This window comes from Microcaecilia unicolor, chromosome 3, assembly GCF_901765095.1.
Source record: "Microcaecilia unicolor chromosome 3, aMicUni1.1, whole genome shotgun sequence".
NCBI lineage: Eukaryota > Metazoa > Chordata > Amphibia > Gymnophiona > Siphonopidae > Microcaecilia > Microcaecilia unicolor.
The window spans coordinates 108,436,868-108,581,046 of NC_044033.1; the positions used below are offsets into that span (position 1 = coordinate 108,436,868).

At 45.4% G+C, this 144,179-nt stretch overlaps 1 protein-coding gene across 1 annotated transcript; it reads left to right on the top strand.

Annotated features, from left to right (window-relative positions):
• Nucleotides 1-628: 628 nt before the first annotated feature.
• On the top strand, nt 629-66,120 carry LOC115464414 (cystatin-like). The gene is made up of 3 exons (XM_030194796.1): nt 629-1,007; nt 41,135-41,248; nt 65,904-66,120. The coding sequence occupies exons 1-3, from the start codon at nt 774-776 to the stop codon at nt 65,979-65,981; spliced, it is 426 nt and encodes a 141-aa protein (XP_030050656.1). The 5' UTR covers nt 629-773; the 3' UTR covers nt 65,982-66,120.
• Nucleotides 66,121-144,179: the final 78,059 nt, after the last annotated feature.

Consider the following 144,179-nt stretch of genomic DNA (forward strand, 5'->3'; position numbering starts at 1 on the left):
CACGGCCAGATGGGAACCACTGTGGTTAACTCTACCACATAAGGGAAGAAGTTATATATTAAATTACTGATCCATGAGTACTGCCATTCAAATTGTGATGCCAGGGATATGGGGGGGAGGGGTTGGGGGAATTATATATATAAAAAATTTGTAAAGTTCTTGCTGACAAGACAAATGTTTTGCTGTTATATAGATGCAGGTATAGTCGTGTTTTACATCTGCGTGGACTATTGGAAGCTGTTGTATTGTGTGAAGTGTTGGAAATGAAGTGTCCTCTGTAAAAGATGGGAATAGAGAACTAAAAGGGACACGATATATGTAGTAGATGGCTGTGTTGCCTCATGTGCACTTGAATTATTTTCTGTTGTGGTTTTTGTCTTCAACCTGGAATGTTAATAAACAGATTTAAATATAATATCATAGTTCCTCAAATGCTTACTTAGTATAAGTAGATAAAAAGTTGATCTAAATAAATAGCTATCTGGCCCATTTTACCAAACTGAATAAACAGTGGATATACAGATGAGTCATAATCATGCCTATCAGGAATATTGCAAACAACTGCAGAAAGCAATGTTCTTGTTGACTGTTCCTCTTCAGAAGTTCTGAAATTGTCATCATGTACTGGGAAGAAGGTGGGAGAGATATTGGCTGAGCTTGTGATTCCTCAGGCATAAATACTTGTGCAACTGCTAGCTTGTTTTATTCTCAGAGCTGAACAAGACTGTGAAAGAGACCCAAGACCGAGAAAGCAAAGTAAAAGTTGGGTAAAGATGTTCAGTATTTGGAAAATCTCCTTGCTCTTCATGGTCACCCTGGCCCTCAAAGCTGAAACAATTATTAAAGGAAAGGCCCCATCACAACTTGGAGGATGGACAGATGTGAATTTGAATGAGAATGACACTGAACTTCAGAAGGCATTGGCAGTCGCCATTAGAGAGCACAATAAAGCCAGCAATGACCAATTCATCAGTGTGGTCTCTAACGTGATCCAGGCAAGAAAACAGGTCAGTTCTTATACGCTAATTATGATTAATATATTTTTATTAGAATTTGAATCCATAAACCAAACTCTGTGCAACAGGTAATCCATTGCAAGTACTACAGGTAAACAAATAGCATAAGAAACACACGGAGGCAACACAGCGTTGTGCATTTAGCATGGGTGCACTTACTGCCTTCTGAATAGGAGACGGTAATGTCTTCCATGTTAATTACAAATACACTTACCCCGGATCCTACAAAGGTCACCCAAATTTGGGCACAGATCCAAGATGCACATGTAAACTAATTAGTTAATGAGCTGTTAACTATCAACCAATCGATGTTAACAATCAATTATTGACGTTAATTGGCAATAATTAGGATTTGCCGATACATCTGCCTGCATGCTATTCTATAACACCGGAAGCCTAAATGTCATAGCACACAACTCAAAAGGATGTGTGGCTATGGGAGAGGCATAGACGGGCCTGGGGCATCAGTGTTATAGAATGGCACCATTTATGCACCCAACTGCCATGAACTGGTACCAGCATTTACACCAGGTTTCAGATGGTGTAAGTGCCAGTGCTCAAAGTTGGGCATGTGAATCGGCACTACACACTATTCTATAAAGGGACATTTAGTCTGGAGTCTTTATACTACTACTAATCATTTCTATAGAGCTACTAGACATACGCAGCACTGTACACTGGACATGAAGAGACAGTCCCTGCTCGAATAGCTTACAATCTAAGTAGGACAGACAAACAGGACAAATAAGGCATAAGGGAATTACTAAGGTGGGAATGATAAAAATGGGTGTTGAACAAGTGAGTAAGGGTTAGGAGTTAAAAGCAACATAGAATTATAGAATCGTACTTAGCGCCAATTTTTTTCCAACACCGATTTTTAAGTACATAAGTAATGCCACACTGGGAAAAGACCAAGGGTCCATCGAGCCCAGCATCCTGTCCACGATAGCAGCCAATCCAGGGCAAGGGCACCTGGCAAGCTTCCCAAATGTACAAACATTCTATACATGTTATTCCCGGAATTGTGGATTTTTCCCAAGTCCATTTAGTAGCGGTTTATGGACTTGAGCGCCATTTACTGAATTAGGCCATAATATGAGCAAACAAACCCCCCTTTTCTGCACAGTACCTGTATAGGGACATGATGGGAACATCCACAACAATCAATGCACAGTTTTTGCATTTACTGCATTTTATTTTTTATGCCAAACTTTAGCACACTTTGGTAGACAGTCCTATAATATGAAAGCGAACTGTTTCTGAAAAGCATGAGTATACAAATTGCAAGGTGTTGATGGAAGATTCTTAAAAATGTTTAACCTGACACAGCACAAGACAAAATGAAGAACAATCAGGTCTTTATGAGTAGGGAAAAATCTGTTATCTGTATTTCTGTTTATATGTATCTTTATAGATATAGATAGATATGGACATATAGCTAGATATAGATGTAGATATAGAAGAGGTCTTTTCAGAAAATGTGAGAAACAAATTCAAGAAAACAAGTAATCCTATATTATAAAACGCACCTCCAACGTTCTGAAGCCGAGAAAGTGAAGCCTTCAAGCCTTGAAGCATTCCTGCAACATTCCGGAACTACGTGTCATCAATTGAGGAGATGGAGCCTTACAGAGCGCACAAATTTCACTTTCACACACACACACACACACACACACACACACACACACACACACACACTTGCAGAGTACAGACCTGTGGTGAAGAGGTGCTGAAAGGAGAGCTGCTGTACCCTGTGGCTGCTGAACAATGCAGAGAGGAGGGGGCCCCCCCTGCAGGAGGGCCCCAGGCTGAAAGGCCTAGCACACTTGGAGCTGAGAAACACTATGAAGGGGAGGCTTCCTCCACCCTAGCCCCAAGCATGCAACCAGGAGAACCAGGAGAGCCCATGCCTGTGGACGGAGGAAGGACCAGAGCCCAGCAGCGCTTGCTGAGGAGCCAGCTCACCCTGACTGTAAGTCCTGGCCATAACATTCCTAAGCTGGGTGAAGAACAGGGGGCAAGAAGGCAGGGCCCGGGTTCCAGAGCAGGGTTCTCTGCATCCAGTATCAGAGGAGAGGTGGTGGAAGAGAATAGCGGAGAGTCTGAAGAGGACGTTAGTGAGGAAGAGGAGGAGGAGGAATCCAGGCCTAGGGCCTGGCAGAAGAAAGAGGCCCAGCATATGAATCCTGAAGAGGTAATTAGATCAATGAAGAAAATGAATCGAATAGAAGGTGAAATAGAGGTACTGAGGAAGCGGCTGAAGCTAGCAAAAACTATGTGTAACCTGGCTTCCACTGGCCCACGAGACAAGTATGTTAAGGGAGTTGAAGCACTCCAGAAGCGGCTTACAGCAAAACAAAGGCAGCTGCAAAAACTAAAGAACTGCAGAGATAATCCCCTTCGTGAGGTTTTCCTGAACAGGGAACGCATGCAGCAGACCCAGACGCAGTCCCAGATCCAGCAGGAAGCAGAACCCAGAGACACACAGGACTCCGTGGTTCCAGACACTCCAGAGGCTATGCTGGAAGGGACAGCAGGGGAAGAGAAACAGCAGTAGCCAGAAGGAGGAAAAGACAAGACTGACACAAATAATTCCCAGTTATCACCAGTATTTTATTTCCTACAGGATTCCCAAGAGCTAGGTGCTCCATCCACTTACCAGCCTTGTAGAACAGAGGCTCCTAGTCCAGTTGTGGCAGGTACTGTGGATAAGGAGGGGCTCCAGCACTGCATGCAGCAAGAGAGCCTGGCAAGTTTGGAACACAAAAGAGCTATGAAACTGAAAAAAATTCAAAAACGTCCATTATACTTAGAGAGCTGGCAGGGCATAGCCGAACCCACAGAGAAGAGCTCAGGTTTGCTGGGAGAGCCAGAGAAGAAAGACAGCCTGGAGAATCAGAACAGTTTGAATGCTGAGGAGAATCAGAACAGTTTGAATGCTGAGGTAGGAGAAGAATCACTACACACTGAGCAAGTACAGAAGTTACCAGGAACAACGGGAGGGAAAGTAGAGCAAAAACAAGGGGTTGTGCAGATGGAGACAGAGACTAAAGAGGATGGGAAAGTACAGGAATGGAGTAGTGGAGTACTACAAGAGATGGAAGAAGCTGAGAGCAAATATGGTGGACAGAGGGCGGGAACATCGTGGGAACACCACAGTCACTCATGGACAGAATTGATAGGGCAGACCTCTGAGCAGGGCTGTCCAAGAGCTGCCATCCAATCTCAATCAGAAGTGCTGATGACATCATGGGGGAAGCTCAGTGACAGGCAGGGGCTCCCAATAGATTCTGCCACTCAGAAACAAGAAGAAAGAGCAGAAGGGAGCTTCTCAGAAACTCATGCCCATCAAAGCAGGAGTCCCAGAAAGGAGAGAGAGAATTGTGGAGAGTGTCAGCTGCACCAGGAGGCAGAGCCAAGACCCAGATCGAGTAAGACAGTGCATGGAGGAGAGTGTCAGCTGCACCAGGAGGTGGAGCCAAGACCCAGACTGAGTAAGACAGTGCCAGATACAGAGAGAGTACATGAAGGAGAGTGTCAGTTGCACCAGGGGGCGGAGCCAAGTCCCAGACCCAGTAAGACAGTGCATGGAGGAGAGTGTCAGCTGCACCAGGAGGCAGAGCCAAGACCCAGAATGAGTAAGACAGTGCCAGATACAGAGAGAGTACATGAAGGAGAGTGTCAGCTGCACCAGGAGGCGGAGCCAAGACTCAGACTGAGTATGACAGTGTCAGAAACAGAGAAAGTGCATGGAGGAGAGTGTCAGCTACAAGAGGAGACAGATCCCAGACCTGGTCTGAGTGGGACAGTTGCAGAGCAAGGGAACGAGTGCTGGTTGGGAACAGCTGCAACTGGCAAAGGACTGGAAGTAGAATATTGCAGAGGGGGAAGAGACAGAAACAGCACAAGTGAACTGAACATAGTGGGGTTAGTGGACATGGGAGAGGAGGGAGGGGAAGAGAGGGGGAGGGGAGGAAGGCAAGAAGAGGATGTTGGGGAAGGGAGTGGGGAAGGGGGGAGCATACTGGTATCAGCCCCTTTATCCTTTGCAGCAGTAGTACGGGGAGGAGGGGCAGAGACAGGGAAGGAGGAGGGGAGGCAGGAGTCAGACATGGGGACAAGGGGAAATCCATTTTCTGGTCCGTTGCAGGGTCCCGGGAGCGGTGTTACCCCAAAACGTCGAAATGTTGTCCAGCTGCGTTGGGTGGGCACAGGGGTAGCACCACCTAGAGAGGTTGTTTTAAGAATGGTATTCTCCCTTGGCTTTATCCCTGAAGATTTGTATGCATGCATACACCCTGTGGGAATCCCAGAATATGATATTAGTTTCTTAACAGGGCGAGGTTTGGACCTGTTTTGGGAAAAGTACACAGAGGTGCAGCATCAGGGTAGATGGGTGGATTTTAAGGCTGTCCCCATCAGTAGACAGGACGCAGTCCAGATTACCATTTTGGTACGTAATGAGTCTCTTACAGCTGCAGACCTGTCGTACTGGTTGGGACGGTATGCCGAAATTAGGACCCCATTAAGCAAAATACCAGACCAGAGTCGTGTGTGGGCGGGGGGGGGGGGGGGGGTGGAGTGCCCTTGTAAAATTAAAACAGGCAGGCTATGTCACCCAACATATACCTTCAGCCGCATACATTGGAAGGGATCGAATTCAATGCTTTTATGCAGGACAACCCAGACAGTGCTACAGGTGCGGATCTTTCCGTCACTTAAGCATGTCGTGTACAGTGTTAAAGTGCTCTCGATGTGGCAGTACAGATCATGACACCAGCGACTGCACTACCATACGCTGTAACCTGTGTGGGGGCTTGGGGCACCCTTTTAGCAAGTGCCCACAAGCATCGCACAATCAGGTAGAGGGAGAGAGGAGGGGGGAGGAAGGGGCACAAGCAGAAACTACAAGGATACAAGGACAGAAGCGGGAAGTATTAAAGGGATTCATGGAGAAATCAAATACCGCTATTCATACAGAGGCAGGCACTAAGGGAAAGGGAAAGGGGGAGAAAAGGGCATCAGGTTTGGATCACATTCAAAGAAGGGGTATTTGTGAAAGGATGGAAGAAGGAGGTGGGGAGAAAGGGGGAGAAGAAGGGGAAGCATGGACCCTGGTAGGGAAACATGGAGGGAAGGGGGGTCGGAGGAAGGAGGGGAGGGGGCTAGCCCGAGCGGGGAGAACAGATATTCAGGAGAAGAGCCAGAGTAATCGATATGCAGTGTTTCAGGTTTCAGGTGAAGGAGAGGGTGATCTTGAGGTGAATCCACCCCAAAGGGAGGTTTTGGAGGAGAAGAGGAGGGAGGGGAGCGGAGCGAGGAATGAATCATCTGAAAGACTTAACAGAGAGGAGCCAGCAGTGTTACCCCCAAGTCTAACATCACATCCTACTACTTTAACGAAGGGCCTCATGCAGGAAATAGAGGAGGGTAAGGAAGGGGTGAAAGGGGAAAGGGCTGGTCCAGAGGAAACCAAGAAAAAAAAGGGTAGAAAGAAAGCCGGGGAAGATGACTCAGAGTGGGAGGATTTGGAATTAGAAGAAATTATAGAGGATCCTGAAGAAATGATGGAGGCAGAAATATCTGTGAAGAGGGATTGCGGTGAAGAGATGAGGAGGGGTAAGAAATTTAAGAAATAAACCATGGCTGCCTTGTCCTTAATCTTTGCAACTCTGAATGTAGCCAGCATAAAGGCAGAGAGAACTAGATTTGTCGCCTTTAGCGATTTGACCCAGTGCAAGGTAGACTGCATCCTGTTGCAGGAGACTCATTTGGATTCTTTGCAGCTCCTGCACCGGGCCAAGAGAGATTGGAAAGGGGGGCCCTCATTCTGGTCTCTGGCCAAAGAGAGATGCGCAGGGGTGGCTATTCTTTTTGTCACCCGAGAAGTGGAGATTACGAGGGAAATAGAGGTGGAGATAGGGAGGTGTGTCGTCTTAGACGTTTTCATTAGAGGGGTAGCAGTGCGAATCATTAACTTTTATGGGCCCCAGATTAGTTGGGAACGCAAGCAGCTGTTGCTCCGGGTGAAACCGTATTTATATACAAGCAAATTGGTGGTATTTGGAGGAGACTTTAATATGGTCTTACAGCAAGCAGATAGAAAGGGGTCCAGGCGTCAGGTGGGTTATGACAGCCTCCAGCTGGCAGCAATTGTAAAACAGGCAAGACTGGAGGTGGCGGGAGGGAAGGGGTTCACTTTTAGAAGGGGAGACACGGAGAGCCGTATTGACTGGCTCTTTGTAGGCGGGTTGGCTAGGTTTCAGGGGCAGCCGAATAGATGGACGGAATATTCAGATCATGCCTTAGTTTCCACAGTCTTAACAATATGCGAAGGGGCGCAGAAAGGCCCAGGATTTTGGAAACTGAGTGCAAAGTTATTAGAAGTAGAGGAAAACAGACAAATATTTGAGGGTTTTTTAGCAGACCAAGAAACACTATGGGAGGTGATGGATGATAAGGGAGCCTGGTGGGACATGGTAAAGGGGCGAGTCAAGGCCCTTTTCCGGTCCCTAGCCAGGAAGCAGAGTCTGGGGTTACAGGCACAGTGCTGTCGTCTTCGTAAGCAATTGGACCACGCGGTCTCCAACCATCTAGAGAAGGGAGAGATAGAAGCTTTGCAGGCCCAGTTGAGGCTGTTGCAATATGATCGATACGCTGCTTTGCTTCTGGAAAGGGAATATGGGCATCGGTATTCCCCGGATCCTTTCCAGAATTGCAAGGTAGCAGTAGGACACAAGGTCATTTATGCTATGAGAGATGAAGCAGGGCAGCGATTGACGAACCAACGTTCAATCGAGGCCAGGGTCATTCGGTTTTACACCCAATTGTGGGGGAAAGAGAGCTTGGTTTCTAACTTCATGCTATCATACGTGCAGAGTGCCCCAGGCTTGGAAAAGGTTTCGGAGGGGGAGATGGAACAACTGCTTAGGCCCATTACCACAGGAGAGGTAGATGATGCTATTGATACGCTATCAGCACGTACAACTCCGGGTCCCGATGGGCTGACCCCAGAGTTCTACAAAAAATTCCGTGTGGTCCTGATTCCAGTGTTAGCTGCAATTTTTAATAATTGTTTGCAGAACGGGCGTTTGGCCCCTTCACAGCAGTGTTCTATTTTGGTTCTCCTCGCAAAGAAGGGAAATCTGGAACTTATCGAGAACTGGAGACCCATAAGTCTTCTGAATGTAGATAGGAAAATAATGGCCAGGATTATTTACAACCGCCTGGCTGGGGCAGTGGGTGGTCTCTTGTCCTCAGCACAGTTTTGCTCGGTGAAGGGGAAAGGGGCAGTGGAAGCAGTTTGTACCATCCGTGAAATAGTGGAAAGGAGTCAAGGTGGGACAAAGGGAAAGTATTTGCTGACCCTTGATCAGTCTAAGGCTTTTGACAGGGTGTCCCAGGAGTACCTATGGCTAGTGCTTCGGTGCTATGGGATACCCGACCAGTTTATAGGGTGGATCCAGACTTTGTATCGCAATGCAAGGAGTAGCACTCTAATAAATGGTTGGGTGGGCAAGAGCTTTGCAGTGAGGTCAGGGGTACGGCAGGGGTGTCCCCTCAGCCCCTTGCTGTACGTCCTTTCCTTAGATCCTTTCCTCAGAAGGTTGAGTGGAGGGTTTAGCGGTCAACTAGAGGGCATCTCTTTGGGTTCACACACATGGCGATGTGTCGCCTACGCAGATGATGTCACAGTAGTAATCAGTAGCAAGGAGGAAGCCGAGCGAGTTCAGACCTGGATGGCAGAATACACACAGGCTGCGGGGGCCCAGATAAACCAGGAAAAGAGCTCCGCAATTTGGGTAGGACAGGGCAGACCAGCTTTCAAACTTCCCAGTCAGTACCCAGTAGCAAGGGATGAAGTACGGATCCTGGGTCTCTGGGTAGGCAGACAGGACTATGATACGATCAACTGGGAGAAGGGGCTGGGGAGAGTCGAGGAAAGGGTGGCCCAGTGGAAATCATATAAGTTGCGGTTTGTGGAAAAACTGCATGTCATTAAGACCTATCTGATACCCCTTCTCCTGTTCATATCCAAGGTCTGTTTACTGCCTATATCGTTACATGCCAGAGTATACAGCTTGTTTTTCCAACAGCTATGGGGGAACAGGATGAATATTATCCGGAGGGAGGTGACCTATTTGCCCAAAAGGGAGGGGGGGTTGGGAATGGTCAACCCTGTGGTACATTTTAGTTGTTTCTTTTTCCAACAAAATCTGGGAGGGGTCTTGCGGGAAGGGAGGCCGGCTTGGGCAGACTGCATGGCCTCCTGGCTTCAGCGGTACTTGAGGGATTGGGTGAGGGGAGGTCAGGCAATGCCCCTGCGAGGGAAGGCGGGATACTTGCCACAGTACATCTCACCTCTGTTGAGATTGGTGAAGAGATGGGGTATCACAGTACAGGAAATCCAGAAGGAGGACAGGAGGCAGCTACAACACCGCATTATTCAGACACACTTTTCAACACGTCTAGCCTTGAGGGACTGCCCAGGTCCACTACAGGAGGAAGGTCTGGCTTTCCTCAATTCATCACGCCTCCCCCGGAAGATTGCGGACATGGCCTGGCTGACTTTCCACAGCCGGCTTTATGTTCGAGCTAACATGAAAAATAGAAACAGCAATGATCGTAAGTGCCCGAGGGGGGAGTGCGTGACGGAGGATGAAACAATGGACCACTTCCTCCTCAAGTGCCCGTTCAATCAACAAGTCTGTCAGGCAGTAGCCCGCCAATTAGGGATTCCTTTCTTCCACCAGCTATCTTATGCAGAATGGGCCTATGGAGGGTTTCCAAAAGGAAAGGGGTGGTGTAGGGAGACACTGTATATCATCGCTGCAGCCCTTTGTTACTTCCTGTGGCAGGCACGCTGCCAAGCTTCATTATATCGGAAGTGGCTGTCTGTACAGGAGGTGGCAGGGGATGTGGTACATTTTGTCCAGCAGCTGGCAGTGAGGGAGAAGGAGCATTGTTCTGGACTACAGTGGGCAAGGCATTGGAGGGGTTTTTCGTTTCAGCCTCCCTGAGTGGGAGGGTTTGTTGAGGGGCGGGGGTATTGGCCAGTAAGGTTTTATTTATGTATTAGTTAGCGGGTTTTATTGCTTGTTTTATCGCTTGTTTGTATGCTTGGTTTGTCTTGTTGCAAGTTTCAATAAAGACAATATGACACACACACACACACACACACACACACACACTTGCAGAGTACAGACCTGTGGTGAAGAGGTGCTGAAAGGAGAGCTGCTGTACCCTGTGGCTGCTGAACAATGCAGAGAGGAGGGGGCCCCCCCTGCAGGAGGGCCCCAGGCTGAAAGGCCTAGCACACTTGGAGCTGAGAAACACTATGAAGGGGAGGCTTCCTCCACCCTAGCCCCAAGCATGCAACCAGGAGAACCAGGAGAGCCCATGCCTGTGGACGGAGGAAGGACCAGAGCCCAGCAGCGCTTGCTGAGGAGCCAGCTCACCCTGACTGTAAGTCCTGGCCATAACATTCCTAAGCTGGGTGAAGAACAGGGGGCAAGAAGGCAGGGCCCGGGTTCCAGAGCAGGGTTCTCTGCATCCAGTATCAGAGGAGAGGTGGTGGAAGAGAATAGCGGAGAGTCTGAAGAGGACGTTAGTGAGGAAGAGGAGGAGGAGGAATCCAGGCCTAGGGCCTGGCAGAAGAAAGAGGCCCAGCATATGAATCCTGAAGAGGTAATTAGATCAATGAAGAAAATGAATCGAATAGAAGGTGAAATAGAGGTACTGAGGAAGCGGCTGAAGCTAGCAAAAACTATGTGTAACCTGGCTTCCACTGGCCCACGAGACAAGTATGTTAAGGGAGTTGAAGCACTCCAGAAGCGGCTTACAGCAAAACAAAGGCAGCTGCAAAAACTAAAGAACTGCAGAGATAATCCCCTTCGTGAGGTTTCCTGAACAGGGAACGCATGCAGCAGACCCAGACGCAGTCCCAGATCCAGCAGGAAGCAGAACCCAGAGACACACAGGACTCCGTGGTTCCAGACACTCCAGAGGCTATGCTGGAAGGGACAGCAGGGGAAGAGAAACAGCAGTAGCCAGAAGGAGGAAAAGACAAGACTGACACAAATAATTCCCAGTTATCACCAGTATTTTATTTCCTACAGGATTCCCAAGAGCTAGGTGCTCCATCCACTTACCAGCCTTGTAGAACAGAGGCTCCTAGTCCAGTTGTGGCAGGTACTGTGGATAAGGAGGGGCTCCAGCACTGCATGCAGCAAGAGAGCCTGGCAAGTTTGGAACACAAAAGAGCTATGAAACTGAAAAAAATTCAAAAACGTCCATTATACTTAGAGAGCTGGCAGGGCATAGCCGAACCCACAGAGAAGAGCTCAGGTTTGCTGGGAGAGCCAGAGAAGAAAGACAGCCTGGAGAATCAGAACAGTTTGAATGCTGAGGAGAATCAGAACAGTTTGAATGCTGAGGTAGGAGAAGAATCACTACACACTGAGCAAGTACAGAAGTTACCAGGAACAACGGGAGGGAAAGTAGAGCAAAAACAAGGGGTTTTGCAGATGGAGACAGAGACTAAAGAGGATGGGAAAGTACAGGAATGGAGTAGTGGAGTACTACAAGAGATGGAAGAAGCTGAGAGCAAATATGGTGGACAGAGGGCGGGAACATCGTGGGAACACCACAGTCACTCATGGACAGAATTGATAGGGCAGACCTCTGAGCAGGGCTGTCCAAGAGCTGCCATCCAATCTCAATCAGAAGTGCTGATGACATCATGGGGGAAGCTCAGTGACAGGCAGGGGCTCCCAATAGATTCTGCCACTCAGAAACAAGAAGAAAGAGCAGAAGGGAGCTTCTCAGAAACTCATGCCCATCAAAGCAGGAGTCCCAGAAAGGAGAGAGAGAATTGTGGAGAGTGTCAGCTGCACCAGGAGGCAGAGCCAAGACCCAGATCGAGTAAGACAGTGCATGGAGGAGAGTGTCAGCTGCACCAGGAGGTGGAGCCAAGACCCAGACTGAGTAAGACAGTGCCAGATACAGAGAGAGTACATGAAGGAGAGTGTCAGTTGCACCAGGGGGCGGAGCCAAGTCCCAGACCCAGTAAGACAGTGCATGGAGGAGAGTGTCAGCTGCACCAGGAGGCAGAGCCAAGACCCAGAATGAGTAAGACAGTGCCAGATACAGAGAGAGTACATGAAGGAGAGTGTCAGCTGCACCAGGAGGCGGAGCCAAGACTCAGACTGAGTATGACAGTGTCAGAAACAGAGAAAGTGCATGGAGGAGAGTGTCAGCTACAAGAGGAGACAGATCCCAGACCTGGTCTGAGTGGGACAGTTGCAGAGCAAGGGAACGAGTGCTGGTTGGGAACAGCTGCAACTGGCAAAGGACTGGAAGTAGAATATTGCAGAGGGGGAAGAGACAGAAACAGCACAAGTGAACTGAACATAGTGGGGTTAGTGGACATGGGAGAGGAGGGAGGGGAAGAGAGGGGGAGGGGAGGAAGGCAAGAAGAGGATGTTGGGGAAGGGAGTGGGGAAGGGGGGAGCATACTGGTATCAGCCCCTTTATCCTTTGCAGCAGTAGTACGGGGAGGAGGGGCAGAGACAGGGAAGGAGGAGGGGAGGCAGGAGTCAGACATGGGGACAAGGGGAAATCCATTTTCTGGTCCGTTGCAGGGTCCCGGGAGCGGTGTTACCCCAAAACGTCGAAATGTTGTCCAGCTGCGTTGGGTGGGCACAGGGGTAGCACCACCTAGAGAGGTTGTTTTAAGAATGGTATTCTCCCTTGGCTTTATCCCTGAAGATTTGTATGCATGCATACACCCTGTGGGAATCCCAGAATATGATATTAGTTTCTTAACAGGGCGAGGTTTGGACCTGTTTTGGGAAAAGTACACAGAGGTGCAGCATCAGGGTAGATGGGTGGATTTTAAGGCTGTCCCCATCAGTAGACAGGACGCAGTCCAGATTACCATTTTGGTACGTAATGAGTCTCTTACAGCTGCAGACCTGTCGTACTGGTTGGGACGGTATGCCGAAATTAGGACCCCATTAAGCAAAATACCAGACCAGAGTCGTGTGTGGGCGGGGGGGGGGGGGGGGGGTGGAGTGCCCTTGTAAAATTAAAACAGGCAGGCTATGTCACCCAACATATACCTTCAGCCGCATACATTGGAAGGGATCGAATTCAATGCTTTTATGCAGGACAACCCAGACAGTGCTACAGGTGCGGATCTTTCCGTCACTTAAGCATGTCGTGTACAGTGTTAAAGTGCTCTCGATGTGGCAGTACAGATCATGACACCAGCGACTGCACTACCATACGCTGTAACCTGTGTGGGGGCTTGGGGCACCCTTTTAGCAAGTGCCCACAAGCATCGCACAATCAGGTAGAGGGAGAGAGGAGGGGGGAGGAAGGGGCACAAGCAGAAACTACAAGGATACAAGGACAGAAGCGGGAAGTATTAAAGGGATTCATGGAGAAATCAAATACCGCTATTCATACAGAGGCAGGCACTAAGGGAAAGGGAAAGGGGGAGAAAAGGGCATCAGGTTTGGATCACATTCAAAGAAGGGGTATTTGTGAAAGGATGGAAGAAGGAGGTGGGGAGAAAGGGGGAGAAGAAGGGGAAGCATGGACCCTGGTAGGGAAACATGGAGGGAAGGGGGGTCGGAGGAAGGAGGGGAGGGGGCTAGCCCGAGCGGGGAGAACAGATATTCAGGAGAAGAGCCAGAGTAATCGATATGCAGTGTTTCAGGTTTCAGGTGAAGGAGAGGGTGATCTTGAGGTGAATCCACCCCAAAGGGAGGTTTTGGAGGAGAAGAGGAGGGAGGGGAGCGGAGCGAGGAATGAATCATCTGAAAGACTTAACAGAGAGGAGCCAGCAGTGTTACCCCCAAGTCTAACATCACATCCTACTACTTTAACGAAGGGCCTCATGCAGGAAATAGAGGAGGGTAAGGAAGGGGTGAAAGGGGAAAGGGCTGGTCCAGAGGAAACCAAGAAAAAAAAGGGTAGAAAGAAAGCCGGGGAAGATGACTCAGAGTGGGAGGATTTGGAATTAGAAGAAATTATAGAGGATCCTGAAGAAATGATGGAGGCAGAAATATCTGTGAAGAGGGATTGCGGTGAAGAGATGAGGAGGGGTAAGAAATTTAAGAAATAAACCATGGCTGCCTTGTCCTTAATCTTTGCAACTCTGAATGTAGCCAGCATAAAGGCAGAGAGAACTAGATTTGTCGCCTTTAGCGATTTGACCCAGTGCAAGGTAGACTGCATCCTGTTGCAGGAGACTCATTTGGATTCTTTGCAGCTCCTGCACCGGGCCAAGAGAGATTGGAAAGGGGGGCCCTCATTCTGGTCTCTGGCCAAAGAGAGATGCGCAGGGGTGGCTATTCTTTTTGTCACCCGAGAAGTGGAGATTACGAGGGAAATAGAGGTGGAGATAGGGAGGTGTGTCGTCTTAGACGTTTTCATTAGAGGGGTAGCAGTGCGAATCATTAACTTTTATGGGCCCCAGATTAGTTGGGAACGCAAGCAGCTGTTGCTCCGGGTGAAACCGTATTTATATACAAGCAAATTGGTGGTATTTGGAGGAGACTTTAATATGGTCTTACAGCAAGCAGATAGAAAGGGGTCCAGGCGTCAGGTGGGTTATGACAGCCTCCAGCTGGCAGCAATTGTAAAACAGGCAAGACTGGAGGTGGCGGGAGGGAAGGGGTTCACTTTTAGAAGGGGAGACACGGAGAGCCGTATTGACTGGCTCTTTGTAGGCGGGTTGGCTAGGTTTCAGGGGCAGCCGAATAGATGGACGGAATATTCAGATCATGCCTTAGTTTCCACAGTCTTAACAATATGCGAAGGGGCGCAGAAAGGCCCAGGATTTTGGAAACTGAGTGCAAAGTTATTAGAAGTAGAGGAAAACAGACAAATATTTGAGGGTTTTTTAGCAGACCAAGAAACACTATGGGAGGTGATGGATGATAAGGGAGCCTGGTGGGACATGGTAAAGGGATGAGTCAAGGCCCTTTTCCGGTCCCTAGCCAGGAAGCAGAGTCAGGGGTTACAGGCACAGTGCTGTCGTCTTCGTAAGCAATTGGACCACGCGGTCTCCAACCATCTGGAGAAGGGAGAGATAGAAGCTTTGCAGGCCCAGTTGAGGATGTTGCAATATGATCGATACGCTGCTTTGCTTCTGGAAAGGGAATATGGGCATCGGTATTCCTCGGATCCTTTCCAGAATTGCAAGGTAGCAGTAGGACACAAGGTCATTTATGCTATGAGAGATGAAGCAGGGCAGCGATTGACGAACCAACGTTCAATCGAGGCCAGGGTCATTCGGTTTTACACCCAATTGTGGGGGAAAGAGAGCTTGGTTTCTAACTTCATGCTATCATACATGCAGAGTGCTCCAGGCTTGGAAAAGGTTTTGGAGAGGGAGATGGAACAACTGCTTAGGCCCATTACCATAGGAGAGGTAGATGATGCTATTGATACGCTATCAGCACGTACAACTCCGGGTCCCGATGGGCTGACCCCAGAGTTCTACAAAACATTCCGTGTGGTCCTGATTCCAGTGTTAGCTGCAATTTTTAATAATTGTTTGCAGAACGGGCGTTTGGCCCCTTCACAGCAGTGTTCTATTTTGGTTCTCCTCGCAAAGAAGGGAAATCTGGAACTTATCGAGAACTGGAGACCCATAAGTCTTCTGAATGTAGATAGGAAAATAATGGCCAGGATTATTTACAACCGCCTGGCTGGGGCAGTGGGTGGTCTCTTGTCCTCAGCACAGTTTTGCTCGGTGAAGGGGAAAGGGGCAGTGGAAGCAGTTTGTACCATCCGTGAAATAGTGGAAAAGAGTCAAGGTGGGACAAAGAGAAAGTATTTGCTGACCCTTGATCAGTCTAAGGCTTTTGACAGGGTGTCCCAGGAGTACCTATGGCTAGTGCTTCGGTGCTATGGGATACCCGACCAGTTTATAGGGTGGATCCAGACTTTGTATCGCAATGCAAGGAGTAGCATTCTGATAAATGGTTGGGTGGGCAAGAGCTTTGCAGTGAGGTCAGGGGTACGGCAGGGGTGTCCCCTCAGCCCCTTGCTGTACGTCCTTTCCTTAGATCCTTTCCTCAGAAGGTTGAGTGGAGGGTTTAGCGGTCAACTAGAGGGCATCTCTTTGGGTTCACACACATGGCGATGTGTCGCCTACGCAGATGATGTCACAGTAGTAATCAGTAGCAAGGAGGAAGCCGAGCGAGTTCAGACCTGGATGGCAGAATACACACAGGCTGCGGGGGCCCAGATAAACCAGGATAAGAGCTCCGCAATTTGGGTAGGACAGGGCAGACCAGCTTTCAAACTTCCCAGTCAGTACCCAGTAGCAAGGGATGAAGTACGGATCCTGGGTCTCTGGGTAGGCAGACAGGACTATGATACGATCAACTGGGAGAAGGGGCTGGGGAGAGTCGAGGAAAGGGTGGCCCAGTGGAAATCATATAAGTTGCGGTTTGTGGAAAAACTGCATGTCATTAAGACCTATCTGATACCCCTTCTCCTGTTCATATCCAAGGTCTGTTTACTGCCTATATCGTTACATGCCAGAGTATACAGCTTGTTTTTCCAACAGCTATGGGGGAACAGGATGAATATTATCCGGAGGGAGGTGACCTATTTGCCCAAAAGGGAGGGGGGGTTGGGAATGGTCAACCCTGTGGTACATTTTAGTTGTTTCTTTTTCCAACAAAATCTGGGAGGGGTCTTGCGGGAAGGGAGGCCGGCTTGGGCAGACTGCATGGCCTCCTGGCTTCAGCGGTACTTGAGGGATTGGGTGAGGGGAGGTCAGGCAATGCCCCTGCGAGGGAAGGCGGGATACTTGCCACAGTACATCTCACCTCTGTTGAGATTGGTGAAGAGATGGGGTATCACAGTACAGGAAATCCAGAAGGAGGACAGGAGGCAGCTACAACACCGCATTATTCAGACACACTTTTCAACACGTCTAGCCTTGAGGGACTGCCTAGGTCCAATACAGGAGGAAGGTCTGGCTTTCCTCAATTCATCACGCCTCCCCCGGAAGATCGCGGACATGGCCTGGCTGACTTTCCACAGCCGGCTTTATGTTCGAGCTAACATGAAAAATAGAAACAGCAATGATCGTAAGTGCCCGAGGGGGGAGTGCGTGACGGAGGATGAAACAATGGACCACTTCCTCCTCAAGTGCCCGTTCAATCAACAAGTCTGTCAGGCAGTAGCCCGCCAATTAGGGATTCCTTTCTTCCACCAGCTATCTTATGCAGAATGGGCCTATGGAGGGTTTCCAAAAGGAAAGGGGTGGTGTAGGGAGACACTGTATATCATCGCTGCAGCCCTTTGTTACTTCCTGTGGCAGGCACGCTGCCAAGCTTCATTATATCGGAAGTGGCTGTCTGTACAGGAGGTGGCAGGGGATGTGGTACATTTTGTCCAGCAGCTGGCAGTGAGGGAGAAGGAGCATTGTTCTGGACTACAGTGGGCAAGGCATTGGAGGGGTTTTTCGTTTCAGCCTCCCTGAGTGGGAGGGTTTGTTGAGGGGCGGGGGTTTGGCCAGTAAGGTTTTATTTATGTATTAGTTAGCGGGTTTTATTGCTTGTTTTATTGCTTGTTTGTATGCTTGGTTTGTCTTGTTGCAAGTTTCAATAAAGACAATATGACACACTCTGTCTCTCACATACACTCTCTCTCACACACAGACTCACACACACACTGTCACTCACACATGCACTGTCTCTCTGACACAAACACACACACACACACTCTGTCTGTCTCTCACTCATTCTCTCTCACATACACACTCCATCTCTCACCCACACACTCTCTCTCAAACATACACTCTGAGGAAAGGGGGGCATGGAACTCGGAGGGAAGGGGGGGCCAAGAACTCGTGGGGGAGGAGAGAGAGGGAGGGAGGAGAGGAGAGAGAGGGAGAGGAGAGAGGGAGGGAGGGGGCCTGCACCTTGGATGGAAGGGGGGCCTGGAATTCGGAGGGGAGGAGAGGGAGGGAGGGAGGGAGGGAAGGAAGGAGGGGCCATGGAACTCAGAGCCCCCCCCCCACACACACTCAACTCTCTCACATACACTCTCTCTCTCTCTCTCTCTCTCACACACACACATACACTCTGTCTCTCACACACACTCTCTCTCTCTCTGACACAAACACACACACACTCTGTCTGTCTGTCTGTCTCTCTCACTCATTCTCTCTCTCTCTCACTCACACACACACTCCATCTCTGACACACACTTTCTCTCTCTCACACACACACACTCTCTCTCTCTCAAACATACACACTCCGAGGAAAACCTTGCTAGCGCCCATTTCATTTGTGTCAGAAACGGGACTGTTTTACTAGTGTTTTTAATAATGAACTGAGGAATAGTACAGAATTTATTAAACACTTTGTTTTGTCGAATTGTTTTCCAACACTTCCTAGAAAAGTTCAGCCATCTTTCACATAATTTAGGGCATTCTTAAATAAGAAACACCTGACATAGGAATAAAGAAAAACACATGGTAAAACTTGCAGTTACCATGGCTTAATGGGAGACTGTACCCCACAGTAGCTGCAATTTTTAATACAACACCTAGTGGGGGCATTACCAGTATTTTCTATTGCAGGATGTGCATTAACATTCCCATTAACATGTGGTACCTGCTCCCAGTTATGATTTATGGTTTATTTAGTCTTGATATACCAGTTCTGACAGGCAGAACTGGGCAGTATACAATACAAACTGAAAAGAACTATGATATTTACAGGATAGAAATACACACACAAGGAAGCACATAGCGCTTCCTATTTAAGAAGCAGTAAGTGGTACTAACAGTGGTATTAACTCTGCATTAGTTAGTGTGCAGTAAGTGCAGATCGTTAACTGCCAAACTCCTTCCACACCCACTCTCTGTCCATGCCACACTTCTGACACAAAACCACATAGGTCCAGATTCTTTATATGGCCCCTAAAAAATCAGCGCGGAAAACATTTCCGCCTAAGCGTATTCTATAAACGGTGTCTAGATTTAGGCACGGTATATAGAATATGATTAGTTGATTCCAATGCCTAAAACTATGCACCTCCATTTACACCAATGAAAATGTGATGTAAATCCCGGTATGTAGATTTAGGTGCAGAGGGCCATGTTCTATAACAACACGCATAAATTTTGAAATGCCCATTTCCCCGCCCATAATCATGTCCCTTTTTGCCTAAATGCATTAAAATTTAAGCACAGTGTGTTACAGAATATGCTTAGGGAGGTGGGCGCGTAAATTCTAATTATTTCCAATTAGTGCTCATTATTGCTTGTTAAGAGCTGTTAATGCTGATTGGCTTGTTAAGCCAATTAAATTACGAGCATTGTTACAGAATGCGCTTGTCACGTCTGTGGCCGTGACCACCCTCATACTTACCCTGTTTCTGGGAGTCAGTGGCTGTGCTGGCTTCTGCTTGTCTCTGTGTCTGTCTCTGTCTTAGTTTCTCTCTGGCTCTGTGTGCTGATTGCCTTACTGGACCTCACCTGTGTGGGCTTTGCCTCTTCCAAGATGGCTGCCGACTTCTCTATGCCAGTATCCAAGATGGCTCCCGCTTGTCTTTCCTGTGGGCTGACTTCTCTGAGTGTCAAGCCTCTGTTTGGAAGCAAGGTGATTGCTGCAGCTGTGCCTCTGGTGTTGAAGGGCTTTATTAATCAATTAGAGACTGCAGCCCTTGCCTTTGCATTTCGTCTAAGGGCCCTGGTATGTAGAGTGCTCTGTACACTGCTACATTGTTTGCTCTGTGTGAGTTTCTAAGTTTGACCAGCTAGCTTGGGCACAGCTTTGCTTGTTAGTCTGTGTACAGCTTTGCTAGTTCTCTGTGTATGTTTCCAGTGTATGACTAGCTAGCTTGGGCAGAGCTTTGCTTGTTAGCCTGTGTACAGCTTTACTAGTTCTCCTGAGATTGCTCTGTGTATGTTCCTAGTGTATGACTTGTTAGCTTGGGCACAGCTTTGCTTGTTAGCCTGTGTACAGCTTTACTAGCTCTCCTGGGATTGCTCTGTGTATGTGTTTCTAGTGTATGACTAGTTAGCTTGGGCACAGCTTTGCATTGTCAGCCTGTGTACAGCTTTCCTGTGTTTGCTTAGTGTATGTTTCTTGTGTATGACTGGTTTGCTTGGGCATAGCTTTCCTATTAGCTTGTGTACAGTTTACTAGTCTTCTTGTGTTTAGCTTTCTGGTTTTCCCGTGTGTGTTTTCTTTTGCTTCTGGAGCTTCAGCCCTTGTTCAGTCTGTTGCCAGTACTCCTTGATACTGAAGCTCCAGCTATAGTCTTGTTCCTTGACCTGACCATTGCTTTGAACCTGCCTACTACCGGAACCCGGACATTCTCTGCCTGTCTGCCTTGCTTCGCCTAGGTGCCTGGGGCACTTCTGGATCCTGATTCCTGCTGTTCCTGTTTGCAAGTTCCAGTTCCAATTTTTCCTGTAAGTCCTGCCGGCTGCCCAAACCTGAGGGCTCAACCCTCGGGGAAAGGTGGCTAAGCGTAGGTGAAGCCTAGGTCCAGTGTGTTCCGGTCCAGCGGGTTCCAGTCCAGTGGGTTCCGCTCCAGTGTGTTCCAGTCCAGCGGGTTTCACTCTTGTATGTTCCAGTCCAGTAGGTCCACTCCAGTGTGTTCCAGTCCAGCGGCTCCACTCCAGTGCGCACCCATCCGGTGCGTTCCAGTCCTGTGTATTCCTGTGTAGGACTCCAGTCCAGGGTTCCAGTCCAGTCTTGTCTCGTCTCTACCTTGAAGGTGATCTTGCCTGCCACTGCCGCTCCACGGTAGTGGCCCAAGGACTCACAAACCCAGTGCTCCCGGGGAAGAAGCCTAACAGTACGCCAAGGTCCTCGAGAACGCGACAGGATGCAAAGGCCATGAGTCCGGCAAGACCATCGGTCCAGGTGGGCTGCCTGCCCATACCTTCGTTCCCTACGGACAATCCGAGTGCAGTTTCTGATTTTGCCTTTGATCTCCATGCCAGCCCAGTTTCTTTTTTGGACCCTTTTATGAGGCTTCGGGAGTACCGAGAGGAACTTCTGTCGGATCCAGCTTTGAAGGATGCTCCTGAAGCAGCAGCTGAAAGAAAGCGTCTCTGGTGGCGTCTGGTCCGCCATAGCCCAGTTTCTGATATGAATCCTGCTATCTTGCTCTGTGAGTACCGCCTCAGACTTCTGGAAGAGCCAGCTCTGCGGGATACTCCGGAAGCTGAGGCCGAAAGAAGACACCGGGGACTTCCTCCACTCTGGTCTCTTCAGCCGCTTCAGCCGCCTCAGCTGAGCAGCCGGCGGTACCATGGTGGGTTAGCTCCTGTTCGAGATTCCAGTCCACCAATGCTGAGTCCAGTCCGAGGAGAGTTTCAAGCGGAGCCTTTGAAGCCTGTTCGGGTGAAGCCTCCAGCTAAGCCTCTGAGGTCAGCCCGAGGGACGGTCCTGACCATGTCTCTGAGGTCAGGCCGAGTGAGACGTCGGACCAAGCCTCTGATTCCAGTCCAGCTAGTGCCGCCACCAAGACGCCTGAGTCCAGTCCAGGGGGTGCTTCATACCGAGTCCCCGCTTCCAGTTCAAGTAACGATTCCACTTGAGTCTATGAGTCCAGTCCGAGGGAAGCTTTGATTGAGCCTCTGATTCCTGCTCAAGTGGCGCTTCGGGCCGAGCCTCCAGTCCTCTTTCAAATGGCATGCCCTTTGAAACCTCTGAGTCCAGTCCGAGGGGTGCTTCTGATGGAGTCTCCAAGGCCTATGCGAGTGGCACTCCAGGTCAAGTCTCCAGTTCTTGTCCAAGTGACCCGTCCAGTCAAGCCACTGGGTCCAGTTCGAGGGGGGCTTCTAACCAAGTCTCCGGTGCCAGTCCACAGGGTGGTTCAGGTGGAGCCTCCGCTTCCAGTCCAGAGGGCACCTCCAATCAAGCTCCGAAGGCCAGTTCGAGTGGCGCTTCAGATCGAGCCTCCGATCCCTGTCCAAAGGGTGTTTTCTGCCAAGCCTCAGTTAAAGTTCCGTCCCTGCCAGGAGGCAGAGGGCGCCTCGAGTGCCTGTTCCAGCCAAGATCCTGATACCAGTCCGGGTCCCAGTCCCGGTACAGCTCCTGTTCAGAGTTCCCGCTCCAGTCAAGGGGTTGATTCCAGTCCGGGTCCCAATCCCGGCTCCGTGTTGGATGCCACTTCGGGCCCCAGCCCAGCTTCTGATGTTAGCTGGGGTAGTGGCTCCAGCCTTGTTTCTGTCATGACATGGATTTACCAAGAGGTCCAGGATATTGTGGGTTCCCTCAGGGAAGGGTTCCTTTTGAATTTTGTTCCTCTTGATGCATCCACGTTCCTGAGGTTGCCCCGTGGTGATTTGAAGGAGCCTCCTGGTCACAAGTTCTACTTTTGTCTGCCAGTTTTGAACTTCTTTGTGACTTCCAGTCCAGTGATCTATGTCTGGCTTTTGAGACCCATCAGGAGATTTCACCATAGTTACTCCTGGACACCCGAACTCCTCAGGGGGACCGAGAGAGGGGTCTTGAGGAGGGGGTACTGTCACATCTGTGGCCGTGACCACCCTCATACTTACCCTGTTTCTGGGAGTCAGTGGCTGTGCTGGCTTCTGCTTGTCTCTGTGTCTGTCTCTGTCTTAGTTTCTCTCTGGCTCTGTGTGCTGATTGCCTTACTGGACCTCACCTGTGTGGGCTATGCCTCTTCCAAGATGGCTGCCGACTCCTCTATGCCAGTATCCAAGATGGCTCCCGCTTGTCCTTCCTGTGGGCTGACTTCTCTGAGTGTCAAGCCTCTGTTTGGAAGCAAGGTGATTGCTGCAGCTGTGCCTCTGGTGTTGAAGGGCTTTATTAATCAATTAGAGACTGCAGCCCTTGCCTTTGCATTTCGTCTAAGGGCCCTGGTATGTAGAGTGCTCTGTACACTGCTACATTGTTTGCTCTGTGTGAGTTTCTATGTTTGACCAGCTAGCTTGGGCACAGCTTTGCTTGTTAGTCTGTGTACAGCTTTGCTAGTTCTCTGTGTATGTTTCCAGTGTATGACTAGCTAGCTTGGGCAGAGCTTTGCTTGTTAGCCTGTGTACAGCTTTACTACTTCTCCTGAGTTTGCTCTGTGTATGTTTCTAGTGTATGACTTGTTAGCTTGGGCACAGCTTTGCTTGTTAGCCTGTGTACAGCTCTACTAGTTCTCCTGAGATTGCTCTGTGTATGTTCCTAGTGTATGACTTGTTAGCTTGGGCACAGCTTTGCTTGTTAGCCTGTGTACAGCTTTACTAGCTCTCCTGGGATTGCTCTGTGTATGTGTTTCTAGTGTATGACTAGTTAGCTTGGGCACAGCTTTGCATTGTCAGCCTGTGTACAGCTTTCCTGTGTTTGCTTAGTGTATGTTTCTTGTGTATGACTGGTTTGCTTGGGCATAGCTTTCCTATTAGCTTGTGTACAGTTTAGTAGTCTTCTTGTGTTTAGCTTTCTGGTTTTCCCGTGTGTGTTTTCTTTTGCTTCTGGAGCTTCAGCCCTTGTTCAGTCTGTTGCCAGTACTCCTTGATACTGAAGCTCCAGCTATAGTCTTGTTCCTTGACCTGACCATTGCTTTGAACCTGCCTACTGCCGGAACCCGGACATTCTCTGCCTGTCTGCCTTGCTTCGCCTAGGTGCCTGGGGCACTTCTGGATCCTGATTCCTGCTGTTCCTGTTTGCAAGTTCCAGTTCCAATTTTTCCTGTAAGTCCTGCCGGCTGCCCAAACCTGAGGGCTCAACCCTCGGGGAAAGGTGGCTAAGCGTAGGTGAAGCCTAGGTCCAGTGTGTTCCGGTCCAGCGGGTTCCAGTCCAGCGGGTTCCGCTCCAGTGTGTTCCAGTCCAGCGGGTTTCACTCTTGTATGTTCCAGTCCAGTAGGTCCACTCCAGTGTGTTCCAGTCCAGCGGCTCCACTCCAGTGCGCACCCATCCGGTGCGTTCCAGTCCTGTGTATTCCTGTGTAGGACTCCAGTCCGGGGTTCCGGTCAGTCTTGTCTCGTCTCTACCTTGAAGGTGATCTTGCCTGCCACTGCCGCTCCACGGTAGTGGCCCAAGGACTCACAAACCCAGTGCTCCCGGGGAAGAAGCCTAACAGTACGCCAAGGTCCTCGAGAACGTGACAGGATGCAAAGGCCATGAGTCCGGCAAGACCATCGGTCCAGGTGGGCTGCCTGCCCATACCTTCGTTCCCTACGGACAATCCGAGTGCAGTTTCTGATTTTGCCTTTGATCTCCATGCCAGCCCAGTTTCTTTTTTGGACCCTTTTATGAGGCTTCGGGAGTACCGAGAGGAACTTCTGTCGGATCCAGCTTTGAAGGATGCTCCTGAAGCAGCAGCTGAAAGAAAGCGTCTCTGGTGGCGTCTGGTCCGCCATAGCCCAGTTTCTGATATGAATCCTGCTATCTTGCTCTGTGAGTACCGCCTCAGACTTCTGGAAGAGCCAGCTCTGCGGGATACTCCGGAAGCTGAGGCCGAAAGAAGACACCGGGGACTTCCTCCACTCTGGTCTCTTCAGCCGCTTCAGCCGCCTCAGCTGAGCAGCCGGCGGTACCATGGTGGGTTAGCTCCTGTTCGGGATTCCAGTCCACCAATGCTGAGTCCAGTCCGAGGAGAGTTTCAAGCGGAGCCTTTGAAGCCTGTTCGGGTGAAGCCTCCAGCTAAGCCTCTGAGGTCAGCCCGAGGGACGGTCCTGACCATGTCTCTGAGGTCAGGCCGAGTGAGACGTCGGACCAAGCCTCTGATTCCAGTCCAGCTAGTGCCGCCACCAAGACGCCTGAGTCCAGTCCAGGGGGTGCTTCATACCGAGTCCCCGCTTCCAGTTCAAGTAACGATTCCACTTGAGTCTATGAGTCCAGTCCGAGGGAAGCTTTTGATTGAGCCTCTGATTCCTGCTCAAGTGGCGCTTCGGGCCGAGCCTCCAGTCCTCTTTCAAATGGCATGCCCTTTGAAACCTCTGAGTCCAGTCCGAGGGGTGCTTCTGATGGAGTCTCCAAGGCCTATGCGAGTGGCACTCCAGGTCAAGTCTCCAGTTCTTGTCCAAGTGACCCGTCCAGTCAAGCCACTGGGTCCAGTTCGAGGGGGGCTTCTAACCAAGTCTCCGGTGCCAGTCCACAGGGTGGTTCAGGTGGAGCCTCCGCTTCCAGTCCAGAGGGCACCTCCAATCAAGCTCCGAAGGCCAGTTCGAGTGGCGCTTCAGATCGAGCCTCCGATCCCTGTCCAAAGGGTGTTTTCTGCCAAGCCTCAGTTAAAGTTCCGTCCCTGCCAGGAGGCAGAGGGCGCCTCGAGTGCCTGTTCCAGCCAAGATCCTGATACCAGTCCGGGTCCCAGTCCCGGTACAGCTCCTGTTCAGAGTTCCCGCTCCAGTCAAGGGGTTGATTCCAGTCCGGGTCCCAATCCCGGCTCCGTGTTGGATGCCACTTCGGGCCCCAGCCCAGCTTCTGATGTTAGCTGGGGTAGTGGCTCCAGCCTTGTTTCTGTCATGACATGGATTTACCAAGAGGTCCAGGATATTGTGGGTTCCCTCAGGGAAGGGTTCCTTTTGAATTTTGTTCCTCTTGATGCATCCACGTTCCTGAGGTTGCCCCGTGGTGATTTGAAGGAGCCTCCTGGTCACAAGTTCTACTTTTGTCTGCCAGTTTTGAACTTCTTTGTGACTTCCAGTCCAGTGATCTATGTCTGGCTTTTGAGACCCATCAGGAGATTTCACCATAGTTACTCCTGGACACCCGAACTCCTCAGGGGGACCGAGAGAGGGGTCTTGAGGAGGGGGTACTGTCACATCTGTGGCCGTGACCACCCTCATACTTACCCTGTTTCTGGGAGTCAGTGGCTGTGCTGGCTTCTGCTTGTCTCTGTGTCTGTCTCTGTCTTAGTTTCTCTCTGGCTCTGTGTGCTGATTGCCTTACTGGACCTCACCTGTGTGGGCTATGCCTCTTCCAAGATGGCTGCCGACTCCTCTATGCCAGTATCCAAGATGGCTCCCGCTTGTCCTTCCTGTGGGCTGACTTCTCTGAGTGTCAAGCCTCTGTTTGGAAGCAAGGTGATTGCTGCAGCTGTGCCTCTGGTGTTGAAGGGCTTTATTAATCAATTAGAGACTGCAGCCCTTGCCTTTGCATTTCGTCTAAGGGCCCTGGTATGTAGAGTGCTCTGTACACTGCTACATTGTTTGCTCTGTGTGAGTTTCTATGTTTGACCAGCTAGCTTGGGCACAGCTTTGCTTGTTAGTCTGTGTACAGCTTTGCTAGTTCTCTGTGTATGTTTCCAGTGTATGACTAGCTAGCTTGGGCAGAGCTTTGCTTGTTAGCCTGTGTACAGCTTTACTACTTCTCCTGAGTTTGCTTTGTGTATGTTTCTAGTGTATGACTTGTTAGCTTGGGCACAGCTTTGCTTGTTAGCCTGTGTACAGCTCTACTAGTTCTCCTTTGATTGCTCTGTGTATGTGTTTCTAGTGTATGACTTGTTAGCTTGGGCACAGCTTTGCTTGTTAGCCTGTGTACAGCTTTACTAGCTCTCCTGGGATTGCTCTGTGTATGTGTTTCTAGTGTATGACTAGTTAGCTTGGGCACAGCTTTGCATTGTCAGCCTGTGTACAGCTTTCCTGTGTTTGCTTAGTGTATGTTTCTTGTGTATGACTGGTTTGCTTGGGCATAGCTTTCCTATTAGCTTGTGTACAGTTTAGTAGTCTTCTTGTGTTTAGCTTTCTGGTTTTCCCGTGTGTGTTTTCTTTTGCTTCTGGAGCTTCAGCCCTTGTTCAGTCTGTTGCCAGTACTCCTTGATACTGAAGCTCCAGCTATAGTCTTGTTCCTTGACCTGACCATTGCTTTGAACCTGCCTACTGCCGGAACCCGGACATTCTCTGCCTGTCTGCCTTGCTTCGCCTAGGTGCCTGGGGCACTTCTGGATCCTGATTCCTGCTGTTCCTGTTTGCAAGTGTAAGCCACATGAAGACTAACTCAAAATAAATTTTTCCTTAGCTGTGCTCTATTATTACCATATTGAAAATGCGACCATACCATACCTCTGTGGTTATGTTCCACTAGTAAGTTAAAAGATTAACTGGCTTTCTTGAAAGGATTATATAACCTTTGGGTGAATGACTAGGAACACAAACATACTTATTTATTCAATATCACAATTCCTCATGTAAGGGAGAAGGGGGTGGAAGGAACACTGTCAGGAATTCTAGAGAGAGAAAGCAGTAGAACCAGAGGAAGGGACAAGAAGACCTATTTTATTAATACAGTTTAATAAGACATTTTACATTTGTTATAAAGCAAAGTTGAGGGATATGTGCCACTGCAGTAATTTTTTTTTCGAGGATACTGTGATGTATGTTGAGAAGTTGACCAGACTCAAGTCTACTATAATGGCAAATATGGGATAATGCATTTAAAAATGTCAGTGTTTCCAAGGTTTCCATAAACGTGCATATTGTTTATATTGATGCAGGACAGACTGTTTACTTAGAAATTCATTATTAAGTACACTCTACTGCATTATTTAGGACTCTACCAAACACTACTCACACTTATATACCTAGTGCCCCCCATGCCAACTCTGGGTCCCCCCTCCCCAAAAATGTCAGGTATGGCTATGCCCCTGCTGCGTAGTTGCCATGGGGTTTAAGTAGGCGATCCACAAGGCATTGAATGGTAGCTGGAGCTCCATAAAGGCCAAACAGTAGCACTGTGAACTGGAACAACCCCTGGGACGTTGAAAAGGTTATCTTCTCCTTGGCAGCTGGGTGAGAGGTACCTGACAATATCCTTTGGTTAGGTCCAAAGTCAAAATGTATTGAGATCCTCCTAGCCGCTCAGTGAGTTCATCCACCTTTGGTATGGGATAGGCTTCTAATTTAGAGAACATATTCACCTTCGAAAATCAATACAAAACCAGATGCTCCCGTTTGGCTTTGGTACCAGCATAATGGGAGATGACCAATTACTGGTTGATTCTTCGATAACACCCAGTTCTAGCATTTGAGCGACCTCTTTTGCCATAGCCTGCTGCTGGGCTTCTGGGTATGATAAGGACATTGCTGGACTACCACTCCTGGTTCAGTGATTATGTCATGAGTTGCAAGGTGGGTCCGGCCTGAACTCCAGAGAATATATCTTCATTCTGGTGTACCAACTGCTCCAGGTCAGCCTTCTGCAAGACAGAGAGCTGGTCATGAAAAGGAACTGGCAAGGACCAGATTCTGTCAGGACTTCTGGCCCAAAGTCGTCTCTTGACTGCAGTCATGGAGACCCAGTTCTTCAATAAATTAATATGGAAGATCTTTGCCTTGTCTCTCTTGTCAGGTTGGGCCACCTTATAATTGACAGGTCCAATCTTTACCACCACTTCATAAGGACCTTGCCACTTGCAAAGCAATTTACTCTCAGAGGAGGGTAAAAGGACTAGGACTCTATCCCGACTGGAAGGTTAGTTGTACCGCCTTCTGGTTGTAGGCTCAGGTTTGACCTGCTTGAGCCTTTTCCAGGTTGAGCTTGACGGCCTCACCAACTTTTTTTAGTCTCTCCTGCATGGTGAGCACATATTCAGCCAAGTTCCTTCCCAGACTGGGTTCCTCTTCCCAAGCCTCCCAAACCACATCCAGGATTCCCCTAGGTCTCCTCCCATATAACAGATCAAATGAAGAGAATCCTGTCGAACAGTATATATGGGAGTAGGGAATTTCTTCGGCCACAAACTTTTTCATTGTCTGTTTCAGAGTCTTTAAGTGTTCCATCAGACTGTCTGTCTGTGGATGATAAACTGCTGTCTGCAAGGTCTTCACTTTTAGCAAGGCACACATTTGCTTCATGACTCGGGACATAAAGGTAGTACCTTGGTCAGTCAATATTTCTGCTGGGATCCCCATCCGAGAGAAAAATTTCCACAGAGCATTAGGAACTATGGTAATTTTCACATTACACAAGGCAATGGCTTCTGGGTAATGAGTGGCATAAAAGAAGATGATCAAAATGTACTTGTTACCCCGGGTGGTGCGTACCAGGGGTCCTATGAAGTCCATCGCTATTCTCTCAAACGGGGTGTTGATAAGGGGCATGGGCACGAGAGGGGCAGGTGGAACCCTCGCAGGACTACTCAGCTAGAATGCTGGGCAGGATTGACAAAAGAGCTCAACTTGCTTGAATACACTTGGCCAGAAAAACCAGGCCAAAATCCGCTCCTGAGTCTTTTCCTCCCCCCAGGTGACCGCCTAACTGGTGACTGAGCTAATTGCCTGATCTGCCTATGGTAGGGTTAAGGGATTGACAGTTGCTCTACCTCTTTCCCCTCCAGGGTTTCCTTAGCTAGCAAGTTATTCTTTATTACAAAATACAGGAGTGCTACTTTAGAGGGGTCCTGGTTGCCCATGGGACTCCCATTTACTGAAACAACCATAGCTTGGGCTGCTGTAAGGGAAGCATCCTCTGCCCTTTTGAAATTTCCAGCAGCTCTCTCACTACTACATTCTGGTAGGCTGTTCAAGGAGTTGTGGTTGTCTGGCCCATCATCTTCCCCCGGGCTCTGAATCTTCATCTATGGCTGCTCTTAAATTCAGAGAGCACCACAGCTTCTCTAGCCACCGCTGGCAGCAGGGTTTGGGCAATTTTGGATTTTCTGTATACAAATCAGGGTCCTCCAGTGAGAAGGTCTTAGGAAAAAAAAACACCTCCTCCTTCTTCGGGCCACCAATAAGCTGGGCCCAGATGGTCCTGAAATTGGGAAAATCCCTGCCCAAAACAACTGGGTAAGGTAGCCAAGGCAAGACTGCAACTTCCAGATGAGCTTGCCCTACTGGAGTTTTGAAAGACACCTGAGTTATCAGATATTGTCTCTGATCACCATGTACACATGCCAAGGTCACAGTTTGCTCTGAATTCAACTGCAGATGATTGAGTATCTCTCTCTCCGACCAAGGGTCTTGACACTACTGGAGTCCACTAGTGCTTGGTACAGGTATCCTTCCAGCTCCATTTGTAGCACACAATTTCTGTTACCTGGATGGGAAGGTTCCACAAAATTGCAGTCATGAGTGGCTACTACAGTCACATCCAAAGCATGGTCAGTTATATCCTGACAGTATCTAGCTATGTAACCTCTTTCCCCACACCTGAAACAGGTAGAGGAGTATGGATCCTGTGACCAAGGTAAAAGTGTGCAGTATGTTTGTAGGGAAGTGGGCCTCCATCACTCTGATCCCTTCTTTAGAGACCCCTGGCTGGAAGGTGATTTTTGATCCACCTTGCTGTCCAGTATGGTTTTCTCCCTTTTTCTCCCAGACTTCCAGCCCGCTTCTTCTCTTTATAGAGTTCTGATTCTGGCTGTGCTTGTTAGAAAGCTTCAGCTTCTTCTAAAGCACTCTTGGGAGTCAACTTAGGGTGCCGCCCTACCACTGCTTCATAGGCAGGGGTAACCTTTCAAGAAACTGCTCCAGGAGGACAATTCTTGCAATCTTAGAACCTTTCTTTCCTTCTGGTTGGAGCTATTTTCAGATGATCTCCTTGTGTCAGTTGAAGAATCTTGGGGGGGGGGGGGGGGGATGGTTCACTTGTATGGACCCCTTCTTGAACCACTCCAATAGGCCTCTGGGGTGTAGCCTGCTCTTTCCAAAATGGCAGCTTTCACCTCCACATAAGTGGCCACCCCAGTGGGATTAAAATCTTGGAATGCCGTTTCGCTGCTACCAGTCAATAAATTCCCCAGATAAGCTGTCCACGATGCCTCTAGCCAACCACCAAAGTGGGCAGTTCTCTTGAAATTCATCAAGAAGTAGTCCGGGTCGTCTTCCGACACCATCTTCTTTAATACTGAAACCGGACGGGTTGCTTGCAGGCCGGGTGGATAGACACCACTTCCTGCTTGTTCTTGAGTGCTCTGTTGTAGTTGTACACCAGCTTCTGCAAAACACTTGCTGCTATATCGGTTTTTGCTGTTGCCATTGCTCGAAATGTGCCTGCATAAATTGTTGCTGTTGCTGCTTTTACAGGATCTCTTGCTGTTGCTGCTGGCCCTCCACCAAGGCATGGAGTAACATTTCCATGTTTTTGCTGTATCTTTAGTGGCCGGGACCATGGAGTCCACTGGAGAACAAAAATAAAAACTTGATTGTCCAGCACTAGCTATACATCCCTCCCTTTTAACCAATGTCCTAGCACAGTGGTGTTTATAGGACCAACACCCCAGAGGTCATGGATCCACTTCCTCAAACAGGATAAGCTCAGGATTCCACCACTGCCACCACATGTGATGCCCCGAGTGAGGGTTGAGGGTGGTTCTGCGCAATAACACAGCCGGACAAAGGAATATAAATAACAAGTGCTTATTTAATAGACTCCTGAGGCCTGTTATGTTACAGGACCAGGAACAAAAGATAAAACGCCTCTGTAGTTCAATAAGCAGTAAAAAGCAGCCCTCAGGCTGTCAAGGCCTGCACACAGTCTGTGGCTGGTAGGGCGGCCCTGTCCCAAACACAGCCTGCGAGTCTTTCTCAGTAGTGCTCTATTGGTTCTGGCTCCAGCCAGACCTCAGAGCAAGGCTTGTTAGTCTCAAACAAGACGCAAAAGCAGCTTACCTCAGCCAGGTCACAATTCTTAACCATAAGTGGTGGTGGCATACACTGGGGTTTCAATTCCTTCTTCTTTCTGGGCCTTCTTAACCTCAGTCAGGCCTGTCTTATATACTTCCTGGTCTAGGCTCCACTCCACCTCCCAACTTACTTCCTCCTGGGCGGGACTAATACTCTTAAGCTGGCTCAGGTTGTCTTAGGGACTATTCTTAAGGGTGAGAGGCAAAGTTCTATAAACCCTACGGTTACCATATATCCGGTTTTACTCAGACATGTCCTCTTTTTGAGGACACTGCGGGGCATCCAGGTGGGGTTTGCCATGTTATGGACCACTTATGGATCCATTAACTTTGCCAACCTCTGAAATTCAGTATCAACAGCTAGCTCTGGTAACATCATATTATGGGACTGAACTATATACGCTGCTTATTATACTAGCAGTCACCCCTGCCATGTGACTATTCACAATATTTACTGTTAAACAGTTCACACAACTTGCACATTGGCAGCTAACAAATATACAATGTCTCATTACAAATACACCTTCTCACTTGCTTGAACATCTCTGTAACCTTCAGTCTTAATAATTTTTGGTAATTCCTTCTACATAAAATTTCCCAAGAATGATTTGGAGATTTCTACCAACTTCTTCACAATTTTACTCCATACAATTAAAAACATAACTTTAAACCTTTATCATTGTGGTTTTCTGGGTAAAGAGGTTTGCTACAAGCAAGCCTCTGCTTAAAATCATTAGATAGGCAGGCTTCATTTATGGAAAAACAAATTAAGGACAAATAAAATCACATCCGCATCCTATTTTCAACAATTCAAAACATTTAAAATATGGGCGCTATTTTCTTTTCAAATTAATTTAGCACCTTATAAAATTATACACTTGCCTTAAGAATATCAATTTATTGCTACTTCTCCTTTGGTAATTATCTTTGAAACTATGAATAGGTTAGACGAGAATCCCCGCAATCCATCCTACAATGCATGGGAAAGGGAAAACACATTCAAATATAAACACTATTATACAATTTACCTTTATAGTTGGACAAAAATCCCTTCTAGACATACAATTTCATAAAACAAAAGGAATGAAGGAAGAACATTCTCAAAAACCCTCAATTAAAACCTATACCACACAACACAAATATATATATATTTTTTTTTTCCAAATGTCCTCTATTATCAGTCAGTGTGGCAATCATTATTTACACCAATCTAGACAAAAAGTCTGGGAACAGCATATACCTTACACTAAGGTAGTTTAGCTGCTTAAACAGCATAAAGAATGCCTTGACATGTGACATGTGCTAATAAGTCACACTCACACACCCTTTGCAAAGGTATTATGATCAGAAATCTCAATTAAATTTACCTATTCTCTCATGCAGGGCTGGTCTTAGCAACTGCGGGGCTCTGTGCAGACCAGTTCAGTGGGGCCCCCTAGTCCTGCCCATTTGCCTAGCTCCACCCCCTTGTCCAGACGCACCCCCATTGACAAGGTTTTTTTTTTTAATTTATAAAATTTCAAATAAAGACAAATCGAGCAATCTTGTACAGAAAAACTGATTCAAATAAGCAGAATGCTATCATAGGAAACCTAGTATTAAGCAATGGAAACAACCAATTCTCATTACATAGAGGAGACTAAAGGAAAAATATTAATTAAGTAAGATAAAATCCAGGTATGTGGGCAGCAGAGTACTTTCAAATTCCCCTTTTACTGTACCACACCAATCCAGAGAGGCAACACTGGAGATCCCCTAGTAACAAAAAATGATGTGAAATGCATAGGTTCTCAAAAAAACATATTTCACTGAAGACAAAATCACAATACATTTACAGGGGAATTTTAAGTAGAACTTTGCAGTCAGTTAGCTCACCCCAGGACACAGAAGCAAAATTTGCTTTCTGTACTTCTGAGTCTCCTTGGAAATATCAGGAAACATACATATCTTCATTCCCGTAAAGAATTTCTCAATATTTTCTCAGAGAAGAATACACATTCACTTTCTCTGACCCTCACACACAAACTCACTGTCTCTAAAAAACACACATTAAATATCTAATTGTCTATGAGAAACACACAGACACTCACATTCACACTCTCTGTATCTCTGAGGAACACACACACGTTTCCTTTCTTTCTGACTCTCTTCTTTGAGAAACGCACATGCACTGTCTCTCTCTGTCTCTGAGAAACACAATTACAATTTTAAAAATTCTCTTTTTTGTGTGTTTGAATCTAACTCAGCGGAACTTTACAATCTATTCAGCAATGGCGGCAACAGTGAAATAGATCATGGGGCTGCACTGCTTCCACTCGTGGCTGACCTGCTCTGTCCCGGAACAGGAAATTATGTCAGAGGAAGAGAGGACTGGCAGCCATGAGCAGGAACAGTGTGGCCCCGCAATATTTTCCTTTTTTTGCTGCCACTGCTGAAATATCAGCTGCAGCAGGGGATTATTGGGTGGGAGTGGGGAGAGCGGTGGGCATCTGAGCAGAGCCTCTGGGCCCCCTCTGGGCCCTCAGGCACTACCAGGTTGCCCGGATGGTCAGTCCGCCCCTGCATTCCTGAATTACAAGTGCAGCACCATTCGGACCAATAAGGGAATTGAAATGATGGTCGGGTTCATTCAAGGAATGTACAAGTATACATAACCCCCTAAATTTCTACCAAAGGTGGTTACACCTTTTCACATTAATATGGAGATAGTGTTACATATCTGTTATCCTAAATTTCACAAACACCAGCACGAGAAGAAAAGAATCCAACAAAATCCATGTAGCTGTTTGTCTCCTTTCACTTAGTACTGACAAAGAGTTCACTAGCTAGCAATTTGGCTAGTGTTCTGTATTTAATTGTGTTTTGAGCACTGAGCAAACTGGTAACCCTTGTGCTAGGGAAGGGAAGCAGGAAGTGCATAAATTCCCTATCAAAATTGTACATTTAGATAAAAAAGTATGAAGAGGAGTTTCTAATACCAGAGCTGTACCAACCAAAGCAAAAGATTAAAGAAAAGCCTTATTGCAGTAGAGGGGGAAGGGAATTCTTATGCATCACCCTTAGCTCAACATTAGCTGTCCGTCTGTGCCCATGCAGTGGAAGCGGCCTGGGAGCAGCTGGCTGAGGGTAGGCTGCAACTGTATCAGGATCACAGGAGGAAAGGAAGCATCCTGCCAGCCTAACCTGCTGAGAGCACCTGAGGCTGAGTGCTGATCAGTTCCTTCCAGGTCAACAGGTTCCTGCAGGCTGCACTTCTCTCTCTCACACAGTTTTTTTCACATGGCTGAGCCAGAAGTGCAGCTGTGATTGATCAGGAAACCTGTCTGGCGCCTAAAAGGGCTCTTCTAATTGGCTGGGGTGATGACGAAAGACTGCTGCTTCGTCGTCACCCCAGCCAATTAAGAACAGCAGACAGGATCCCTGACCAATCACAGCAGCTGCACTGTAGCTCAGGCTCATCCACGCGAAAAAACAGTGACTGTCTGCTGGTTGCCAGTGCACCAACTAGGTAAAGGGGCTGGGAATCATTGCGGGGGCAGGGCATTCCAAGGTTGCGAGGGAAGACGACGGTTCTGACCACCAATGCTGCGGTGCCCCTGGGAGCGAGAGGCCCTTTGCGGCCGCCCCTGTCACTCTCCAGCCCTCCCTAACCCCGGGGGAGGGGGATCATCTGGGGGGGGGGGGGGGACCGGAGGTCCAGCAGACCTCCAGCCCCCCTGTCGCTGGGGGGGGGGGGGGTTGGTTGGTCACCAGGGACCTTTTGCTGGGGGAGTTAGGGGGGCTGGAGAGAGAAAGGTAGAATGAGTTCTGACAGGTGGAAAAGTTAGTGAGAGTGCCAGACCACAGTGACACGTCCACATAGAACATTTAACAGCAACAGCCACACTGGTGACATAAAAACAAACAAACGAGACACTGTCTGTAGATAATTCTGAGCACAGACTGTTTTATGTTATCTGGGAAATCTGTTGTGTCCCTGAACTCTCCACACATGGACGGATGTGGTCCCATTTCTTACAGGATTTTTTTTTTTTTAATAACTGAGGTCCTCCTACCTCCTTTTGTTGGCGCCAGGGAAAGGCCCATCCTGTGTGGCTCAGAGGGAGTTAAACTGCCCACATTCTCCACAACTATTGTAGAACTACCAATAAAAAACACTAGCCTGTGCTCAATTTAACAACTGTTTAATGATATATTGATATATGAGAACATAACATACAAGTCTTAATGGCAGACAAGATATCTAAATTCTGGACAGAGGCCAGTTCCTTATATAGAGCATTTGGCATCTTGAACACAAAAGGATCAAAGGAATACATAAAAAGAAAGATTCATCATTACTGGAGCATAGGTTAGTTTACTAATGACTATATACACACATAATTTATAGCCTCTGTGATAGACTCCTTCACCCCTTGACTATTAGATTACACATTATATATTGGAATCATAAATTGCTCCCCAAGTAAAGATACAAATGACATACAATGCTTTTCCATTCCTAAAGGTCTCTGGATCACCTAACATCTTACTCCGCTTTTCATAGTTAAATAGTGAAGTAATACACATTCAGAAACTGGTCATACTGACTAAATTCTAACCTACTATTAAAATATATTTCTAAGGTAGAATTTTTTCCACACCTGTAGTCTAATATTACCTCTCTTTATGCAAATGGGGGGCAGAACACTTTGGGTGTGAGGAACTAGATTGGGGGAGGGGCATATGAGAGAGAGAGAGATTGGGTGAAAGGTGGGGGATAGGATGAGAGAGACCGGGTAAAGGATGATGTAGTGGTAATGTCAGAGAAAGAGAGAAAAACTGGGTGAAGCCTGGAGGAAGAGAATGAGAGGACATATTGGCAGAGCCGCTGAGAGGGGGGCAGGCCTGGGCCTCCAAGGGGGGCCCGGCGCTGCAGTCCCACCCACCCGCGGCTCCGTCGTTGACCGTCCACCACCGGGCCAGCATTGAAATCACAGAGCCTCACCGCCGTGTGAAAGCACAGCAGGCAGCGGCAGATCGCCTCCCTTCGGGCCTCCTTCCTTCCCTGTGCCCGCCCTCGCCTGACGTAACTTCCACGAGGGCAGGACAAAGGGAGGGAAGGCCCGAAGGGAGGTGATCTGCTGCTGCCTGCTGCGCTTTCACATAGAGGTGAGGTGCTGTGATTTCAATGCAGGAGGCCCAGCCTGGTGGCGGACGGAGGGGGGCGGCCTTGCCCCGAGCCCGGCCCAGTCTCTCGGCGGTCCTGCATATTGGAGAAGACCCAGGGTTATGGTGATACATGAAACAAAGCAATTGCCTCTTTGCTTCACCTATCAAGTAGGTGATGTCACACAGTTGACACTATGTTTCAGGAAGGGAGACTGCTGGCTTTCTGGCAATGATGTGTAGTGGTATCTTAAGAAATTGATTTACTAAACGTTCTTTGCCTATACACCCAAAACTGGAAATGATCCTTAGTAAATTAATTTCTAAAAAGAGCTGCTGCTGATCCTGAAGGAGATTCCCACCTCCCCTTACTCAAAGTTCAGTAGGGACAATGTTGGATGTGGGGTGGAGGAAGCCTCAGCCACTGACTTACATAAGTACATAAGTAATGCCATACTGGGAAAAGACCAAGGGTCCATCGAGCCCAGCATCCTGTCCTCGACAGCGGCCAATGCACCTGGCAATCTTCTCAAACGTACAAACATTCTATACATGGTATTCCTGGAATTGTGGATTTTTCCCAAGTCCATTTAGTAGCGGTTTATGGACTTGTCCTTTAGGAAACCGTCCAACCCCTTTTAAAACTCTGCTAAGCTAACCGCCTTCACCACTTTCTCCGGCAACGAATTCCAGAGTTTAATTATACATTGGGTGAAGAAATATTTTCTCCGATTTGTTTTAAATTTACTACACTGTAGTTTCATCGCATGCCCCCTAGTCCTAGTATTTTTGGAAAGCGTGAACAGACGCTTCACATCCACCTGTTCCACTCCACTCATTATTTTATGTACCTCTATCATGTCTCCCCTCAGCCGTCTCTTCTCCAAGCTGAATAGCCCTAGCCTCCTTAATCTTTCTTCATAGGGAAGTCGTCCCATCCCCGCTATCATTTTAGTTGCCCTTCGCTGCACCTTTTCCAATTCTACTATATCTTTCTTGAGATGCGGCGACCAGAATTGAACACAATACTCAAGGTGCGGTCGCACCATGGAGCGATACAACGACATTATAACATCCTCACACCTATTTTCCATACCTTTCCTAATAATACCCAACATTTTATTCGGTTTCCTAGCCGCAGCAGCACACTGAGCAGAAGGTTTCAGTGTATTATCAACGACGACACCCAGATCCCTTTCTTGGTCCGTAACTCCTAACGTGGAACCTTGCATGACGTAGCTATAATTCGGGTTCTTTTTTCCCACATACATCACCTTGCACTTGCTCACATTAAACATCATTTGCCATTTAGCCGCCCAGTCTCCCAGTCTTGTAAGGTCCTCTTGTAATTTTTCACAATCCTGTCGCGATTTGACAACTTTGAATAACTTTGTGTCATCAGCAAATTTAATTACCTCGCTAGTTACTCCCATCTCTAAATCATTTATAAATATATTAAAAAGCAGCGGTCCTAGCACAGACCCCTGAGGAACCCCACTAACTACCCTTCTCCATTGTGAATACTGCCCATTTAACCCCACTCTCTGTTTCCTATCCTTCAACCAGTTTTTAATCCACAATAGGACATTTCCTCCTATCCCATGACCCTCCAATTTCCTCTGTAGCCTTTCATGAGGTACCTTGTCAAACGCCTTTTGAAAATCCAGATACACAATATCAACCGGTTCCCCTTTGTCCACATGTTTGTTTACTCCTTCAAAGAATTGAAGTAAATTGGTCAGGCAAGATTTCCCCACACAAAAGCCGTGCTGACTTGGTCTCAGTAATCCATGTCCTCGGATGTGCTCTGTAATTTTGTTTTAATAATAGCCTCTACCATTTTCCCCGGCACTGACGTCAGACTCACCGGTCTATAATTTCCCGGATCTCCCCTGGAGCTTTTTTTAAAAATCGGCGTTACATTGGCCACCCTCCAATCTTCCGGTACCACGCTCGATTTTAAGGATAAGTTGCATATCACTAGCAGTAGCTTCACAAGCTCATTTTTCAGTTCTAGCAGTACTCTAGGATGAATACCATCCGGTCCAGGAGATTTGCTACTCTTCAGTTTGCTGAACTGCCCCATTACGTCCTCCAGGTTTACCGTGAAGTCAGTAAGTTTCTCCGACTCGTCCGCTTGAAATACCATTTCCGATACCGGTATCCCACCCAAATCTTCCTCGGTGAAGACCGAAGCAAATAATTCATTCAGTCTCTCCGCTACGTCTTTGTCTTCCTTGATCGCCTCTTTTACCCCTCGGTCATCCAGCGGCCCAACCGATTCTTTTGCCGGCTTCCTGCTTTTAATATACTGAAAAAAATTTTTACTATGTTTTTTTGCCTCAAATGCTATCTTTTTTTCGTAATCCCTCTTGGCCTTCTTTATCTGCGCCTTGAATTTGCTTTGACACTCCTTATGCTGCTTCTTGTTATTTTCAGACGGTTCCTTCTTCCATTTTCTGAAGGCGTTTCTTTTAGCCCTAATAGCTTCCTTCACCTCACTTTTCAACCAGGCCGGCTGTCTTTTGGACTTCCGTCTTTCTTTTCTAATTCGCGGAATATGTATGGCCTGGGCCTCCAGGATGGTATTTTTGAACAGCGTCCACGCCTGTTGTACAGTTTTTACTCTCTCAGTTGCCTCCCTAAGTTTTTTTTTTACCGTTCTTCTCATTTTATCATAGTCTCCTTTTTCAAAGTTAAATGCTAACATATTTGACTTTCTGTGTACAGTTACTTCAAGGTCGATATCAAAACTGATCATATTATGATCACTGTTATCACTTCTAAGCTTTTGGGCTGGCTCCTAGATTCAGTGAAAATGTGCTGAAACCTGCCTTAACGGTAGTATTGAGAGACTAGGGAGCTTTGATGATAGGATCTGCCAGGCAGGAGTGTATGGGGATTGCTCCTGTATTACAAAACTGAAAAACAGCCAAACCCAATCTCAAAGGGTCATGTGTGATGAATGTACAACAATAAATGACAAACAGGAAATACCCTCAGAAACCAAGGTCACTGCCAAGGTCTGACCATCAAGACACTGATATCTATATAAGATTTATGTGCCTGTGATCTTATCTCTTTCATGGGGTATATTTCCCCATATCTTGTCAATAGAATTGATTCACAATGAAACCACAACTCGGGCATTAGGCACTCACTCAGACATACCTACTTTAGCTGTCTCATTGCTGGCTTAATATCCCACACTCCAACTGGTGACTTTCAACGGGGCCCAGATCGTTTCGCCCACTTCAGGGCTTCGTCAGGAACCACTCAACTTAAGCATAATTGTTGGGGTATGAATTTCTATCTGTCCAAACTTCTTGGAGACCAGCTGAATTCAGAGCTGGTCTCCAAGAAGTTTGGACAGCTAGAAATATATTTTCTCATTGGCCAATGGTTCCCTGCCTGTCTGCTAGAGTTCTGTATAACAGCAGCTCTGAACTTTTCACTCTCTTCCCCCTAATTTCCCCCTCCATTTTGCTTTCTTTGTTTCACTGTTATCTCAGGCCTAGTGTGACCTTGAACTGGTAAGCTTGTCTGCCTGCGGTATGTGTGGACTTCTCACCCCCCTTTTCCTCCCCCTTCTCCTGCTTAGTACAGATTCCTTTGTGCAATGATTCAAACAGCTAAGATACAGTAAAATGCTTTCTTTTAAAGACACCTTAGCTAGGGACTATTATATGAAAATGCCATATATTTCAATATTTCTTACACTCTTGCCCTGAACCCACTAGACCCCCAGGGAGTTAGCAGGTAGATCTGGAGGGACCTAAACAGGGTTGCCAGCTGGGAAAAATTTTCCCAGCCTGAAAAAGCCGTAAACCCGCCCAAAAAACGCCCGTAGCCAATCCCCGTCTTCCGCGTCACCGAACCCCGCCCCCGCGTCACTAACCCCGCCCCCACATCACATAACCCCGCCCCTGCGTCACTAACCCCGCATCCCACGTCAATAGCCCCGCCTCCCACATCACTAGCCCCGCCCCCTATTTCATCCCTTACGTCAACCCCGCCCCTGAAAGGCTTCTATTGGTCCAGTGGGGTTGTCGTTGAAGGGCTGTTCAGGACAGGGTGTTGTCATTTGGTGGGGTCAGGGTGAAGGGTTTGTCAGTTAAGGGGATAGAAGGAGGGGGCAGCTCCTGACTGCAAGTGTTAGCCTCTTTCAGAAGTAGCCTGGTGATAAGACTTTAGGCTGACAGAAGCCTCTCCTGCCCACTTAAACCCTTTTGAATATCTTAGTCTCTGGCTTTTATTGTTCCTTTCTTTGCCTGAAACATGAGATGTACATACCAAGTGTGTTAGGTATAAGAAAAGTTGTGTATTATAGAAAGCTTCAACTGGCTAACATAATACATTTTGCCTCCTTTATAACAAGTTCCCTGATTTTGCAGATTGTAGCAGGAGTGAGATATGCTCTCACTGCTCAGATTGCTCAAACAGCCTGCAGAAAGTCAGATTCTGCACCTGAAAATTGTACCAAGAGTGAATTGTCGACATTGTCTCAGGTATGTAAAATTACCATAGAAATATGGTGATGTAAGTGCAAATAACAACTGTCTCTAAACAACTGGATCACGTTGTGCCAGTTCAGATCTTGGAATCCTGTCCAGTTGAACTTGCAGACTCAGGGCTCTCTCCTTAAGACTCCCAGAGGGCAGGGCAGATGGAAGGGGATTAGGAGCCAGATGCATTAAACCTAAAGAGCCAGCAACATGGTTTGTAAACTAGTTCTAGCTGGTTTAGTGAGCAAATAGTAAAATGAGACATGCACAAAAGAGTTCTCCGAGTCATTTTCCTGCCATGGTAGCAGCTAATGAAAATGGAATGCAAAGCTATTATAATGAGCTAATTACTATTATAATGTGCATGCAAGGCGATACACAGCCGTTTCCGACCCCATGCACAAAAGCAGCCCCTACCTTTACCGTGGAAGTTTAACACGAGGTCTGGAGCTGTTGGTTCTTCATTGTCACAAGTAGCAGAAGGGGAGAAACAAGGCAGGGAAGATGGAGCACAAAAAAAAAAAAGAAGTACACCATCTTCTTTGCATGTATGAAAGCTGTGCCCAGGGCCGTGCTGATACAGTAAGGGCGCCCCGCGTCTGTCTGCTCACTTGCAAAATCTTTCACCTGAACTTGTGATTCTCCTATCTCTGCTGCCCTCCCCTTTTCATGCAAAGGAGCAGTATTAATTGAGGCAGGCACGCTCTTCAAGTTACATGAAAATACAACCAGATTGCCTTTTATGCTTCAGTTTGGGGCTAGCTCCTCAGTCAGGGTGAATTTCAGAGCTTGAAACAGTATTCAAATTAAAGAGAACCTGAAATTTTAAAAGTGCTAAAAATAAGTTTTAAAAGTATTTGCCTTAAATCTAATTGCAGAATTCAGGTGCTGGGAGTCTGTACTTGGTTGTCATATGCTCAGATTTGTTTAAATCATATGCAAATTAGTCCGGTGTTTTTCACTAAACATTCCCATGAGTGTCTGTATGTTAATCTGCATTCAAATAGAGCTCTCTGATTGGATGATCAGCTTCTGTTAAGAAATCTGCCCGGGAAGTGAACAGAGTGAGAGCTGTCCTTTGCCAAGAGAGACATCCAGCTGTGACTTCCTGTGTTTGTTGACTGAAGTTATAAAAGAGTGCCTGATTGTGGTAAATGAGAAAATATAAGTGAAAAGAGATTGGTGGCGATTGAAGTTTCTCTAGTGAGAAAAGGATCTGAATATTTCAGGATTACTTGAAGTTTATGAAGAATAGAAAAGGGTGAATTTCAGTTTAAGAGTGTTTAAATCCTATAAGCTATATAAAGGCTAGGTAGATTTAAGTGACTGTAAGCAAGGAAACCTTAATATTTGATCTGAAATAAATATTTGATCTGAGATAGTTGATCAGAGATAAATGTTTGATCTGAATTATATCCTTTGGTGCAAAGGAGATTAGAATGCAATAGAGTATTTCTTCCTGTTTACCAGTACAGTCAAATAATTCCATTCCACTTAAATAATTTTTTGTTATATATATGAGGGAGTAGTATCTGGATTTATTGTAAATCAAATTGATTCCATTCACAGGAATTCATATTCACCTTCATGCATTCATCCGATATTATCTTTTAAGTATGAAGTTTTATTTTATGTTTACTCTGTCTCTTGTGAGCTGAGCACAGTTAGTTTCCTCGGCTGGCACGACTACATATTAGAGGTATTTTGATACTGTGTGAAGTTTTACCACAGACGGGTGACATATATAAAACATTCTCCTTGGATAGGATGTGATATGTGAAAATACATTTTGCTTTAATGAAATTGCTAAACTTTAGAGTCAGAGACTTATCAATGAGGGATACATACAGTGCTATTTTTTCCTGAGGTCCGGCTTACTTGCCTGCTCCCTTCTGTTCCTGCTCTGCTGGACGGGGGGGGGGGGGGGGGGGGGGGGGCAACCGATAGTCTGCAGGGGGGCACCAGAGACCCTAGGCACGGCCCTGGCCGTGCCATGATTCTTTTTTTCAAATGACATTTTACTGGCAAGAAATGTGGAGGAAGGGAGAAAGAGCTGGCTTTGGGAACTTAAAGATTGGGGTTTAAAGAAGGAACTGTAGGTTAGTGTTAGGCAAAATAAAAATATAAAAAGCAAATTTTAACAACTAATCACCATAGTCTTTTCCACTTAGTTTTAAAAGCTTTGTACCACAGCATTAACAGATAGAATCTAACAAGCACTACAGGATCCCCATCCACCCCTAGGACAACTGTTCAATTATAGTCAGTTATTGTAATTAGGGTAACAAGCAGGGAGTTCTCTTACAGAGTTTTAAATACATTTCATTACCATCTAAGAAGGAAACACTAAATAAATCATACAATATACTATATAAACTAAAAGACACTTTTATAATAGGCTAATATCCTTAATACTGTACCAAGTTTTAAATTATTGAAAAACTCAAAAACACTAAGATGGAGTCAGCAGTCCAGCAGCGAGAGGGGTGCTATCCAGTCTTTTGCGTTGAGTGTTGCATGTATGATTATCTCCCAGTTAGTGAGATGTCATATGTGTGTGCCCGATGCAAAGAGCTCCTAGCTCTAAGAGAATGTGTCCGTTCTCTTGAGGCTAGAGTAGCAGACTTGGTGGAGCTGAGGGAGACAGAGAGGTACATAGAGGAGACAAGTCCCACCTCCAGTCTGGTAGCCCTTGTGCTACCTTGGAGGAGGGAGGTCTCCTAGAAGGAGAGCATCACCCTGGTGAAGTAGGAAGTACTCCTGTAGCCAGGACCTGCCCACCAGGGGATGTACTATCCTCTCGCACCGAGGATATGTCTCCAAGTGCTGCCCGGGAGGGAAGGGTTAGTACAGCCGTTGTAGTTGGTGATTCGATCATTAGGCATATAGATAGCTGGGTGGCTGGTGGACGTGAGGATCACCTGGTGACTTGCCTGCCTGGTGCAAAGGTGGCGGACCTCATGCGTCACCTAGATAGGATTTTAGTTAGTGCTGGGGAGGAGTCGGCTGTCTTGGTACATGTGGGTACCAATGACGTAGGAAAATGTGGGAGAGAGGTTCTGGAAGCCAAATTTAGGCTCTTAGGTAGAAAGCTCAAATCCAGATCCTCTAGGGTAGCATTTTCTGAAATGCTACCTGTTCCACGCACAGGGCCAAAGAGACAGGCAGAGCTCCAGAGTCTCAATGCGTGGATGAGACGATGGTGCAGGGAGGAGCTTTTTAGATTTGTTAGGAACTGGGCAACATTCTGGGGGAAGGGGAGCCTATTCCGAAAGGATGGGCTCCACCTTAACCAGGGTGGGACCAGGCTGCTGGCATCGGCATTTAAAAAGAAGATAGAGTAGCTTTTAAACTAGAAATGGGGGGAAGGCCGACAGTCGCTCAAAAGCGCATGGTTCGGGATAAGGTATCTTGCAAGGATACCTCACAAACAGGGAAGATAGGGTTTCTGGATAGTGAGGTTGCACAACAGACTGTGGTAGGCCAGGTGCCCTTAAATACAACCAAAGATCAGACAAAAGATGGCAAATCATTAGTGTCAAGTACTAAGCATCATGCAAATAGGAACAACAAACATACTCTGAAATGTCTATATGCAAATGCTAGGAGTCTAAGAAATAAGATGGGACAGTTGGAGTATATAGCACTAAATGAAAAATTGGATATAATAGGCATTACTGAGACCTGGTGGAAGGAGGATAACCAGTGGGACATTGTCATACCGGGGTACAAAGTATATCGTAGTGATAGGGTGGACCAGGCTGGTGGAGGGGTAGCATTGTATATTAACGAGAGCCTTGACACAGATAGATTACAAATTCAGCAGGACACAAATCACACCTTTGAATCATTGTGGGTTGAAATTCCATGTATAAAAGGGAAAAGGACAGTGATAGGAGTGTACTACCGTCCGCCTCACCAGGATGAGCAGGTAGATGCAGAAATGATAAAAGAAATCAGAGACGCAAACAAAATGGGCAATGTGATAATAATGGGTGACTTCAATCATCCAAATATAGACTGGGTAAATGTAACATTGGGACATGCTAGAGAGGTACAATTCCTTGATGAAATCAAGGACAGCTTTATGGAGCAGCTGGTGCAGGAGCCGACGAGAGAAAGAAAAATTCTAGACTTGGTCCTTAGTGGAGCGCATGATCTGGTGAGGGAATTTGCCGCTTGATAACAGTAATCATAATATGATCAGTTTTGATTTCAACCTTGAAGTAACTATATACAGGAAGTCAAATACGTTAGCGCTTAACTTTAAAAAAGGAGACTATGATAAAATGAGAAGAACGGTTAAAAAAAACTTAGGGGGGCAACTGAGAGGGTAAAAACTGTACAACAGGCATGGACGCTGTTCAAAAATACCATCCTGGAGGCCAAGGCCAAACATATTCCGCGAATTAGAAAAGAAAGACGGAAGTCCAAAAGACAGCTGGCGTGGTTGAAAAGTGAGGTGAAGGAAGCTATTAGGGCTTAAAGAAACGCCTTCAGAAAATGGAAGAAGGAACCGTCTGAAAATAACAAGAAGCAGCATAAGGAGTGTCAAAGTAAATGCAAGGCGCAGATAAAGAAGGCCAAGAGGGATTACGAAAAAAGCAGCATTAGAGGCAAAAAAACATAGCAAAAATTTTTTTCAGTATATTAAAAGCAGGAAGCCGGCAAAAGAATTGGTTGGGCCGCTGGATGACAGAGGGATAAAAGGGGCGATCAAGGAAGATAAAGACATAGCGGAGAGATTGAATGAATGTATTCTTTGCTTCAGTCTTCACCGAGGAAGATTTGGGTGGGATAGTGTCAGAAATGGTATTCATGCGGACGAGTCAGAGAAACTTACTGACTTCACGGTAAACCTGGAGGACGTAATGGGGCAGTTCAGCAAACTGAAGAGTAGCAAATCTCCTGGACCGGATGGTATTCATCCTAGAGTACTGCTAGAACTGAAAAATGAGCTTGCGGAGCTACTGTTAGTGATTTGCAATTTATCCTTAAAATCGAGCGTGGCAACAGAAGATTGGAGGGTGGCCAATGTAACGCCGATTTTTAACCCTAGAACGCATGACGTTAAAAATATACATATTAACGTCATGGGGGCCTTTTAGGCCCCCATGCACATAATGTAGAAAAACACACTTAAATAACTTTCACAAGTTTATTTCAAAATTGCTCAATAAAATATGAATAGTGGACAACATTTTAATTATAATTTTTCACAGAAAACACCAAAAAATCTTTTTTTTTCCCAAATTTCACGCAAAGACATGAAAACACACAAAAATGCATAGAAATCTATAGCAAACTAGCTGCAGCTACATTTTTATTCTAACTTTCTTTTCTATTATATTAGTCTTCCAAACAATTCTGACATGTTATTTTTTCAGAAGAGTGTTCTTGCAAACAGTTTCCTTACAAGTGGAACAATATCGCTCAGTTTTCCTCTCTATGTTTCTTGGACACATGAAACAACGCTTTCGTTTTCTTTCTCCTGGCTCTGGAGTAATCTGAAACTGTACGCCACACCGTTTCATGCTTCTTTAGTTTTCTTTGGCAAGCATTTCAAGTCGCTTCGCTCTATCATGTGAGGTATTACAAGTTCATGACAAAGGTCCTTCAAGAATAAGCGTCTCCTGTCCTTCCTCTGTGCATGAAATTCAGGATGAGTTTCTGTATAAATAATGAATGAATTTAGGGCTGCTACATCAAGCATATTTGAAAATAGTACTACAGGCCATCGTTTTGTTTGCCTCTTACACGAATATTCTCCCACCATCTCATCCATTTTATATACACCTCCTTTTGTTGCATTGTAATGCAGGATGATTTCTGGTTTCAATTTTTGGTTATTGCTGTCAACACTGCAATCGTGATGCATGGTACTGAGTAAAATTACAGATTTCTCCTTCTTTGCCTTGTAAGATACCAAAGTCGCTTTGTTATTGAATCCAAAGACACTCTCATAAAGTGCTCGCTGACGATTGTGTTTGAGTGCTGCTGGAATTTCTCGTCTGTTTTGCTTTATAGTACCAACAAGTGTAATAGCTTTTGCAAGCAGAAAATTGCCTAGTTCAACATTGGTGAAATAATTGTCCATGGTGATGTTTCTACCTGAATTGAATATTGGAACAGCAAGAGTTTTGACTATTTCAGACCCCAGATCCTTCTGTACTGGTGCACCAACCTCTTTGCCACAGTAGATTACGCCATTTATGCCATAATAATTTGCAGAATCACACATCCAGAAGATTTTTATACCGTACTTGGCTGGCTTGCTGGGCATGTATTGTATGAATTTGCAGCGTCCTCTGAACGGTACAAGTTGCTCATCTACAGTAACATTAGTACTAGGATTGTAAAGTTTTGTGCAATTTTTGATAAATATGTTCCAGATATAACTGATAGGGGCTAATTTGTCTGTTTCAAACCTCGTGCACGAGGTTCGCTTATCATCAAAGCGAATGATCCTTCTAATTTCCTCATATCTGCCCACTGACATTGTCGCCTTATAGTGTGGATCAGAAAGTGGGTCCAGAAATAATTCTCGTATTGGGACATCATACGATTTTTGACTCCCTGCCAGCAGGAAAGTCCAATATATGCATAAAGTTCCTCTTTTGAGATATTTTTCCAGGACTTATTTTTTGCTGAAGCGATACGTCTTCCTTCTAGGTTTGAACATAATAGGACCTCTTCTGCAATATTGTCAGAAAAATAAGTACAGAATACATCTTTAGGGGTAAAGTAACTGGGACTTCCCACAGCTCCTTGAGCCTGTCTCACAATATTGTGTATTGGAGTACGTCCGACTAATGTAGGATTACTGTCCCAAAAAACATTCGTTTTGGATGTTCTACTTATCACTTCTTGAGGATCCACTAGATTCACTTCTTCATCATCAGAAGAATCACTGGATGAGGATGTTTGATTAGCTGGTGGCAGATATTCTTCATCAGACAAAGATAGTTCACTTTCATCATCGCTTTGAAACATAATCGCTTCAATCTCTTGGTCAGTCAGACACTTGGAGGAAGACTGTGCCATTGCTGACTAGATGTTAGAAAATGAAACAGATTTCCTCTCAACAGCTTATCTTATCACAGGTCCTTCAGCAATTAGCTCACAGTGTATACTGTCCTCAGTGTTCAGAGGACCTGAGGTGATGTCATGGCCTTATCACTCCCTCCAAAAATCACATGACATCCTCACATGTTATTATCCACACCCTGGCCCCTCCACCAGCATTACTGAGTACAAATAAAGTAACTTGAGACACAAACACTTCTGAGAACATGATAAAACAGCGGGGGCCTAAAAGGCCCCCAATTCGTACAGATGTAGTTTTCACCAAACAAGCATTGTTACACCATAATGCCTATGAAAAAAACTTATATGAACAACTGGATATTATCAACAATGACATACTTGAGTAATACCTTGAGTTTCAAAATTCTAACTAAAGTAATTTTGCAGATAATAGCAAAAATGTAAGCATGGGGGCCTAAAAGGCCCCCAATATGCGTTCTAGGGTTAAAAAAGGTTCCAGGGGAGATCCAGGAAATTATAGACCGGTGAGTCTGACGTCGGTGCCGGGGAAAATGGTAGAGGCTATTATCAAAAACAAAATTACAGAGCACATCCTAGGACATGGATTACTGAGACCAAGTCAGCACGGCTTTTGTGTGGGGAAATCTTGCCTGACCAATTTACTTCAATTCTTTGAAGGAGTAAACAAAGTTATTCAAAGTCGTTAAATCGCGACAGGATTGTGAAAAATTACAAGAGGACCTTACAAGACTGGGAGACTGGGCGGCTAAATGGCAAATGATGTTTAATGTGAGCAAGTGCAAGGTGATGCATGTGGGAAAAAAGAACCCGAATTATAGCTACATCATGCAAGGTTCCACGTTAGGAGTTACGGACCAAGAAAGGGATCTGGGTGTCGTCGTTGATAATACACTGAAACCTTCTGCTCAGTGTGCTGCTGCGGCTAGGAAACCGAATAGAATGTTGGGTATTATTAGGAAAGGTATGGAAAACAGGTGTGAGGATGTTATAATGCTGTTGTATCGCTCCATGGTGCGACCGAACCTTGAGTATTTTGTTCAATTCTGGTCGCCGCATCTCAAGAAAGATATAGTAGAATTGGAAAAGGTGCAGCGAAGGGCGACTAAAACGATAGCGGGGATGGGACGACTTCCCCATGAAGAAAGACTAAGGAGGCTAGGGCTTTTCAGCTTGGAGAAGAGACGGCTGAGGGGAGACATGATAGAGGTATATAAAATAATGAGTGGAGTGGAACAGGTGGATGTGAAGCGTCTGTTCACGCTTTCCAAAAATACTAGGACTAGGGGGCATGCGATGAAACTACAGTGTAGTAAATTTAAAACAAATCGGAGAAAATGTTTCTTCACCCAACGCATAATTAAACTCTGGAATTCGTTGCCGGAGAACGTGGTGAAGGAGGTTAGCTTAGCAGAGTTTAAAAAGGGGTTAGACGGTTTCCTAAAGAACAAGTCCATAAACCACTACTAAATGGACTTGGGAAAAATCCACAATTCCAGGAATACCATGTATAGAATGTTTGTACGTTTGGGAAGCTTGCCAGGTGCCCTTGGCCTGGATTGGCCGCTGTCATGGACAGGATGCTGGGCTCGATGGACCCTTGGTCTTTTCCCAGTGTGGCATTACTTATGTACTCTCTCCCAAAAAAGTCAGCTCTTTCTCCCTTCCTTCCTTCCTTCCTCCTTACCCTGCACTCCCTCTTCCTCTCCAGTAGTATTTCCCCACCCCTTCCCATACCATGCCAGTGTAGACCTTAGAAATGCATAAGCTCTATATATAGATCCTTCAAGAGATAGTGTGTAATGATTTAGGCTCTAAAACCCTTTTTTATGTTTTGGTGCCACCTCAGTAAGGCCAACACACAATCTCTCCACTACAAAACACTATACACAATCTTGTGCAAAAACACACTCATAACCTTACCAAACCATAACAGCACTAATTCCAAGGACAGGACGAGCTACAACCTTATGCGTGCAAAGGCAGCACTGTAATTACACCGGGCTCTAACACAGCAGTACACTACCTAATGAAAAACAAAACAAAAAGGGCTGCAAATATTACACACTAGCAGAATACTGCACCTTGATCACACATGAAAAACACATGACAACAGATATGACACAAGGAACTAGAAATAAAATAATATGAAGGCAAAATACTGAACTGGAAAGTTACCTCAAGAAGTTAGACTCGACATGCAGCAATACTAGAAACATTGAAACTTACATGCAAAATATCACAGATGCACATTTCCAAAAGCTGACATATTCCAATTAATACATTCTGAATAAAATACTTTTTTCTACCTTTGTTGTCTGATCATTTAGTTTTTCTATTCGCTTTGTTCCCAGTGTTTTCTGTTTTTGTCACAACTGTGAGGAATGATCTGGAGTAGTGAGCCCTTGGGCTGCTGCCGGGGACCGGCAGCAGCAGGTGAACCACCCAACACAGAGAGGCTGGTAAAAGATTCAGGACTCTCAAACAGGCTCAGCTGGACAGAATTCTGGAATGGACTTGACTTGGCTGGACCCAGATGCAAGAACAGACTTGGCTGGAGCCGGATGCTGGAACGGACTTGGCTAGGCTGGAGCTGGATGCTGGAACGGACTTGACTTGGCTGGAAGCGGATGCAGGAACGGATTGGGCTTGGCTTAGCTGGAACCAGATGCTGGAACGGACTTGGCTTGGCTGGAACCAGATGCTGGAATGGACTTGGCTTGGTTTGGCTGGAACCGGATCCTGGAACGGACTTGGCTTGGCGGAAGCCGAATGCTGGAACGGACTTGGCTTTGGTTGGCTGGAGCCGGATGCTGGAACGGACTTGGCTTGGGTCAGCTGGAAGCGGATGCTGAAATGGACTTGACTTGGCTTGGCTGGAACCAGATGCTGGAACGGACATGGCTTGGCTGGAACCAGATGCTGGAATGGACTTGGCTTGGCTGGAACAGGATGCAGGATACTGGAACAAGATTCAGGATACTGAAACAGGCTAGGCAGGACTGAAAGCTGAAAAGAAACAAGGCAGCCACAAGCAGGAAGGGAACTGAAGCTAAAGACAACAGGGCAGATACAAAGAGGAGGGGAACATAAGCTAAAGACAACCAGGGTAGATACAGGCAGGAAGGGAACTGAAGCTAAAGACAAACAGGGCAGAAACAAACAGGAGGGGAACTGAAGCTGCAGACAAACAAGACAAGAACTAGCAGGGCTAGAACTGCAACAAGCACTCACAGACAAAAGCTCATCTGAAGACCTCTGTTGCAAAGGCTAGTCTGAAACTTCCCAGGTGCTTAATAAAGGCAATTACAGATGAGGTCAAAGGTGAGGCTTGGCAGCAGAAACACCAGGGCAAGTCTGGAGTGCTGGAACATCAGGACTGGAATGAACTCTGGAGCATGTCTGGGAAACAGGAAGAAGACAGTCCACAGCAGCCATAGGGCCTGGTCACCCGGAGGCGAGGTGAGTGTAGGCATGGAATACAGTCACAATTGTGACAGTTTTAAGCAGTGTCTTCTTTCCATTTGATATTTTTTCACTCACCATGTCCGCCATCCTCCTGTGTCCGTATGCATCCCGTCTACCATCTATAGCCCTGTCCCTATCCTTCCTCAAGTTTCAGTATCTGCCCTCAAAGTGTTCTGATCCGGCCCTTAAATTCAGCAGTTTTCCCTCCATCTATATCCAGCATTTCTCCCCACTCCCCTCCCCTCCATCCATGTGCATCTACTTCCTCTGTCTACCCTCCCCTCCATCCATGTCCAGCATTTCTCCTCTCTCCCTTCCCCTCCATCTGTGTGCATCTCCTTCCTTTGTCTTTCCTTCCCTCTATCTTTGTCCAACATTTCTCCTCTCTTAACTGCCCTCCACTCCATCTATGTCCAGCATTTCTCCTCTCTTCCCTCCCCTCCATCCATGTGCATCTCCTTCCTGACTTCCTTCCCCTCCAGCCATCCATGTCCAGCAACTCTCCATTCTACCCTGCCCTCTCCTCCATCCACCCATATCCAGCAAATTTCCTCTCCCCTGCCCCCTCCATTCATCCATCCATCCATGCCCAGCAATTCTCCTCTCTCCCCCCTGCCCTCTCCTCCATCTACCCATATCAAAAAAATTCCTCTCTCCACTGCCCCCATTCATCCATCCATGTCCAGCAATTCTCCTCTCCTCTCCCCTGCCCTCCCCTCCATCCATCCATGTCCAGCAACTCTCCATTGTCCCCTGCCCTCTCCTCCATCCACCCATATCCAGCAAATTTCCTCTCTCCCTTGACCCATTCATCTATCCATGTCCAGCAATTCTCCTCTATCACCTCCCCTCCCCTCCATCCATCCATGTCCAGCAACTCTCCATTCTCCCCTGCCCTCTCCTCCATCCACCCATGTCCAGCAAATTTACTCTCTCCCCTGCCCCCAATCATCCATCCATGTCCAGCAATTCTTCTCTCTCCCCTGCCCTCCTCTCCATCCATCCATGTCCAGCAATTCTCTATTCTCCCCTGCCCTCTCCTCCATCCATCCATATCCTCTCTCCCCTGCCCCCTTCATCCATCCATGTCCAGCAATTCTCCTCTCTCCCCTGCTCTCCTCTCCTCTCCATGGCCAGTGATCTCGTCTCTCCCCCTGCCCTCCCCTCCTCTCCTCTCCATGGCCAGTGATCTCTTCTCTTCCCCTGCCCTTCCCTCCAATCCATGTCCAGCGATTCTCCCTGTCCTCCCTCAGCTCCCCGACAGCCCTCCTCTCCATTCCTTCCTCCCCCCCCCCCACATTTAACCCTTTTATTTTCAGTGGCAGCGACGGCAGTGAAGAAGACAAAACAGCAGGCTTGCCTCCAGCTTCTCCCTTCCTCCACACAGTTTCCCGCCTTCTGCGATGATGTATTTCCTGTTTCCGCGAGGGTGGGACAATGTGTGAGGGAAGGGAGAAGCTGGAGGTGAGCCCATAGTGCTTTCTTCTTCACTGCCGTCGCTGCCACTGAAAATAAAAGGGTTAAACGCGCGGGGGGGGGGGGGGGGGGGGAACGGAGAGGAGGGCTGTCGGTCGGGGAGCTGAGGACAGGACGGAAGGAGAGCTGCCTGCAGCGTTGCGCCGGCCCTGCGTTTGGGAGGAATTGCCCCCCTCGCCCCCCAAACTAAGCCCATGCCAAAAATGCAAGGAAGACAAGAGTCAAACAGCCTCTCTGCTGGGAAACAGCATCCCTCATGAAAGAAGAACAACAACAGAGAGGGGCTAAACCAATTGGACAGTGTCAGCCTGGGATGTCCTGCCCACTCACTACTGGAGGGGGACACCAGGAAGTTTGGATCCAATCAGCTCATAGCTCTAGAGTGATGTCAGCAGGGAGACCCTGCAAGAAGCAGTTGGGATAGCAGCCAGCCAATGAGAAGCCATCTTCATGGAGATGGGCTTTCCAGGATGTCAGCCAGCTGGGGTGGAACCAAGCCCTGATGCTGATTCCTGAGCCCAGAGCAGCAGAGAGCATATTCTAGGCTTTTCCCACTTTTTCCTAGCAGCGGGGAGGTGGGGAGCCCCAACACAGGTCTGTCCATCCAAAAAAAAAAAACACTTTTGTGCTTGCAAAAAAAAAAAAAAGGGCTACATCTACTGCAGTGGCGTAGCTAGGGTAGTTGACACTCGGGGCCGGTCATTTTTTAACATCCCCCCCCCCCCCAAATCCAGTACTAGGCATACCGAGAATACAAAACACTCAGGACCTATAGCGCAATTCTACCATACCATAAGCAGTCATTTCTACAAGTCACACAAGCATCTTAAACACTACAGTGAGCACTAGAACATCAATTCACCTATTGTAAAATGAAAACAGACAGATTAGTACAGATCGTCGATCCTGCACAGTCAATGCCAACTGAAAGCCATGTCTTTTTCACAAACACAGATACACCCTAATCCACTATAGAATAAGTAATCATAAACTTTCTATTTAGACAAAAATTAAACTGAAACCCCGATGCCAGACTCTGCATACAATGCAACACCACAGAAACAGAAAATGTCCCCTAGTACTGTGCAAAATATAAAATTTGAAAAAACTAACAAATCCGATCACCACTTTACAAATTAACAAATAGAAATAAAACAAATATAGAAAATAAAATACCATTTTATTGGACTAATACATTTAGCTTTCAGAGGCCAAAACCTCCTTCCTCAGGACAATACAGTATAGTGCTGTTATAATATCCTATCCTGACCTGAGGAAGGGGGTTTTGTTCTCTGAAAGTTAAGTCAAAATGTATTAAAAATTAGTCCAAAAAATGATTACCTTATTTATATGTTCTATTTATAAACATTTATTAACACATAAACACAGATACAATACTATACCCTAAAGCAAAAAAATAAAAAATATATATTTTATTTACAGTTTGTTGTCTCTGGTTTCTGCTTTCCTCATCTTCTTTTCACTGTCTTCCTTCCATCCAGCATCTGTCTTCGCTCTTTCTCTGAAATCCAGTGTCTGCCCTCTCTAATGTCCCTTCCATCCAGTGTCTACCCTCTCTCTCTGCCCCTTCCAGCCACCATCTGCCCTCTTTCTCTCTCCCCCTTTTACCCACCATCTGCCCTTTCTCTCTGCCCCTTCGATTCGTCTGCCCTCCCTTTCCCATCCATCCAAGGTCTGCCCTCCCTCATGCTCCCCCCCTTCCATCCAGGGTCTGTCCCCTCTCTCTGCCCCCTCTTTTTAGCCCCCTCTTTCCACCTGCACCTAGTTCCAGCCCACATCTCCCACCTGCCACCCTTTTCAGCCCCACTATCCCACCAGTCCCCAGCCCTTTTCTCCCATCAGTCCTGGGCTTCAGCCCCAGCCAGTTCTCCCTGTCCCCTTTAAAGCCCCCAGTCCCCACAGTTTCATCCCATGCCCCTTTTCAGCCCCCAGTTCCAGTTTCATACCCCTTCTCCCATGAGCACTTCCCTCCCCAGTCCCCTTATCCCCTCTGAGCACCCCCACCCCTCCCCAATCCCCATTCTCCCCTCTGAGCACCCCCACCCTCCCCAATCCCCTTCTCACCTCTGAGCATCCCTCCTCTGAACTCCCCCACCCCTCCCCAATCCCCTTCTCACCTCTGAGTACCCTTCTGAGCTCCCCCACCTTCCCCAATCCCCTCTGAGCACCCCACCCCTCCCCAATCCCCATTCTCCCCTCTGAGCACCCCCACCCTCTCCAATCCCCTTCTCTGAGCACCCCTCCTCTGAACTCCCCCACCCCCTCTCCAATCTCCATTCTCCCCTCTGAGCACCCCCACCCTCTCCAATCCCCTTATCCCCTCTGAGCTCCCCCCCTGACCTAGTCCCGTCCCCCCTCCATTGAGAGCCACAGAGCCCTCTTCTCCTGCCACCGCCTGCCTTTTTCTTTTTTTTTTTTTTTAATCCGTGCAGCCACGCAGGCAGCGCTTCACGTCTGCCCTGCGTGTGCTGTGAAAGAAGTAAATCGCCAGCGCTGGCTTCGGGCCTTCCCTCGATGTCCCGCCCTCTTGTGAGGTAACTTCCTATTTCCTTGAGAGCGGGACATCGAGGGAAGCCCCGAAGCCAGCGCTGGCGATTTATTTCTTTCATAGCACACGCAGGGCAGACGCGAAGCGCTGCCTGCGTGGCTGCACGGATTTAAAAAAAGAAAAAGGCAGGCGGTGGCAGGAGAGAGACGCGACGGAGCACCCCCCACTCGCGGACACCCGGGGCGGACCGCCCCCACCGCCCCGCCCTTGCTACGCCACTGATCTACTGTTTTCATATAGGCAGCTTGTCTGCGTATATGAGAGCCGTCTGTAGCATGCGCAGAGTAGCCACCAGGAGCATAGCTACATGGGGCCACGGGAGCATGGCCCCCCCGCCGCTGACCCTTTTGACCTCCCCCTTCCCGCCACCGCAAACCCTCCCCCACCGCCGTCAGGTACCTATGCTGGTGGGGGTCCCCAACTCCCTCCAGCCGAAGTCCTCTTCAGCGCCGATCTCTGGGCCGGCGCTTTGCTGCAGCTGATCTGGAAGGATTCTGTTTTGAGTCGTCCTGACATCCTGCACGTTCCTGGTAGCCACGCATAGTGATTGACTGTTCTGCACATGCTCAGCTCACTGAATGGCTTCCCCCATATCGCATGCCAATGAGCTGGGTCGCAAAAGCAACGATCAGCTCATTTGCATGCGATTCTCTTTGTGAATCCCTCTGTGTTTCTAAATCGGTAAATTTTTACCGATTTGGAAATACAGACAGATTCTTAATGGGACCTTGTGCATCTGGGCCTAGGTGACTTAAGCAAACCTTTAGCTTTACTTTCCCCTTCTCATTAACTGTCAACAACTAACTAACTAACTAACTAAATAACTAAATAAATAAATAAATAAACCCTTCCCAGAACAATCTTGAACAAAATGCATCTCATACATTGTTTTGTATGTGCTTACATAATGAGGACAATTTCTAAAAGCCATTTACGCAGATAAATGGGCTATTTGAAAATTGTCCACATTCCCTGTGGTAGAGTTAGCATACGGGATTACCCGGACATGTCCTCTTTAAGGACACTGCAGGGTGTCCGGGCGGGTTTTGCCAGTCTGTCCATTTATCCAGGTTTGCAGGTGGGCGGGCAGGCAGGCTGGCTGGCTGGTGGGTTGTACTCTGGCAGGCCTCCCCAGAAATCATCAAACTCCCCCCCCCCCCAACCGTGGGAACATCATCAAGCCCCTCTCTCCCCTCCCACCCCAGAAATCATTAAACTCCCTCCTTCTAATCCCCCCCCCAACTGCAGGATCTTCAAGCCCCTCCTTCCAATAACCCTCCCTCCCAGCCCCCAGAACATCACTAAACCCCTCCTTCCAATCCCCCCCTCTCACTGGCATATGACTCAGGTGGATCAGCCTCAGGATGTCCTCCCTTCCCTCCTGTACCTTTTCCTTTTTGTGCCTGGTGATCTAGTTGCCTCTTCTTTCATGACCGGGGTTTCTGCAGCCTGTTCGCTGCCGGCGCCACTTCAAAATGGCTGCCGAGAGTTCCAGCAGTGACCTCAAACACTGTGAGAAAGGAATCCTTCACTGTGTGGCTCTGGTGCAGCTGTATCAGCTGTCTCCTCAGTAGCTCTGCTACTGATGGTTATATGCAGACTGAATACACTCCAGGAATTACATGCCAGAAAATCAAAATAATCCACCAAATTAATACAACATATTAAACAGAACAATATTTTCAGTATCTTCCTGTTGACCATGTGAACAAATATGTTTAGTAACACTGAAACAGAAGTCTTGTGGTTTAATTGCAACCATAAAATGATTTTCCTGTTTTTTTAAATAGGCTGACAAATGGCTACCAGGCTTCAGATCTGCTGACCTTTAATTTATTGTTAAGAAAGATATTTGGAATACATTTAATCTGTATTAGCTGTACCTAATGCTTAGAGCTGCAGCCTGAGAACCAGGGAAACTAAGATTCAAAACCCACTGCCACTCCTTGAGATCATGGACAAGTCACTTAAACCTTACATGACCTCAGGTTCAAACAGATTGTCATAGGCGGTCGGTGGCCCAACTGTTTGGGGAGGCTAAAGGGAGCGGGGTTAGGGGTGGTGCCAGGGGTGGGGCTTACATCCATAATTGTCTGACAACACACAGAAAAAAAAGGTAAAAGTAAAATAGTCACAATTAATACCTTATATTAAATTTAGATATTAGATATGTATAATATGTCAAAGAAAAAAGTGGTTGCTTACAGCATATATTAACCAATGTATACGATTCAAAAATGTTATCAATTATAAAACACTGCTATTTCCATCCATGGAAAATCCCAAAATGAAGTGGTCACATTAGTGAAGTAACATCCAGTGACTAGACTTCACATCATAGGTGTCAGTGATCTGCTCAGGGTTAATATTTCCCAACAAGATCACTTTCAATGTTCAGTAAACAAAGCTGTCAGTCTTTCTTGACCCATTGTGGATCCCAGCCAGTTTCATACACATCTCATATGAAGGCAAAATATTGAACTGGAAAGTTACCTCAAGAAGTCAGACTCAGCATGCAGCAGTACTAGAAAAATTAAAACTTAAAAGCAAAATATCACAGATGCACATTTCCAAAAGCTGGCATATTCTGAATAAAATACTTTTCCTACCTTTGTTGTCTGAGCATTTAGTTTTTCTATTTGCTTTGATCCCAGTCTCTTCTGTTTTATGCAGTGTCTTCTTTCTATTTGATATTTTTTCTTTCACCATGTCCACCATCCTCCTGTGTCCTTATGCGTCCTGTCTACCATCTGTAGCCCTGTCCCTATCCTTCAGTGTTCCGATACAGATATTAAATTCAGAAGTTTCCCCTCCATCCATAACCAGCTCACTCCCCTCCATCCATGTGCATCTACTTCCCTCCCCTCCATCCATGTCCAGCATTTCTCCTCTCTCCCTTCCCCTCCATGTGCATCTCCTTCCTTTGTCTTTCCTTCCCTCCATCCCTGTCCGACATTTCTCCTCTCTTCCCTGACCTCCACTCCATCCATGTCCAGATTTCTCCTCTTTTCCATCCCCTCCATCCATGTGCATCTCCTTCCTGTCTTCCCTCCCCTCCATCCATCCATGTCCAGGACCTTCCCTCTCAGTGTCATCCCTCTTTATCTCTCTATCCTTCCACCCATTACCCTCTCCCAATCCTTCCGTCCATTGTCTCCCTCTCCTTCCATCCATTGTCTCCCTCTATCTCCCCTTCTTTCTACACAGTTCTCTCTCTCTCAACCCTTTTCCATTCAGCATGTCCTCTCTCTCCCCATCCTGCCAGTGTGTTTCCTCTTTCCCTCTCTACCCTTCCATCCAGTGTCTTCCCTCTTTCTGCCCCCTCCTTCCAGCATTTTCCCTCTTTCTCCCTCCTTTCATTCAGCATTTCTCCATCTGACAGCTAGGGTCTCCCCCAGTTTCTCCCCAGCAGCTTCTCTCTCTCTCTCCTGCCCATGTCCCCTCTTTCTCTCCCCATCTTTCCACTCATCTCTCTCTCTCTGTACCCCTCTTCCATCCAGCATCTTCTCTCTGGCTCTCCCCTGCTCTTTTCCATGTCCCCTCTTTCTCTCCCCATCTCTCTCTGACTCTCCCCTGCTCTTTTCCATGTCCCTGGCTCTCCCCTGCTCTTTTCCATGGCCCCTCTTTCTCTCCCCATCTCTCTCTGGCTCTCCCTTGCACTTTTTCACTCTCTCTCTCTCTCTCTCTCTCTCTCTCATCCAGCGTCCTCACTTCCTTACCGTTTCCAGCCATGTTCTCTCCCTCCGGGCCTCTCTACAGCAGCGCTGACACAAGAACAAAAAGAAGTGTGGGGCTGCAGCAGCCTTCAGGCATGCGCTGTCGGCTCTGCCGGCCCTCTGCTCCCAGAATGGGAAATTGATGTCAGCGGGGGCAGAAGACAGCAGAGCCGACAGCACATGCCTGAAGGCTGCTGCGGCCCCGCACTTCTTTTTGTTCTTATGCTGGCTGTGGAGAGAAGCGGTGGCAGCGGTTCAGTGCGGTGCTTGTTCCTGCCGCCGCTCAACAGAAGCAGCGGCGGTGGCAGCAGAATTCAGCGGAACTCGAGTCGGGGCTACATTTGGAGGAGGAGGCAGGTGTGGAAGGTCACAGCTGGGCTGCGGAGGCTTAGCCTCCCCAAGCCTCTTATACGGGGCGCCTATGCAGATTGTAAGCCCTTCAGAGACAGGAAAATACCTACTGTACCTGAATGTAATTTAGTGAGCTACAACTGAAAGAGGCATGAGCTAAATCCAAATCCGAACTTCTGTACCAGGCATATTGTGAAGTAATACAAAACCCTACAAAAGCACAAAGGGTCTATAAAGCAATTCTATCATACCATAACAGTACTAACTTCCAGGTGTCACACAAGAGCCTTCTTAGATAGACTGCACTGTAACACTGCAGTGGGAAGTAGAACATCAATACACCTACCATAAAACTAAACAAGCTGGATTAGTACAGATCAATCCTACACAGACATTGAATAAGTACATAAGTACACACTGGGAAAAGACCAAGGGTCCATTGAGCCCAGCATCTTGTCCACGACAGCGGCCAATCCAGGCCAAGGGCACCTGGCAAGCTTCCCTAACGTACAAACATTCTATACATGTTATTCCTGGAATTGTGGATTTTTCCCCAAGTCCATTTAGTAGTGGTTTATGGATTTGTCCTTTAGTAAACCGTCTAACCCCTTTTTAAACTCTGCCAAGCTAACCGCCTTCACCACGTTCTCCGGCAACGAATTCCAGAGTTTAATTATGCGTTGGGTGAAGAAACATTTTCTCCAATTTGTTTTAAATTTACTACACTGTAGTTTCATCGCATGCCCCCTAGTCCTAGTATTTTTGGAAAGCGTGAACAGATGCTTCACATCCACCTGTTCCACTCCACTCATTATTTTATATCCCTCTATCATCTCTCCCCTCAGCCGTCTCTTCTCCAAGCTGAAAAGCCCTAGCCTCCTTAGTCTTTCTTCATAGGGAAGTCGCCCCATCCCCACTATCATTTTAGTCACCCTTCGCTGCACCTTTTCCAATTCTACTATATCTTTCTTGAGATGCGGCGACCATAATTGAACACAATAGTCAAGGTGCGGTCACACCATGGAGCGATACAACAGCATTATAACATCCTCACACCTGTTTTCCATATCTTTCCTAATAATACCCAACATTCTATTCGCTTTCCTAGCCGCAGGAGCACACTGAGCAGAAGGTTTCAGTGTATTATCGACGACGACACCCGGATCCCTTTCTTGGTCCGTAACTCCTAATGTGGAATCTTGCATGACGTAGCTATAATTTGGGTTCTTTTTTCCCCACATGCATCACCTTGCACTTGCTCACATTAATCGTTATCTGCCATTTAGCCGCCCAGTCTCCCAGTCTCGTAAGGTCCTTCTGTAATTTTTCACAATCCAATGCTAACAGAATACCCGCCTTTTTCACACTCAAACGCAGGTAGATCTTCAAGTATAGAATAAGTAACCACAAACTAAAAATAGACATATGCATTTTTATCCCTCCCTCCTGTTGCAGCTCTGCTGGTCCCGTGCTAATAAGTAACCCAAGACAACATTCAGGGCCACAGCTCTCTGTCTGCCACTATTACTTCCTGTGAGGACGTTTACATCAGAGGAGGCGGGACCAGTATAGAAACAGTAGCAGCGAGAGCCATGGCCTCACACATCTTCTTGGGTTATTTATTAGCGTGGAACCAGCAGAGCTGCAGTGGGAGGGAGGGAGGAAAATTGAGCTGCATGTGTCAGTGAATAGGAGGGGAGAGAGAAATGGGGCAAGACTGAATAGGAGGGGAAAGGCAGAGGGTTCGGCAGGCAGGGAAGATTGTAGTTAAGCCTCCCCAAGCCTCTGAAACGGGGTGCCTATGAGGGGTAGTTTTAGGTGGTGGGGGAAGTTGTGAAGATAGTTTTGGAAGTGGTGAGGCATTTGGAGGGGTTTTTTGGAGATGGGAGCTGTGTAGGGTGGTGGAACAGTTGTGGCAGGTAGTTTGGGTGGGGGCTGTTAGAGTGGGTACTTTGTGGTGGTAGGCCATTTGTTGGGGTAGGGGCAGTTTGGGGGTAGTGGGGTGGTTGCAGGGGTAATTTAGGTGGGTGGGTGCGGTTAAGGGTGGGGTGGGACAGTTGCAGAGGGTAGTTTTGAGGGTGGAGCAGTTGTAGGGTAGGTTTTGGTGTACTTTTTGAGTCTGCATTTAACTCTTAGCCTCTTATTCAGCTGTTTAATACCCATGCTATTTTAATTACGCGACTGGGAGACTGGGCATCCAAATGGCAGATGACATTTAATGTGAGCAAGTGCAAAGTGATGCATGTGGGAAAGAGAAACCTAAACTATAGCTACGTGATGCAAGGCTCCACATTAGGAGTCATCGACCAGGAAAGGGATCTAGGTGTATCGTTGATGATACATTGAAACCCTCTCCTCAGTATGTGGCGGCGGCGACGGCGGCAGCCAAGAAAGTAAATAGAATATTAGGTATTAATAGGAAAGGAATGGAAAACAAAAATTAGGATGTTATAATGCCTTTATATTGCTCCATGGTGCAATTGCATCTCGAATACTGTGTGTAATTCTAGTCACTGCATATCAAAAAAGATATAGTAGAATTAGAAAAGGTACAGAGAAGGGTGACGAAAATTATAAAGGGGATGGGACGACTTCCCTATGAGGAAAGGCTAACGTGGCTAGGGTCAGCTTGGAGAAAAGGCTGAGGGGAGGTATGATAGAGGTGTATAAAATAATGAGTGGAGTGGAACGGGTAGACGTGAATTGCTTGTTTACTCTTTCTGAAAATACTAGGACTAGGGTGTATACAATGAAGCTTCAAAGTAGTAAATTTAAGACAAATCGGAGAAATTTGTGGTAAAAGCAGTTAGCTTAGCTGAGTTTAAAAAAGGTTTTGATAACTTCCTAAAAGAAAAGTCCATAAGCCATTATTAAGATGGACTTGGGGAAAATCCACTGGTTGTTTCTAGGATAAGCAGCATAAATTATATTGTAATGTTTTGAGATCTTGCCAGGTACTTGTGACCTGGATTAGACACTGTTGGAAACAGGATGCTGAGCTTGATGGACCTTCGGTCTGTCCCAGTATGGCAATACTTATGTTCTTTTGCAATCATTCCCATAATAAATGAAACTCCTTAATCCCTTATTTGTCCTGTTTGTCTGTCTTGAATAGATTTTAAGCTCTGTTGAGCATGGTCTGTCTCTTGCATGTTTGTTTACAGCGCTGCATATGTCTAGTAGCACTATAGAAATGATAAGTGGTAGTAGTAATGCATGTTAAATCTAGAAACAATACTTGAAAACTCAATTAACCCATGTCAAAAAGTTATAATGTGAAATACATTTTTAAAAAATGAACGCAAACATGAACTCGCTTTAACGTCGTCATTTAATCTCCAACTATGCTCCACCTCCCCCACTCATCAAAATGGTCACTGTCTTGATCTCATCTTCTCCTCCAACTGTTCACCCTCTAGTTTCCTTGCCTCCGATCTTCCCCTCTCTGATCACCATCTTATAACTTTCACACTTAAATCTCCTCCCTCCCAGTCCCGTCCTATCCTATCTAATTTATCTAGGAATCTTCACGACATTGACCCTTCATCTCTATCCTCCCATGTTTCAAACCTCCTCTCTACTGTGGCACCATCCACGTCTGTCAACGAGGCTGTTTCTTCTTACAACAATACTCTATCCTCTGCCTTAGACACTCTTGCACCTTTGATGACCCGCCCTGTAAGGCGTACAAAACCCCAACCTTGGCTGACTTCTAATATCCGCTACCTACGTTCCTGTACCCGCTCTGCCGAACGCCTCTGGCGGAAATCTCGGGCCCTTGCTGATTTCTTACACTTTAAGTTCATGCTGACCTCCTTCCAATCTGCTCTTTTACGTGCCAAACAGGATTATTATATCCAACTGACCAACTCTCTTGGCTCTAATCCTCGACTTCTCTTCACCACATTGAACTCTCTCCTCAAGGTGCCCCCTCCCCCAACTCCCCCTTCATTATCTCCTCAGACCCTTGCTGAATTCTTTCACAACAAGGTTCAAAAGATAAACCTTGCTTTCTCTACCTCACCAGCTCTCCCTCCACTAGTCCGTTCCCCTCTCTCTCCTTCCCCTCATTCCCTTTCCTCCTTTCCTGAAGTTACTATTGAGGAAACCACACTTCTCCTTTCTTCCTCAAAATGTACCACCTGCTCCTCTGATCCCATTCCCACCCACCTTCTTAATGCCATCTCTCCTACTCTTATTCCTTTATCTGTCACATTCTCAACCTCTCACTTTCCACTGCGACTGTCCCTGCTGCCTTTAAACATGCTGTGGTCACACCTCTCCTTAAGAAGCCTTCACTTGACCCTACTTGTCCCTCTAATTACCGACCCATCTCCCTCCTTCCTTTTCTCTCCAAATTACTTGAGCGTGCTGTTCACCGCCGCTGCCTTGATTTTCTCTCCTCACATGCTATTCTTGACCCATTACAATCTGGTTTTCGCCCTCTCCACTCAACCGAAACTGCGCTTACTAAAGTCTCCAATGACCTATTACTGGCTAAATCCAGAGGTCAATATTCCATCCTCATTCTTCTTGATCTTTCCGCTGCTTTTGACACTGTCGATCACAGCATACTTCTTGATACCCTGTCCTCACTTGGATTCCAGGGCTCTGTCCTTTCCTGGTTCTCTTCCTACCTCTCCCTCCGCACCTTTAGTGTTCACTCTGGTGGATCCTCTTCTACTTCTATCCCTCTGCCTGTCGGCGTACCTCAGGGTTCTGTTCTTGGTCCCCTCCTCTTTTCTATCTACACTTCTTCCCTTGGTTCATTAATCTCATCCCATGGCTTTCCTACCACCTCTATGCTGATGACTCCCAAATCTACCTTTCTACCCCTGATATCTCACCTTGCATCCAAACCAAAGTTTCAGCGTGCTTGTCTGACATTGCTGCCTGGATGTCTCAACGCCACCTGAAATTAAATATGACCAAAACCGAGCTTCTCATTTTCCCCCCCAAACCCACCTCCTCGCTCCCCCCGTTTTCTATTTCTGTTGATGGCTCTCTCATTCTCCCTGTCTCCTCAGCTCGAAACCTTGGGGTCATCTTTGACTCTTCTCTCTCCTTCTCTGCTCATATCCAGCAGACCGCCAAGACCTGTCGTTTCTTTCTTTACAACATCCGTAAAATCCGCCCCTTTCTTTCCGAGCACTCTACCAAAACCCTCATCCACACCCTTGTCACCTCTCGTTTAGACTACTGCATCTGCTTCTTGCTGGCCTCCCACTTAGTCACCTCTCCCCTCTCCAGTCGGTTCAAAACTCTGCTGCCCGTCTCATCTTCCGCCAGGGTCGCTTTACTCATACTACCCCTCTCCTCAAGACCCTTCACTGGCTCCCTATCCATTTTCGCATCCTGTTCAAACTTCTTCTACTAACCTATAAATGTATTCACTCTGCTGCTCCCCAGTATCTCTCCACACTCGTCCTTCCCTACACCCCTTCCCGTGCACTCCGCTCCATGGATAAATCCTTCTTATCTGTTCCCTTCTCCACTACTGCCAACTCCAGACTTCGCGCCTTCTGTCTCGCTGCACCCTACGCCTGGAATAAACTTCCTGAGCCCCTACGTCTTGCCCCATCCTTGGCCACCTTTAAATCTAGACTGAAAACCCACCTCTTTAACATTGCTTTTGACTCGTAACCACTTGTAACCACTCGCCTCCACCTACCCTCCTCTCTTCCTTCCCGTTCACATTAATTGATTTGATTTGCTTACTTTATTTATTTTTTGTCTATTAGATTGTAAGCTCTTTGAGCAGGGACTGTCTTTCTTCTATGTCTGTACAGCGCTGCGTATGCCTTGTAGCGCTATAGAAATGCTAAATAGTAGTAGTAGTAACTGAACTAAAAAAATGTCCAATCATCTTAACAAGAGTTCAGAAATGACCTAAAAATGAGCAAACTTTTTTTTAAAAATTTATATCCCTACTGACTGCAGCTGTTGTTATTTCAGATCTCTTGTGGATGTTTTCTTGGAATGTAATCAACTGTTTTTCTTATTTTGTTCACAGCATAAAACATGCACATTTTTTGTGGTCCTTGCTCCTTGGCAGAACAAAGAAGAACTTCAACAAAATAGCTGTGCCTAAATTGTGACAGCAAGACCTTCAAACCAGATGGCTTTTAGCTATTGTTCATAAGAAAAGAACACTCCATTCCTTCACCCTGGGTTTTGCTTGTAATACTTTCAAATCTGAAACTGACATCTGTTTTTTTCTGCATAATAAAATCCCAAAAGATACACTCTTTTTAAATATTTATTTTTAATATCTGTATATATGTGCCAGAAACTGTTAATATTGTTTATAAAAGAAAAAAATCCAGCAAAAAAAGGGGGAAAAGTTCAAAGAGGTGCAAGTTGGTTTGCTTGTACATGTCTGAAATAGTGTCGCCTATGTCCAGAGGTTTCATTCTCAGTAGAAGAAAAACCTACAGAACAAATTGCATGAGCTTGTAAACAGGCAAAGGTGCCATAATGCTTCTCATGTGAGTTTCTTCTTTCATGCTTTTTCCTACTTAATTTTTTTTATTACAATTCTTAATGTTTTCTCTTTATTAAATAACAAATAACAATGGAAACATTACATCTTACCTGATAACTTTCTTTCCTTTAGTCCTATCAGACCAGTCCAGACAAATGGGTTGTGTCCCTCTACCAGCGGATGAAGACAAGAGGCAGAAAATAGTTCTTGTGACTCACCCCTTAAAGGTATTATGCAGCATAGAATTGACTCCGCATCTTGGCTGGACCAGGAACTCAGAGTAGACTCAGCACCTTGGCTAGAACTGGAACTCGGCCTGGACTCAGAATCTTGGCTGGAACTGAAACTCGGCGTAGACTCAGCATCTAGGCTGGGACTGCAACTTGATCCGGATGCAGCATCTTGGCTGGAGCTGGAACTCAACTTGATCTCAGCATCTTGGCTGGAACTCGAACTCGACTTGGACTCAGCAGCAATTCGGCTGACAGCGTCCCTCAGGATGGACTGCTGGTAAGCCTGGACCTCGGGATTCGCAAGACGCTTTCTTTCAACGGCAGCTTCCCGAGTATCCCGCAGGGCTGGGTCAGAGATAAGTAGGCAGCGGTATTTCCAGAGCGGGCTCCTAGGATCAATGGCAGAAACTGGGTTTACAATGAGCCCAAGCTGCCGGACACACTTGCTCTCCGCTGAAGCTTCAGGCCGCTTCTTCAAGATTGGATCAGACAAAAGTTTTCTACGATATTCCTCAAGTGTCATGAAAAGATCAGGAACAATAATAAAGCCAGAACCGAACTTCACAAGGGAAACAGGAGCAAAACCCGGGTGGTGACCCGGATTGCCAACAGGGGCAAAAGTCCTAGGCTAGAAGCCCAGCGGGTAAGGTGATCTTGCCGAGCTCATGGCCTTTGCATTCTGCTTTCAAGGCAGACACTAGGTTCGTGAGCCCTTGGGCCACTGCTGTGGAGCAGCAGTGGCAGGCAAAACCACCCCACACCGGAGACAAGGCAGAACTCTGACAGAAACAGCTAGACTTCACCTGCACTTGACCACCCTTCCCCAGGAGTTGAGCCCCTGGGTGCAGGCGGCCGGCAGGACTTACCGGACAGGGCAGGCACTGGATACCAACTAGGCTGAACAGGGACTGAGGGTCAGAAGGGAAAGGAATATACATGGGCAGCAAGGCAGGAAACTGGGCTAGGACTCACAGACAGACAATACTACACAAAGCAGGGAATGGACAAGCTAAAGGACAGGAACTAGCTGCCATGCAGCCGCTGAAACAGGGTACAAATACTGACAGACAAGAGACAGGTCTGAAAGCTGCAGAGCAGCCACTAAAACAGGGTACAAACACTGACAGACAAGAGACAGGACTGAAAGCTCAGCCACTAAGCAAGAGACACAGACAGAGACTAGACAAGGAATACAGACCAGAAACAAGACTAGGGAAATAAGCAAATAAACCTAAGCTAAACTACACACAGACTAACTAGAATCAGACAAGGAACAATACAAGAAACCAGACTAGGCAGAAGTGCAACAAAGCACCAACAAACCAGGGACCTTAGACGATGCAAAGGCAAACTCAGAAGGTTCCAGGTGGTAATAAACCCATCAGCATGTGAAACTCACTGCAGGAATCATGAGGCAGCTATGGGTGAGGCTAGCTGCCAAACTTCAAACCAAGTCTGGAGGGCTGGAATATCTGGACCGGACTGGACCAGAAAGAAAGTCTGGAAAGTCTATGGCAGCCACCGGTTCTGGCCACCAGAGGGCAAGAGGAACACAAACCAAGACACAGGCAGAAAGCATACTGAAGCACAGAGAGGCTTAACACACACAAGTGCAGTATAGTGGAGTAATCAGAGCCTTGCTGGAAGCAGCCAGCACACAGAGACAGAACTAACTCAGGAAGAACAGACAGAAGCCAGCTCAGAAGCTGACCGCCAGAAATAAGGTGAGTCTGAGAGGGGTCACGACCACAATCGTGACACATGCCTACACATGGGTCATATAACAATAAATTTATAGTCATGATGAGACACCAATTATGTCATAATAAAAGATATGAAGGACATATAGGACCTTAGAGAGACATCCAGCTTACTAGCGTCCCTGTTGTAGATGTGAACTAGGCAGCTGCCTAGTCATTGCCCATGATGGTAGGATGAAGGGCACACAAAGTTCCAGTTCTAAGTTACCTCATAACGTGGTTTGGATTTCTTGTGTGGATGGAAAAGTCTGATGTCTCATTTGCCCGGTCCTTGTCCCACCAAATAAATAAATTCTTTACTGTACTATCAGTTGATGAAGCATAGGTCATAACAAAAAGTCATATATACACTTGGATATCCATTCCTCTTGCTCACACTTCTTAAAGGTCAAGGCTGCTCAGGGTAGACTGATGGTATACAGTTAGTTGTTAATGACAGTTTAGTGAGATGTCACACAAATCAGATAAATACTAGGGGTGGGCAATTAATGTGTTAATAACACAATTAACACATTAAAATGTTAATACAGACCATGATTCTTAATGCCGCTGATTTTTTTTTTAATGCTGAGCCTCCCCCCCTCATGTTTACCTGTACAGACTCTCTTCATGGAGTATTAGGCAGCAGCAGTGATTGCCACACGCTGCTGACCTAAAAGCCACATCACTCCCTTCCTGTGATGCAACTTCCTATTTTGCTGCTGAATGCTGCAAAAACAAGGCTTCCAGGTCAGCTGAATGCAGTGTGTGGGAATCACTGCCATTGCCGGAGTCATTGACGCTGCTAGAGCCTGAACCACTGTGGCTGCATTTTAAGAGTCAGAGCCATTGTCACTGCTGTGTGTGGGGGTGTGGTTTTGGGGGTGGGACGAATGTTTAAAAAAATCAGGTCAAGTAATGTTAAATCAGAAAAGCGTATGCAGGATAATCAGCCATTGCTGCTGCTCTAGCCAGAGACTGTTTACAGTACCATCAATGTATTGCTTTTCAGTTTAGTATTAAGAACATAAGAGTAGCCATACTGGGTCAGACCAATGGTCTATCTAGCCCAGTATCCTGTTTTCCAACAGTAGCCAAGCTAGGTCACAAGTACATGGTAGAAACCCAAATAGCAGCAATGCTACCAATCCCAGGGCAAGCAGTTGCTTCCCCATGTCTGTCTCAATAGCAGACTATGGACTTTTCCTCCACAAATTTGTCCAAACCTAAACCCAGATACGCTAACTGCTGTTACCACATCCTCCAGGAAAGAATTCCAGAGCTTAACTATTAATTGAATGAAAAAATATTTCCCCTATTTGTTTTAAAGGTATTTGCATGTAACTTCATTGAGTGTCCCCTAGCCTTTGTACTTTTGGAATGAGTAAAAAAAAATTGATTTACTTCTACTCGTTCTACACCATTCAGGATTTTGTAGACCTCAAGCATACCTCCCCCCTCAGCCGTCTCTTTTCCAAGCTGAAGAGCCCTAATCTCTTTAGCCTTTCCTCATATGAGAGGAGTTCCATTCCCTTTGTCATTTTGGTCGCTCTTCTTTGAACCTTTTCTAATTCTGCTATGTCTTTTTTTGAGATACAGCGACCAGAACATAGTAAATGATGGTAGATAAAGACCTGTACGATCCATCCAGTCTGCCTGAGAAGATAAACTCATTACATAAGGTATGAGGTGATACATTATATGTATACCAGATCTTGATTTGTCCATGCCATTTTCAGGATATAGACCATAGAGGTCTGTCTGGCACTGTCCTTGTTCTAAAACTTCTGAAGTTATCATAGAAGACCTTAAAAAGCTTCATTCCAGCCCATCCAAATCTATCCAGCCACAATCAGGGCACAGACTGTAGAACTCTGCCCATTACTGGCTTTGCTCCCCAATTACCTGTGTTGCCACCTAGTCTCCGTAAAGCTTCTTTGGATCGATTCCTTCTAAACAGGATTTCTATGTGTTAATCCCATGCATTTTTAAATTCTGTTACGCTTTCATCTCCACCACCTGCCGCGGGAGGGCATTCCAAGTATCCACCACCCTCTCGGTGAAAAAATACTTCCTGATATTCAGGGCCGGTCTTAGCAAGTGCGGGGCCCTATGCAGACCAATTTGATGGGGCCCCACCCTAGCCCCGCCCCCACCCTAACTCCGCCCCCACCCTAGCTCCAAGGCACGCCACCCCTCCCTCCGAGCTCCAAGGCCCCCAGCTCCAGGGCTTGTCGATCCTGCAGTCAGTGCCAACTAAAAGCCATGTCTTTTTCACAAACACAGATACACCCTAATCCACTATAGAATAAGTAATCATAAACTTTCTATTTAGACAAAATATAAAATGAAACCCCAAGATGCCAGACTCTGCATACAATGCAACACCACAGAAACAGACAATGTCCCCTAGTACTGTGCAAAATATAAAGACAGCAGATGTACATTTGAAAAAAAACTAACAAATACCAATCACCACTTTACAAATTAACAAATAGAAATAAAACAAATATAGAAAATAAAATACCATTTTATTGAACTAATATATTTAACTTTCAGAGGCCAAAACATCCTTCTTCAGGTCAATACAGTATAGTACTGTTACAGTACCCTATCCTGACCTGAGGAAGGGGGTTTTGTTCTCCGAAAGTTAGCCAAAATGTATTAAAATTAGTCCAATAAAAAGATTACCTTGTTTGCATGTTCTATTATAAACATTTATTAACATATCTACAATACTACTTTATCCTAAAGCAAAAAAATTTAAATATATATTTTATTTACAGTTTGTTGTCTCTGGTTTCTGCTTTCCTCATCTTTTCACTGTCTTCCTTCCATCCAGCATCTGTCTTCGGTCTCTCTCTGCCATCCAGTGTCTGCCCTCTCTGCTGTCCCCTCCATCCAATGTCTGCCCTCTCTTCCTGCCCCTTCCATCCACATCTGCCCTCTATCTCTGCCCCTTCCATCCACCATCTGCCCCTGTCTGCCCCCTTTCTCTCCCCCATCCATTCACTGTCTGCCCTTTCTATCCCTTCCATCCACTGTCTGCCCTTTCTCTCTGCTCCTTCAATCCACCATTTGCCCTACCTCTCCCATCCATCCAGGGTTTGCCCTCCCTCTTGCTCCCCCATCCAGGATCTGCCCCTCTCTCCGCCCCTTTTTTTCAGCCCCCAGCTCCAGCCCCACTATCCCACCAGTCCCCCATTTCAGCCCCAGCCCTTTTCTCCCACCAGTCCCGAGCTTCAGCCCCCCCAGCCACTTCTCCCTGTCCCCTTTTCAGCCCCCAGTCCCCCGTTTCAGCCCCTGCCCCTTTTCAGTCTCCAGCCTCTTATCCCACCTAACCTCCTTTTCAGCCCCCAGTTCCAGCCCCCTTCATCCACATGCCTTGTATTAGGGCCCCCCTTTTCAGAACCATTCTCCCACCTGACCCACGCATACCCCATTTTCCCACCAGCCCCAGGCATGGCCCCCATTTTCCCATATTGCCCCTTCTCAGACCCAGTCCCCTTCTCCCATCCAAGAACCCCAGTCCCCTCCCCACCCGTCCCTTCAAGCATCCAAGAACCCCCTCCCCATCCCCTTCTGCCATCCTTGAACCCCCTCCCCACCTCAGTTCCCTTCTCCCATTCAAGAACCCCAGTCCTCTCCCCACCCGTCCCCTTCTCCCATCCGAGAACCCCCTCCCCAGTCTCTCCCATCCAAAAACCCCAGTCCCCTCCCCACCCGTTCCCTTCAAGCATCCAAGAACCCCCTCTCCATCCCCTTCTCCCACCCTTGAACCCCCTCCCCACCTCAGTCCCCTTCTCTCATTAAAGAACCCCCTCCCCAGTCTCTCCCATCCAAAACCCCCAGTCCCCTCCCCACCCGTCCCCTTCAAGTATCCAAGAACCCCCTCCCCATCCTTGAACCCCCTCCCCACCTCAGTCCCCTTCTCCCATTCAAGAACCCCAGTCCTCTCCCCATCCGTCCCCTTCTCCCATCTGAGAACCCCCTCCCCAGTCTCTCCCATCCAAGAACCCCAGTCCCCTCCCCACCCGTCCCCTTCAACTATCCAAGAACCCCCTCCCCACCCCCTTCTGCTTCTCCCATCCATGAACCCCTCCCACCTCAGTCTCCTTCCCATTTGAGAACCCCCTCCCCACCCCACCCTTCCCCCACCTGAGAGCCCCACACCCTTCTCCCATCTGAGTCCCTCCCCACCTACCAGCTCCATTCTCATGCCGCCCAGGCCCACCACCCTCACTGCCTTTAAAAAAAACCCAATTTGAAGCACTGGAGTAACAGGCAACAGCGCCTCGCGTCTGCCCTTCTACTAAAAATCTCTTCGACGACGTCATTGGGCCTTCCCACATTGAGTCCCGCCCTCCTCTGAGGTAACTTCCAATTACCGCGAGGGCGGGCGGGACTCAATGTGGGAAGGCCCAATGACGTCGTCGAAGAGATTTTTAGTAGAAGGGCAGACGCGAGGCGCTGCTGCCTGTTACTCCAGTGCTTCAAATTGGGTTTTAAAGGCAGGACAGGACGAGCAGCGCCGGGAGCGGACTCGGAGCACCCCCCACCCACCACCACCTGCTGACATCTGGGGCGGAGCGCCCCCACCACGTCGCCGTCGCGCGTTGCTGAACTTGGGAGGGAGGGAGGGAGGGAGAGTGGTGCTCGGGCGGTCAGGGCGGGGCTACCAGAGGCGCGCTGCATGGGGCCCCCCTGAGCGCGAGGCCCTATGCGGCCGCCTCGGTCGCCTCGCCTTAAGACCGGCCCTGCTGATATTACTCCTGAGTCAGCTTCCCTTCAACCTCAATCCATGTCCTCTTGTTCTACCTCCTTCCTGTTTCTGGAAAAGGTTTATTTGCGGATTAATGCCTTCCAAATATTTGAACGTCTGTATCATATCACCCCTGTTTCTCCGTTCCTCCAGAGTATACATGCTGAGGTCATCAAGTCTTTCCTCATATGTCTTGATATGCAAACCACATACCATTTTTGTTGCTTTTCTTTGACCTGCTTCCAGTCTTTTTATATGTTTATCAAGATATGGCCTCAAAACTGAACACAATACTACAAGTGGGGCCTCACCAATGTCTTGTACAGGGACGTCAACACCTCCTTTCTTCTACTGGTTATACTCCTCTCTATGCAGGCTAGCATCCGTCTGGCCGCGGCCACCGTCTTATCGCATTGTTTCATCACCTCAACATCCTCCAACACCATCACCCCAAGGTTCCTCTACTGAGCCAAGATTACCAATCTCTCCCCTCCTATCTGGTACATCTCTTCTGAATTTTTGCACCCCAAGTGCATCATTCTGCACTTCTTCACATTAAAGTTTAACTGCCAGACCCTTGACCATTCTTCCAACGTTTGGCGAATCCTTCTCATGGTTTCTACACCCTCCAAGGTATCAACTATATTGGCTATCTTCATGTCATCAGCAAAAAAGGCAATTGTTTCCTTCTAACCCTCCAGTAATGTCTCTCACAAATATATGAAACAGAATCGGCCCCAGCACCGATCCCTGAGGCACTCCACTGCTCATTTTCGTTTCTTCTGAGCGGATTCCATTTACCCCCACTCTCTGTCACCTGTCGGTCAACCAGTTTCCAATCCATTTCACCACTTTGGGTCCTAAGTTCAGTCTTCTCAGCGTATTCATGAGTTTTCTGTGAGGGACCATATCAAAGGCTTTGCTGAAATCCAAGTAGATTACATCTAGCTCATGTCCTTTATCCAGTTCTTTGGTCGCCCAGTCAAAGGAGTCAATCAGATTAGTTTGGCAGTATTTTCCTTTGATAAAGCCATGTTGTCTCGAATCCTGTAACTCGTTGGCTTCCAGAAAGTTAATATCCTTTCCTTCAGCAGCAACTCCATTATTTTTCCTACTGCCGATGTGAGGCTTACCGGCCTGTACTTTCCTACTTCTTCCCTAGCCCTGCTTTTGTGAAGAAGGACCACATCAGCTCATCTCCAGTCCCAAGGAACTTCTCCCATCTCTTTAGAGGTCCTGCCAGGACTTCTCTGAGCTCCCTTAGTATCCTGGGATGTATCCCATCCAGTCCCTCTGTTTTGTCCACTATCAGATTTTCAAGCTGCTTATAAATGCTTAGATTTTGTTTGAAACTTTATTTTTATTGCCCAAAATGTATACTGTGATTAAGCATGATTAATCGTGTGATTACAATTTTTAATCGTTGCCCATCTCCACCTAAAGTGCTGGTGGTGACTGGATAACGTTGTGTGGGAAGGAGTTAATAGTTAAAATTGTCATCTGTGGCTTGATGAGAAATACTCTAAATAATAGATATCACCCTGCATCCCTCCCACTTACTTTCCCCAGAATTTTGCAGACTTGAGCTGTGCCAAAGGCATGCCACATTACTATATTTAAAATATTTAGATATTATTACATATATCATAGTGTAAAACTGTACAGTTTATAAAAATGTATCATATTCATCAGTATAAAACAAGGGTCTGATTCTTATTCAGATTGAAAGCAAAGAGTTGCTCGTCTTAACATTTGTTGTCTTCTGTGCACCTTGCTGAAGATAAGAATTTCATGGTTTTAATTTAATATGTGCTTCCTTTAGCACAGTGTTTCCCAAGTCTAGTCCTGGAGTACCCCCTTGCCAGTCAGGTTTTCAGGATATCCACAATGAAATATGCATGAAAGAGATTTGCATATAATGGAGGCAGTGTATGCAAATCAAGTTCATGCATATTCATTATGGATATCCTGAAAACCTGACTGGCAAGGGGCACTCCAGGACAAGACTTGGGAAACACTGCTTTAGAAGGTATAAATAAAACATCTTGAGAGGAAACTTTTGACAGCAGAAGAACAGAGATCACCCTGAGAAAAATGCCAGCAATAAATCAAACAAGAAAAGCAATAATAAATCTAATATTTAGTTTCTGAGATTTTTCCTGTGGGTTGCTAGACCTTCACCTAACATGCAGACACTATGACTGAACCTCTCCTGTGCAATTTTCCATTCTAGGGCCGATTTGACCTTTTATTTGCTGTTTTACTGCCAAAGACACAATCCATTGGTTTACTAAAGCCCTTGTTAATAACCTGGAGTGTCCACTGTGATTTAGATGTGCATCCTGCTGTAAATAGTATCTGTGGGTTTTGATCTGTAACAAAACCTCCAGGATTATAAAGCTAACGGTGTTATGCTAGGTCTTCCCGGGAGATTTATTTTCTGTACTACCACATAATCCACAGTTATTTGTCATTATCTTCCAGGGAGCATGTCCACAGGAAACTGTGTAAAACATCAGTTCTATCCTCCTTTAAATGACTGATAGGAAATATTTAAAAGAAGTTTCAGTCTGAAATAATGAAGCCTGCTTTCCAGAAAGATGTGCACACTTACACAGCCCATGCATATGAATGAATCTAAAAAAAAAAAAGTTGAAAACATTGCATGGTTAGGATACTAATAATTTTTTTTTAGGAAGTATGAAGAACTGACATATGGTCTTGTGTCCATTCCATACACAGGCTTGGCTTCTTCTGATGGCTGTCTTTTGCAGAGTTGAAACACGGGTAATAATGTTAGCCTGGCCTCCAGATTCCCTGAATCAATGAAGAACAGAAAAAAAAGTTGCAGTTTTCTGGGTTTTTCTTCAACCTTAGTCTGCTATAACCCTTGCAGTCACTTGTTCTTTCAAACATGATGAAAACAAAGTTGCCAAGTTACCCAGTTCCAGGAGGAAGACTTCTTAGCCAGTCCTGGTTTTAAACTTACATCTCAAAGTAGTGTGGTATTTGCAGCCCCTGATTCTACCCATTGAAATTAGTGTTGTAGGTTCCATAATGCACCAGGATGAGGTTGGTAGAAATCCAGGTCTGATCTAAAAATCTCTCTCCTGGAACTGGATAACTTAGAAGCCAAACCAAAAAAAGATGCTGTTCAGGATTTTCCTCTGCCTTAGTCTGCTGCAAGATCCTGCAGTCGCTCTGGTTCCCAAACAAGAAGCAGTAATACTAGTTTTAAACTATAATTTCCTGGGCTTTGCCTGTGGCACCTCTGTTTGGAAGGTCTTTCCTACTGGTAAAGTGGGCAAACAAAACCATCTCACACAGTTCTATTAGCTACCAGACCCTATCCACTGTAGGCCAAGCCTGCTATTCCAGTCTTTTGCAGGATCCCTCTCTCTTACAGCAAATACAAACACAGCTCAGCAGAGTGTTCCTGTCTCAAGCACTGTTATCAGTTTGGTTTCTTGCTATTCCTTTTCCCTTCTCAAGCATGTGCAAAGTTCAGCAGTTGTTTTTCCTCTCTGAAGCCCTGACTGCCCTATCTCCTTTGCCATTAAAAAAGCTCAGCAAGGATTCTCTTTAAGCTTTTCTTTTTGATATCACTCTGCTGGCTGTTTGTTACCTAACTTGTATTCCAGGTGAGACTATGGTCTCACCTGTCCCTATTTTTAGGAGCTCCACCCTCAGAATCCCAATGGACAATCAATTCATCTCAACTTTCAGTTACTGTAGTTTCAGTTCTGTCACTAATCATTATATATACTTATTGTGGGGCTTGGGGGGGGGGGGGGGGGATAAGGACGCCCTCCTCCTCGTCCACTAAATACCTTCAGGTGTGAACATAACATCACTAGACCTGTCAAATCTTCATTCAGCAGTAGACTCCTACTTTCATAGGTCATCTCCTGCAGTCCTGCTTGGGAACCAAGAACCCCTGCTCAGCAGCCTTCCCTTCCATCGGCAGCGGAAGATGCATTAATAAGATGTCATCTCCTGCTGCGAGACCAGTCTCATGATAAGAACTGCAACATTTCACAGTTCTTATCATGAGACTGGTCCTGTAGCCACAGGAGATGACATTCAGGGCCGCCGAGAGACTAGGCCGGGCCCGGGGCAAGGCCGCCCCGCCTCCGCCCCCCCCCCCGCCGCTGCCATCCCCTGTCGCTCCCCCTGCCGCTGCCCCCCCCCGTTGTTCCCCCCGCCGCTGCAGTCCGTGGTCTCACCTGCCTGCCTCCACGGCTCCGGGCCCCCTTCATTCAAAGCGGCAATCGCAGATCGCGTCTCTTCTGGCCTTCCCTCCGTGTCCCGCCCTCGTCTGATGTAACTTCCGGTTTCCACGAGGGCGGGACACATATTCCCCCGACCGCCAGGGGCGTATCTGGACTACAGACTTTGGGAAACGGAGGAGGGGAAAGAGGTTGCAGTGAAGCAGTGGCGTTCCTAGGGGGGCGGACACCCGGGGCGGCGCCCCGCCCCCCGGGTGCAGCACCACCCCCCCCCCCCGATGCAGCGCGGACGCCCCCCCTGCCAAAGCACCCCCCGGTGAGAGAAACCCCCCCCGGGTGCACGCCGCTGTGGGGGGTGCCGCAGCGCGCGCCTGCTCAGCGTTGGCTGAGTTGGCGCGTTCGCTGCAGCCTGCAGCTCCCTCTGACCCGGAAAAGGAAGTAACCTGTTCCGGGGCAGAGAGGGAGCTGCAGGCTGCAGCGAAGGCGCGAACTCAGCCAACGCTGAGCAGGCGCGCGCCGTGGCACCCCCCCAGCGGTGTGCACCCGGGGCAGACCGCCCCCACCGCCCCCCCCCCCTTGGTACGCCACTGCAGTGAAGGGAGAAGTGACATGGAATGGGAAGAGACTCTGCCAGCTTCCCAAGCTGCTATACCAGATCAAGAGGAACAAATGGACATGAGCTGATAAAGGATAAATGCCATTTGCTGTGTTTGAAGAGAGCAGTGGTGGGAGGTCACAGAGTGTTTGTTGCTGTGCAGAGGGAGGAGCACTGCTACAGTGAGGGGCCAAGTTGCTGTGGCTCCTTGCTGAGGGAAAAGGGAGAATTGAACTTTGAAAGTGCTAAGAACTTTAAAGGACAGTTTTCGGTTTTTGGTAAAAGTATCTTCAGTTGTTGGGGAGAGCTAAGTTGCAGCTCTACTTTTCTTTTTGTGGGGTTTTTTTTTTTCTTTCCCTTGAAGATTGGACATTTAAGAGAAGCAGCTGAACTGAATCACGTGCTTTTGGATTTGAACTTTATGAACTTGCCTAAAAGGGGGAAGCAGAAATAAAGAGGATTTTGTTTTGAATTAACCAAGTGTGTGAGTTGTGCTGTATCGGCAGTGGCCATTGGAAACAGGAGCTGAGCCCCAGGAGAAAAGTGATCCCTGAAACGAGGGGAGGCTTACAATAGACAACTCTAGAAGACCTGCTGCAAAGGCACTGGCTGGTAGTCAGGAACTTCCTTAAATACTATCAGACAGGAAGTAGTGACATCAGCCAGCATCCTTATGCAGAGCTATAAAGGAAGTGCTGGGTTTCCAGGAAGTAAACAGATCCTTCTTGCTGCTGGAGACCACAGGATGTGACAAAGTATGAAGGAGAAGGGGGTATGGGAGGAAGACAAATTTACAGGGTGTGTTTTACTGAGTTCTCAAAGTTACAGATTGTTACTTTTGTCTGATTTGTTTCACAAAGTAATATTTTGGAAGAAAAAAACACTGTAGTCCAGGTGCATTTAGCAGTAGAGTACACACAATTTAGAGAAACAAGCAAAAGCTGTATGCTATGGTAAAAGCAGGATCCTTACCCATAACCTCCTATGGAGATGTTAAATCTGGATTCTATGGATCCTACTCATTCCACCTTGTATTGGGGTCTGTTCATCGCTGAGGAGGGAGTGTGCTCCTTGCTGCTGATGGGGTTGTCTGTGTTGTCCCGATGACCTGCTGCTCTGCAGCTTTCAACCTTCTGCTGTGTCTGATGCCCACAGCAACAAAAAAGGTTATACAGCAGAAGTGTTTGGAGATGGTAAGATACCAGGTGCAACCCCAGAGTTGTCCAAACCTTGTTTTAAACCCCTGAACTACTGACTAGTTCCTGGAGGAAAAGTTCATAGTCTCCTATTGAGACAGACATGGGGAAGCTACTGCTTGCCCTGGGATTAGTAACATGGAATGTTGCCACTATTTGGGTTTCTGTCAGGTACTTGTGACCTGGCTTGGCCACTGGTGGAAACAGGATACAGTGCTAGATGGATCATTGGTCTGACCTAGTATGGCTATTCTTATGTTCATTCAACTGGCGTTGAAATGTTTTAAAGTTGTTGCTTTTTACAGCAGGGGTGTATCCCACCCTGTACTGAAGGTATGTGCTGAATGAGTGGATGCTAGTTTTCTTTAATCATTATCTCTTTAACAGAAGTTTATTTTTTCTCTCTTCATTCTCTGTTAAGCACCAGGATGCTGTTGGAGACTTATAGTATGATAGTTGAATTAAGGACTAAGGGTATTATAGATTTGTTATAGTAAGAAGTTGGTAGAGAATTTGTACACCGGGACTGGGTAATAGGATCCTGTGCATTGTACCTTACATCTGGACCATTAATAAGAGGTATCTCACCTGTCATGCATGAGCTATAACTTTCACAGCATGCAGGTAAAGAAACTTTTACAACCTTAAACCTGTGCTTATTTTCCTGAAATAGATGTATATGTACAATTAAATGGAAAGTTCAGATTGGGTTTATAAAAAGCACAGGAAAGAGTTAGCCTTTAGGAATAACTCCAGAAGTAAAATATAAAAAAAAGGAGGGGGGGGGGGGGGGGTGGAGAAGTCGGATCCATAGTTACATATTACCAGTTTTAGGTTTTAAGACTGCTTTTTATGTTGTAGCTGGGAATGGGTCATGGGTTATCGGCAGATCCTTTGCATCTTAAATTCTTAAGGCTGGTCCGCGCATTTGAAGAATTGCGCCTAGGAACAGCATGTGGGAAAAGGAAGTTTTAAATCCTTAAATTTGTACATTTGTAATTATAACAGGAAAAGAAGCACAATGTAATGAAAAGTTCAGATTGGATTTTTAAAACAGAGAAAAGTTACTCCTCAGGTAAAACTAAAAATGGGGGAGTCCAAGCTACAGTTGTATATGTACAGGTTTAAGCTTGAAGGCTTTAAGTTTTATAACCTTATACTTGTACATATTTAAAACTGTAGCACAAAAAAAAAAGCTCAATTAATGAAAATGTCAGCTTTGGTTGTTTAAAACAGGAAGACGCAAGATACCTGTTGTATTCCACAGTGGGAAAATAAATGGGAGGTGGGGGAGGGGGGGGGGGCTCAGAGCTACAACAGTAGATATACTAGTTTATGGTGTCAGTGTGTCTGCGCTTTGGCCTCTGATACATAGGAGCCAGCTCTCTGGGTGCTCGAACACCACCAATATTGAGCAGACTCTTTAACTGTGTCCAAGAAGGGTTTTTTTTTACTTGGATTTCTCACCCCCCCCCCCCCCTCACACACATACACACACTCTAATTTTGACAAGTTTGCTCCTATGCTCTGATACACTTGCTACAGGATTTCTTTTCTCTTGTCTTGGATAGTGTCTGAAACACCCGAGCTACAGCAGCCCTCTGAGTAGCAGATGTTGCAAAAAGATCCCAAACTAATACCCTTTTGGGTTGAAACATGCATCATACAGGACATTATAACAGCACACCTTATCTCCCCCTTTTCACTTATCACAGTGGGCAGGAAGACTGTGCATTAAACTCATAACTACTAGCTGTTAGCGCAAACAAGTGCTATTAAAGCATAATATATAGGTCACATGATGCCATGACTGGTGGAAGCCGCTAAGAGGAATTGCTCCGGTTCCCTGTGATCCCCCCCAAGCTAAGAAAGTGGATCGGACCCCACAAATTTAGCTTATAGAGGAGAAAGCCATATGTAGACACCCCAGTGATGGAGGCGAGGTGGTGGCGTCGCGAAGCACAAATAAAGAAAAAGCCTGAGGCAGGAATACGGAGGAGAAGATGGTGGTGTCTCCGAGCCCAGCCGGCCCTATGGTGCAGTTGGCGTGGATTTCAGAAATCACATCGGAGATGTCCTCTGTAATGAAAGACTTACTGGAATGCAGGCTGGCACCCGTTGACTTAAAATTGGAGCGTTTGCAAACTCAATTGGAGGAACTTGCTCGGGATTGTGTAGCTTTTCAGACATGCATGAGCGAAGTGGAAGACAGGGTCTCTGCAGTGGAGGAGACTCAGGACTCGGTCAAGAAAAAACTGTCTACCCTGGAAGCTAAGGTGGAAGACCTAGAAAATAGGTCTAGACGAAATAATCTTTGCCTGGTTGGGTTGCCAGAGTCTATAATTGATAAAGAACTTGCTGGTTTTCTAGAACGCTGGCTTCCCAAAGAACTTCATCTCCCAGAATGATTGGGGCCGCTGCGTGTAGAGCATGCACACAGGATGGGACCCCGCCAGGATGTGATGACTAGGCCTCGGGTGATTATTCTCTGTGTGCTAAATTATGGTCACAAGCAGGCAGTTTTGCAAGCGTTGAGATTGGGCAAAGTATTGACTTATGAGAATTAGCAAATTAAATGTTTCCAGGATTATTCTGCAGGTGTGGCGGCTAGGAGAAAGATTTTCACTCTTATATGCTTGAAGTTATTCTCTTTAAAAATATGATTTGCCTTGCTCTATCCTGCAACTTTGAAGATTACTCATAACGATGCCACTTGTGTGTATGACTCGGTGGAGGAAGCTCAGGAGTTCCTATTGCGCGTAAAGGGGGAGAGGATGGCAGGTTCAGCAAATGAGGGCACAACAATTTGACTGCTTTGACATACATTGTGGATGCATATATTTTGGAAGAAGGACGGGGTTGCTTTTCTCAATGGAACAAGAAGAGCTTCACTGGCTGAACATAGCTCCAGTGTTGGGACAGATGGTCTGATATCAGGAAAAAATATATTTTTTTTTATTAGACTTTTGAGTGTGATTGATTTATATGTTACTACTGAAGGATATTTGATACTAGATGACAAATGTTTTGACTTTTGGCCTGGAATACGATATGGGGATTAGAGACTTGAATATTTCTATTTATTTATTTATTTGTTGCTGGAAAGCAGGGTCTGATATGTTAACATTTGGTATAATGAAGGGGAGATACACAGGGAAGGTTTTAGATGTGCTAGTTCCCATGGGGGAAACTCTATCTTTAGGGTTGGGGGATGAGAGGGCTGGAGGGGGAATTGGGAGGGAGGTTTATGGGATGGGGGGATGTTTTGGGTTTTGTACTGGGTTGGCTGTTATGTTCTGTATTGGGTGGTATGAGGTATGGCTGTGGAGGAGCAGGACCAGATTCTTTTGGGCTGTTGCAAGTCTGAGGAACTGTTGTCTGGGTGGGGATGCTGGCTGGGACATCCCTCCTGGAATTTATACAGGTATCTTGAGTATAATTATATCTGGTTTAAATTTTTGCAGTAGTAAAAATGGTAACATGGAATGTAGGGAGGATTAATTCACCAATAAAGAGGTCCAAAATACTGCAGCATTTACACAGAGGCATAGCCAGGTTTTGACATCAGGGGGAGCAGACTTTTGTAAAATAGGCACCAGTGCGAGGCTGAAGGGCTGGGAGAAAGGAAAGGGTTAAAATCCTCATAGGCATATATGTGTGGTCAGTGACTCAGTTGTTTGGGGAGGCTAAGATGGAGTGAGGTGGGCCTAGAGTGGGGTTGGGGCAGGGCAGGGCTAGGTAAAATCCTTAGGGTGAAGGCAGCACCTATGTCAGCAGCAAAGGGACAGTGAGGGCACTTTTAAACACAGCAGTGAAGGACCCCTTCACTGTGTCTCTGGTGCACCTGCACTAATCATTTCCCCCTAGTATCTCTATTACAGAAGGTATTTACACTGAATACACTCCAGGGAATTATGTGCCAAAATAACATCCATATACAGTACCACAATAATACTAGTTATTAAACAGAATAGTATTTACAGTATTCTGTAAATATATGCAGGTGCTTTTAAAACTTGGCTCCCAGTCAGCCCTAGCTCTCTAGTCCAGCATCTTCCTGTTGGCCATGTGAACAGTGATGTTCGTCTTTAGCTGATAATCGAAAAAAAAGGCATTTTTACCGCGATTTTGGGTCACTTTTTGTGGACCCTTTTTTTTCATGAACAAGTCCCAAAAAAGTGCCCCAACTGACCAGATGACCACTGGAGGGAATCGGGGATGACCTCCCCGGACTCCCCCAGTGGTCACTAACACTCTCCCACCAAAAAAAACCCACTTTAAAAACTTTTTTTCCAGCCTGTATGCCAGCCTCAAATGCCGTACCCACCTCCATGACAGCAGAATGTGTTCTATCCTGTGACAGCCTTTCCCTGGTTCTGATGTGGCTCTCGGGTGAGTGTGACACCTTTTCTGTTATGCGCACTGCAGAGTTACATCAGCAATGCATTGTGGTGGGTGTAGGGTATTGGGCTCCGTGATTCCACTAGCTTGTGACAAATGCTCACGATGTTGGTAGTTGGTAGGCTCTACTCCCATGGTGCTTTCCCCCCTGCTTACTGGGTCAGAGTGTGCCCTGTTTTGTTTCCGGTAGTCCATGAGGTAGTGGCCATTTTTGTAAGCCAGTTTTAGATCCCTTTCACGTGTTAGCCACGTTACAGAACTTAGTTCTTCCCTTGAATGTGGCTGAAAGAGGGCATTGTACAGCATTCTGCCAGCTCTGACCTACTGCTAATCTCAGTACCAGGGAGACTCGTTGCCAGTGGGGCACAACCTCTGATCTGCAGTTAACTGTGAGTAAGCGTGCTTATTCCAATAAAGGACGTTTTCGGAGAGATTAGTCTTCAGGTGTCAACTGGTGTGCCAATGTTATATAGCAGCAACAAGTCCTAGAGGCCTGCGTGTATGCAGGTCCCTGGAGCACCTTTGGTGGGTACCGCAGTGCACTTCAGCCAGGTGGACCCCAGGCCCATCCCCCCTACCTGTAACACTTGTGCTGGTAAATGGGAGGCCTCCAAAACCCACTGTACCCACATGTAGGTGCCCCATTCACCCCTAAGAGCTATGGTAGTGTACATTTGTGGGTAGTGGGTTTTGGGGGAGGGGGTTGGGGGCTCAGCACCCGTGGTAAGGGAGCTATGTATGTGGGAGCTTTTTCTGAAGTCCACTGCACTGACCTGTAGGGTGCCCAGTTGGTGTCCTGGCATGTCAGGGGGGCGAGTGTACTACGAATCGTGGCCCCTCCCACGACCAAATGGCTCGGATTAGGACGTTTTTGAGCTGGGCGTTTTTAGTTTCTATTATCGCTAAAAAAACCAAACGCCCAGCTGAAAAACTTCCATTTTTTTGAAAATATGGTCTGTCCCGCCTCTTCACGTACCCGTTTTCGGACATAGACGCCCATGGAGATAGGCGTTCGCGTTCGATTATGCCACTCCACGTGTCCCCCTGTAATGTGCAAAACAAAGTTAGTAGCTGCAAATTTCAAAAACTGACACATTCCAATCACTTTATTAGACATTAACAAATACAAATAAAACAAAAAACCCCCCAGAAAATAGGCGATATCTTTTTATTGGACTAAATACATTTTTTTGCTAGTCTCCTCATCCACTCTTACTCTCACTCTTCTCCCCCATCCAGCATTACTCCATCTATCTCTCTTTTCACCCATCGCCGCCCTGTCTCTCTTTCCCCATCCAGCATCACCCCATCTTTCTTTTTTTGTCAGAATCCAGCATCACTCTCTCTCTGTACTCCCCCCCCCCCCCAATCCAGCATCACCAGTGGTTCTTAACCATTTTTTAGTGAGGACATACTTGATGGACGATGCTCGCATCCATGACACACTACATACATGACCCTCGTGAACCTTTATCTGATACAGTATGTCAGTTCTTATATATTAAATGTAAACATGTTCTGCATCCAGAAAAACCCTATCCCCCCCAACAACAGGTGGAGATCGTAATTAGCACATTTTCTCCATGGAAGTTATTATACAAAACAAAATTCTGATTCTCACATTATCTCAGTAATAAAGAAATACATTTTTTCACTACCAGGCACATTGTGAAATAACACAAAACTTGAAAAAATCCTAACTCAACAGGCACTATTAATAAGAAGACTCTAATATGGTCTCCTCTCAAGGACTACATTCAAATGTTGCAATAATAACTATAACTAGGTTATGTTAATTTATCCTATGCATAACCTCTGTATTGTAATCTACTTGTCTTGTTCTTTATGAAAATTCAATAAAATTTCTGGAAAAAGAAAAAAAAAAGAACACAAAACTTGAAAGAAATCCTAACTCAACCTAACTCAACATAGAAAATCTACCATAGAACAGTAGCACTGATTCCTATGATTTAAACAAGAACCCTATGTAAGAACAGGCAGCACAACAAACAATACACAGGACACTAGAATACCAATTCACCTACCACTGGTACAACAGAACAAGTGGGACTGCTACAGAATTCTACACAGAAACTATTTGCCAACAGAATACTACACCTCGGTCACACACCAAATACAGAACAAGGGATCACAAATTAGAAATATAAAGACAAAAACTGACTGGGAAACCGAAGAAGTCAAACTAGGTATGTATCACAACATAGAAAAAATAAAAATAGAAATGTGTTTCCTTTGTACTGAAAAAAAAATACAAAGACATCCATGATGCACATTTCCCAAAGCTCACGTATTCCACCAAATAAATTCAGATAAAACACTTTTTTTCTACCTTTGTTGCCTAGGTGCTTTATTTTTCCAAGCGTATTGTTTCTAGTTTCTTCTTTTCTGTTTTCCTGTATGTCTTCTGCTCTATTTCCAGTAAGTGCAGTCCATTTGTTCTTTCTCCACGTTACTCTTATCGTTTCCTATTCCCTCACTATATCTCTCTGATATATTTCCTCTCTCTCTCTCTCTCTCTGTTTTCTGGCTCTCAGTCCTCCACCTATATTTCACTTGCCAGTACCTATCAACTTTCCATGTCCTCCTCTCCCCACTACATCTCCTGTGTCACTCCATCCCTGGTCTCCTTCCCTTCTCTTTCACCTACTCCTCATTAGTACAATTCTTCCCTCTGTACTTACTATCCTCCTCTCACTCCTGTCCTTGAGATCCCCCATGGTCTCTCCTACATGGTTCCACCATGCCAAGTATCTCCCCCTCCCTCTCCCTTCTTACACCCTTGTAGCCCAGCTCTGTAAGAAAAGAAAAGAGCGATTTAATTAGTTGAATATACTGTTCTTTAACAACAATAGTAAAACACTTATCTTAGGCAGAATATGTTATCCATTAAAGATGATTTATGGGATGGTAGGGTTGGGGGAGATGGGAGGGGAGGGAGACAACTGTTAAAATGGCTGATGCCGACTCTTGTTATTGTTCTTATCTCATGGGTTTTGCTGTTGGCATTAGTGTGTTTGTTGAATCTTGGATGTATATTATGCTTTGTCATCAATAGAAATTGTTGAAATATAAAGCATAATATATAAGCATACAGTAGAATATACACTGATTGTTAGGTATATCCTCTATTGTATATGTGCTTAGTCAAATATTAATATTGAATAATCTCTACACATCTTTTTCAATATGTATAAACATATATCAGTATACAAATGTATATATCAAACAATATGTTTCTGTGTGTATTGAGCTTAAATATATCGCTGTCGCTTTCTATTGTATCTCTCGCTATATCTCTGTATATCTATATATATACATACATAGCTATATATTTTTTAGATAACCTTCCTCTTTCTCTCTGTCCAAAAGTGTAAACCTGTATCGATAGTAATGCACTTGTTTAAAACACAGGAATGAATAGTATTTTCTCTCTATGCATATGTAGTTTTTGGATTGTTATTGGTCATTATGCAAGCGGTTGTCTTTTATTTCAGGATCTGTGTGTCAGATTTTCCAAAATGAAAGGAAATTGGAAATACAAATCCCTTTTAGTAGTCAATTGCATCAGTCCGTTGCCAGAGGAAAACTGCTGTCAGGTATTTATCTCCTTGACCTTAGCCACCTGTAACCTATATCAGTATCTATCTATCTATCTTTTCTATATCTTTCTCTCTCTCTCTCTCTCTCTCTCTCTCTCTCTCTCTATATATATATATATATCTATATCTATATCAATAGCTCCCTCTATATATCTATATGTATATATCTATCTATCTATATATAGACCTTAATCTATATATATAAAACTCACCCTCAACGTTCTGAAGACAGTGACGTCAGTGAAGCCAAGCCCTGACTTCCCTCAAAAAGGTTCGAAGGTTCGTGGTGGTGAAGCCACCAAAATTGCTCCGGGCCCTGCCCTCGAGGGCGGAGCAATGGCAGAACAATGAAGGGGTTGGCAGGGAGGGAGGCAGGGAGGCGGGGGTGGGTGGGAAATTGCTATGGGCCCCGCCCTCGAGGGCGGAGCAAGGGCAGAACAACGAAGGGGTTGGCAGGGAGGGAGGGAGGGAGGCGAGGGGGTGGGAAATCGCTACGGGCCCCGCCCTCGCGTCAAACATCATGACGTTGAGGGCGGAGCAATGCCACAACAACGAAGGGGTTGGCGGGGGGGGGGGGGGTGTTGCCGACGAAAACCTTGCTAGCGCCCGTTTCATTTGCTCAGAAACGGGCCTCTTTTACTAGTTTTTAGTAAATGCACATAAATATGTTTAAATATACACACAAATATATTGATGTATGTCATCGCTCATCAGTGCTTTTTCTGTAGGGAAAAAGGTACCGGTACTCATTATGGGTGGGGTCACCATGTATGGCTCTGCCCCTATGGTAGCCACACCCCTTATACCAGCCGTGGCGCATATCAGCAGTATCATTGCAAATACTATACCAGTATAGGAGAAAAAAAATAACTTGTGATTTTTTTTTCATTATAATGTCTATAAGCTGTTATAGCTCCATTATACCCAGTGCAAAATAAGACACCAGATATAAATTCTCAAATTGGACATCTTCCAAACACTAAAATGAAAATGATTTTTTTCAACCTTTGTTGTCTGGTGACTTTGTTTTTCTGATCATGTTGGTCCCAGTCTCTGATTCTGCTGCTTTCTATCTGTTCCCTTAACTCCATTTCCAGGGCTTCCTTTCCATTTATTTCTTTACTTTCCTCCTTTCTTTTTCATTTCTTGCCATACATCCATAGGTAATTCAACTCTCTCTCCTCCCCTCCATCCATGTCCAGAATTTCTCCTCTCTCCCCCAAATGTGCATCTCTTCCTGTCTTCCCTCCCCTCAATTCATATTCAGCATTTCTCCTCTCCCCATCCACTCCATTCATGTGTACCTACTTTTTCTTTCTTCCCTCTCCTCCATCCATGTCCAGTATTTCTTCTCTTTCCCTTCCCCTCCAACTACGTGCATCTCCTTCCTCTGTCTTTCCTTCCCTCCAACACTTCTCCTCTCTTCCCTGCCCTCCACTCCATCCATGTCCAGCATTTCTCCTCTCTCCCCTCTGTCCATGTGCATCTCCTTCCTGTCTTCCCTCTCCTCCATCCATGTCCAGCATTTCTCCTGCCCTTCCCTCCATCCACCCATGTCCAGCAACTCTGCTCTCTCCCCTGCCCTCCCTTCCCATCCATGTCCAGTGATTCTCCTTTGCCCTTATCCTCCCCTCCTAACCATGTCCAGTGATTCTACTCTTTCCCCTGCCCTCCCCTCCATGTCCACCGATTTTCCTCTGCTCTCCCCTCCCATCTATGTCCAGTGATTTCTCCTCTCTCCCCTGTCCTCCCATCCATGTCCATCAATTCTCCTCTGTCCTCCCCTCCATGTCCATCGATTCTCCTTTCCCCTGTCCTCCCCTCCATGTCCAGTAACTCGCCTCAGCCCCACCTGCCTGCCCTTAGCTCCCCGACAGCCCTGCTTTCTGTTCCTGCCGCCCCACGATGCGTTTAAATCTTTTATTTTTTTTTTTAACCTGAAATTGCTGCGCCAGCAGCGGCATTAGTGATAGCAGCAGGCTCGCCTCCTCCAGCCTTCCCTTCCCGAGTCTCAGTGTCCTGCCCTCGCGGAAACAGGAAACTACGTCAGAGGAAGGCGGGACACTGAGAGGCAAAGGAAGGCTGGAGGAGGCAAGCCTGCTGCTATCACTAACGCCGCCGCCGACGCTGCGACCTCAGGTAAGAAAAAAAAAGATTTAAACGCATCGTGGAGCGGCAGGAACAGAAAGGATGGTTGTCCCTAGGAAAAAAAGGTGCCGGTACATACTACCGGCGCATACCAGCACAAAAAAGCACTGTCTCTCATCCATATTGCTGTAACAAAAAAAAAATGTATGTATCAGCAGTGAAAACTAAGGCACAGATTCCTAAGAGAGGATAATCTTGGCCTATGTACTCATTTGGCCATGTACGGTAATGATAGAACTGTACAGGAACACAAGTCAAAGGTCAAAACAATATGTGTAAGGGCACAAAATTAGAAAGACATACAATAACGATATTGTTCCAAGCGATACCTTGTCAGGCAGATGCCTACGAAAAAGTATCCCATTAGAGTAACAATTATAAAAGCTTAAAATGTGTCGTAAACTTATGAATAGTGTTTTAAAGAAAGTAGGTACGGCGTGCATATACCAGATCACAGGTAAATCTTTTGGTCATCCTACTCTTATAGACAGCAGAATGAGAAACTCAATATTTTGAAATTGGAAAACAATCATTTTAAAGTCCTCAATTGTGTGAAGCATATTGAAACAAATCACCTAATACCAAGTCTACAGACAGGTAGGTTACATGTATCTGTGTTTTAATGTTTAGAGTTCGCTATTCCTGAGAATCATAACATTCAAACAGAGAAAAAAATTAATTATAACCCAGTTGTCAATGGGATAGGAAAGTCCAAAAGGTTTCATGTTCCATAACTTGAAAAGTATACATCGCATATAAATTTTACATACTTCGATACTAAGATTTGTAATGGAGTGGGCACCCGGGAGGGAGTGGAAAACATTAAAAAGGATCTGCGGAAGCTAGAAGAATGGTCTAAGGTTTAGCAATTAAAATTCAATGCAAAGTGATGCACTTAGGGAGTAGAAATCCATGGGACACGTATGTGCTAGGCGGTGAGAGTCTGATATGTACGGACGGAGAGAGGGATCTTGGGGTGATAGTATCTGAGGAGCTGAAGGCGACGAAACAGTGCGACAAGGCGGTGGCCTTAGCTAGAAGGTTGCTAGGCTGTATAGAGAGAGGTGTGACCAGCAGAAGAAAGGAAGTGTTGATGCCCCTGTATAAGTCGCTGGTGAGGCCCCACCTGGAGTATTGTGTTCAGTTTTGGAGGCCATATCTTGCTAAGGATGTAAAAAGAATTGAAGTGGTGCAAAGAAAAGCTACGAGAATGGTATGGGAGTTGCGTTACAATATGTATGAGGAGAGACTTGCTGACCTGAACACGTATACTCTGGAGGAAAGGAGAAACGGGTTTATGATACAGACGTTCAAATATTTGAATATTTGAAAGGTATTAATCTGCAAATGAACCTTTTCTGTAGATGGGTAGGTGGTAGAACGAGAAGACATGAAATGAGATTGAAGGGGGGCAGACTCAGGAAAGATGTCAGGAAGTATTTTTTCACAGAGAGGGTGGTGGATGCTTGGAATGCCCTCCCACGGGAGGTGGTGGAGATGAAAACAGTAACAGAATTCAAAAATGTGTGGGATAAACATAAAGGAATCCTGTTCAGAAGGAAGAGATCCTCAGAAGTTTAGCGGAGATTGGGTGGCAGAGCCGGAGGTCGGGGGCGGGGCTGGTGGTTGGGAGGCGGGGCTAGTGCTGGGCAGACTTCTACGGTCTGTGCCGTGAAGATGGCAGATACTAATCAAGGTCAGGTATACACAAAAGGTAGCACATATGAGTTTATCTTGTTGGGTAGACTGGATGGACCGTACAGGTCTTTCTCTGCCGTCATCTACTATGTTACTATGTATGTTCTTGAAATAGCACCTGAAAACTTGAATCAAATATCCAGTAGTGTGACATCTGTTTGAAAACCATCATAGTGGCCGAAAACTCTAAACATTAAAAGTCATGAAGTCCCTTTCTCCAATAGGGATGCACAATGATGACACTTATCTTTCTACTTGTGGTCCTCTGTCATCATACGAAACTTTGGACTTCTACATTTGCGCAAACAGATTTAGCGTGTGTTATGGAGTTCCGCGTTCTACATGCTAACATGCCCATTTTTTCTAAGGGGTGTCTTAATATTTATTACGCACAAATTGTTAGTGCATATAAAATCCATTAGCACACTTTCGTAAAAGGAGCAGAATTTTGGTAAGGAGTTTAGACACCAAAACTGAACCATGGACAATTGTAAAGGTAGTATCAGTATTCCCCCCTCGATCGTGCACCTTCCCAGTGCATAACCAGTATAGAGACCATCATGACTGCATAAACATGTCATGAAAGTAAAACAAGTTAGAGACTGTGCCCATGTCTGCCAAGAGACTTGTGCCCATAATACACAAGAAAAAAATAAGTTGGATGATTCTCACAGGATAGGTATGGTGAATTAAAGCATCATAGATGCCTGTTAAAGAGAGTGCACCAGAAATCATAGTTTAAGGAAATATTTTAGTTTTGTTTTTTATGATTCAAATGTCACGAGAACATACCCATTTAACTTTTTTTTTTCTTTCCAGGCAGGGACGTTTCGCATATCGGCATACACATGGCAGTATATACAAAGAAAAACAGTATGTACACAATACAGGAGGCTGTCGTTGTACTGAAGATATATCATTTCAAAGCCAGTCAGAATAGCAGCTAAAAATGCACAACCTGGAGAAGCATATCTTTTCACTTATGCTGGGACTGAAGAGAAAAAGGAAGCTTGGAGGGCAGACGGGTACATGTGGGTCCATGGTGGCATCTGTCGTTGGCCCAAAAGGGACCCACTACTGAGAAAAACTTATCACAGAATCAGAACAGGAAATTGTAAATTCTATTGATACAGCTTCCAGCTGTTTGAACCAGGAAGTACCAAGGTACTTGTACATTACCTGGGAGAACAACCTACTGAAAAATCCATAAGTCATGACTACCGAGTGAGGAACATAGAGAGGAAGCACATTAGATTTGCACCATTATTACTGACAAGAATTAGAATGGAGAAAGGTAAACCCATGTCCGTGTATTGGAGGATATGCAACAAAGGCACCATGGAGGACATTGCAGGCACACTTCCTAGAGATGTGGAGTAAGTTAGAAATCAGCAGAAGAACCAATGAAGGAAAGCGCGTCTTTCACAAGATGACATATTTGGCAAATTTGAATACTGTGATGTTCTTGGGCATGCTTGTCTGGTCCTGTAGTATTTATCCAGATGTCCTAGTTATGATGGGTGATAGGAAAATGACTACACAGTTTGAGAAGCTAACATGCTCTGTGAAAGGCAAAATAGTGTTCATGTCATATTACACAACATTTAATCTGGGTGATTACCTTTAGTCATATTCCAGCACAAACTGGTTAAAGAATCAGCAATAATACCTCTATCTTTCATGTTTAACAAAAATAAAAAATTCCTTAGTCACTGGGCATTTCTGGGCACTGTCTGCATAATTTGTGGGAAGATGAAGCCTGAAAAAGTCATATTTGCATCTGACAGGGAGACTGTCATCCAACTACGTTTCCAACAGTTAAACGAGTCTTTGGTTGGAACCACATACAGCAGGAGTTGAAAACCTGGATTTAAAAAACATGGCAATATCAATGCAGACAAAAATTTTTAAATTGATGAGATCATGGAGCTGCTAAAGTATGAGTCCAGACAGGTCTTCCATGAAAAACTAAGTTTTAAATGTAGGAAATGGAGTAAAACATTCCTATACTACTATGAGAATGAACTGCATGAAACTATGATCTCACATGCAGGCTCCTGGATCTTGGAAGAAAATGGTATATCAGAGTATGGCAAGGAGATAAGAACAAATGTATCTGAAAGCTTCAACTCGATATTGAAAAAGTCTTGTTGAATAGCAAGAGGTCCAAAATGGAGTGCATGCTAATGTGTTTGTACTACCTACAGAATTACTATGTTCAAAAAAATCATTCATGGACAGTGCCACCTGGGAAAGTACCACCTAAAATACATTTATGTCACATAGTAAAAACCCAGACAAAGTTACATTCCCTAAGGAATACTGTATCCCCAATGATCTTGGCAAATTTAACCAGGAGCATTCAGATTCTAGCACTTCAAGTGCAATGATGGAGCTACCACCTTCTGATTGCAACATTGCAGAGGGACAAGCATTAATCAAAAGACAGAACATTTCTTGTACCCTCTTTGGGAGTATTTGTTGTACAAGGACACTGGGTTTACCACACTGTAAGGCTATTCTCAGATTAAACTTGCTTTTGCAACTTGAATAGGACATGTCTACACATTCTTGGTGCAAGGGATGCTGTCGGAATGCTCTCACTAAAGGTGGGCTCAAAAACTATTAACCTTACCGCACTGTCTAGAAAGAGAAGAGGAAAGACTCGATGCGGTAGGAAATTCCAACGTAAGAAAGAAACATACATAGTTATCCCACCAACTGATTCAACAGATGCTTCCAGGGATTTTTTGGATGAAGATCTAGAAGAGGAAGAGATTATTGACCCCTGTTTCGGTGAATCGAATGTGTCAAGCACGATGCTCAATGAAAAAATAATTTATGGTCATAAAAATAGAATGTATTCATGAAGATCAAAACCAACAATCAATGTGAAAAGAATTATCACCACTCAACCCTCAGATGGACAAAATATTTGTCCCCCCAATGAGTGGTGTGGAACAGCAAAGAGGAACAGAATCACACAGCACCAAGCCATAGATAAAAACATACACAAGTCACCGCCACAATGTAATGTTTTGCATTCCCATTCAGTAGTCCAGGATCAGGATCTATTGATTGCCTTTTCCAGAGGGAAAAATATTAAGGAAATCATCTGCCCATCTGAATTACCAGCAGACCCGGTGGAATATCCAACATTAACTGAAGTGGTCCATTACAGATGATGTCAATGCAAGACTTGTGAGATCACTATGCAAGGAGATGTTTTCATTAATCCGTTGGATCAAAGAACATACCGGTCCACCTTCTACACTGAGTGTAGATCATCACATGTAGTATATGTGCTACAATACCCATGTTTGAAGGTATACATGGGCAAAACCATCAGACCTCTGAATATCCTCATGAATGAGCACAGACATAGTATTTCCCACTTAAGAGTTGGAGCACCTCTCGTGCCCCATTGTCAATTACTGTCACACACTTTGGAAGATTTCTCTGTTAGGGTGATTGACTGTGTGCTCCGCAGGAAACGAGGGGGCAACACTGACAGATATCTATTACAGCATGACCAGAGGTGGATATTCCGCCTCCAGTCAGTGGAACCCCGGGGTCTGAACACTAAAATTGACTGGACTGTATTTTTCTGACATATGACTTTGTTTGGTTTGATTTTTTCCTACACTGTTTATTGCATTTTTGTAGGATCACATGGGCCATTGTTTTGCCTGAACAGTTGGGAGTGCACCTTTTGATCTGTTATCGCTCCCGATCATGATACGCTTCACGTTGTTAGTGGAGTGACATTCGTGTATGCATTTTTTATGTTTGTTTTTTTTGGGATACACAGTTTTTGGTTCATGTGGTGTTTTTATGTGGTCCGGCCAAGACATCAGATCTTAGCCTGCAATCTCGTCTACGGCATGGGCGGCCTTTGTTTTGCACAGCTGTCAGTTGTGATTACGGGCTGGGATAGACACACAGTGGGCCGTAAAGCACATAAAAGCAGCTGACTTTTTGCGGTGCCTGTGCAGCAGCCCCATTTTGAGCCATTAGTCAGGCCGGCCAAATGCAAGTGTGATATTTTTCAGTCTCTTCAATGCAGTTCTGTGGGATAAGTGAGACATTGAATGGTTATTGATCATGTGTTGTTTTTTTAGGACTTCATGATTGGCCACTTCAGCAGTATTCTTGGATTGGGCGTCCTTTTTCCCCTGAAGAAGCTCCTCCAGCGAAACGGGTCCGTTGGGCGTGGAACTCCATTTTCGACGCTGCTTTGAGCTAAGTGTTTTTTAATATATATTTGATGTCCTTTAAGTTTTTTGGCGCACAGTGGATTGAGCGTATTTCGTAAAAATTCCTTAAAAAATATACTGTTCCACACCAAGGGAGGAAGTTGGGTAAAGACCAATGATTGATCTATGGTGATTCTCTAAATGAGTAATTTCAGCAATGATGCTGTAACTTCACCTGTCTGAGGTCTCTTCCCCCCTTCCATTCATTGTTTGACACCCTACACTCTGCAAGAGTAGACCCGCAGTGTATATGATTATTGTATCTCACAAATTATAGCAGGCTTTTCCCTTTTTTGCACTTGTTACTTGTATATAAATGTAACAAATAAAAAAATAAAATTTACAATCATTGGCAGACAAAGATTGGCTCACCGACACAATCCTGAACAGCTTCATAACAACAAGGGCATTTCTAAACAAACAACAAGGTTGTTACCCTTTCAGCACCATATTCATGGAATATATCAAAAGCCAAGATTTAAGCAAAAGACAACTTTACAGGGAAATGACAACAAAAAAAGTGCTGGAAAATGACATCTGGCTTTTGCCAGTGCATGTAGGTGGAAACCATTGGGTGCTTATGGCAGTAATCTTCAAACACAAGGATGTAATTTATCTCGATTCAATGCATAATGTAACAGTGGATCCTATCAGGAATATTATTTCTTTCATATTTGCACTTTATGAAATGTCAAGCAGAGATGCCCTGAAGCTAGATGAATGGAATTTCTACGCTCCAACGGATATACCAAGACAGCACAATAATTTTGATTGTGGTGTTTTTGTGTCTTTGCACACATAATCACCATGGGGAAAGATTTGACTACAGTGAGAGTGATATACAATCCACATGTAAATGGATAAGAGATGAAGTGACAAAATTCCGTAGAGACTTACTTATGGGGGATCAGAAGTGGCATGTACTCATATCAGAGCCAGAGGGCACCAAGAAAAAGCTATGTGTCTCATATTTCAGTACCTCAAAAATGTTACCCTTCACAAAGTGTAAACACCTTGACATATTGCAGTGAACTGGCAAAAAATTTGTTTGAAGGTGCATGGTTAAGATGCTACACTAAAGATGCATGCACCAGTCCTGTAGATGATAAAATGGTGTTCTATGATGATTGGTACCATTATAGTTATGTGGGAATCTGTAAAGTGGATTCAAAGACACATTACAAGTGTCCGAAGTGTCGGTTGATAAGGGCAACATGTAACAACATCTCAATAAGCGGCTGTATTGAAATCAAAGCCAGCTGTGATGAAGCCAATACTAATCCATTTTTCGAGCGAGAATGGATACTTTCAAATATGCAGACACATATCCTAAGGCATCTGTGAAGGAAGAATTGGAATCCATCCCCCTCCCCTTTGAAATGTAACCTAGATGGATAATATGTGCCACCACACCAGCTATAGCTGCATCGCAACAATGATATGGATGAAAGTAGCACATAAAGTTAAGATTATGAAATCTACCTGAATATCTGTTGATCGACTTTGAGGTGAAACAGATGGTCGAGAGAGATTTGACATGGTGGTCATATTAGAAATCATTATGACAATTGACAGACACATATGAAAGAATGATCTTGTATATAGTTTGGAAATTCAACAAGATTTCCCCATAACCAACATAAAAGCATCTATGTATTAGTTTTCTTGCACTGTCAACACACCATTGAAGGCAAAAAACAAAGACAACAACAATATGAATCCTCAAAGTGAACAAACAGAAAAACATAAAATGAACAGTCAAGTATAGTCAACAAGCAACATCTTGTTAATGTGAGAATACAGTGTGTGACAAAACCTTATATAAACCAAAGAGTAACAGACAATGCGGATATCCACAACATACAGAGCCAAGGTCCAAGCAAGCAAAGTGAAATTGAAAATTGGAAATGGAGCACCCCCTTCTGCATCAGAAATGAGAATTGTTGACAATTGATGTAAAATCTTATCAGTTTGCATGCGAGCTGACAACTGTCGTACATGAAAATGGTTTTAGATTGACATTGTGATTGAACATAGACATACATAAAAATGGCAGATTTCCTACATCCCAGTGATCTAGAGTAAGACTAATGTGAAAGAAAATGCTGTAGCTGAATGGTGGAGCAGGATGGAAAGTAGTAAGCTCTTTAATTGTTAAAATATGCATTATTTGTATGCCAATTGTTAATTATATTGTAATGTCAATCTGTCATGTTGTAAATTCCTTGAAGAGTGAAGATATGGGAAGAGCTTTACATTGCAATACGTGGAGGGGCATAATCGAACGGGGACGACCATCTTTAAGGGCGCCCATCTCTAAGGACGTCCCGGCGAAGGGGCGGGGAAACCCGTATTATTGAAACAAGATGGGCGTCCATCTTTCATTTCGATAATACGGCCAGGGACGCCCAAATCTCAACATTTAGGTTGACCTTAGAGATGGTCGACCTAAATGTTGAGATGGTCGTCCCTGTTTTTCGGCCATAATGGAAACCGAGGACGCCCATCTCAATAACGAACAAATCCAAGGACTTTAGTCATGGGAGGAGCCAGAATTCGTAGTGCACTGGTCCCCCTGACATGCCAGGACACCAACTGGGCACCCTAGGGGGCACTGCAGTGGACTTCACAAATTGCTCCCAGGAGCATAGCTCCCTTACCTTGTCTGCTGAGCCCCCCAAAAACCACTTCCCAGAACTGTACACCACAACCATAGCCCTAAGGGGTGAAGGGGCACCTACATGTGGATACAGTGGGTTTCGGGTGGGTTTTGGAGGCCTCACATTTACCACCACAAGTGTAACAGGTGGAGTGGGGGTGGTGGGCCTGGGTCCGCCTGGCTGAAGTGCACTGCACCCACTAAAACTGCTCCAGGGACCTGCTTACTGTTGTCATAGAGCTGGGTATGACATTTGAGGCTGGCATAGAGGCTGGCAAAGAATTTTTTTAAAGTTGTTTTTTTTAGGGTGGGAGGGGGTTGGTGACCACTGGGGGAGTAAGGGGAGGTCATCCCTGATTCCCTCCGGTGGTCATCTGGTCAGTTCAGGCACCTTTTTGAGGCTTGGTCGCAAGAAAAAATGGACCAAGTAAAGTCGGCCAAGTGCTCGTCAGGGACACCCTTCTTTCTTCCATTATTGGCCGAGGACGCCCATCTCCTATTCATGCCCCAGTCCTGCCTTTTCTATGGTGCCGACACGCCCCCGTGAACTTTGGTTGTCCCCGCGATGGGAAGCAGTTGAGGACACCCAAAATTGGCTTTTGATTATGCCGATTTGGGCGACCCTGAGAGAAGGACGCCCATCTCCCGATTTGTGTCGGAAGATGGGCTACCTTCTCTTTCGAAAATAAGCCTGATAGTCTACCTGGGCTGTGCACAGTTTTCATCTCAAGAAGTTATAATCTCTCCAGAATATAGCCACCAGGCTAGTTTGCCACGCATTCAAATTTGACCATCCCCCAATATTTAGTGGCATTTGACTGGCTAAGATTGCCACATGGTGGGTTAAGTGTCGGAAAACTGGCTATCCGGCAATATTCAGTGGGGGATAATTGGCTATCTCCCGCTGAATATCACAGGTTGGCAGCTAGCCGGTTATATTGCCCAATATAACCAGCTATCCGCTGATTTTTAAAGCTGGTTTAGCAGCTGTATTTGACCGCATGAAAACATGGGATATCTTTGGCTGGTTTAAAGATAACCAGCTCAGCTGATAGTGGTTATCTTTAAACCGGCCAAAAATAAACTGGATAGTCAATGCCAGTCACCAGAATGGCCTAGCATTGAATATCTGGGCTTAGCACTGCCTGCTGGAGTTAGCCGGTCTAACTCCCACGGTGTGAAAATTGGCCTGCATGTGTCTCCCTTATTCTATAAGCACCATTGGCTCCCTGTGGATAAATGGATAATCTATAAAACTCTTACTCTTGCCTTTAAAGCCCTCAGAATTTGCCTTAATTCTTATCTTGCCAGACTCACCATTCCTTGTTCCCCGGTATGTCTTCTCCACTCTATAAATGATAACCATCTGTCTTCCCAGTCCCAAACTTGCTCAGTTGGAATCTACTAGACATTGTACTTTTTTCTTTGCTGCTCCAACTACCCCTTCCTACATTGTCTGAACTCTCCTTCAAGAAATTTAAATCCACCCTTAAAACTTGGCTTTTCCACGAGGCATTTGACCTCACCTAGATTAGCATTTTCCCCACAATTTCTCACCATCTCCCTCCTTAATCGCCTTCCTGTGTATTTCATTGTTTCTTCCTCTCGGTTTGAGTGGTACTTTCCTATTTCAAATTGTAGTTCTTTTCAGTTTCTGAACTGCTTTAAATTTTTGACTGCTCATAAGCACCGCCACACTGGGAAAAGACCAAGGGTCCATCAAGCCCAGCATCCCGTCCCTGACAGCGGCCAATTCAGGCCTCAAGAACCCTGAAAAACTGAAAAAAAAATGAATAATGTTCAATGGACTTTTCTCGCCCTCATTTCCTGTTTCCACAAGGGTGGGACCAGAACTGAGAGAGAGAGAAGGGAAAACTGAAGTAAGCGCCGAGGCTGCAATCTTTTTACCGCTGCTGCCGGCCGCCGTAACCCCGATGAGGTAAGTCAAGATGACTTTTAAAATTCGGAGGGAGGGGGCCTGGAACTCGAAGGGAGGGATGACGACCCTGGAACTCGGAGGGAGGGACGACGACCCTGGAACTCGGGGGGAGAGGGAGGGTGGATGAGGGGGAGGGGAGGGGGAATGCATCACCTGTAAAAAAAAAAAAAAAATGTCAGCACCCCCAATCATTTTGAAAAGTTGGCTCCTATGGGCCAGGCTGTTGTGTAATGCCAAGAAATTCAATCATATCACCCCACTCTGTGTCTTCACTGCCTTCCTTTACAATAACAATATCGAAATTTAGGTTTAAAATACTCGAACGCACAAGTCTTACTACTTAGGGAAACCTCCTTATTTGTCTTCTTTAATTACCCCCACTTGGTCTTTATGTTCCGAGGATTCTAATTCATTGGTTCTTCTTAACCCCAGATTGGCACATTTCGAATCTACCCATCACTTCGGGTTGCCAACTGGATCCAGATTTACCCGACAGGGTTACCCCACTGCATGCAGGATCTTGTGGGGTTTTATCCCCATTGGATTCCTTAAGAACAGCAAGGCTACAATTCCCAGCATGCATTGGGGTAAGCCCAGGACTGGATCAACCCTATCGACGAATCTGGATCTATTTGGCAGCCCAACCGTCACTCAGCTTTCTTTTTTCTCACTAAGCTGTGGAATGATCTTCCCCCTTCCATTCATAACAAAGATTCCTTCCCCTGGTTTAAAACCTTGCTGAAGCAGGGGCGTAGCCAGACTACAGATTTTGGGTGGGCCTAGGCAAGAAGTGGGTGGGCACCAAGTGTTCCCCCCCACTCCCCCCCCCCCCCCAAAAAAAAAAAATCTCAGCAGGTGGGAAAACGCTTCTTTCCACCTTTTCAGTCTGCAGCAGGCATGTGCAGAAAACAGAGCATGAGCAGGTGCCGGTATCATGGAGAGTACTGTTTTCGTTACCATCAAGGGGAAGCCTTCAGCTGGCTGAGCTTGGGATCCCCACCAAATTTGTGCCACTGTTGGGTGGGCCTGAGCCCTAAGTTGGTGGGCCCTGGCCCACCCAGGCCTACCTGTGGCTACGCCACTGTGCTGAAGAATCATTTTTTTCACCAGGCTGTCTCCCCCAATAGCTAAGAACCATTAGAATCTTGTTATTGACTTCAGGAATGATTGGATGTACAGATATACTGAATGGAACTGTGGAATGATTATTGATTTGAGTGATCTGGCTTTCTGTGGTCTCTTTCCTATCTTAATTATGATGTTCCTTTTCTTATATTTTATGTTTTTAGATTGTAAACTGCTTAGACCTGTTAGTGTGTTCAAGCGGTATAGAAAGTTTCAATAAACTTAAACATTATGAGGCCGATATTCAGCCACTTGGAGGCAGTCCACATAAGTGTCGCAGTTGGTGATGACCCCCCGGCTATTCAATACTAGGCTGTTTCCGGTGACCGGCATTGAATATCCAGGTTTTTTGGGCTGGTGCTAAGTGAATATTTAGCGTTGGGTGGTTAAGTTGAATAGTAGACATGACTTATAAATGAAGTTAGTAAATACACAATTTGAAAACTGACTTGCTAAGAACTATTCTTTATAAAGACCTATATGTTACGCAAAATAAATTGAATATATGGTGTTGGGTCATTTTTATGCCTTTTATTATCAGATAGACCCTTTTAAGGGTTGGTTTTATGCCTTCTTATAATAAAGACTCTTATCGTTTTGATTTTCTGTTTGACTTCCTCTTTGAGTCTATCTCACTCCTTTGTTGTTGTTTTGCTCAAGTTTGCGTGAGGGACTTTTTTCCTTCTCTTCATTTCTCTATGTAGCTTACACACAACCTTACAGAATAGCACTTAGTAATTTTGTTGCCACTTATGTCATAAAGTACCAGTAGTCTGTATATTTTACACATGTAAGAGGCACATAAATGTGGGTGCCCAGTTATAGAATTGCCCTTATAGTGCTAGGGCAGTTAGTGACTATCTATATTATGCTGCTGAAAATCAGTGGCTTCCCTGATGGTTGGCAGTTAGATGGGTAGGTACCACTCTCATCCGCATAAATACTGTTGAATATTAACCCCTCCCCCCCAGAGCACAAACTATGTACCTTTCTTACATTGGACTTTATCCTCAAACTGTTAGGTACTATCGAGAGACCTTCCAGATTTCCAGTTAAAAGATTACCTGTTACAAGATATCCCTAAATAAATAACAATCTGGTTGATATTCAGCCAGTAGTGGTCAGCATTTTTATGTCCGCTGCCAGCTGTATTCCCGAATATTCAGGCCATGTCTGGGCATTGGCATTGAATAGCTTGTTCTAGGTTGGCCACTAAAGTTTATGTGGTTAAGTACAATATTCAGCTTGTAGCTCCATAAAGATAGGACTGCTATTTATACAGCCAATTTAAGCAATTATCTTATGCAGTTAAAGGCTAACTCCACCCCCAGAAAGCCCATAAGTAAGATGGTTTCGGATTGGGCAGTAACCGTAAATATTCAGTGGTACTAACAGGGGCGTAACCAGACCGCGAGGTAGGAGGGGGCCAGAGCCCAAAGTGTGGGGGGGGGGGGGGGGCAGATGTGAGGGGAAAAGAGAGCAGGGTAGGCAATGCGGCGGTGGCGCCAGAGACCAGCGCTGGACAAAGGCTTCAGCTGGTGGGGATTGGGGATCCCTGCCAGCCAAACCAGGGGGCCCAGATCCAGTTTGGGGGGGCCCAGGCCCCCATAACTACACCACTGGTATTAAATATTTGTGGAACCTCTCCTGCCTGCTTAAATCACTTTGAATATCGTCCGGAATATGGTTAGTGTAGGAATGCCCAGTCTCTGCCCTGACAAAAAAAAAAGAACAAAAAAGTATTTAGTGCATGGTTAGTGTATGTACATTCAAAAACTACCGTTTGCTACAATAGGTGCACATTAGAACCTAATGCAACACAGTAAAAGGGCCCCTATGTGATTTATCTATGCAATCTCCAAAAACTGTAGGCTGAAGGAAGAGCTGCTTAACGGCTGCCAAAGTATACAGAGGGTTTGGGAGGTAAATGCTCAGTCAATTGTCATCTAAGCCAGTGGTTCCCAAAGTTTTTCGGTTCATGGCACCCTTAATGTCCAAGCAGTTTTTTGCTGCACCCCCCCCCCCCCCGGCCACATAGTTCTCCACCGCTCTCCACCACATAGGTCTACCTTTCCCCGTAGCCCCCTCCTCTCACTCGAGCACACCTCTCCATTCCCTGCAGCCCTCCTCCTCCCAGAAAGTCCAGCACACCTCTCCATTCCCTGCAGTCCTCCTCCTCCCATAAGTTCAGTATACCTCTCCATTCCCTGCAGCCCTCCTCCTCCCATAAGTCCAGCACAACTCTGTCTTCCCCAATTCCAGCATGTCTCACTACCTTCCTTCCCATAGGTCCGGGATCACTGCCACTTCCCTTCTCCTTCCCCCGCCGCCACTGCAGTACTTGCAGATTACATTTCTGGGCCATCCGCGATTCACACGGGCACTCCAGTGCTGTACCTCTGCCGCATCCAGCCCTCTCTGATGCAACTTCCTGTTGCAAAGGCCGGACGTGGCAGAGGGAAATCCCCAGAGTGCCTGTGTGAATTGTGGACAGCCAGAAAATCTGCAAGCACTGCAGCGATGGTGGAGGAATAAAGAGGAAGTAACAGATTCTGCGCCTATGGGAGGGGAAAGTAGGGAGCAATGCTGGATTGTGGGCGGTGGGAGGGAGAGCAGGATTTGCCGCGGCACCCCTGACAGTTTGCTGAGGTGCATCAGGGTGCTACAGTGCACAGTTTGGGAACCGCTGGTCTAAGCTCTGGGAGCAGTTTTGAATTAAGACCATTCGAGTGTCCTTGTCTGCTTCTGCTATACAGTCTCTCTACTTTGTAGTCCACAGAATGTCTAGTAGCGCTGTAGAAATGAAAAGTAGTAGTAGTATGTTAGTTAAGGGCAGTATATCAAATTACTATAAATAAACTGGAAAGATGACACCGTATTGGATGTGAAGCCAAAAAGAACATAAGAATAGCTTTACTGGGTCAGACCAATGGTCCATCTAGCCCAGTATCCTGTTTCCAACAGTGGCCAATCCAGGTCACAAATACCTGGCAAAAACCCAAATAGTAGAAACATTCCATGCTACCAATCCCAGGGCAAGCAGTGGTTTTCTTCATGTCCATCTCAACAACAGACTGGAGTTTTCCTCCAGGAACTTGTCCAAACCTTTTTTAAACCCAGATATGCTAACCGCTGTTATCACAGCCTCTGGCAATGAGTTTCAGAGCTTCATTGAGTGAAAAAAATATTTCCTCATTTGTTTTAAAAGTATTTCCATGTAACTTCATTGAGTGTCCCCTAGTCTTTACACTTTTTTTTTGAAAGAGTAAATAATCGATTCACTTGTACTCATTCTACACCATCCAGGATTTGGTACACCTTAATCATACCTCCCCTTAGCTGTCTCTTTTCCAAGCTGAAGAGCCCGAACTGCTTTAGCCTTTGGGAGTTCCATCCCCTTTATCATTTTGATTGCTCTTCTTTGAATCTTTTCTAATTCTGCTATATCTTTTTTGAGATATGGAGACCAGAACTGAACGCAATACTCAAGCTGAGGTCGCACCATGGAGTGATACAGAGGCATTATATTATTCTTGGTCTTATTTACCATCCCTTTTGTAATCATTCCTAGCATCCTGTTTGCTTTTTTGGCTGCCGCTGCACACTAAGCAAAAGATTTCAGTGTATTATCTACAATGACACCTAGATCTTTTCTTTGGGTGCTGACCCCAAAAGTTGGGCCCTAGTATCAGGTAACTATGATTTGGGTTATTCTCTCCAATGCGCATGCATTTGTTCACATTAAATTTCATCTGCCATTTGGATGCCCAGTCTTCCAATTTTCTCAAGACTTCCTGCAATTTTTCACAGTCCGCATGTGTTTTAACAATCTCAAATAGCTGTGTGTCATCTGCATCGGTCCCAGTACAGATCCCTGTGGCACTCCACCACTATTCACTCTCCATTTAACCCTACCCTTTGTTTTCTGTCCAATAACCAATTCCTAATCCACAACAGAAGATTGCCTCTTTTCCAGGAGTCTCTCATGAGGAATTTTGTCAAAAGCTTCCTGAAAATCTAGATACTCAATCGGCTTACCTTTATCAAAGTGTTTATTCATGCTTTCAAAGAAATGAAGCAAATTGGTGAGGCAAGAGTTCCCTTGGCTGAAGCCATGCTGACTCTGTCCCATTAAACAATGTTTTAACAATGTTTATCTATGTGTTCTGTAATTTTTTTTCTATATAATAGTTTCCACTATTTTACCCTGCACTGATGTCGGGCTTAGTGGTCTGTAATTTTCGGGATCACCCCTGGAACCCTTTTTAAAAATCAGCATTATATTGGCCACCCTCCAAGCTTCAGGTACTGCGGATGATTTTAATGACAGGTTACAAATTACTAACAGCAGTTCAGCAATTTCATGTTTGAGTTCTGTCAGTACCCTTGGATGCATGCCATCCGGTCCAGGTGATTTACTTCTCTTTAGTTTGTCAGTTTGGCTCAGTACATCTTACAGGTTCACTAAGATTTTTCAGTTCCTCCCAGGGCCGGATTAAAGGATAGGCCAAGTAGGCCTATGCCTCGGGTCTGAAGAGTTCAGGGGGACCTGCCGACGCAGATCCATTGACATCATCACTGATGTCAGACTCAGTAGCCAGTAGCCATGTGGCCCTGTGCAAGTCCAGCAGTTCTTGCACACGGCCGAGTGGCAAAAATAAGAGGCTGAGACAAACAGCAGGACCAGAGCAGAGCAGGACAGGACTCCCTCACAATCACTACTCACACACTGTTGTCAGAGAGGGGACTGCTGGCAATGCAGCGATGAGCAGAAGCAGTCAGGCCGTAGATGGAGTGATTTCAAGCTGGCTGAGTGAGTACGTGGTGCTGCCGCACTGGTAGAACAGAGGCACCTTGCTGTGCTTCAGCCAGATCTGAGGGCTGGGCAGCCAGTCGTTCGAGCGAGACTGCTGGTACAGCCAGGAGCCAAGGAGAGCAGAGGCTCCAGATACAACTTTTATGTGAAGAAAAAAAAAAAGCCCAACATTCCTGGGCAGAATAGAGCCCATCCAAGGCAGCAGAGAATCCATGGACATGACTGGGTTAAAGTGGTATATGCTGGATTCAACAAATATGGAAGATCAGAGGATCTGTTTTTTGCCCAGTCCCAGAGTCAAATGTAAGCAAGTGAAGCAACTGGTGGGGGGTGAAATAGGAAGTGAGCTGGGGATTAAGTACAAAGTAGATTTGGGCTGCAGGGGTCCTCAAATCCAGTCCTTGAGGCCACAACCAACGCAGCCTGGTTTTCAGGATTTCCACAGTAAATATGTATGAGATCTATTTGCATTCACTACTTCAATTACCTGCAGATCTCATACATATTTGTTGTGTAAATCCTGAAAGCCAGGCTTGGTTGTGGTCCTCAAGGACTGGATTTGAGGACGCTTGAAGTAGATGAATAAATTATTGAATAAATGCAGGCAAAAGGCAAAATGTAGGCCTTTTGTCTGCATTTATTGAATGATTTATTCATCTACTTCAACATCCTCAAATCCAGTCCTTGAGGGTCACTTAAAGATATGTGTGCCTTTTGCCTACATTTATTTAATGAAAAAGGAAAGGGAATGGGACTTGACATCCCAGCTTTCTGTGGCTTTGGCAACTACATTCAAAGCAGTTTACACAGTATATATAGGTACTTATTTGTACCTGGGGCAATGGAGAGTTAGGTGACTTGCCCAGAGTCACAAGGAGCTGCAATGGGAATCAAACCTAGTTCCCTAGGATCAAAGTCCAGCACCCTAACCACTAGGCTACTCCTCCACACACAATAAAAAAAGTTGTTAGAGGGAAGCCTTTGGAGGTTTTTTGACCAATGATGATCTACTGCTATGTACAGTGCCTTAATGAAAGAAGATTAGGCACAGCAGACTTTTGAGGTCTTTTCCTCCATATATTTTTAAACATTAGTTGTCAGCATTTGAAAACTGTTTTCCACTTTTATTTTTTGCAGGGTCATTTAATAACAAAACATTACATTTAACAGAAAAAAAGCTGTTTTTGTTTTTTTTTATTAATTCATATAAAATGTCTCTGCTGTAGAAACCTTCCTCCTCTGGTACAGATTTAATTCAAATGTCAGATTTAGGTCTAGCTCTAATAATAAAGACACAGTTACTGCCCAACTGGCCAGCAGGTGGCAGCAAGACTTCAATAAACAAATCATACCAAGAAAAGAGGTGTTTTTTTCCTCTTCCTATTAACAAAAATTCTGTCTTCCATTATTGTGAAAAAACACAATCTAAAGTTATGCGTAATGTACATCCTATAGACCAAGCTTGGAACATAATATGGGAACTATATAATTTGAACTCAATATAAGAGTAAGGGCTCTCTTGTATATTTCATATAGGTAAAGGTGTCCACCTTAATGAAATTCAATAACAGAAGCCTCAGATATCCAAGTGACCTTTAAGAACTGGTCTCACTTTTAATGGATTTCACATCACAGGTTTTCATACCGTCCTCCGAAAACACCTACAGCATAAAAAAACTCCTATATGGAGAAAAATTGCTGTGGCTAAAAAAGGAGTGTATATTTTAAGGCATAGACAGCATCTACCTATAGAAATTACAATCCAACCTGGGACCTTTCTGTTTAATACTCGATAAGTGCGTCCCGCTAGATGAGGAAAAAACAACAACTTAGCTTCAAACTTGGAACCATAGGATACACCCTCGTAGTCCGATATGCTCCGATATGGTTCACTAATCCTTAATTGTAGTCCTCATCTATGGCCACTTCTTTTCAATAACCCCGACAGAGAAATTCCCTGTTTCAATCCCACTTCAGGGGAAGAAAGTTTTTCTCATATCACCAGTGTCAACTGTAAATTGGACAGAACGGTCTTGTGATTTATATAGCATCATTTATCCCATCATTACGCACTGACGGACTCCTCCTTCCTCGTTTTCACGCACTGATGTAATCTGGAGATGAGTGTAACATGTGCCTTCTGATGTAAAGGTACACGGGGTGTGGGGCAGAAGAGACAAGTGGAAGTGAGGGTACACTAGACTACAAGGGATTTTTTGGGGGGGGGGGGGGAGGGTATGAGGGGCAGGGCATTCGGGGGCTTACCTCTGAGATCAGGGGAATGGGGATGAGGGGGCCCACTAGACTAACAGAGAATGATCTTGGGGATGTCTCGGGAATCGAGGGATCATCTTTGGGATTGGGGGTGGAGGATCGAGGGAGATCCAATAGATCATCAGGGAGTTTTTCAAAGGGAGGTTGAGGGCGTGGAGAGAATCCAGAGGGAAGCAGTATGATTTTTTATTTTTTAATGTCGCCCTTCCTGTCAGTTTGTGAGCTAGACTTTACTCATGCACTGATAGGAAGGAAAATACTTTACTCCTCAATACAGCAAATGGCTGAATATTACCATGGTGATGTGCAATTTGTAACAAAGCAATAATTTACATACTATTTGTTTATTGCATTGAAGAGCTAAAATTGTATGTTAGGCCTGTGTTTGGAATCTATGTGCTAAAAGGACAATTCTATATACTAGGAGCTCATATTTACACAAGTTATTTATTTTATTTATTTATTTATTTATTTGCATTTGTATCCCACATTTTCCCACCTATTTGCGAGCTCAGTGTGGCTTACAATACATTGTAAATAATGGAAGTACAATTGGTTGCAGTACAATAATGGGTTACATTGTGAAGAGTTATATAAGACAGAGTAAATACAGGATACTATTAGGGGATGGAACAGTGGAATATAACAGTGGTGAGTTGAGAGGGGGACAAAGCAGTATCGAGGGAACAGGGAGGTCTGACAATTTTATCTGTGGGTAGGGTTTAGGAGTGGTGAGAGCGCGGGAGAAGAGATTTCAGAGAGTGTATTGGTGCGTGTCTATGAGATTGTATGAGTTACTTTAGAATAATGATATATGTGTATGTGCATATACAAGGGTAAATGCCAAATACCTGCTTAACATTATAGCACACATTTAGAATGGGGGCGTACACAGGGAAGGAGAATAGGCGGGACCTAGGCAAGGATTCCATTTATGTACATAACTTACAGAATTTGGCTTCTATGGCTATGTCCTCGGGGTGCCAAAATGGACACACTTCATTATAGAATTGCACCCTAAGAATCAGTAAGACAGGGAGCTGCCTTGTCTGCTATCCCTCCTTCCTTGTCTCTATCTGATCAATCTGTTAACACTGGGGTTCTCAACCCAGTCCCTGGGGAACACCCAGCCAATTGGGTTTTCAGGAAATTCACAATGAATATGCATGAGATAGATTTGCATACCAGGGAGGTAATGCATGCAAATCTATCCACAACAGGTTCAAATCAAGGTAAGGTATACACAAAAAATGGCACATGTGAGTTTATCTTGTTGGGTAGACTGGATGGACCGTGCAGGTCTTTTTCTGCCGTCATCTATTATGTTACTATGTAATACATATTCATTGCGGATACCCTGAAATCCTGACTGGCTGGGTGTGCCCTGAGGACTAGGTTGAGAAGCACTGTGCTAATAAGGCTTCCTCTCTGCTGCACCACCTTGGGTCCTGGCACAGACCCACTTTGCTAGAAAGTGCAATGATTATAACCCTGACTGTCAAGTAGCACTACACCTCTGATGCTAATCTACCAAATTAACTATGTGTCGAAAGTTCCAAGACACTTGACAGGCTACAGAGAAGGAAGTCACAGAAACAGAGACATGTACAGGCTGATATTACAAATTAACCAGCAAAGTTGTCCAATTAATTTTAATTCTACTGTTTGCCTAGTCAGCACTGAAAATCAGCAGTAACCAGCAGGAATAAAACTATATCCAGGAATGCCTCCAGCACAGCATTATCTTGGCTGGATAATTTTTTTCCGGGAACCAAGTCACTGGTGTAAAATATGTCCAATGACTGAGAAGTGCGGGAAGGGGAAATTCAGCCATTAGTTTTTGTCCATCTGTCTACAAAGTTAGCCAGACATACCTTTTGAATATGGATTTCTTTTTCACTTTCAGTTTTGGAATCAATTATAAGCCAATGGTCTCAGGAAACAAAAGACATTGTTCAGAATGCATTCCAATACTGTACAGCCCATGTTGTTTAGGTTCTTCAAATAATTTTAAACAAAATAGAAAAGAGACAGAATATGCAAGATACATTTCATAGTAACATAGTAGATGACGGCAGGAAAACACCTGCACGGTCCATCCAGTCTGCCCAACAAGATAAACTCATATGTGCCACTTTTTGTGTATACCTTACCTTGATTTGTACCTATTTGTACCTGTCTTTTTCAGGGCACAGACCGTATAAGTCTGCCCCGCCTCTCACCACCGGTTCTGGCACAGATTCTTTTTGTGAGGCTGACTACTGTTTCACCATAGATTAAAAGGGCACTTCTATAAACTAAGGCTAGATGCACTAAACAATCGTTAGAGCCCTTCTCTTACCGATTCCCTTAGCGAATCGGTAAGGAACAGGCATGCATCAAGGAATAGGAATGCAAATGAGCTGCTTGTTGTAGCTCACTTGCATTCTCTTCCATCGGTAAACAGTCGGCCAGTCGGCTGGTCGAGCATGCGCAGAGCAGCCAAGCCTTATGCTTGCAGCTCTGCGTATGCCAAATACGCCTCCCAAAAGGAAGACGCTGCGCTATTCACCTCCACGGCGTGCTGCAAGAAGGCTCCGATCCTAAGGAGAGTGCAGTTGAGGACGCCCATCGAAAAAGATGTCCTTTTTGGCCATCATTCCCCCCTGCAATAATAAAAACATCCTTTTGGAACGTGCTTCACTCAGCTGAGAGACCTGGAAGTCTCTGAGCCAATCACAATGCATTTAGCTGAGCTAAACGCGTTGTGATTGGCTCAGAGACTTCCAGGTCTTTCAGCTGAGTGAAGCACATCCAAAAAGGACGTTTTTTTTTATTGCGGGGGGGGGGGGGGGGGGGGGAATGATGGTCAAAAAGGACGTCTTTTTCAATGGGCGTCCTCAACTGCACTCTCCTTAGGATCGGAGCCTTCTTGCAGCACGAGGAGGAGGAGGACGTTTTTATTATTGCGGGGGGGGGGGGGGGGGGGGGGGGGGGTGATGACAGCTTTTTTTTGTACTTTTGAGTGAAGAACGTCGTTGGAAAATGGCCTTTAGTGCATGCCAGGGTTTACTACTTGCTCGTTAATAGCTCGTTAATTGCTCATTAAGTTTAGTGTATCTGGCCCTAAGTGCTTGTTATGATTGTGGTCATAACCCCTCTCAAACTTACCTTTTTCCTGGTGGTCAGCTTAGCTGGCTTCTGTTTCTTTTGTCTGTCCTTTCTGAGCTGGCTCTCTCTCTGTGTGCTGGCAGCTTCCAGCAGCATGACTCTAATTGTTTCACTTTACTACAGCTGTGTGTGTGGACTGAGTTAGCTCTACCTCTCTTTGGGTGTACTGGCTTCAAGTGCTTCACGGTGCTGCATTGGTGTGGGTTGGACCTCTATGGGGTTCAGTGTGCTCTCTGGGTCAGTGTGCTGTTGCCTGGGTCTAGGGAGTGTGACATCATCTGGGAGGGCCTTGATAAGGAAGGGTGTTCTTTCCTTCAGTGCCTTTGCAACGGTTGTGTTTGCTTTAGGTAGGGTGGTGCTGTGTGCACTTCTGACTTTGTGTCTAGTTTCCCTGCTTGCTTTTGCTAAGGTCCAGGTTAGTGTTAGAGCAGTGTGCACTGGTGTCTGTGTGTTTAGCTTTCCTGCTTTTCCCTTGTGGTTCCCCTGCTTTTCCCTCTTGGTTTTGGAAGCACCTTGATAGTTTGTGTCTAGCTTGCCAGAGTAGTGCTTAGGAAGCACCTTGATAGTTTTGTGTCTAGCTTGCTAGGGTAGTGTTTTGGAAGCACCTTGTTAGTTTTGTGTCTAGCTTGCTAGAGTAGTGCTTAGGAAGCTTGTTAGTTTTGTGTTTAGCTTGTTAGTATAGGGCTTAGGCAGTCCTTTTGTTAGTGTTGGCCTAGGAGTGCCCTGGTTAGTCCAGTTCCTTGGAGCACTGCTGTCTCTTCTGTTTCCAGTCCTGGTCCCTGTTCATCCGGTATCCGATAAGTCCTGCCGGCCACTCGAACCCAAGGGCTCAACCCTTGGGAGGGTAGTGGCCAAGCACAGGTGAAGCTGTACGGACCAGTCCAGTGTGCTCCAGTCCAGTGTGTTCCAGTCCGGTGTGTGTTCCAGTCCTGTGTCCTCCAGTCCGGGGGATTTCAGTCCGTGTGCTCTGGCTCGCTGGGCGGTGCCTGCAGTCCCTGCCGGTGCCGGTGTGTTTGCCCAGCGTTGATTGGTGGGTTTTGCCTGCTGCTGTCGCTCCTCGTCAGCAGCCCAAGGGCTCACGTTTGCTCCAGAGCCCGGCCCCGCGGGCTCTGAACCTGAGAACCTGACAGTGCTAACAGTTTCACACACGATAATGCATGTAAATGTTTAGAATTCTAAACAAAAAAAACAGCACCATGGGCCTTTAAAAATGGATCACAGTTCTTTAATGAATGAGCCTTGACAAAAAGACCCGACACCGGCCGTGTTTCGGTGACTAGCACCTGCGTCAGGGGTCACAGTGATGACGTGGAAAACTTGGGGAATAACTCAAATATATTCCTCTACAATATATTATTTCTTACCCCACGTCTCATATAGTAAAAGCTACAAAGCACCAAGGCACTTTCACTTTCTGTATCCAAACGTGTCGGGTCTTTTTGTCAAGGCTCATTCATTAAAGAACTGTGTTCCATTTTTAAAGGCCCGTGGTGCTGTTTTTTTTTTTGTTTGGACTTTAGTTTGTACTTCGTTCCCTCTCTTTTGTTATATCCAATGTTTAGAATTCTACCATATCTGTGTATATGTGTACAATTATGTGCATATTTGCCAGCATGCTACCTAAGTTTATTATGCAAATACCTTCTTAATTTACATAGCATGTATTTGCAAGGGGGCATACATAGGGAAGAAGCTTGAGCAGGGCATAGACAGGGCTCCCACTTATGTGCATATACTGTAAGTTACATGCATCGCTGCTGCACTTTGGTGCTCACATCTACACCAGCTCTATAGCTGGCATAAGTACAAGTACCTCAGTGTTGGGCATGTCTGTGCTGGGCTACATTAGTATTCTATAGCAGTGCCTAGGTTCCTTTATAGCACAGGCTCCTATCACATGGCTTCGGGGTGCCTAAATGGAGGTGACTAGTTATAGAATTTCCCCCAAAATGGGAACTTCAAATTTTGGGACTAGCCTATGGGAGGAGATATAGGGGCTCATTTTCAAAAGAGAAAAACATCCAAAAAGTGGCATAAATCTGCTTTTCGATGTTTTTCTCAGAAAAACATCCAAATTGGTATTTTCAAAACCAATTTTTAGAAGTTTTTCTATGTCCCTCAGTGCATTCAAATCACAAGGGGGCATGTCAGGGGCATGTTAAGGGCGAGATCTGGGCATTCCTAACACTTGGATGTTTTTCTGCCTTAACGGAACAAAGCAAAAACATCCAGGGCTATAAGTTGGACGTTGTGGTCTAGGCCTGTTTTATTAACAAATAAGCTACAAAAAGGAGACCCTAATGTCCCCTAATGTCAAGTAGGAGGCCTATATGCTTACTTAAATGGATGGGTTTTAAGGGCGGCTCTAAACTCAGAGTAAGAATATTTTAGCCGTAGGTCTGCAGAAAGCATTCCAAAGGGCAGGTCCAGAAACTGAAAACTAGTGCCACCTGTTGAGCAGTCGGGGACTACAAGGAGTCGTTGGTCTGAGGAACGGAATGTCTGAGTGTGGGGGTAAAGTAATAGATATTGTAACAGGATAGGAAGTTGATGAGAATAGAGGGTTTTATAAATCAAAGTTAAGATCTTGTATTGACTATGCATATACACAGGAAGCCAATGTTTGTCTAAGAAGAGGGGTAACATGGGCATATTTCTGACCACCAGTGATTAACTTCACTGCCACATTCTGTAATATTGGAGGCGCCACACCTCTTGCTGGCGCAGACCGATGGGATAGTGCATTGTAGTAGTTGATTTTGGAAAGGAGTAAAGCATATACAAGGATACGAAGGGCATTAGGATCCAGAAAGGGATGGAGAGAGTGAATCTGACAGAGGAAACCTTTGGAAATAACTGTAGAGACATGAGCAGAGAAAGTAAGGCCAGAATCAATAGTAACACCTAAGATCTTAAGCGAGTTGTGAAGTAACAGTGTGTTTTAAGCCTGTAAAATGTATTAGATACTAGTAAGAGAAGCCCATTTCTAGGAGAGATGAAACAGGCGCTATCAAGGTTGTGGGGCAGGGGGAGATGGGGTTTGCAGCCTGTAGAGGCAGTTTAAGCGACCCAGCTGTCCCTGAAGCACCCTGCAGGCACGGGGAGATAGCGTTTGGAGCTTCGCGAGCGGCCGTCAGTGAACCAGTTACCCCCTTCGAGGCACCTGCGAGCTCCGTGATGGTGTTTCCATCGGGATCACACGTTACTTTCATGCAGTGTGGTCTGCCGCAGATATTTCCTCCAGTGTGGTCTGCCCTCATCGTCATGACGTTGTGACGCGAGAGCGGAGCATACAGCGCTTCAGAGTTCAGACTTCCGATTTTCAGGCATGGGCAAACAGGATATCTCTGGCGCCTCCCTGTTCCGGTTTAGAGGGGCTTTTGAGGCTTCATTTAGAACGTTGGGGTTGCGAATTATGTCCGGAAGGGGCGTGGCTGAGGGCGGGTCCTGAGTGACAGTGAGTGGTGCATGAGTGAGAGTGAGTGTTCCTGGCAGCCTAGCCTTCAGTGTTTCCCTCCCACAGAGTGAGCTTCAGAATGTTCCAGGTGAGAATTATTATATAGGATTTTCCTGTTTTAATTATGTCCTGAAGTGTATTTCTCCTATTTGGCCAGCAGGTGGTGTTTCTTTGCTGTAAAGCTGTTATAGGGAACTGAATGTTCTTTTCCTTTAACACAAGTAGGAAGCAAGCAGTAGTATACTTTTAAATCTTGTTGACTGGGCTCTGATTGGCCTGGAGTTTGAACAGTTACCTAGAAGTACTGGCTGTTGCTTCAGTCTTAGCCCCAGAGCAAAGAGAGGCCGATCTCTTTGCTAAGGTTCTGTGAACATATATATGTCCAGATCTTCCCAGGTACTGTTTAGACTATGCAAATGTTTAGTTAATTTTCTAATAGATCAATTTTTCAGTTACTTGTTGCTGATTGCACATTTTGTTTTTGTTCATTGTTCGAGTTCTGAGAATAAACATATTGTTTGCCCTGCTAGTCTGGACTGATAAAGAATCCTGGTGGTTTGTGTGTTGGTCTGGGAACTGTGGGGCCACTGAGAGTGGGGCCTCAGTAACCTTTAATTACTGGGGATAATTGGAGAGCAGGAGACTCACCCAGAAGTGGTTGGGACCCATTCGGTGGGAGGAGGGTGCTGGTGTTGAGCACAAGCGGCAGGTGCAGGCATACCTGAGCTGTGCTGGGGATAGACCCTCTAAATGGCCATGGGGTAACTCCAGGCAGGTGGCTAGATGTTTTGTGACAAGAGTCAAATACTGGAGTTGGGGGTATTGAATAAACATATCTGATTTAAAGTTCCTTTTAGTTTTCTGAAACTATATTTTCTCATTTTAGCAGTTTCCCTTTCGAAAGTTAAACGCTGCCATAATAGATTTCCTTTGTGAGTCACTCTAATTATTAACTCAGATTTGATCAAGGTATGATCACTGTTTCCCAGCAGACCGAACACAATTACCTCTCGCACCAAGTCCTTCATTCCACTAAGGGGGATCTAAAATGGGTCCCTTTCTTGTTGGTTCCTAGACTAGTTGCTCCAAGAAGCAATTATTCCATCTATGATTTTTTTTCTCCCTAGCAATTCCCAATGTAACATTTATCCAGTCAATATTGGGGTAATTAAAATCAAAACTAACAAAAAAGAGAGAGCAAGAAAAAAAAAGCAAAAAAATCAAAACAACAACTTGCTCCAAATATAAAGATAGTAGGGATGCACTGACACTCAAACAGCACAGTATGTTAACTTTACAAAAAAATAGTGAGAAATATCTCAGTGAAAAAGCCAATCACTATACAAAACAAAATGTCATTTGGCTATATTTCCATTACTGGAAAAAAATACTCCACTAAAAAGTATAATATCTTTTAGTAATCAGTGTAATATTCACAGCATCAAAGAAAGTTATTCAAGAGTTCTTAAAGTCCAATCCAATTTATTAATAACTTGTATATTCCAACAATAAGTACATAAGTAATGCCATACTGGGAAAAGACCAAGGGTCCATCGAGCCCAGCATCCTGTCCACGACAGCGGCCAATCCAGGCCAAGGGCACCTGGCAAGCTTCCCAAACGTACAAACATTCTTTACATGTTATTCCTGGAATTTTGGATTTTTCCAAGTCTGTTTAGTAGCGGTTTATGGACTTGTCCTTTAGGAATCCGTCCAACCCCTTTTTAAACTCTGCTAAGCTAACCGCCTTCACCACTTTCTCCGGCAACGAATTCCAGAGTTTAATTACACGTTGGGTGAAGAAAAATTTTCTCCGATTTGTTTTAAATTTACTACACTGTAGTTTCATCGCATGCCCCCTAGTCCTAGTATTCTTGGAAAGCGTGAACAGACGCTTCACATCCACCTGTTCCACTCCACTCATTATATAGAGGTATATAAAATAATACCTCTATCATGTCTCCCCTCAGCCGTCTCTTCTCCAAGCTGTATAGCCCTAGCCTCCTTAGTCTTTCTTCATAGGGAAGTCGTCCCATCCCCGCTATCATTTTAGTCGCCTTTCGCTGCACCTTTTCCAGTTCTACTATATCTTTCTTGAGATGCGGCGACCAGAATTGAACATAATACTCAAGGTGCGGTCGCACCATGGAGCGATACAACGGCATTATAACATCCTCACACCTGTTTTCCATACCTTTCCTAATAATACCCAACATTCTATTCGCTTTCTTAGCCGCAGCAGCACACTGAGCAGAAGGTTTCAGTGTGTTATCGACGACGACACCCAGATCCCTTTCTTGGTCCGTAACTCCTAACGTGGAACCTTGCATGACGTAGCTATAATTCGGGTTCTTTTTTCCCACATGCATCACCTTGCACTTGCTCACATTAAACATCATCTGCCATTTAGCCGCCCAGTCTCCCAGTCTCGTAAGGTCCTCTTGTAATTTTTCACAATCCTGTCGCGATTTAACGACTTTGAATAACTTTGTGTCATCAGCAAATTTAATTACCTCGCTAGTTACTCCCATCTCTAAATCATTTATAAATATATTAAAAAGCAGCGGTCCTAGCACAGACCCCTGAGGAACCCCACTAACTACCCTTCTCCATTGTAAATACTGCCCATTTAACCCCACTCTCTGTTTCCTATCCTTCAACCAGTTTTTAATCCACAATAGGACATTTCCTCCTATCCCATGACCCTCCAATTTCCTCTGTAGCCTTTCATGAGGTACCTTGTCAAACGCCTTTTGAAAATCCAGATACACAATATCAACCGACTCCCCTTTGTCCACATGTTTGTTCACTCCTTCAAAGAATTGAAGTAAATTGGTCAGGCAAGATTTCCCCACACAAAAGCCATGCTGACTTGGTCTCAGTAATCCATGTCCTCGGATGTGCTCTGTAATTTTGTTTTTAATAATAGCCTCTACCATTTTCCCCGGCACCGACGTCAGACTCACCGGTCTATAATTTCCCGGATCTCCCCTGGAGCCTTTTTTAAAAATGGGTGTTACATTGGCCACCTTCCATTCTTCCGGTACCACGCTCGATTTTAAGGATAAGTTGCATATCACTAGCAGTAGCTCCGCAAGCTCGTTTTTCAGTTCTATCAGTACTCTAGGATGAATACCATCCGGTCCAGGAGATTTGCTACTCTTCAGTTTGCCGAACTGCCCCATTACGTCCTCCAGGTTTACCGTGAAGTTAGTAAGTTTCTCCCACTCGTCCGCTTGAAATACCATTTCCGACACCGGTATCCCACCCAAATCTTCCTCGGTGAAGACCGAAGCAAATAATATCAACATTGAAATCACTTACCTGTGATAGAAATTACAGATTTGTCAAACATCCCTAAAATATCCTGACAGGGACCCTTGTTTCACCAATAAGCTGCTTCCGTTGCTGATTATTCAGATCAACAACGGAAGCAGCTTGTTGGTGAAACAAGTATTGACATGGTGCATAACTGTGCAACCTCCTCAGGAGATGCAATTTAAAGAATGCTGACTGAACCACATTTTTTATCTGCATATTCATTACATAGCAATGGGTCTAATATCACGCCTAAGTCTAATGTCATGCCTAGGCTACAAACCTGAGAAGCAAAATTAAGCTGATTAAATCCTAACTTCACAACTTTGGGGGAACCCAGCACTCTGGGTCTACATTATCTCAAACATCTAAACACCCATCCAGAGCTTATAGAATATCACCTTTATGTCAATTCAACCAGAAAAAAAAGATATCTATATAATAGTCATAACAGTTTTGTAATGTTCTTTTAAGGAGGAAAAGTCTCAAATAATGATAGGATACTCCTTTGTTGATTGCTCTTTCAACATTAGGGAATTCCCTCTGTTTATCATAGGCTCAAAAACCTCCCTCCTCCACACAAGGTACCCCAAAAAACTCAATTCTGCTTTCTGCTAACGTTATGGGGTTCACTTATCTCTCCAGCTGTACAGTCTCATATTGCCATCCGTGGCCCAACTTTGACCAGACTGGCAAGAGAGAAAGCCGGCACTAATTACGACAGTCGACAGACACCACGGACCCCGATGCAGGAATCAAAACTCAGGCCGAAGTTGGGCCGTGGATGGCAATACGAGACTGTACAGCTGGAGAGATAAGTGAACCCCATAACGTTAGCAGAATTGAGTTTTTCGGGGTACCTTGTGTGGAGGAGGGAGGTTTTTGAGCCTATGATGAATAGAGGGAACTCCCTAATGTTGAAAGAGCAATCAACAAAGGAGTATCCTATCATTATTTGAGGCTTTTCTTTCTTAAAAGAACATTACACTACTGTTATGACTATTATATAGATATCTTTTTTCTGGTTGAAGGAACCTACGTTATCTCAGCCAGACTGATTGCTAAACACTTTATATATACCCACTGCTCAGTGCCTGTCAAGCATCTAGAAACTTTTTCAAATGCAGCATCCAAACCTGAGGCAATAGGAACAAAGAACTGTATATCATTAGCAAAAATTCTGCAGTGTACCCTATAACTAGCCACAGCTTTACAAATTGATGCCAAAATATAAATGTAAAAGAATCGCTATAACATTGAGCCTTGTGATGCATATTCCATGGACCATTCTCCCTGTAGAAATAACTTCAGAGATTTTCCAGTCAGATAAAAGAAAAATTAATTCAGTACTTTTCCCACCATCCCCAGTGCTTCCAAGCCATTGTGCAGTATTTTGTGCTTCAAAGTGTCAAGTACTACTGATATATCAATTATGACAAATGTTATTCAGTCCATGATCTTGATGCATGTATATAAACTAGAAAGTAATAGTGTTTCTATGCTATGGTTCCATCTGACCCATCTAAGATTCTATTACAATCAATAAAGTCCACCAAACATGGAAAAATTGGAATTGATGGTGTGGCAGTGGAAACACATTATGGTTAAGTACCATTTTGCCATCTATCACTAGTTTCAATAACTAGTTCAGAGCGACTTGCTTTGGCTCCCTCATAGCACTCACAGAGGGACAAGGGCAGTGGTTTCCAAACTTGGTCCTGGAGGAGCCCCAGCCAGTAGGTTTTCAGGATACCTGCAATGATTATTCATGAGAGAGATTTACATGCACTGTCTCCACTACATGCTAATCTATCTTATGAATATGTATTGTAGATATCTTGAAATCCTGACTGGCTGGGGTGCCTCCAGGACCAGGTTTGGGAACCACTGGACTAGGGGATTACTTCCAGATGGTCAAATTGAGGGCATATGTCTGGTCAACCACTACCATGGACAAACACTAAACAGTGCCAGCTTCATGGATGGTGGTATGTAGAAGAATAGAAATGTTGCTTCTAGACATTGTTGGATTAAAGATTCTTGATTATTTGGTGTCAGCAGCTTAGGGAGCAGCGGGATACTGCTCTGCCAGTGTGCTATCAGTCATGTTGCTGGCTGAGTTGGTTACATTGGCAGCTCTCTTTCCTGAAGTAAGCAAGGGCCAATTACAAGGGGTCAGTGCCCTAACTGCAAGGCGTAAGTATGCTTCTGACGGACAGGTGCTGTACTGGTTATCATACTTTGCTTCCCCCTTTGATGTGAGAGACACCCACTCTCTATGTATGATGCAGCTATGGCTACTTCATGCGTGAATTTCTTCAGAGACTGAATTCTAATAAATAAATATCTTGTTCTGCTGGCAGAGTTGCTGCAGCAGGTCAGTCTGGGTCTTCCTGTACTTCGTCTCAGTATCCCTCAGCATTTTGAAATGTCTAGAGTGGAAGAAACAGAAGCACATGTTTAAAGGACATCTACCTCCCAATCGCTGCTCCTTGTCACCCTCAGACCTGGTTTAGGTAATCATGTGCCAATTCATTCCATGTTATAGGACTGGTGTAGGTGTGGGTTTTTTTGAGTGAGAGCTGTGGTATGTTAATGGCCAGAGTTTGATTCTTGCTTCTACCATTGACACCCTAAAGGAAGTTTCTGATGGGGGAATGGTGCCTAGTTTTCCTGACCATTGTAATATCTGCTATTTGGATGTGGTATATATTGTCCTTTTATGCAACATAATACCGAGTACAGTGTATCTGTGGGGTTCTTTTACTAAAGTGTGCCGAAAAGTGGCCTGCGCTGGTATAGACGTGTATTGGATGCACGTAGGTTAATTTTTCAGCACAGGTCCATAAGCCTCACTTTGGTTATTGGAAAAGTAATGGAAGCGATGCTGAAGGAAAGGATAGTGAATTTAATGGAAGCCAATAAGTTGCAAGATCCAAGACAACATGGGGTTTACCAAAGGTAAATCGTGCCAAATGAATCTCATTGAATTCTTTGACTGGGTGACCAGAGAATTGAATCAAGGACATGCTATAAATGTAATCTACTTAGACTTCAGCAAAGCTTTTGACACGGTTCCCCACAGGAGGCTCTTGAATAAACGTGACAGGCTGAAGACAGGACCCGACGTGGTGAACTGGATTAGGAACTGGTTGACGGACAGACGCCAGAGGGTGGTGCATAAGTACATAAGTATTGCCATACTGGGAAAGACCAAAGGTCCATCAAGCCCAGCATCCTGTTTCCAACAGTGGCCAATCCAGGTCACAAATACCTGGCAAGATCCCAAAAAAGTACAAAACATTTTATACTGCTTACCCCAGAAAAGCTAACCGCCTTTACCACATTCTCTGGCAACAAATTCCAGCAGAGTTTAATTACACATTGAGTGAAGAAACATTTTCTCAGATTCGTTTTAAATTTACTACATTGTAGCTTCATCGCATGCCCCCTAGTCCTAATATTTTTGGAAAGCGTAAACAGACCCTTCACATCTACCCATTCAACTCCACTCATTATTTTATAGACCTCTATCATATCTCCCCTCAGCTGCCTTTTCTCCAAGCTGAAGAGCCCTAGCCGCTTTAGCCTTTCCTCATAGTTGTCAGGTCCTCGAGGCAGAACTGGAATACGTGAGCCCTTGGACCACTGCCGAGGAGTGGCAGCAGCAGGCAAGACCATCCTGGAACTGGATACACGGAAGGACAGGGCTGGACCTCTGGACTGGAGTCGGGACTGAGGCAGGCAACTGGAACCGGCAGAACAGGAACAGTTTCACCTGCACTTGACCACCATTCCCCTGGAGTTGAGCTCCAGCGTGCGGGTGGCCGGCAGGACTTGCAGGACGAGGCCGGAACTGGAGATCCAGAGGACCCACCCTGGGTCAGGGAACACAAGGAAGCTAGACTAACTACTAGGCTCAGACTGAAAGCTGCTCCGCTGCCATTAGCAAGGAACACAAGACAGACCAGGGAGACAAGATGAACAAAGGCATAACAGGAGCAAGGACTAGGGCACGCAGCAAGCTAGGCAGAACGGGGTTCAGGGAATACCCTCAAGGTAAACCCACTAGCTAGACAGAGACAGGATTCAGGATGTACACTCAGGATATACAAGCAGGGTTCAGGATATACACTCAGGGTAAACGCCCTAGCTAGGCAGAGGCATGTATACCCTGGAGAAAAGGAGAAACAAGGGTGATATGATACAGACGTTCAAATATTTAAAAAGTGTATTAATCTGCAAATGAACCTTTTCCAGAGACGGGAAGGCGGTAGAACTAGAGGACACGAAATGAGGTTGAAGGGGGGCAGACTCAAGAAAAATGTCAGGAATTATTTTTTCACGGAGAGAGTGGTGGATACTTGGAATGCCCTCCCGAGGGAGGTGGTGGAGATGAAAACAGTAACTGAATTCAAAAAAGCGTGGGATAAACATAAAGGAATCCTGTTCAGAAGAATTGGATCCTCAGAAGCTTAGCAGAGATTGGGTGGCAGCACCGGTGGTTAGGAGGTGGGGCTAGTGCTGGGCAGACTTCTACAGTCTGTGCTCTGAAAATGTCAGATACAAATCAAGGTCAGGTATACATATAAAGTAGCACATATGAGTTTATCTTGTTGGGCAGACTGGATGGACCGTACAGGTCTTTTTCTGCCGTCACTTACTATGTTACTATATTTTAAAAAAATATTGATCATTATGGGCTGAATATTGACCAGTTAATCTGCACACATAATTGCACACCCCGCCCATGCTGTGTCCAAACTCTGCTCCTGTATATACTCACTGTGAAAGAATGCACTATGAACTTTCAAATTAGCTGGATTTTTTGTGAGATATCATTTACCCATGTTCCTAGTGCCTAAACCCCCAGAGTTATTAGCTATGAAAGTCACCTTCCAAAAGCAAAATTCATCTTGGTTGAATAAAATAGAACAAATATTTGTACACTAATATATCTACCCTTTCTTTTTTTATTAGAGTCAAAATATGATAGGAAGCAAGGGTAAACAATGTTTCTTTATCATTGCTAGATGGTATTAATAATTGTTTGCAATCAGAAGGCCTATAAGGATTATTTTTAATATATTCCTAGAATCACAACACAAGCAGTAGAAACCACTAGGGTATGTTTTAATTAAAGTTTAGAATCTCTCATTAATTGAATAGAACTTGCTATTCTGTGCTACAGCCCAAGCAACTATTCCTAAGTACCAAGCTCAGTGAATTGTATATGGCATTACACAGGATAATGAAGACTACTAAATTACAGAGAATGTAAAATAGCCTTTTAAAGAAAAGTACTGCATTCAATAGGATTGTTGTTAGTTGTTATTTTGGGTCTTCTAGAGGGGCATAATCAAACGGCGCCGGCCAAATAGATGGCCGGCCATCTTCGGGGCCGGCTCCGCAAATGGGCGGAGGTAACCGTATTATCGAAAAAGATGGCTGGCTATCTTTTCTTTCGATAATACGGTTGGGGCCGGCTAAATCTCAACATTTAGGTCAAATGTTGAGATCGCCAGGTTTAGAGATGGCCGGCTTCGGTTTTCGGCCATAATGGAAACCGGGCCCAGCCATCTCAAATCCGGCGAAATGCAAGGTATTTGGTTGTGGGAGGAGCCAGCATTTGTAGTGCACTGGTCCCCCTGACATGCCAGGACACCAACCGGGCACCCTAGGGGGCACTTCTAAAAATTTAAAAAAAAAATAAAAATTGCTCCCAGGTGCATAGCTCCCTTACCTTGGGTTCTGAGCCCCCCCAAATCACCCCTCCAAAACCCACTCCCCACAACTCTAGACCACTACCATAGCCCTAAGGGGTGAAGGGGGGGCACTTACATGTGGGTACAGTGGGTTTTGGGGGGGGTTGGAGGGCTCCCATTTACCACCACAAGTGTAACAGGTAGGGGGGGATGGGCCTGGGTCCACCTGCCTGAAGTACAATGCACCCACAAAACACTGCTCCAGGTACCTGCATACTGCTGTCAGGGAGTTGGGTATGACATTTCAGGCTGGCATAGAGGCTGGCAAAAAAATGTTTTTTACTTTTTTTTCTTTTTTGGGCGGGAGGGGGTTGGTGACCACTGGGGGAGTAAGGTGAGGTGATCCCGAGTCCCTCCGGTGGTCATCTGGTCAATTGGGGCACTTTTTGAGGCTTGGTCGTAAAAATAAATGAACCAAGTGAAGCCGGCGAAATGCTCATCAGAGCCGGCCATCTTTTTTCCATTATCGGGAGAAGCCGGCCATCTCTTAACCACGCCCCCGTCCCGCCCCCATCCTGCCTTCTGTACCCTGCCGAAACGCCCCCTTGAAGTTTGGCCGGCTCCGCGACGGAAAGCAGTTGAAGCCGGCCAAAATCGGCTTTCGATTATACCGATTTGGCCGGGTTCAGGAGATGGCCGGCCATCTCCCGATCTGTGTCGGAAGATGGCCGGCAATCTCTTTCGAAAATAAGCTGGCTAGTCCATCTCTACCTGAACAGTTCAGGGCAGATTACAGTTTAAGAAGAAAATCTGGGAATTACAACACTACAACACAAATAAAAAAGAAAACTAAACATAATCATTACCAAATAACTACAACATATTAGGGGCCCTATTTACTAAGGTGCATTAGCCTTTTTAACACACCTACAATTAGCACACGCGCTCACCGTGTAGGCGCATACACAGTTAACGTGCATACATGGTTAACGTGCATTAAAAAGGTTAAAGTGCCTCTAACACAGCGTAGTAAATAGGGCCTAGGTGATATAAGGCCAGATCTTTGAAAAAGAAAAATTTTCAGAATTTTCCTACATTTTACATAATCCTAGCACGACCTCAGAAATAACAGCAAAGTATTCCAGCATGTATCAAACTGATACTGTAAAGAAGAGGCAAATCTGTTTAACTGATTTTAATTTAATTTTAATCTGGGAAACATAGCATAAACTGATTTTGAGTAGCATAACGAGAAGCAGTGCCTCGAAGGAGTGGTAAATGTTCCTGGATATTTGAATGAAAATAAAGCAAGTAGCAGAAATCTAGAGCCCAGCATTCAAAAGGGTTTAACTGGGCAGGAAACTGGGTCCCAGCTACCTGGAGACTGGCACAAAGTGTACAGCGCTGCATATGTCTAGTAGCGCTTTAGAAATGCTAAGTAGTAGTAGTTAATAAAGGGGGAGCACTCCTCTTGTCGCCAATGCTACTTGGGTATCGATGCCTTCGATGCCCCTGAGCTCCCAGCACCGTGCATTGAGGAGGATTGATGCTTGCGCTTCTTGGCCTTTGCCTGATGCTAAGCATCAATGTCCCTTGGTGCCAACAAGCCTCCTCGGTGTTGGGTCCACCTGCCTTGTTATTGGCCCTGCACAATGGCCAATAACAAGGCAGGTGGAGACCCATTCAGTGCGCATCTAATTGCCATTTTGACCGATGCTTCCGATGCTGGTGCAGTGAGGCCTATACCAATGAAGATATTGACGATTTCAGACCTGGCTCTAAACATTTTCTCTTGAGCCTTTCTGGTTTAGAGAATTATAGTCTAGCCCCAAACACTGGATAAACCAGGAACGGTTGTCAGCCCCAAAGATGGTCCTATTACATCGGGCATAGCACTTAAAGCCACTAGGAGCTCTAGATGACATGAAAGAAAAAGCAAAATCAAACAACTCAATGGTGAGGAAAAAGGGGGCAAGCTACTACTACTACTACTATTTAGCACTTGTATAGCGCTACAAAGCGTACGCAGCACTGCTCATTTGAAAAAAAAAAAACTTGATGTTGCCCAGCTGGTGCTCAGACCTAAGTAGGTCTTCAGAGCTAAAAAAGAGAGAAAACTTAAAAATGGGGAAAAAAATTCTAAGAAGGATATAGGAAAGGTATACTTGGTACAAAAAGAAAATTATGAGGAACAAAGTCAAAAATTCCCATGAGGGAAGGCACCGGATGAGAAAAAAACAACATGCTGAAGAGAAACCAAGACGAATGTGACCTCTCTTCACCGCAGATGAAAAAAGACTGTTGGTCCTGCGCTCATGACTCGGGCGGGAAGGCACCTGCGCATGTGCAGAGGGAGTGCTTCCTCAAGCTCGTAAAGTGAAACTACATTAGTCAGTGTTTTCTGCACTGGGCTCCATGGATGATGTTCCCACATATAAGACTATTATGGCTTGCTTGTCCTTGGAAAAATGACTGTTTCCTTTTTTTTCCATATTAGTGTGGAGGAAAATACTATGGTGTCTATCTGCTTTTCCTGTTTGTTGAAGCTTTATAGAATACTGTAGGGCTATCTTGTCTACTTAAGAATAGGCTGTATTATGAAACACTGGAACTTATGTCAGCCTATAAAGTTTGAACTAGCTTCAAGGACATGCGGATCTCACCTATGGAAAGTTAGCTTGTTTCCTATTCACCTATCAAGGGAAATCCTGTATTAGAGGAGCAGCCAGACCCATGACAATGCATATTCATCAACCCAACTTAGACACCTGGAGGGCAATTCTTTAGCAATGCACTTGCATTTAGATGCCTAGAGGAAACCTATATCTAGGTGCCTACTTTTCTTTATAGAATACTATCATAACTGGCTAAATAACTGTTAGGTAAGAATACTTATACCAGCCATACAGTGACATAGCCACAGGTGGGCCTGGGTGGACTTAGGCCCACCCAACAGCAGCACAACTGTGATGTGGCTGGCGGGGATCCCCAAGCCCCACCAACTGAAGACTCCAGACATTTCTCTCTCTGCTCCCTTCCCAGATGAACAAGGATCTCTTATCTCTACTTCCCCAACCCCCTAGTACCTTTTAAATCCTTCAGTTCTTCACCAGCAGTGACTCATACCCATGACTCACTCTGGCCATGAACCTTCCTTCTGATGTAACTACCTGTTTGCAGGATCAGGAAGTTGTGTCAGAGAGACGGTTTGGGGCCGGCACAAGCAGCAGGTATCAGTCACTGCATATTGCTGGTAAAGAACTAAAGGACTTCAAAGGTACCAGGTGGTTGGGGGAGTGGAGGTTAGGGACCCTGGATCACCTGGGGGGGGGGGGGGGGGGAAGGGAGAGATGGTGGGTGGGGGCAGGGTTCTTGTGCCCACCCACTTTGGGCTTAGCCCCCCCCCCCCCGAGCCTAAATGCCAGAGATAAATATATAACTTATAGTATTCATGAAAGTCCTACCATGTGAACAAAAACAAACAAAAAGGCTGAGATCTGTTCTTAGATAATGTACAAACAAAAAAGCAGACTCCATCTATGGGTGTGCCGAACTGTCAAATGCTCACTGTGTATGATATGTGACTATTTACACAAAACTGCTTGAGCAGATTTTGGCTTTTAAGCGCATATGTGCAAACATATGCATGTATGTAGTAATGTCCTAATCATTTACATGCATATTTGGTATGGCTCCCTTTGGGCTTGATATTCAACTGCATTTTCGGGCAGGAATGGGTCCCATCCGGATAAATGCCCCTCAGTGAGGTCAGCCACTGATTTTCAGCAGCATTATTCAGATAATGCATTGGAAATTTTTATTGACCACTCCAGCACTATCTAGATAGTGCTGTGGCAGTCTGGGGGCAGAGCTACATTGGAGTTGGAAGTTATCTATAATATTCTATCACATGGCGTTGAAATTTACACACCGCTTGCGTGTGCACATGTATCGACTACTAGCACTTACGTGGATAAGTGTACATTTAATAATGGACTTTTCCTTTATGAAGCCGTCAAAACCTTTTTTAAACTCTGGTAAGCTAACCACCCCTACCACATTCTGTGGCAAAAAATTCCAGAGTTTAATTACACGTTGAGTGAAGAAATGTTTTCTATGATTCGTTTTAAATTTACTACATTGTAGCTTCATTGCATGCCCCCTAGTTCTAGTATTTTTGGAAAGCGTAAACAGACGTTTCACATCTACCTGTTCAACTCCACTCATTATTTTATAGACCTCTATCATATCTCCCCTCAGCCGCCTTTTCTCCATGCTGAAGAGCCTTAGCCACTTTAGCCTTTCCTCATAGGGAAGTTGTCCCATCCCCTTTACATTTTGTCGCCCTTCTCTGTACCTTTTCTAATTGCACTATATCTTTTTTGAGATGCGGCGACCAGAATTGAACACAGTATTCGAGGTGTGGTCGCACCATGGAGCCAGACTGCCACATTTAGGGGTCCTTTTACAAAGCTGCAGTAGTGCACCCTTACATGAGCCTTTCCCGCATGCTAAGACAATTTCTACTGCAGTTGGATGCTAATTTTCAATTTTCTGAATTAATGATTCTATTATTGTTCAGTCATTAATAAAAATTAGCATGTAAGCTGTTACCACCACCTATTTTGTATGTGGCAAGGGCTCACTCGCTAATCCTGCGCTAATAATAGCATGCGGCAGGGTGAAGCACTGATTATCGCAGAAGTGGCCATTCTCTGCCCCCAGACATTTATTTATTTATTTTATTTGTATCCCACATTTTCCCACCTCTTTGCCGGTTCAATGTGGCTTACATGGTACCGTAATTGGCGTTAACCGATTCCATTGTAATAAATACACGTTGCGAGTAATATCAAGGTGATATTATGGTAGAGTGAGATATATGTATGGTAAAGACAATTGAGGAGAACTTAGTAAGGGAAGGAAGAGTAGGGTAGCATGAGCACATTTGAAGCTTGCTGCAGGATGCCCTTTTAAACTGTGGTAAGCGCCCATTAGTGCTTACCACATCTTAGTAAAAGGACCCACTTAGACATGCCCACTTATGCCTGCTATTGGCATGGTAGAGGGGTAGATGCAATGATGCCTCTTTTATGCTAGTATTCTATAATGGAATCTTGGCACCCAGATTCCTTTATAGAATTAGCGTTCAGCATGGGGCAACTAGGTGCTCAGTTATAGAATTGCCCCCTGTCTGGGTTCCGCCACCATTTAGCACCAGTACCTGTATAACTATCTGGATAGTGCAGTTAAGTACACTAGATAGAGTGCTATGAAGACATTTCTTCATACAGAGTTTAAAAATTCAATCATTTCCATCCCTCCTTACTGTTAGGTTGGTTCATTTCTTTAGGAAAGATACTGTACTATGATATGTTGTTGTTTCTCATCATTCTGCTCTGTTTCTTTGAATTACAGATGTGTATGTAGGTGTCCTTTGCATGAAATCTATGCAAATTTAATTTTCATAAATTTCCCTGCAGCCACTCATTTGAGAATGAAGTGCTCTCCCTCTGCAGGGCTGCTGTGATTCAGCAAAAGGCTTTGATGAATATTTGCTTATAAAGTGATGCTATTTAGGGCTTTGTGTCTTAATGCGTAGTGAAGAGTAGGCAGGCTACAAACACGCAGGCAGGCATTGTCAGAAAGCTCTGGGGAACATTGAATGGTATTAAAAAGTATGAAATGCTATAATTATTCAGATGTAATAATGCTTAGAGACTGGATTGAGGTTCTGCAGAAAAAAACGATTTAAAGTGTTTGTGAAAAAGGAAATACATAGATGAGGAAGGTGCTCATTTTCAAAGCATACAGAGTTACAAAGTTACATAGGAACGAACCTGTGTAACTTTGTGAGTCTATGTGCTTTGAAAATGAGCCTCCAAATTTAACTAACTAAGGGGTCCTTTTACTAAGGTGCGCTGAAAATGGCCTGCGGTAGTGTAGATGCATGTTTTGGGGCGCACAGAATTATTTTTTAGTGCACCTACAAAAAATGTCTTTTCAAAAAGTTTTTGCCGAAAATGGACATGCGGCAAAATGAAAATTGTCGCGCGTCCATTTTGGGTCTGAGACCTTACTGCAAGTCATTGACTAGCCGGTAAGGTCTCATGCGCATCCACTTGATGCGTGTAGCTGCCGTGCATCAGAAATAAAAATATTTTTTTTCAGACGCACTTAACGGACGCTCCAAAATTGAAATGACCGCAAGGGCCACGTGGTAACCGGGTGGTAACTCCAATTGAGCGCGCGTAGGCACATACACGGCTTAGTAAAAGGGCCCCTAACTAATTATATCTACAGAGCATATGGCGAACTGTAATTTTATAACATGGTACCTAAGGTTTGAAAACACATGGGGGGCGTTTTTGAAATGACGTCCAAGTCAGAAAAGGTATTACACGTAAGTACATCAAAAACTGATATCTCTCTCACATGTATTTCCAAATAGGAAAATACGTGAGATGGATGTGTGTGTGCTGGAGATGTCCCGCATGAACAGCCATTTTACAAACTGGAATGTCCAAATTATGAAGGGGGGAAAACAAGAGACATGGAGCTCTGTATGGCAGCGTTCTTAGAAAATGGTCACACAGACATCCATGCAGAACTGTGGGGCAGCAGTGTAGTGAACTGTGAACCAAGGAACCCAGGTTCAAATCTCACTTTAACCCTCTTAGGGCCCTGTTTACTAAGCTGTGCTAGAGGTGCGTTAGTGCTTTTAGCGCGCGCTTACACAGCGCACACTAATTTTGTGCATGCGCTAAAAACACTAGCGCACCTCTAGCACAGCTTAGTAAACAGAGCCCATATTTTGTAATTGCGAGCCCTCCAGGGACAGAAAATACCTACTGTATCTGAATGTACACTACTTTAATAGCCTTCAGGCTTTCAGGTTACCCACAGTGGGTAAAAAGCTCCTAAAAAAATAGCCATGCAGTAAGATTACTTTTGTCGCATGGCCATGCGGGGGGGGGGGGGGGGGGGGGGGGGGGAGGTGGAGCACTTACTGCCACCCATTGAGCTGCTGGTAAGGGCTCCCATGGTAATTCGGCAGTAATCAGGCAGCATGAGGTGATGCCTGATTACCGCCAGGTTAGCACCATGCTAAAAAAAAGTTTTTATGGTGTGCCGGAAATGGCATGTGCTTGAGGCAGAACTAGTCCTGGCCACCACATTGGGCTGGTGATAGTGCCAAGTTAGCATGCGAAAAGCCCGTGTTGGGCTTACTGACACTTTGTAAAAGGGCCCCTCAGCATGTAACCACAAGTGGGTCATAGCCATGGGCAGAGTGTGGTTATGTCACGGGGGAGGGGGGGTTATAGAATACTATCAGTTGCGCATACTGCAAGGTGCACACAGGGACGGCCCAAGGCAGGATGCCACCTGAGGCGGAACTTGCATGCTGCCCCCTGCCCCGGCCGAGATGCTGCCCCCCAGCGTTTTACCTGGTGAAGATGAGTTTCCAAGCCCGGCAGTAATTCCCATACGCTGCCCTGCTGCTGCTGGCACCTGCCTCTTCCCTTTACTGTGCCTGAGCGAAACAGGAAGTTACTTCAGGCAGTCGCCATAAAGGGAAGAGGCGGGTGTCGGTGGTGGAAGGGCAGTGTATGGGAATCACTGCCGGGTTGGAAAGTCACAGTTACCAGGTAAAACACTGTGAAGCCGCCCCCTGAGATGCTGCTCCTAAAGAGTGCCGCCTGAGGCCCCCCCTCAGGTGGCCTAATGGTCGGACCGCCCCTGGGTGCATATAGGTTTGGCAGTTTACGCTGACCATTAACCCGGGGGTAAGTGGTTGCACCTAAATTGCAGTGCACCCAATCGGATTAGTTCTGGTATTCTAGAATGGATTATGTATGCTCTAATGCTGTTATAGTATTGGCACTAACACCCGGATTCTATATAGTTAATGAGCGCTGATAACAGCACTTAAGAAACAATAATGAGCACTAATTGGCACTGATTAGAATTTAGACACAGAACTTGATAACCGTATTCTGCAATGATGTGCCCTGAACTTGAGTGCAGGCAAAACGGGGGCGTGGTTATGGGCTGGGAAACAAGCATTTTGTAGGCATTCTGAAATTTACAGGCCTAGTTATAGAATATGGCCCAGTGCACCCAAATCGACATGCTGGGATTTACGCCGTGTTTTCGTTGGTGTACATGGATGCACATAGATTTAGGTGCCGAAATATCAACTAAGTGTATTCTTTAATTGGCACCTAAATCTAGACACCGATTATAGAATACACTTTGTCAGCACTGATTTCAGTGCCAATTTTTTTTTTTTTTGGGGGGGGGCGCCATATGTAGAATCTCCCCCTACATGCACCCCTTTATGACACCTTAATTTAAGCAACACTTTATAGAGTGGAGGAGTAGCCTACTGGTTAGAGCACCAGGCTTGAAATCCAGGGGTGCCTGGCTCAAATCCCACTTCTGCTCCTGCTGATATTGGGCAAGATACTTAACCCTCCAGTGCCGCAGGTACAAAATTAGATTGAGAGCCCTCCAGTGATAGGGGAAATACGTGGATGGGCATAATTGAACGGGGACGACCATCTCTAAGGGCGCCCATCTCTAAGGAAAACTAGACTGGAAAACTATGGGGCTCTTTTATGTAGGCACACTGGCGTTTTTAGTGCGCGTTAAAAATAGGCACGTGCTAAATGCTGAAGATGTCAATGTATTCCTATGGGCGTCTTAAGTGTATAGCGTGCTCCTATTTTTAACATGCGCTAAAAATGACAGCTTACCTACGTAAAAGACCCCCTATATCCAAGGAGTCACTTTCTATAAGGTGTTTTGAGTAAAGCGGTGTGGTAGCCATGTTAGTTCACTTTTAGAGGTAATAAATAGAGATAAAACAAAGAAAATAAAGTAGATGATGCTTTTCTTATTGGACTTACAATACGTTTTTTGATCAGCTTTTGAAAGTAAAACCTTTTTCTTCAGATCAGAAATGAGCAATTAATGACAAAGCAGAATATTTATGTAAAACATAAAAGCATTCAAAAGACAGTCTCATAGGGAAAGGTAAGGGTGGGGTGGGTGAGAAACAGGAAGAAGTAAGGTGTTTGAAATCATCTGCATAAATTTCATGCCCACATCCTGGATGAGGGTGACAAGTGGTGTCAGGAAAATGTTAAATAGGGCTGTTGCCAGGACTGAGCCCTGGGCAACACCACAGGATAACTGACAGGTTGAAGATTGGTTCTTATTGGAAAGAACCCAAAAGGAGTTCTGTGATAAATAGGAATGGAACCAGCTCAGAATGGTGACAGGGAAAATGTAATGAATTTATTCCATATTAAAAAATGTAACAGTTTCTCAGTGATTGAATAGAAATGCTGTTTTGGCAAGCTAAGGGGTCCTTTTACCTAGTTGCAGTAAGAAGTGGCCCGTGGTACTGTGGACACATGGATATTGTTGCTTGCCAAGGCTACGTTTTACTATGGCTCCCACTAGGCATTTTTAAAATGGAGGTCATTAATGGACATGTGCTAATGTCAAAATTAGCGCGTGTCCATTACCACTGTGAGCTCTTACACACCTATTTAGGAGGCTGTAAGGCTCATGCATTAATCTGGCCAGTAATCAGGCAGTATGCGGTGATGGTTGTGCGCTGTTCAATTACCACCGGAACACCTACTCTTGCCCCCAGTACTTGAAAATGATTTTCCATGTTCTAGTGTGGGAGACTGTGGGGACCCATTTACTAAGCTGCGTAAGCATCTACACGCACCCAATGTGCGCCAAAATGGAGTTACTACATGGCTCTTGCGCCGATACGCGCATCCCAAAAAATAATTTTTTTGGGGCTGCGCGTATTGGACGCGTGCCAAGTGGCATTTGATGCATGTAGGTCATTACCGCCCGGTTACCGCATGGGACTTTACCGCTAGGTCAATGGCTGGCGGTAAGGTCTCAGACCCAAAATGGACCTGCAGCAATTTTCATTTTGCTGCACATCCATTTTCAGCAAAAAATATAAAAATGCATTTTTTTACAGGTGCACTGAAAAATGATTCTGTGCGCACCCAAAACACGCGTCTTCATTACTGCAGGCCATTTTTCAGCATGCCTTTGTAAAAGGGCCCCTGTGTTTAGGAAAATCAGTGGTACTGCTGTTTTCCTGCATGGTAGCCCAACCACCCTTTACTAAAAGGGCCTCTAAATCTCTCATTTGCATTTATTGTCCAGGACATTCCTGACCTGTGCAACAGTTATAGTTCATAAGATGCCTTAAAAGAATACAGTACATGGAGAGGCACATAAGTTTTTTTAAAAATGCACACAAAACAGATTCATAGATTTTATCTTACAAAAGTCTTGTAGCTTTTCATTTTTATATGCTTTTCCAATTAATTACATAAAATGCTGATGAAAACTCTATTGACTTAGTATTGATTTTCCTGAAGTCTGATGGGTTGAAGCAGCCACCTAGTAACAGTGATAAATTAGGCAAATATCATGAGTTCTACTGCCACAGCATTAGTCTTTATGCATACGTGGTATTGGTGAATGATATCACATTTGCAAGCAGACAAAGGTGGAAAGTTCTGTTTATATGTCATTGTGACAATTAAGGGGTCCTTTTACTAAGCTGTGTAGGCACCTACGTGCGACCAACGTGCATCAATTTTGAGTTACCTCCCAGCTACTGCATAGCCCTTGCGGTAATTTCATTTTTGACTTGTGTCTACTACGTGCGCCGGAAAATATTTTTATTTTCTGGTGCACAGGTGGTAATCAGCATTTTACGCATAGACCATTATCACCTGGTTACAGCGTGAGACTTTACCGCTAGGTCAATGGCTGGTGGTAAGTTCTCAGACCCAAAATGGACGCGTGGCAATTTTCATTTTGTTGCATGTCCGTTTTCGGCAAAAATAAAAAAAGGCATTTTTTACAGGTGTGCTGAAAAATGATTCTGCGTGCGCCCAAAACCTGCGTCTACACTACCGCAGGCCATTTTTCAGTGAGCCTTTGTAAAACGGCCCCTTAGACAATTATAGCATGAAAGAAACAGAAAACACTTAAGAGACGGACTTATACCAGGGGTGGATGATCTGAAGATTCTGAGCTCCATGCAGCTCTCTGAGCACTTGAATTCAGCTCCTGAGTCCCATCATGCAGTGCCTGCACTGTGCCAGTTTCTTTGGCTTTTGGTAGCAAGGGAAGGAGGCTATGTTGGCTAGGGACAGGCTGTTGTTTGCAATGACAAAGGAAATGCCAGTGACATATTCTAGGTCATTGCATGTTGTTACCAAATGAAACAAGCATAAAAAAACTCATTTCGTTGTTCACAGATAATAGTGTAGACTCTATGGAAATAGTGCGCACTATGTGGAAAGAGGACATCCTGATAGTGGAACCATCACATGTGCAAATTATTGTGCATGCCTGTACTATTGAGTATGTGCAAACTTCTGTGTGCATGTACTTCCAGTAGAGAAAAGAGTGCGCCCTCTTTCTGAAGTAGTGCACCATCTTTCCATACAGTATGCACTATATCCACAGAGTGCACACTTAATATTGGCAAACAACAAAATGACATTCCAAATGAAAATGAATAAAATGGAAATCCCCATAAACAAACATGGGAAATGCCACAGAACATTGTGGCTGTCCATCCCTAACGTTGGCATCATCAGCATGCACAAGATAGTTGTTGGGGGGGGGGGGGGGGTGTTGGAGGCAGTACCTTCAGTTGTGAAAGCTGAGAAAAATGAGGCACTGTTTTCACCCATGCAGGTATGAAGTGCTGCCTTTGGCTGCATGGGCACAAAAAGGAAGGAGGAGAAATTCGTTCTTACTTGATAATTTTCTTTCCATTAGTCCAACAGATCAGCCCAGATAAATGAGTTATGACCATCTACCAGCAGGTGGAGATAAAGAACACAGAACTGTGGTCTGTAATAAGGGACACTAATCCCAGTTCAGTATTCTGTACCTTCTGCAGACGGAATATGGCTCCATTGGCAGCCTCAGTGCTGATTTCAGGGTTTCTGCTCCTAGACCAATTGGAGGTTCTGGGCTGGGGTACACCAAGTGGTGCTAGCAACCCCTCCTTGACTACAGCCTGAGTTCATTCAGTTTCCTTCCTCTTAAAAAAAAATAACTGAGCAGGATAAAGTCTCCCCTAGCAGTAGGGACAATATAGAGAAACAATTAAATAAGAGGTTGTGATTTTGGATATATTCAGGCCATTATTCAAACCCGATGGTGAATGCTTTTGTTAAAAGTCATCTAAAACATATTCAGCACTGCTGTCTAGATAGACGTGGTACTAAATATATGTGGAAAGCACACACCGTTGGTAGCTATAGGGCTCATGTTTAAAAACAGAAAAACATCCCAAAAATGGCATAAAGCAGCAGATGAATTTTTTTTTGTAAAAACACCCAAATCACTATTTTCAAAACTCATTTTGAAGAAGTTTTTCTGTGTAGTTCGCCTAAATCTCTAGGGTGTGTTGGAGGCGTGTTTTGGGTGGACTTATGATTTGGACGTTTTTCTGCAATAATGGAACACTGTAGAAATGTCCAGGATAAAAATTAGATGTTTTTGCTAGACCTGTTTCAATAACTAAATGCCAAAAAGGTGTCCAAACTGACCAGATGACCACTGGAGGGATAAAGGCATGACCCCCCCTTAATCCCCCAGTGGTCACTGACCACCCCTCATCTGCTTAAGAGGTGAAAGTGACAGCTGCATATATAATGGCCATTCCTCTTAGAGCAGAAATCAGGTCCCTGGAGCAGCCTAGTAGTCAGTGCAGTGGACTATAGAGAAAGGGAAAGCAGACCCATACCCCACTCTAACTAGTACACTTCTGATAGAAAATGTGAGCACCCCAAAAAACACAAAATATCTACTGAACCCACATATAGGTGACACCTGCAGGCATAAGGGCTATTATAGTAGCGTACAGTTGGGTGCAGTACATTTTTTGCTATTCCAGGAGGGCTCACCATGGAATATAAGAGGGTTATGATGTGATGTCCACCTGGGACCTTTTTATGTGAAGTTCATTGCAGTGCTCCCTAGGCTGCCCCACTGCTCTGCTGGGAAGTCTGTGTGGCTAGTCTAGTAAGACTGCTGATCCTCAGACATCCCAATGGCTTGTTTTTGTGCTTGTGTTTTTCCCTTGGACATCTTTTGTTTGAAAATGGCCCTTAAGGAAAGACACACTGCACACAAAACCATCTAAAATAGGGCAGTTTTCGAACCCCCCCAAAAATAGACATTTTTCTGGTTCATGTTTGGCACTGGATTTATGGACTTCTTTTGCAAAATGACCAAAATCGGATTTGGACATCATTGAAAATGTCACTCTATATGTGTGAACGGCAATTCTATCAACACCAGAAACTTTGTCAATGCTGAGAGGAGGTGATCGTGAATTGCAACTTCTGCAAAGTCAAACTCAATAGCTACATGTAGTCTGAATTTAAATATTGAATGGCACCCTTTTTTTCTGAAGGAATACGTTTTTCTGGTTGGATTTTCAATTAACATTTTTGCCCTGTGCAATTGACAGTGGTTTGAATGTAATTGTATTTTTGACAAAACTAGAAAAATACAATATAAACAATACTTAATAGTATAAAACAAGAATTATCATTAACAATATAAACAATAACCAATACAATGAGATGATAGGAAATGTCATGCAAGTATTGCTATAGGGTGCAAATCAATATACAGACTCAAAAGCAAAAATTCAAAACAAAAAAAACACCAGCGTTATATTTTTGTAGTGCTGGAAATGGTATGCACTGGGAGTAGGTCCTACCAGGCTGCTGCGGTAGCCTGGTGGCACTTCCAGTTTAGCGAGCAGTAAGCCTGTGTTTGGCTTACTGTTGGTTATAAGCTCTTCTGTGTAGGGACCTAGATACAAATGAGGCTAGGATAGAAATGTACATTCTTATACAGGATATCTTAGCTTGCATCATACTACTAAAGAAAGAAACAGAGGAAGCTCAGTACAATGGAAAACAGGATGCTGCTAGCTGAGCACAAGAATTCAGTCACTCCTGCTTTCTCTTTCATACTCCTTTTTATCTTGTCCTTTTTCACAAAAAGGGCCATAATGTGAGATTTTGAATGGGGCGTTAACAATATAATCTTTTCTAATGGTCTAGTCATTGTTATTACCAACCACCAAGAGTACAGGAAAATATATCCAAATCCACAGGGGCTAGAGTCTGGGGAATATTGGCCCGGCAGCCCAATGGCAGTGTATAAGAATATCTCTCTTTTATGATGAAGAGAGACTTAGGTTAGAACGGGACTACAACAACGGGGCTGTTCAGCAAGAAAGCTGGTATAAAGACTACGCCCCAGAGTTATGTCAAAAATTCAGTAAGGAAATAGAAATAGGAAAGAGTAAGGCTAATGAGAAGTAGAACAGAGGCAACTCAAGGTAAATTACAGAAAATATGAGGTGACTGCTTAAACATAAGCTAAATTGGAGAAAAGGCGGCTGAGGGGAGATATGATAGAGGTTTATAAAATAATGAGTGGAGTTGAACGGGTAGGTGTGAAGCGTCTGTTCACGCTTTCCAAAAATACTAAAAATACTAGGACTAGGGGGCATGCAATGAAGCTACAATGTAGTAAATTTAAAACGAACCGGAGAAAAGTTTTCTTCACTAAACGTGTAATTAAACTCTGGAATTCGTTGCCAGAGAGTGTGGTAAAGGCGGTTAGCTTAGCGGAGTTTAAAGAAGGTTTGGACAACTTCCTAAAGGAAAAGTCCATAGACTGTTATTAAATGGACTTGGGGAAAATCCACTATTTCTGGGATAAGCAGTATAAAATGTTTTGTACATTTTGGGGATCTTGCCGGGTATTTGTGACCTGGATTGGCCACTGTTGGAAACAGGATTCTGGGCTCGATGGACCTTTGGTCTTTCCCAGTATGGCAATACTTATATTCTTAAATTCAAGCTAAATTGAATGAGAGAGGGGTTAGTGGGCATCCCTGTCTGGTACCCCTAACTAGATTAACATTATTAGAAAAATGACCATTTATATGAATTCTGGAACATGGTTTAGTATACAGTACTTGAACCACATCCAAACCAGGGGCGTATCTGGATTCTGGTGGTAGGGGGGCCAGAGTCAGAGGGAGGGGGCACATTTTAGCCCCCCCCCCCGGTGCCACCGATCCCCCCTGCCATTTCCGGACCCCCCCCCCCCCGCCACTGCCAGACCCCCCCCTTGCCACCAATGACACTCTCCACCCCCTCCCGCCGCCGCCAACCCTCCCCCGCTGCTGTCACTTACCTTTGCTGGCGGGGGACCCCAACCCCCCGCCAGCCGAGGTCCTCTCTTCCATGCAGGCTGCAAGTTGCAACGCTTCCTGTTCTTCTGAGTCTGACGTCTTGCACGTACAACGCGCAGGACGTCAGACTGAGTTCCAAATTCTGAGTCTGACGTCCTGCACGTTGTACGTGCAGGACGTCACACTCAGAAGAACAGGAAGCGTTGCAACTTGCATCCTGCATGGAAGAGAGGACTTCGGCTGGCGGGGGCTTGGGGTCCCCCGCCAGCAAAGATCGGCGACGGGTTGGTGGTGGGCGTGCGGGAGGGAGGGGGAGGTGGAGAGGGTCGATGGTAGGGGGGGTCCAGTGCAAAATCTGCGGGGGCCCAGGCCCCTGTGGCCCCACACAGATACGCCCCTGATCCAAACCATTCAAGAATTTAAAAAAAATATGCCATTCAACCATGTTGAAGGCTTTTTCTACATCCAAAGAGATAACCATGACAGAAGACGGTGTTTGTAAAAGTCAGTAGGTCATGAAATGTTCTAGCATTGTCTCCAATGAATCTTCCAGACATGAATCAAACTATGATTAGTGTGGATTAGAGAACCAAATATAGACTCTAGTCTTGTAGCTGAAACTTTAGTCATATTTTTACAGTCTAAGGGGCCCTTTTACTAAGCTGTGATAAAAGGGGGCCTGCGCTGGTGTCAGCTTGTGTTTTTGATGCGTGCTGGCCCCCTTTTACTGCAGCAGGTAAAAGGTCTGGAGTGGGCTTACTGCTGCTTCGTATAAGACTCAGAGAGGGCCCTGCAGGAACCTACTGTACAAAGGAATGGAGGAGTGGCCTAGTGGTTAGAGCACTGGTCTTGCAATCCAGAGGTGGCCGGTTTAAATCCCACTGCTGCTCCTTGTGTTCTTGGGCAAGTCACTTAACCTTCCATTGCCTCAGGTACAAACTTAGATTGTGAGCCCTTCTGGGACAGAGAAAGATCCAGTGTACCTGAATGTAACTCACCTTGAGCTAGTACTGAAAAAGGTGTGAGCAAAATCTAAATAAATAAAGGAAAGTAGCTGTCTATTTTCCTTTATAGAATGCTAGCCTAACCAGGTAGCTACATGCCTAACATTTAGGTGTGGGCACTTACGGCAGCCAGGTAGATACATGCTTAACATTTAGGTGTGGGCTCTTACGCCAGCCATAGAGATAGTGCAAGTGTGGGCACCCGACAGTGCTTTTTTTGTAGAAAAAAAGGTGCCGGTACTCATTGTGGGCGGAGTCACCACATATGACACCACCCCTATTATAGCCACACCCATATTTGCCACACCCCTTATACCAGCCATAGCGCATATAAACAGACATCATTGAAAATATTATACTAGTATAGGAGAAAAAAATAATGTGATTTTTTTTCATTATAAATAATTTCTGTAAGCTGTTATAGCTCCAGTATACCCAGTGCAAAATAAGACAGCAGATGTAAATTCTCAAATTGGACATATTCCAGACACTAAAATGAAAATAAAATGATTTTTTTCTTCCTTTGCTGTCTGGTGACTTTATTTTTCTGATCATGCTGGCTCAGTATCTGATTCTGCTTCTATCTGTCCTCTTAACTCCGTTTCCAGGGCTTCCTTTCCATTTATTTCTTTACTTTCCTCCTTTCTTCTTCATTTCTTGCCCTACATCCGTAAGTAAAAGCTGGGTCCCCCGCAGACTTGACTGTCCAGTGGATCCAGCTTTGGCCTATTTTCTGCAACCATGTGCAGTTTTTCTCCTCTCTTCCTTTTCCCTCATCTCATCTCCTTCCTCACTCTTCCCTCGCCTCCATCCATGTCCAGCATTTCTTCTCTCTCCCTTCCCTCTCCTCCATCCACCCATGTCTAGCAGCCCTCCTCTCCCCTGCCCTCCATCCACCCATGTCCAGCGATTCTCTCTTCCCCCTGCCCTCCACCCATATCCAGCGACTATCCTCGTTTCCCTGCTCCCCCTCCCTCCAGCCACCCGTACCCATCTGAGCCCCCCCTCCCCGGCCCAGTCCCCACCTGCCTACCAGCTCTGTGCTGATGACCCTCTTCTCCTGCCACCCGGCACCGTGACCCAGCCTTTAAAAAAATCTACGAAGTGGCGGAGCGGTGCCTCGCGTCTGCCTGTAAAAGAAGAAAAATCGCCTCGTCGGCCGGCCTTCCCTCACTGTGTCCTGCCCTCTGATGTAACTTCCTATTTCCGCAAGGGCGGAACACAGTGAGGGAAGGCCGGCCGACGAGGCGATTTTTCTTCTTTTACAGGCAGACGCGAGGCACCGCTCCGCCGCTTCGTAGATTTTTTTAAAGGCTGGGTCACGGTGCCGGGTGGCAGGAGAAGAGGGTTGTCGGCACGGAGCTGATAGGCAGGTGGGGACTGGGCCGGGGAGGGGGGGCTCAGATGGGTACGGGTGGCTGGACGGAGAGGGAGCAGGGAAACGAGGAGAGTCGCTGGATATGGGTGAAGGGCAGGGGGAAGAGAGAAAAAGCCTCTTCACCTTCACCCAATAAACGTTAGCAGGATCCTGGTGGTTTGAAGACAAGTTGTTCTCTGATTTATTGATTGATCATGCACACCTTGAAACAGCCCATGGTAGCAAAACTTTGGCCACAGTCAGTGTGACTGACGTTCTATGCACGTTTATGTCTTCAACTAATTTAAAAGCTAAGGGGCCCTTTTACTAAGCCGTGTAAGTGTCTACGCACACCCAATGCGTGCCAAAATGGAGTTACTGCCCGACTACCGCATGGCTCTTGTGGTAATTTCATTTTTGGCGCGTGTTCGATACACGCATCTGAAAAATATTTTTTTATTTTCGGGTGCACGTAACGGACACGCGCCAAGTGCCATTTGACGCACATAGGTCATTACAGCCCAGATTCTTTACCGCTAGGTCAATGGCTGGTGGTAAGGTCTCTGCCCCAAAATGGATGTGCAACAATTTTGATTTTGCCGCACATCCATTTTTGGCAAATAAAAAAGGCCTTTTTTACAGGCAAGCTAAAAAAAATGGATCGGTGTGCACCCAAAACCCACGCCTATACTACCAGAAGCCATTTTTCAGTGCACCTTAGTAAAAGGACCCCTAAGTGTCTTTTGTTTTACCAAGTTTTCGGGTGGATCCATGAAAAATTAAACTTCCCGTGAAGTTTTAGCAAGATTTAGTGAGAAAGGACTTTTTATGCCGGTGAAGAGAGTTTGACCCAGTTTATATCCTCTTTACCCTGCTAACATTTATTGGGTGGAGGTGTGGGTGTAGAGACCTTTTCCCTTCTTACATATTGTTTGCACTCTACCGGAATATATTATCACAATAAGTACTTTGCAGATTATACAAGAGAGGTTTTGTTTTTGTGACTACCAGGATAACATCAGGGCGTTTAGAAAGATTTTTGGTGGTACTATCCATATAGGTGGTAATTCTATAAATAGGCACCCAGAAGGTACCCGATAGGAACCTATTCTATAAAGGAACATAGCCATCTACTTTCCTTTTTATTATACTAGCCTAACTAGGTATATACGCGAGTATGCACTTAGGCATGAATGCCTGTGCCAGTCATAAAAATAGTGCAGCTGTTTGTGAATAAATGTTGGAGATATACACATAACTAAGGTGCCCTTTTACTAAGTTGCATACGCGTCTATGCATGCCCAATGCATACCAAAAGGGAGTTACCGCCCAGCTACCATGTGGCTCTTGTGGTAATTTAAATTTTGGTGTGCGTCCAAAACACACGTCCGAAAAATAATTTTTATTTTCAGGCGTGTGTATTGGGCATGCGCCGAGTGGAATTTGATGCACGTAGGTCATTACCGCCCAGTTACCGTGTGAGACTTTACCGCTAGGTCAATGGCTGGCGGTAAGATCTCAGACCCAAAATGGATGCGTGACAATTTTCATTTTGCTGCACGTCCATTTCGGCAAAAAGTTTTAAAAGGCATTTTTTACAGGTGTGCTGAAAAATGATTCTGCGTGCACCCAAAACACACGTCTACACTACCGCAGGCCATTTTTCAGCGTGCCTTTGTAAAAGGCCCTTTACAGTAAGTTTTTTCCAGAGCTGTTCACGCTGATCAAAACACAAGTACCTTGTTTCAACATGGGCTCTGCGATCAATTTAACATAGGACCGCATTCTATCAACATATACTACCTGTATTTTTACTGACATATGGTCACAGGTTTGTCAACCCCTGAGGCAGACTCACACACCCAAATATGGCCGTGTCAGGTTCTAGATATGTTGAATTTGCGACTACAATAAAGGTCCTAAAACTTTGCAAATCCTCGTTGTCTTTGCCTCACTACTTTGTCGTTATCTATACATCTGTGAGGTTCCTGATTTTCTCCTCCTTTTATATTAAAAAAAATAGCATCTAGGTGTATATTTGGCATTTATGCACATATATGCCAGTATTCTAAATATTTGCACACTTATGAGGTGTCTGTTAACACCTACTTTATAGTGCTATTGAAAATCCACAAAGAGAACTTATATGTTTACCAACAGCTGCTAAACGTATGAGTTTTTTGACCTGATTGTCTTTATGGTGTTGAGTCCTTCTATTTTTGTACTTTGTAAAAAGAGTATTTGTAATTGCTTCAAGCACTACTATAGTATTTAGAAATGGGCTGCTGTTGTTGTTGCTGCAGGATTGTAGCTTCATCCTTGGAACTGCTGGGCTGCCACGCCTAATTGTGGACTTGGTCCAGTACAGCTTGCATTTGATTATTTAGCTCAGACACTACAGTATGCTTTATCCTTAGCCCTAGAAGTATGCATTTTGTTTTACATTTTGGCTTTTAAGTAGAGCTTTAGTCTCTGTAAATGGAGAGTTCTGCATGTGATATCACTCAGGTTGACAGTGTGTATACAAAGCAGAAACTAGCAGGGGACCCCTAATGAGATTAAAAATTGCCTCCAACCATTTGGATCCAATTAGAGCAATCTATTTTAATTCATTCCATTTGCCTCAGATATCTGACTGCTTTCTACAGTCTATAGCACTATATGAAAATCAATGCAAATGAAGCCACCTGTATCCAGGGAAAATACTAACAAAGCACATAATTTGATGTTTTCTGGATGCATTTGGCTTTTTAGGGAAAAGTTCTGATACCACATGCTGCTTCTGTAATTTATCTTTAATGCTGTTTATGATGATTTGCCAATTGC

Excerpts from the sequence above, each read along its gene's own strand:
- LOC115464414 (XM_030194796.1), top strand. The coding sequence starts at position 774 with ATGTTCAGTATTTGGAAAATCTCCTTGCTCTTCATGGTCACCCTGGCC. Across the intron at positions 1,008-41,134 it reads TGATCCAGGCAAGAAAACAG|ATTGTAGCAGGAGTGAGATA; the intron begins GTCAGTTCTTAT and ends CTGATTTTGCAG. Across the intron at positions 41,249-65,903 it reads AATTGTCGACATTGTCTCAG|CATAAAACATGCACATTTTT; the intron begins GTATGTAAAATT and ends TTTTGTTCACAG.